The following is a 140,903-nucleotide window of genomic DNA, read 5'->3' as shown; positions in this document are numbered from 1 at the left end:
CTGGGGTCCTGGGATCGAGCCCCGCATCGGGCTCTCTGCTCAGCAGGGAGACTGCTTCTTCCTCTCTCTCTCTCTCTCTTTCTCTCTCTCTATCTGCCTCTCTGCCTACTTGTGATCTCTATCTGTCAAATAAAATAAATAAAATATTTAAAAAAAAAAAAGATGTTGGGGGAGCGTGGGGATATCGGGATTTCCAAGGCCTAGAATAAGTGTCTCCTTCAGAAAGGATATGCAATTGCTTCTGCGTGGCACCTGGGGGCATTTCCCTTCTAAACCATCAGAAAGTCCAGGCCACTGCTGTAGACCCGCCCTGTCCAATCAATGAGAACCTAGGCTGTAAATCTTCAGGAAGGTTGGCCCTTGGTCCTAACTTCTCAGGGTCTGGTTATTTTTCCCTTTTTGATGCTTTTCCACTTTATTCTGTATCAAGGCTGCCTTCTCTGGTGGGGACAGATTTAGTTCTGCTTTACCTTGATGCCACAAGACAGCCCACGGGGGTCCCAGATTAGAGTGAGGGAGTTTCTTACTTGACCCTCTATATCATCTGGACCCAGGACATTGACTTCTATCTCTATTGCCCCAAGAAATCACCAAAACTTAGGGCCAAATTGTTTAGATGCCAAATACTTTCAGGGCAAGAAAACAGTTATGTTGCCTTGATTTCTGCTTGCCTTTCTGGATTTCAGAATTAAATCCAAAGTTTAACCTGAGAGTTCTCCACTGTCTTATCAGTTCATCAGAACTTTTAAAAACTTTTTCTTCCCTGGTTCTTTTCCTTACATTTTTTTCAGTCAGATAGTTGGGCTAACTAGTCTGCCTGCTAGAACCACAGATAGAAGTCAGCATATTCCTTTTTTATTTACTGAAGCAACCTGATTCAATTTCTCCTATGAGGGCCATAATTAGAATTATTTTCCCTATCCGTTGCCCTATCTTTTTGGCAGTTATTCTTTACTTCACAAAATCCCAGAAAATAGTTCAATGACTATATTTTAGTGAGCTCCTGTGCTGGTAACATATAGAAAAACTGTTAAATTTCAGTGAGAAATATCCAAATTTGTCACAGGTCAGTTTTCTTCAGGGGATGTCTCCTATAAAAATTTAATCCAATCTGGTGTGGAAACTCTTTCCTGATATCCTCTTCCTGAATTTTTAAAACTTCTCTTTTCTCCATTTAGGGGAAACCTGTGGCACTTAGAGGAATGTAGGGGCATCCAACAGACCATTGTTTGATAGTCAGACCAGAGAATAATGGAAAAAGAAAAGGGAAAGACCTGAGAAACCAGCTAACAGAGATGTTCTGATGCAGCAGACATAGGACTAAGGCTGGAGCAAGAGAAGGGATGAAAATCCCCCACCAATCCCCTGGTTCTCACAAGGAGAGTTTAGCCTCTTGTTCCTCCCCTTAACTTGCTAGCACCTAATGGGTACCCTGGTCTTATTTAGTTGTGTAAAGGTTAAGACCCTAGAGATGAGAAACACAATGATGAAACTGTACTGAACTGGTAACTGTGGCAAGACAAGAACCAGGGAGTGCTTGGGACACCTGGGTGGCTCAGTAGGCTAAGCCTCTGCCTTCAGCTCAGGTCATGATCCCAGGATCCTGGGATCGAGCCCCACATTGGGCTCTTTGCTTGGTAGGGAGCCTGCTTCCTCCTCTCTCTCTCTGCCTGCCTCTCTGTCTACTTGTGATCTCTCTCTCTGACAATTAAATAAAATAAATAAAATCTTTTTTAAAAAGTTAAAAAAACAAAACAAAAAAAAGACGAACCAGGGAGTGCTTGATGAGCCAGGATCCTGATGTCATCTTTCTTAGCAGGTTTCCCAGCAACAAAGAGAAACAGTTCAGCATTTTGGTATCATTTTTTAGAATGTTTATGTGCTATGACATAATCATTCTACCACTGGGAATATATCCTAAAAAACAGAACCCAAAATACACGCATGCATACACACACACACACACACACACACACTCCCACAGGCTGCAGTAAGCAATAAACTTTCAGCATAAAGATGTTCATCTCAGTTTTATTTACTATTGCCAGAAATTAGAAATGGCCTAAAAAACTAAGTGGGGAAGCATTAACTATGGGTATATCCACATAATGGAGTATGATATAAACATAAATAGGATTTTTAAGAACCCTATAGAAAACCAGGCTAAAAATTTTGAGTCGCTATTTGCATGCTCTCACTCTCAAAAAAGAAAAGGATTAAAATGTCAAGATAACACTTTAGTCAAAAGGACTAACCTGAGGGTTAGTCAGGGATTTAGAAGACTGATGATAATATGCAGTATAGGCACAAGTTTAGAGAACTGTCATAGATATTTCTTGATATTGAGTATATAAATCACCACAATCTGGGGGACCTAGATGATTCGGTGTGTTAAGCATCTGCCTTTGGCTCAGGTCATGATTTCAGGGTTTTGGGATTGAGCCCTGCATCAGGCTCCCTGCTCAGTGGGGATCCTGCTTCTCCTTCTCCCTTTGCCCCTTCCCCCTGCTTGTGCGCTCTCTCGCTCTCTCTCTCTCTCTCTCAAATAAATAAATGAAAATTTTTTTAAGTAAAATAAACTGGCACAATCTTTTTAGATAGCAATTGTTAACATGTACAAAAAGTTAAAAAGGGGCACCTGGGTGGCTCAGTGGATTAAAGCCTCTGCCTTCGGCTTGGGTCATGATCCCAGGATCCTGGGATTGAGACCCACATCAAGCTCTCTATTCAGCAGGGAGCCTGCTTCCCCCCTACCCCTGCCTGACTCTCTGCCTACTTGTGATCTCTGTCAAATAAATGAATAACATCTTTTTTTTAAAAAAAGTTTAAAAATACGACTAAACTTTGAACAAGCAAATCCATCCTTGGAAAATGGGACATGTACATAAAGGTTGTTCATTACTGTGTTGTATATACTAGCAAATAAGAAAAAAAGAAAATGAGAGAAATCTTACCACAGAACAAAAGGAGAAACATTAAGTAAATTGTTTTAAGTTCATATGTCACATACAAATGACAAAATAAAATAAAATGATGATTAATATTTCCTGATAGTTACATATGACTAAGTAACAAAAACAGATTACAAAATCTTACGTGTAGGAGAATGATGTCACCAAGATGGCGACAGAGGTTGTTCCTGACTTGGCTTCCCCTCACAAGAAGAACAATCAATAACTATTCATGGCCAAGACACCAGTGAGAAAATCCTAGAACACAAAGCACCTCTCTGTACTACAGAGATCAAGACAGATCACATTAGAAGGATAATGTACATTAGCTAAACTTATTTTTGGTAATCATTTCACAATACATGTAAGTCAAGTCATTATGCTGTTCACCTTAAACTTACATAGTACACTATGTCAATTATACCTCAATAAAACTGGAGGGAAATTTTATGTGTAGCATTATCCCTTTTTCATTTTGCTAAGTATACCTATTTGCATAGGAAAAAAACTATTAAAATATACACCAAATCATTGGTGGTTATAACTATGAGGTGAATGTCATGTGGTATTTTTTTCCTAACTTGACTTATTTGTAGCTCTTTTAATTATATTTCTACACGTTTGAAGATGAAGAAAGGGGTCATGAACAAAGGAATATACTGTTGAAACTGGAAGAAGGAAGAAATAGATTCCCCTGGGCCCTCCAGAGGGGATACAACCCTGCTGACACCTTGACATCAACCCCACAAAATTGATGTTTCTGGGGTCATGGCCTGCATAACTGTGAGAGAATATGTTTTCGTTGTTTTAAGCCATAAAATTGGTGATCATTTGTTGCAGAGCCATAAGAAACTAATACAGCACCTTATCTGGAAGTGTGCATTTGTAAACCACACGCCCTGAGCTAGATGCATCAGGAAAAGCCAGCTCCTCTGAGAGGAGTAAATAGAGACAGACATCTTAGTAGGATTGTAACTAGTGTGGCTACACTGGTGTGCCATTTCTCCAGGGCTTTGCAGCCCCAAGCCAGGAGAGCCATTTCTGGCTGTGGGAGAGCACAACCCACGAAAGCCTAGGCAACTGTTCTGGAGTTTTTGCCACAGAAAAAGCTCTGTGGGCAGAGGTTAGGCCTGGATCAACCTGGGAGAACATACAAGGCCAAGGGTGGGCCCTAGGGCTGGGCCCCAGGACTGGTCCTGATCCCCCTCCCACAGCCCCCCTAACAGAGACGACCCACCACAGGGTAGCTGGGAGGGCAGGAATAGGAGAAAGCCAGCTCAATCCTTCCTCTCTCTGCCCACAAGAGGCTCCAGAGGCCCCTTCCATATAACAACGAAGCCCAGGACATTGTCTCCTTTGGATGAAAAATGGACCACCTCCCGGTCTTCAAGATCCTGAGCTTCCTGCACTGGAAGAAGAGATCAGCTGGGTCCCTGCTGAAAAAAAGAGTCTCAGCTGAAAGCGGGGACTCAACAAAGGCCCTTCTATGACTGACCATTGTCCCTAGGGAAGAGTCCAGACCTCCCTGTATGGAAGCCTTCATAAACATCCATTTCTCAAATGCAATGATTGATTTGTCCTTTATTTATTCAACAATCACTGAGTAGGAGCTATAACCCAGCATCTGCTCACATCTCTCTCGTCTCCTGCATCTTTCTCTCTTCTACTCCTTACCACCTCCTTGCCAAATTATGACCTGCTTGACTCTTTTCCACACCTCTTGTGTGGCTGAGCCCCACACATCCAGCCCCATCCTCCAAGGGGTCAGAGTTCACTCATAGGCCATTCACTCCCAGCTTTGGACCCTTTCAGATGTCTATTGGTCACCCATGGTAACCTGGGTTCTGTTCTAAGACCCTGGCTACCCACCTATTGAACAAAGGAGAGAGTCTCCTCAGGAGAAATGGACAGCACTACTTTTGCTATCAATCAGCAAATAACAGATACTGAATACCTGTTATGTGCCAAACACTAGAGGCTCAGAAGTGAGCATGGCAGGCTCTGTCCAGGCCCTCATGAAACTTAAGGCCATAGGACATCCACCAGAATTTCCCCAAGTCTCCTCCCTTGTTCAGATTGGTGAGATTGGTCTGAATCTGTGTGGGAAATCCATCCAAATGAAAAATCATCTTGTTCAAGATATTCATTTATCTTACAACTTGCAGTTTTTGTGTATGTCACCACATTTGACCCTGGAAGTGAAGTTTACAATTCTGGTATCAATGGAGACCTACTTCCAGATGAAGGAGAGATGTAGGAAGGAAAAAATATAACCACGGCAGCCATTTTTTTCATGGTTTACATAGAGGGTACCCTATGGGGTGCAAAGTTCAATATAAACTCTGCCATGGAAGAAATACCACACTTCCCTTAACTTCTTTAAATCAGATTAGAGAGACACACATGGGGCCAGAAAAATGGAGAACAGCTTCCAAACTTCAGACCATCATGGTCACTACAACTCACTGAGCTCATAGTGACCCTTCAAAGTCATTTAGCTCTTAGCTTGGAGACCACACATGTGGTACAAGACTCTTTTATGACCGTGTGCTGGGTCAGTCTAGCCAGGCATGCCCAGCAGCCGTCCCTTCCCAGGTCTTGATACTTTGGGGTTAACTTTAGTCACAACCGTGGGTGACTATTTTTCAACCAAATAACACATACCACTAATACCATACTCATTTTCACATAGAGGAAATATCTCCCTCTGGGTTCCCATCACCCTCAGAGTCATGTCTTTTCTTATCTGCTTGCCCACAAAGATCTCTATAGCAGAATATCTTAATGATCTTGACCACTTTCATAATGAGGGGAAAATAGCTGACTTCAAACAGTTTCTGTTTGAATGCTAAAGATCCTTCCTCCTGAAACAAATAGGTACAAAAATCATGCTCAGAAAGAAAAAAATGAAACAAAAACATACAGTATATATATATATATGTATATACACACATGTATATACAACTGTATACACAGGCACATATAAATATATCCTAGGCACTAAACCACCAGGGAAATGTAAGCATACATAAATGTTTATGTCCATACATATACATATATGATGACATTTATAGAGCTCTGGATAAGATCACAGACTTTGGAATCAGATCCCAGCTATGTTAATGAGCACACATGTATAGAGGTGTAATTTGTGACAATAACAACATGGGGTGGGTGTTGAGCTGAATAGAAGTTAATAAAATGAATTCAACAAATTGCAGGGTATAAGATCTGTTGTCTCTTTTTTGTATTTTCAATTTTTGTAAAAAACAATCTTTTTACTTTGAGGTAATTGTGGATTCACATGTAATTCACATGGAAAAAATAATACAGCAATATCTCATAGACACTTGATCTGGTTAAGCCAAGGGTAACATCTTGCACAACTATAGTACAATATCTTCACTGGGTTACTGATATGTAACACTAATGCAGGCAAAGAACAGAACAGTTCTATCATCACAAGGATTCCTCCAGTTGTATTTTTATAGCTACACCCACCTCCCTCCCTCACCCTCACATCCCTGACAAGGAGAAACCACTAAAATGTTCTCCATCACGATAATATTGATATTTCAAGAATGCCAAAACAATTCAGTTATGTTCATCTTAAACAGAAAGTAAGTCCATACAGGTTTTGAGAGATTTATATCACAGTATTTCTCTTTTCTTGAGCAGCTGTAAGTGGTATTATATATATTTTTTAAGATTGATTTATTTAAGAGAAAAAGAGAGTGTTAGGGCACAGAGGCAGAGGAAGAGGGAGAGAGAGTCTCAAGCAGATTCCCAACTGTACACAGAGCCTGGCATGGGGCTCAATCTCAGGACCCTGAGATCATGACCTGAGCCAAAATCAAAAGATAGACAATCAACTGAGCCACTTAGGTGCCCCAGTGGTATTGTATTTTAAGCTTCAGTGCCACATGTTCATTGAGACATAGCCTAAGAAAACTTGAGAAAGAAGAAAAAATTGTTTCTATACACCAGCAATGAACAATCAATAAGGAAATTCTAAAAACAGTTCCACTTACAATAGAATCCAAAAAAATAAAATACCTAGAACTACATTTAACCAAGGAGGTGAACAAATTATACACTAAAAACTACAAAATGCCACTGAAAGTAGTTAAAGAAGAACTACTTAATGGAAATACATCCCATGTTCCTGGATTGGAAGGCCTATATTGTTAAGATAGCGATACTCCCCAGAGTCATCTACAGAGTCAAAGCAATCTTTGTCCAAATCCCAGAGACCTTTTCTGCTGAAATGGAAGAGCCAATTCTAGAATTCACCTGGAATTGCAAGGCGTCCCATATAGCTAAAACAACATTAAAAAAGAAAAACTAAGTGGGAGGATCAGACTTCTTGGTTTCAGGACATATTATGAAGTTACAGCAATCAAAACTAGTGTGGTTCCAACTTAAGGACAGACATATAGATGAATGGAATAGAACTGAGAGCCCAGAAATAAACCCAAACACCCATGGCCAATTGATTTTTGACAAGGGTGCCAAGACTGCACAGTGGAGAAAGAATGATATTTTCAATGAATGTTGCTGGGACAACCAGATAATGACATTAAAAGCATGTAGTTAAACCCCTACCTCATTCCATATATAATAATATACAAAATGGATCAACAGCCTAAATATAAAAGCTAAACCATAAAACTCTTAGAAGAAAACAGATGGCAAATCTTCATGACCTCTGATCGGACACTGGATTCTTACATTTGACACCAAAAACACCAACTACAAAAGATAAAATAGATAAATTGGACTTCATAAAAATTTTAAAATTCATACACTAAAGAATAGTATCAAGAAAGTGAAAATACAATCTACAGAATGATTGAAAGTATTTGTAAATTATGTATCTGGTAGAAGTGTAGTATCTGGGATAGACAAAGAACTCTTATAACTCAACAACAAAAAGATAAACAACTAGGGCACGTGGGTGGCTCTGTTGGTTAAGGATCTGCCTTCAGCGCAGGTCATGATCCCAGAGTCCTGGAATCGAGTCCCACATTGGGCTCCCTTCTCAGTAGAAAGACTGCTTCTTTCCCTTTCTCTGGCTCATTCTTTCTCTCCCTTTCTCTCTATCTCTTTCTCCTTCTCACTTTCTCAGAGAAATAAATAAAATCTTAAAAAAAAAAAAAAAAGACAACTCAGTCAAGAAATGGGCAAAGGACTTGAATTGACATTCCTCCAAGGAAGAGATACAAATGACCAGCAAACATAGGTAAGGATGTTAAACATAGGGGTGCCTGGGTGTCTCCGTGGGTTAAAGCCTCTGTCTTCCGCTCAGGTCATGATCCCAGGGTCCTGGAATCAAGCCTTGCATTGGACTCTCTGCTCAGCAGGGAGCCTGCTTCCCTTCCTCCCTCTCTGCCTGCCTCTCTGCCTACTTGTGATCTCTGTCAAATAAATAAAATCTTAAAAAAAATTTTTTAAATATGTTAAACATAATTAGTCATTAAAGAACTATAAATCAAAACCATAAGATACCTCTCCACACACTAGAATGGCTATAATAAAAAAATGAAAAATAACAAGTATTAACAAGGATGTGCAGGGGCGCCTGGGTGGTTCAGTGGGTTAAAGCCTCTGCCTTCAGCTCAGGTCATGATCTCAGGGTCCTGGGATCGTGCCCCACATTAGGCTCGCTGCTGAGCAGGGAGCCTGCTTCCCCCTCTCTATCTCTGCCTGCTTCACTGCCTACTTGTGATCTCTGTCTATCAAATAAATTTTAAAAATCTTAAAAAAAAAAAAACAAGGATGTGCAGAAATAGAAACCCTTGTATAGAAGCTGATACAACAGGCCACATATCTCATGATCCTTTTATATAAAATATTCAGAATGCAAATCCATAGAGACAGAAATAAGATTACTGGTTGCCAGTGGACAGAGCAGGGTTGGGGAATGGAGAAGTGAAAGTTATTAAGTACACATTAAGTTGTGGATGGAATGGATGGATGTCCTGGTGTAATGAAAAAGATTTGTAACTAGAAAGAGGAGGTAGTCCCACAACACTTGGAATGTACAAAATGCCACTGGGCTGTACACTTTAATGAATTGTGAGTTATGTGAAATTCGCCTCAATTGTTATGTGGGTCATAGCCTTATGTTTAACATAATCCTCTTTTAATTTAAATAAATGCAGATATATATGAGAGGAAAATATTTTAGATCACACTTCAAGTCATTAAAGATGACTATCAATGAATGATGAGAAATCATTTTTTTAGTAGGTTCCACACCCAGAGTGGAGCCCAATGTGGGGCTTAAACTTTGAGATCAAGACCCTGGCTGACATTAAGCCACCTTAACTAATTGAGCCACCCAGGCGCCCCAGAAATCAGATAATTGTAGGGGCACTTGGGTGGCACAGTCAGTTAAACATTGGATTCTTGGTTTTGGCTCAGGTAGTGACCTGAGGGTTGTGAGATCAGGCCCCATACAGCTCGTACACAGCATGGATTCTCTTTCCCTCTCCCTCTGCCCCTCCCCTCTGCTATCTCTCTAAAATAAAAATGAAATAAATCTTTTTTTAAAATATTTTATTTATTTATCTGACAGACAGAGATCACAAATAGGCAGAGAGGCAGGCAGAGAGAGAGAGAGAGAGGAGGAAGCAGGCTCCCCGCCAAACAGAGAGCCCGACGCGGGGCTCGATTCCAGAACCCCGGGACTATGACCCAAGCTGAAGGCAGAGGCTCTAACCCACTGAGCCACCCAGGTGCCCCGGAAATAAATCTTTTTATAAAAGGAAATCAGGTAATTTTAATTTTCTCTTTGCTTAAATTGTTTTTGAAATGTCCCAACAATTTTAGAAAATAATTGCTTGCTAAATTTTTTAATAACTAGGAAAGAGAAATTAATAGTCATTAATGGCATGACAAAAACACTTCAGTTATGGGATAAAGTGAGGATAAAACAAAACTATGTTGTATGTACAGTATGATTCCAGGTATTTAAAATGCATTGCTGGAGTTGCCTGGGTGGCTCAGTGGGTTAAGTCTCCGCCTTCAGCTCAGGTCATGGTCTCAGGGTCCTGGGATCGAGCCCCACATCGGCCTCCCTGCTCAGCAGGGAGCCTGCCTCCCCCCTCCTCCCCCGCCTGCCTCTCTGCCTACTTGTGATCTCTCTCTGTCAAGTTAAAACAAACAAACAAAAAACATTTAAAATGCATTGCTGGGACTCATGGGTGGCTCAGTTGGCTGAGCACTGGACTCTTAGTTTCAGCTCAAGTTGTAACCTTGGGGTCTTAGGATCAAGTCCCACCATGGGTTCCATGCTCAGCTTGGAGACTGCTTGGGATTCTTTCTCCCTCCCCATCTGTTCCTCCCCCTGCTTGGTTGCTTGCTCTCTCTCGCTCTCTCTCTCATAAATAAATAAATCTTTTTAAAAATAAATATATTGCTTAGATAACTGTTTGTAGGAGATAGGCAAATAAATGACATTTTTCCTTCCTACTTTCCAAATTTTCTCAATGGACATGTATTACCATTATAATCAGAAAGATACCTTTATTTTTTAAATGTCCACAACTGGGCAAGCTAGTTTCAAAAAATTAGAGGTTTGATAAATATACTTGATTTGAGAAGGAGAATATTTACACCAGAATTACATATTCTGATAGATAATATTCCTCACAGAAAAACTGTAAAGGACAGAAAATGTAGAGATGGAAACTTGTATCACCAGACTCTACCTACTTAGAGATACTTAGCTGTTCTTTAAACAGAACTGAGCTTAGCTTTTTAGAAACAATGGCCCCTCACATCCAATGGCAGTGAGATCAACAGCAGTTTGCTTAGTAAAAGTTGAGTCTATTATGTGACAAACCTGCTATCTCAGAAGTGTGGCTCTCTGGGCAGAGGCCAGAGAATGCTAAAAGGACAACTCTTGGTCTTTGCTTGCCCGGTGTACTTTCCCACTTCACATGGTATTGGCAATCTAGTAATTGGAACTTCTTTTGGGAACCAACCTTTCCCCAGGCTTAGTTCATGCGTTTTAGGTGGTTTAGACAGGACTGAGTCCAGTCTACCCAAAGGAGGAATGACCTAGGCTTCAGTCAACCAGTGGATTCAATGTCTAGGGTCAAGATGGTTCATTAACATAAGCTAAGTGTCAAATGCAAGGCATTTGTTAAAAGCATTGACAAAAGACGTGGACTCTGAGCATTTGTAATTTTAAAACAGATGTTAAAATCCCTAGAAAAGAAGCCAGGGTGATGAAGGGGTTGCCCTATGGATTTAGTAAATAGTGGTCACGCTCTCTTACTGTCTTGTGCCTCCCTCTACCATGGCCCTGACCATGCTGGACCCTGGTTGTTGCTATTTCTGTCTCCTCCACCGGACATGCTCTCTGAGAGACGGAGACACATCTCTGGTATGTTGGATCATTCAGATAAGGAGCTTAAATACACAGCTGCTAAAGAAATCATCCTGATGGACTCAGCACGGAGCTGAGGCAGTGGTGGCCCTATCACTGGGGACTTAGGTTTCTGGGCTCTAGAAACCCTCCAGGCTGATACCACATCCTCCAGTCCCCACCTTGTACACTCGCTGTCCTGTTCTGGGCTGGAACAAGTGGTCTACTCTGAGTCAACTTGTGTGGGTTCTGATGTGGTCACAGCAAAATTCTCACACAACCACCCCAAGAACGTCATCAGACAGAGGGGTGGGGGCAGGGAAGCTGTCATAGAAAGCCTTCTAGGATGAAACACCACAAACCAGAGAGGAGTTCAATGTCAGTGAGCCCATCTGCACCCGCGTCCTTTCCTGGGAGCTAAAAGCACAGAGGAAGCGCCAGTAGCCCCGACCTGGGCAGCCTCCTGGGAAAGATGCAGCCACTCCTGCTCCTGTTCCTGCTGGCCTTTCGCCTGCCTTCTGGGGCCCAGGCAGGTAAGTGACCACCCCACCCTCCAAGGCCCAACCCCCTCCCAGTGGGCACAGCCCTCCTGGCCCTTCTGCACACCCCTGATCCACCTATCCACCAGGAACATTCTGCACCCTGTTGTCATCTTGCCTCCCACTCTCAAGTAGGGTGCTGGGTAAGCCACCAGCAGAAACGACAGAGCAGAAGACTAGTTTCTAGAAAAGCCAGTGGGTACTGTCCCCTCCCCAGGCTCTGCCTTTGCCATCTGGAAATGGAGATTTCCTAGAAGTACATAGCAGAGGGTGAGAAACTGGAAAAGAGAACATCATAAATCCCCCTGCAGAGGACAGAGCAGACCTGGCTTCCCTGTGGGATGAGCCAGGTACTTCCCTCAGCATCTGCTTGGGAGAGAAGCCCAGGCTCAGCAGACCCCACTGTGGAATGGACCATGGTCCCCAGAAGACTGCTGTTACCTTGGCTCTATCCCAAGGCTCTTCATCCTTCTCTCCAACTCTGCTTTTCTTCCCAGGCTGTTAGCGGCTCCCCTTTTTCAAACAGGACCTTGGCAGACATAAACTTCTCTGCTTTCCAGAATCCTAGGAGCACTGGCTCTATCAGCCTTCATCTGGAGGCTCCCTGGGGAGGCTTGCCCTCACACAGCCAAACAACACTTACCTAGGTATTTACTACATGTCCCATGGAAACAGGCCTTGTGAGACAATACCTATATAACTAAACTTGGGCCCTAAACACAGGATGATGGGGGCCTTAGAAACTCGCTAGAAACAAAGCAAAGTCAAGAGAGGGACTGCTCAGGATCCCCTAGGATGTCTCTGTCCCTACGACAGGTATGCTCCTCTCTGATCATGTGTAGAAGAAAGATTCACACACAGACCGAGACACAGTCTTTTTCCCACTCCCAGGGGAGGGAGTGGAGGCCCCTCCCACGCTCTCCCAAATTCGGGCTGTGCCGGCCTGGTGCATTCAGTGGGTACACAGGAACAGAACAGAATTTTCCCTTAGGAGAGATCATCGGGGGACATGAGGCCAAGCCCCATTCCCGGCCTTACATGGCATATCTTCGTATCCAGAATCAGAATAAGGGGAGAAAGTGTGGTGGGTTCCTGGTACACAAGAAGTTCGTGCTGACGGCTGCTCACTGCTATGGGAGGTAAGGAGCGACCATGAGCCTGTACCGCCCTGAAAACCCTGGCATGGAGCCCTGCCTTCTGCCCTGGGCACTCTGAGGAATGCATGAGCCGGGGGACTCCTGAAAGTAGGTGAGGGAGGTCAGGTTGGTGGTGGGGAGAGGGGAGGCCAGAACCAGGTGCATTGCTGGAGTAAGAGAAGAGCTGGGACCTGCTTTGGCATCAGAATGCAATCTCATCTCATTCACATGTTTCTCTGGGTAACTGACCCCAGTCACCTATGGCTCCAGAATCCTACCTCAGCCACTGAGAAGCAGAAGGCACAGACAGCTCAAACCTGGGAATCTCCTGTTTCCTCTGTTACCCCATCACCTCCAGCGCTGCCCACCCCAACTGCCACCTGCCCTTCACAGCCCCTGGGCTATATCCTGTGATTCCACACTCCCACACCCCACTCTGCCCTCTGTGTAGCTCCATCCAGGTCACCCTGGGGGCCCACAACATCATGAAACCAGAAACGACCCAGCAGGTCATCCCCGTGAAAACAGCCATCCCTCACCCAGACTATGATCCCAAGAACTACTCCAACGACATCATGTTACTGCTGGTAAGGAAACCTCTTTGCTGCCCTTGTTTTCCTGGGTCCACACTGGTTCTTCCTCCCACTGGGACCTGTCCCCTCCCTCCTTCCATCCTGGCTTCCTGGCCAGTGTCCCTAGCTCAGGGCAGAGAGAAGACAGTACAGCCTCATCGGGGCATCCAGGCCCCAAGGCCACTAGCTGAGCTGGACTCTCTTGCCTCTTCCCAACAGCTGGAGAGAGAGGCCAAGCAGACTGTAGCTGTGAAGCCCCTCCGCCTGCCCAGGGACAAGAACCGGGTGAGGCCAAGACAGGTGTGCACTGTGGCCGGCTGGGGGAAGATGGCCAAGATAGGCATGTACCCAGACACTCTGCAGGAGGTGAGGCTGGAAGTGCAGGACGATGGCAAGTGCAAATCCCGCTATCCCAAGCATTACGACCGCACCATTGAGCTGTGCGTGGGGAACCCAGATGAAAAGAAGTCTTCCTTTCGGGTGAGATTGGGTGTCTGCTTAGCATGGGTCTATGGGCAGGGGTGTTTGGGGAAGACCTGGGATCTGGAGACCCAAGCAGTGATCTTTCTCGTGAGGAAAGAAGGGGGAACAGCTAGAGATAGGGGGAACCCAGACCCTCTGCGAGTCTGCTGAGGGTATAGGATGTATTCAAATGAGGTGCTCCTACAGGTTGAAATTGCCGCACTCTGCCCCATGTCGGGCCACCAATGCTAGAAACCTCTGCTCCTTGGGCATGCAGGAGTGAAAACCAGGTGGCACCTCAGAGCTGGTCCCCACCTGGGTTACCAGGCTTGGCCTCTATGCTGAGTGTCAGCCCTGCCCACCGGCTTCTGGGTACCTAAAGAGGAGAGTGCAGCCTGCAGTCTTTCAGCACAGGACCTGGGACCCAGGGAAGGAGAGGGAGCTGCCACCTGGGGTGAAGTGAAGCACTGACAAGGTCCGGCCCTGTCCTGTCCTCCCATCTCCTATGGGGTTCACACAAGGCAGTCTTCTCAGAGGGGCTGGGGAGAATGGGGGCAGCAGGAGAACTGATTCACTCCTTCCCTATCTCTGTCCACAGGGGGACTCTGGAGGCCCTCTCGTGTGTAACAATGTGGCCCAGGGCATTGTGTCCTATGGACAAAATGATGGGACACCTCCCCGGGTCTACACCAAAATCTCACCTTTCCTGCCTTGGATAAAGAAAACCATGAGAAGCCCCTACTTACAGGAGCCAGACCATTTGCTCTAGAGCTGATCCAGAATCACACTCAAGAGGGTGGCAGGGAAGGCAACAGCAATGGAATAAATGTGTCTTACCTGAATGTCAGCCATCAAATAAAGGTCTCTTAACTGAATGTGAAGGGCTGGTTTCTTGTTTATTCATTGACCTTCATTCCCTAGCATCAAATCTATTCTTACAAGGCCAATTACACAATTCTGCTATTTTCTGCTTTCTCTTCTTTATCCTCCACCCCTTTCCCCCAACCCCATGCAAAGTTCTTTCCAGCTTCTGCTTACCTGCACCTGTCTCTCAGACCCTGCCCTTCTGCCAGCGCCAAAGCTGAGTACCACCAGGAGAAACCATGAACCTCTCTATGCCTGGGGCTCAGGGTGAACTTCTTACATCCTTCCTCTGTGTTCTCTGGAAGGGAGGAAGGAAACACTGTGGGCCTTGGACACCAAGCTGGCCCAGGCTAGGACACCAAGCTGGCCCAGGCTAGGACAACAGCTCAAGGATGTAGCCCTACAAGAGGGGTATCACAGTCACAAGGCCTGAGAGCACCAGACAGCATCCATGGAGAACAGGGCTGGTCAGGTGGCTCTACAGAAGTCTTGGTCCCATCTGTCACCTGGCCAGGCCAGCTCAACCCCTTCCATGTGTCAGGGTCCACTAGCTGCCGGGTCACTCAGTAGCTTAAGTCCCTCTCAACCTGTCCCTCTTGTCACTGCCAACCTCTAGGCTGAGATTCCCTGTTGGTCACCTTGGGCTAAATCAGCCTTTGATTTAAAAAGAGCTCCTCTGTTCAGTAGGACTGAAAAGGACAAATTTTTTCCATCAACCAACCAGCAAATGCTAACTAAGCACCTGCTAAGTGCCAGGTATTGAGTGGACAGAATGCAAGCTCTATCACCTGAGTCCAGGTGAACCTGACACTGTTGAATTTCACCTAAACCAACTAAACCCTTCTCCCTCCTCCACACAAGTCCATGTGACCTACGTCTCTGTGGGAAATGCACACGAATCAAGTATTTATAGTTATTTTTATTACAGGCTGTATCAATGTTATCGCATGTGACTCTAGAACAGCAGTGTATGGGACTTGGAAATAGCAGTGTATGGGACTTTAGTCATTTAGTCCCTAGATATGAAGTTACTAAACTTTGTTTCCTAGAACATGCTCTTCACCTAAGGGACAGGGCAGCCTTATTTTCATTTGCTTCAAAAGTAACAGGTATAAGGGGCACCTAGGTGGTTCAGTCTGTTAAGCATCTGCCTTCTGCTTAAGTCTTGATCTCCAGATCCTGAGATCAAGCCAGTGGGGAGTCTAGTTCTCCCTCTCCATCTGCCCCTATTCCCCCACCCCCATTCACTCACAAATGTGACTCTCTCTCACACACACAAATAAATACATAAAACTTTTTTTTAATAAAAATAAATAAAATAGAGAAAGGAGCAAGATGGAAGACAGTAGGAGGCCCAAATATCATCATGTCCCAGGAGCACATCTAGATAGTTACCAAAACATTTTGAACAGCTACAAACTGAAGAGAAAAGAGAAGAGAGGAAGAGCAGCAATTCTAGGAACAAAAAATTGACCACTTTCTGGAAAGTGGGACGCACAGAGAAGTGAATCCAAAGTGACAGAAAGATAGACCTCAGGGGAGGGGCCAGCTCCAGGGAAGTGAGAGAGCAGCGGAGCACAAAATTGGAACTTTTAGAGGTCTGCTCCACTGCGGGACGTCACTCCAGAGGCTATGCAGGATGTGAAGCCCTTGTGGAGACAGTGTGGTCTCAGGACCTGCAGGGTAACAAAAAGACCAGGGCTGTCTGAGTAGCAGAGCTCCCAGGTATCAGAGTGGGAAGCCGGCTGCAAAGACAGAGCCAAGGAGTGAGCTCTCAGCTCAGGGTTACCTTACACTATGATCCAAGTCACAACCAGGCCACTGCTCTTCAAACAAGGACCCCATGAGTGGACGAACCCGGGAGACTCATCTTCCTCCCCAGGGAGAATTCCAGGGAGGAGCAGCACAGGAGTGAGGCAGTAATCTGCTAGGTTTGGAGACTCCAAATGGGGCTGTGCACCAGAAATAGAAACAATTGGTCACAGGCCAGGTGAGCTCGGAGAACAGCTGGAAACCAGGGAGACTGGGAATGACTGACCTCTTTTCTCTGAGGAGTGGGGCCCCAAGCTCTTGTCTCCTCTGGGCTGGAGACTGGGAGGCTTCCATTTTCATCCCCATTCTCCAGAGCTCTACGAAAGAGTTCAGGGAACAAAAGCTCCCGAGCACAAAACCAAGCAGACTGCTTAGCCTGGCCCCTGGCAAGGGTGGTGCAATTGTACCTCAGGAAAATACATTTAAAAGCAACAGGCCTCTCCCTGCGGAGATCAGCAACAACATCAAGTCAAGACCAACTTCACCGATCAATGAGAACTGTGAAACTCCACAGTTAGGGGAAAGAAATGCATAGAATTCATGGCTTTTTCCCCCATGATCCTTTAGTCTTGCAAAATTAAATCTTTTTAATTTTTTTTCTTATTTTTTTATTTTCCTCTTTCCTATTATAACATTTTTTAAAGATGTTTTATTTATTTATTTGACAAACAGAGATCACCAGTAGGCAGAGAGGCAGGCAGAGAGAGGAGGAAGCAGGCACCCTGCCGAGCAGAGAGCCCAATGTGGGGCTCAATCCCAGGACCCTAGGTCATGACCCGAGCTGAAGGCAGAGGCTTTAACCCACTGAGCCACCCAGGCACTCCCTTATTATAACATTTTTAAACTATTTTAACCCCACTGAGCCACCCAGGCATTCCCTTATTATAACATTTTTAAATTATTTTATCTTATCAATACTTTTTTAAAATCTTTTTTAAGTTTTCACTGTCATGGTCCTTTTTGTTTTTCTTTTCTTTTTCCAAACAACTTATCAATTCCCTTTTTAGAATCTTATTTAAGTTTCATCTTTACAGTCATAGTCGATCCCTTCATCATGTTTACCTTTATTTTTGTACATATAAGTTTTTCTTTCTTTAAAATTTTGGGAGGTAGTTTCTTCTAACACACCAAAATATACATAAAATCAAGTGTGTGTCTCTGTTCTATACACCACTTTAATATACATATATATTTTTCTCTTTCCCCCCTTTCTTGTCTCCTTGGTTTCAGGTCTTTTCTGATTTAGTTAGTGTATATTTTTCTGAGGTCACTGCTACCCTTTTAGTATTTTTCTCTCTCATTCAACTATTCCTATCTGGATAAAATGACAATGCAGAAAAATTCACCACAAAAAAAAAAAAAAAAAAAAAAAAAACAAGGAGCAGTACCAATAGCTAGGGACCTAATCAATATGTACATTATATGTCAAAACTAGAGTTCGGAATAATGATTATCAAGATGCTAGCTGGGCTTGAAAAGAAAGCATGGGAGATACTAGAGAATCACTTTCTGGAGAAATAAAAATCCCTTCTGGGGAAATAACTAAAATCTAATCAAGTTGAAATAAACAAAAGCTATTGAGGAGGTACAATAAAAAATGGAGGCTCCTACTGCTAGCATAAATGAGGCAGAAGAGAAAATTAGTGATATAGAAGATCGAATGATGGAGAATAAAGAAGCTGAGCAAAGGAGAAACAAACAACTACTGGACCACAAGGGGAGAATTCAAGAGATAACTGATAGCATAAGACAAAACAATATAGGTTAACTGGGATCCTGGAAGAAGAAGAAAGAGAGGGGGCAGAAGGTATATTGGAGCAAATTATAGCCGAGAATTTCCCTAACTTGGCAAGGGGAACAAGCATCAAAATCCAGGAGGCACAAAGAACCCATTTTCAAAATCAATAAAAATAGGTCCACACCCCATCATCTAGTAGTAAAACATACAAGTCTCAGAGACCTGGCAGGCTAGAAAGGACTGGTATGATATACTCAGATCACTAAACAAGAAAAATATGCAGCCAAGAATACTATATCCAACTACACCGTCATTGAAAATAGAAGGAGAGAGGGGTCTGGGTGGCTCAGTGGGTTAAAGCCTCTGCCTTCGGCTCAGGCCATGATCTCAGGGTTCTGGGATCAAGCCCTGCTCTCTGCTTGGCAGGGAGCCTGCTTCTTCCCTTCTCTCTCTGCCTGCCTCTCTGCCTACTTGTGATCTCTGTCTGTAAAGTAAATAAATAAAATCTTTAAAAAAAAAAAAAAAGAAAGAAAATAGAAGGAGAGAGGGGTCTGGGTGGTTCAGTAGGTTAAAGCCTCTGCCTTTGGCACAGGTCATGATACCAGGGTCCTGGGATCGAGCCCTGCATCAGGCTCTCTGCTCAGTGGGGAGCCTGCTTCCTCCTCTCTCTCTGCCTGCCTCTCTGTCTACTTGTGATCTCTGTCTGTCAAATAAATAAATAAAACCTTTTTTAAAAAAGAAAATAGAAGAAGAGATAAAAAGCTTCCAAGAAAAACAAAAAGTAAAAGAATTGCAAACACTTAGCTAGCCCTACAGGAAATATTAAAAGGGGTCCTCTAAGAAAAGAGAGAGCCTAAACGGAACAGACCAGAAAGGAACAGAGACAATATACAATAATAGTCACCTTATAGGCAATCTGATAGCACTAAATTCATATCTTTCAATAGCTACCCTGAATGTAAATGGGTTGAGTGCCCCAATCAAAAGACACAGGTTATCAGAATGGATTAAAAAAAAAGACCCAATGATATGCTGTCTACAAGAAACTGATTTTAGACCCCAAAACACCTCCAGATTTAAAGTGAGGGGATGAAAAGCAATTTATCCTGCTAATGGACGTCAAAAGAAAGCTGGGGTGGCAATCCTTATATCAGAGAAATTAGATTTTAAGCCAAAGACCATAAGAGATGAGGAAAGACACTGTGTCAGAATTAAAGGGTCTATCCAACAAGATCTAACAATTTTAAATATCTATGCCCCTAACACAGGAGCAGCCAATTATATAAACCAATTAATTAAAAAAATAAAAGAAACATCAAAAATAATACAATAATAGTAGGGAACTTTAACATCCCACTCAATGAAATGGACAGATCATCTAACCAAAAGATCAAAAAGGAAATAAAGGCTTTAAATGACAACTGGACCAGATGGACATCACATATATATTTAGAACATTCCATCCCCAAACAACAGAATACACATTCTTCTCTAGTGCACATGGAACATTCTCCAGAAGAGATCACATCCTGGGTCACAAATTGGGTCTCAACTGGTCCCAAAAGATTGGAATCATTCCCTGTATATTTTCAGACCACAGTGCTTTAAAACTAGAACTCAACCACAAGTAGAAAGTTGGAAAGAACTCAAATACATGGAGGCTAAAGAGCATCCTACTAAAGAATGAGTGGGCCAGCCAGGAAATTAAAGAAGAATTTTAAAAATTCATGGAAACAAATGATAATGAAAACACAACTGTTCAAAATCTTTGGGACACAATAAAGGAAGTCCTGAGAGGAGAGTATATAGCAATACAAGCCTTTCTCAAGAAACAAGAAAGGTCACAAGTACATAACCCAACCCTATACCTAAAGGAGCTGGAGAAAAAAATGCAAAGAAAACCAAAACTCAGAAGGAGAAGAGAAATAATAAAGATCAGAGCAGAAGTCAATGATATAGAAACCAAAAGAACAGCAGAACAAGTCAACGAAACTGGGAGCTGGTTCATTGAAAGAATTAATAAGATTGAGAAATCCCTGGCCAGACTTAAGAAAAGAGAAAGGACCCAAATTAATAAAGTCATGAATGAAAAAGCAATCACAATCAACACCAAAGAAATACAAACATTTATAAGAACATATTATGAGCAAATATACACCAGAAAATTTGACAATCTGGAAGAAATGGATGCATTCCTAGAGACATATAAACTACCACAACTGAACCAGGAAGAAACAGAAAACCTGAACAGACCCATAACCAGTAAGGAGATTGAAGCAGTCATCAACATATCCCAACAAACAATAGCCCAGGGCTAGACAGCTTCCCAGGGGAATTCTACCAATATTTAAGAGGAATTAATACCTATTCTCCTGAAACTGTTCCAAAAAATAGAAATGGAAGGAAAACTTCCAAACTTATTTTATGAGGCCAGCATTACCTTGATCCCAAAACTAGACAAAGACCCCATCAAAAGGAGAATTACAGACCAATATTCTTGATGAACACAGATGCAAAAATTCTCACCAAATATTAGCCAATAGGATCCAACAGTAATTAAAAGGATTATTCACCACGACCAAGCATGATTTATTCCCGGGCTGCAAGTTTGGTTCAACATTGGCAAATCAATCGATGTGATACAATACATTAATAAAGGAAAGAACAAGAACCATATGATACTCCCAATAGTTGCTGAAAAAGCATTTGACAAAGCACAGCATCTTTCTTGATCAAAATTCTTCACAGTGCAGGCATTGAGGAAACCTATCTCAATATCATCAAAGCCATCTATGAAAAGCCCACAGTGAATATCATCCTCAAAGGGGAAAAACTGAAAGCTTTTCCCCTAAGGTCAGGAACACACCAGGGCTGTCCACTATCACCACTGCTATTCAACATAGTACTAGAAATCCTAGCTTCAGCAATAAGACAACAAAAAGAAATTAAAAGCACCTGAATCAGCAAAGAAAAAGTCAAATCTGACTCTTTGCAGATGATGTGATAGTTTATGTGGAAAACACAAAAGACTCCACCCCAAAACTCCTAGAACTCATACAGGAATTCAGTAAAGGGTCAGCATATAAAATCAATGCACAGAAATCAGTTGCATTTCTATACACCAACAGCAAGACAGAAGAAAGAGAAATTAAGGAGTTGATCCCAATTACAATTGCAGCCAAAACAATAAGATACCTAGGAATAAACCTAACCAAACAGGCAAAGAATCTGTACTCAGAAAACTACAAAGTAGTCATGAAAGAAGTTGAGGAAGACACAAAGAAATGGAAAAAAATGTTCCATGCTCATGGATTGGAAGAACAAATACTGTGAAAATGTCTATGCTACCTAAAGCAATATATCCATTTAACACAATCCCTATCAAAATACCATCCATATAGAACAAATAATCCTAAAATTTATATGGAACCAGGAAAGACCCTGAATAGCCAGAGGAATGTTGAAAATGAAAACCAAAGTTGGAGGCACCAAAATTCCAGACTTCAAGCTCTATTACAAAGCTGTAATCATCAAAACAATGCAGTACTGACACAAAAACAGACACGTAACTCAATGGAACAAAATACAAAGTCCAGAAATGGAACCCCAATTCTATGGTCAACTAATCTGCAACAAAGCAGGAAAGAATGTCCAGTGGGAAAAAATTTCTTCAATAAATGGTGTTGGGAAAATTGGACAGCCCCAAGCAGAGGAATGATACTGGACCATTTCCTTACACCACACATAAAAATAGACTCAAAATGGATGAAAGACCTCACTGTGAGACAGGAATCCATCAAAATCCTTGAGGGGAACACAGGCAGCAACCTCTTCAACCTCAGCTGCAGCAACTTCTTCCTACAAATATTGCCAAAAGCAAGGAAATCAAGGGCAAAAATGAACTATTGGGACTTCATCAAGATCAAAAGCTTCTGCACAGCAAAGGAAACAGTCAACAAAACCAAAAGACACCCACAAGAATGGGAGAAGATATTTGCAAATGACATACCAGATGAAAGGCTAGTACCCAAAATCTATAAAGAACTTATCAAACTCAACACCCAAACAACAAACAATCCTATCAAGAAATGGGCAGAAGACATGAACAGATATTTCTGCAAGGAAGACATCCAAATGGCCAAAAGACACATGAAAAAGTGCTCAACATCACTCGGCATCAGGGAAATACAAATCAAGACCACAGTGAGATACCACCTCACACCAGTCAGAATGGCTAAAATTAATAAGTCAGGAAATGACAGATATTGGCAAGGATGTGAAGAAAGAGAAACCCTCCTACACTGCTGGTAGGAATGCAAGCAGGTGCAGCCACTCTGGAAAACAGCATGGAGATTCCTCAAAAAGTTGAAAACAGAGTTACCCTATGACCCAGCAATTGCACTCCTGGGTATCTACCCTAAAGATACAAATGTAATGATCCGAAGGAGTACATGCACCCCAATGTTTATAGCAGCAATGTCCACAATACCCAATCTATGATCTATGGAAAGAACCTAGATGTCCATTAACAGATGAATGGATAAAGAAGATTTGATATATAGACATATATATATATATATATATATATATACACACATATAGATATAGATATATAGACATATATATGTCAATCTCTCTCTCTCTCTCTCTCTCTATATATATATATATATATATATATATATATCTAGGATACTATGCAGCCATCAAAAAACAGAAATCTTGCTGTTTGCAATGACAAGGATGGAACTAAAGGGTATCATGCTAAGCAAAATAAGACAATCAGAGAAAGACAATTATCATATGATCTCTCTGATATAAAGAATTTGAGAGGCAGCGTAGGGGGTCATGGGAGGTAGGGAGGGAAAAAAATAAAACGAAATGGGACCAGGAGGGAGACAAACCATGAGAGACTCTTAATCTCATGAAACAAACTGAGGGTTGCTGGGAGGTTGGGGGTAGGGATAGGGTGGCTGGGTTATGGACAATGGGGAGGGTATGTGCTATGGTGAGTGCTATGAATTGTGTAAGCCTGATGATTCACAACTGCACTTCTGGGGCAAATAATACATTACATGTTAATATTTTAAATTTTTAATAAATAAATAAATGGAACATATTTTATGATGTAACAGATCAGAATGTCATTGCACAGATTCTAATGGTATGAATAACCACAATATTCAATTGCCCAAAGGCAATGGGTGACTCTAAACACACACCCAGTTCTACAAGCCAGAGACAATCTCTGTCATGACTGCAAGCTCCCACCTATGCAGACTCAAACTAAAACCAGAGAGGTTCACATCGTCTGGAAAAATGGAGAATCACCTCTTCTCTTCAGGCCACCATGGCTCCTGCTGCATCCACAAAGCCCAAGACTTTCTAGACTCTTCAACACTCAGAAATTGCTGGCTTGGAGGCCACATATAGAAGATGTGATTTCTTGATAAACAAGGATTTCCTTGTGTTGAGCTTGCCTCACAAGATGCTTCCAGCAGCCATACCTCTAAGGTTTTGCCATTAGTGTGGGCACTGCCTGAAAGCTGAGCCTAAGTTCCAGCCCTCAACTAATGCCCCACTGCACCAAATATACACAACACCACCCCCTTCTGTGACATGGGGTAAATACTCTGCGGTCATGTAACCCTCAAAGCCATGCCCCTTCACATATTGTGAGCAAACCCTGAAGAAACACCATCTCTTAAAGGCCTTGGGCACTTTTACAAGGGAAGAGCAATGAGGTCCCCTAACTTCTGAGCTGGAGCTGAAAAAAAAAAATCTGGGTATTTAAGGCATACTAAATTCTTTAGTTAAAAAAGTTCTTTTTCCCTTGATTAAAAGTTTTCTTGATTAAAAAAGACAAAAAGGAAAATGCAGAAAACAAAATTTAAAATACTATTTTTTAAAGTTACCCAGCCACACTCATATTTAGCTTACATATAACCTTTACTTCAAGGAAATGGTTCTGTGGTTTAAAACAAGTTTGAGAACACTCGCCGCTGTCTCTTATCCTCCTTGGAAAGATGGGAGATAGACAAAGTCCCAGGAAGGCATAGAAACTGATTGAAGGTACCAGAGTCAGGACAGAGCCTGGACTGAGACCAGATCTCTTTAACGGCCAGGCCAGCAAGAATCCTTACATACGCCACTCTGTAATGAGCTTCTGCTCAGACACCTCCCTGCACGGAAAACCTCTAGGCTCCTGTGACAGTGTTTCTGTGACAAGTATTCAAAATATCTTCCTTGTTGAGCTGAAGTCTACTCATGGGCACAACTGGATTGGGGTAGGGAGCACCTTAAACATGCCAATTTCTTCAAATCTCCTTTGTCTGGGGAAATATCCCCCTACTCCCAGCTTTGAGGAAACAATTCTTCTCTTGCTTAACAATCTCTGTCATGAAAATTAAGAAATGAAACAAAATAAAATAGTTCAGTAGTGACCTCAAGGAAATGGTTCTCTCCTCCCCCCAAGATCTGCTGCCACGATGCCTCCTTCCCCACAGACTCACTGGAAGAGTCAGGTCACAGTGTGACTGGAGAGAGAGATGCAAAGCCAGCTTCTGGTGGGGATAGACCTGAAGGAAGGCCACATCTTCTTCATTTGTTCTTAGGAACATGTTATGGGATGTCTCTGCCTTCCAGTACCACACTTCATGGACTTAGAGAACTGTCAGGGTTTGTTACCTATCTGTATCCCACATGACACTGCTTTGACCATGAAAGATGTGCAGCTCTAAGTTCCTTTTTTTCATAGGCTTATTGCTAGATGACGTTTCTCATCCCCAGCGAGTGAGCCTCGGGTAGGACAAGGAAAGCCACATCTAAACACACAAGAGTCAAACTGGTATTTGATAAAGACAAAAAGGTGAAAGTAGATGGAAAAGAAGAGACATTACTTTAGGGGAAACAGCAATAAGAGTAACAACAACAACAAAAAAAGAATAACAATGAGGGGAAGTGTTTGACTATTAAAAAAATAATAATAACAACAAGCTTCCCACCAGAAACAACAAAATTCAGAAGACAGTCAAATGACATTCTCATTTTTTAAAAAGATATGTTTATTTATTTTAGAGAGAAGAGAGTACACAAGAAAGGGGAGGAGCAGAGGGAGAGAGAGAATCTTCAAGCAGACTCCCTGATGAGCACAAAGCCCCATGCAGTGCTCAATCCCAGGACCCAGAGATCATGACCTGAGCCCTTAACTGACTGAGCCTGCCACGTGCCCCTTAAATTACATTTTTAAACAGTTGAAAGAAAAAAAGGAATAGGCAACTTATTTCTGGTTTTCAGCTTAGAATTCTCCATCCAGTGAAAATATCGTTTTAAAGGAAGGCAAAATGAAGACATTTTCAGAAAAACCAAGATAAGAGAATTGTAGCCATCAGAACTACCTTGTAAAAAATACTAAATGCAGTTCTTTAGGCTAAAGAGAAATGATCCCTGTTGAAAGCAGGAAGGGAAAAAGAGAAATAAATGTATAAAATGTGACTAAATATAAAAGATTTTATATGTAAATTTTGTTCAAAGATTACTGATTATTTAGGGCAAAAAATTCTTTAGGAATAATGGTATACAGGGGCGCCTGGGTGGCTCAGTGGTTTGGGCTGCTGCCTTCGGCTCGGGTCATGATCTCAGGGTCCTGGGATCGAGCCCCGCATCGGGCTCCCTGCTCCGCAGGGAGCCTGCTTCCCTCTCTCTCTCTCTCTCTCTCTGCCTGCCTCTCTGCCTACTTGTGATCTCTGTCTGTCAAATTAAAAAAAAAAAGGAATAATGGTATACAGTAAAATGTATGACAAAAATAATTCAAAAGGTCGGGGGGAAGTTATATGGAAAGACATCATGACAAGTTTCCTATGGGAAGTGGTATAACATTAATTCAAAGTACACTGTGATATGTGAAGAATCATACTACAGTCCTAGAGTAAATGCTAAGATAATATATACAGGTATAAATAAAAGCCAACAAAGAGACAAAACGGGTGCCTGGGGGGCTCAGTCACTAAGTGTCTGCCTTCAGCTCAGGTCATGATGCCAGGATCCCGGGATCAAATCCTGTGTCCAGCTCCCTGCTCAGCAGGAAGCCTGTTTCTCCTTCTCCCACTCCCCCTGCTTGTGTTCCCTGTCTCACTGTATCTCTGTCAAGTATATAAATGAAATTTTTTTTTTAAAAGACAAAATGGAAAACAACAAAATAGGGCAGGAAAAGAAGGACAAAGGAACAAAGAAGAAATCACACAAATACAAATCAAATCCCAATAAGACATTCTTCAATCAATTCTATCAGCAGCTCTATTAAATGTAAACAGATTAAACTCTAATTAAAGGGCAGAGATTATTAATCTAGATAAGACATGCAAGACTGAATTTTGTGCTGTTTACAAGAGAGACATCTTAAATTTAAAGACATAGATAAGATGTAAGTAAAATTATAATGTAAAATAAGTATACCCTGAAACACCAATCCCAAAAAAAAAAAGACCTGCCCATGGAGAATTCTGTTTAAATTTAAAAACAGTCTTTTTGTGCCAATGTCTACCTCACCCTCCTCAACCTGCTCTGATGAATTGCACCAGACTGCCAACTCAGTGGAGGCTCCGTCTCCCTGCTTGAGCTCCAATACCAGCCAGTAGCCCAGCCCCTGATATGAACATCCACCTCACACCACTTGGGTGTCCGCTTCCTGAACTGGGCTGCCCTTCTCACCTCACATTTATTCTGCCATCCTAAATTGGGCTGCCCAGTGCAGGGCATCCAAGCCCATGTGGGATAAGGAGAGTGTCCACATAGGAGGCCTGCTGTAGGCACCTTCCTCACCTCACACAGGTTTGCGTCGCCACCCTCCAGTTCACTGTGACTCCCCACCCTGCCAGAGTCGATATTGGCTTCATTGCTTCTTAAGACAGTGCGGATCAAGATGTTCAGAAGGGACAATATTTTCACATGACTCCCATCTTTATCTATTGCAGGGAGACTATCAGAATAACTTGTTTAGGAAATGGTACAGGGATATGAGAAATATAGTTCCCCAGACAGTGGTGTGAGGATATTGTTCTAGCTCCCTGGCCTCCATTCCCACTTCACATGGTATCTGTAGCTCATTAATGAGAATAACTTTTGAGAGACAGTTAAACCTCTTCCATTCTCAATATGTTTGGTCATAACAGAGCAAACCTCACCCTATCCACAGGCTATGACCTCAGTTTAAACCAGTCACTGGTTTCAAGTCCTCTGACCAACTCTACCTACAGCTAAAGCAGTATGGCAGATTGTCCTCTGCTGTGGTTGCCACTATATGTCTCCCATCCCACAGGCTCTTCCCACATGACTGAAACACTTCTCCCACTCAGAAGTGGGGTCAAGGCCCCTTCCTTTTTAACCTGGATGGAGGTTTTTGATTGCTCCAAGCAATGGAATATATATAATAGAATGCAATGCCATATGACTTCAAAGACTAGGTAATAAAAAGAACACAGCTTCTGTCTGGCTTGATTTGGGGGATACGCTCACTCTGGGGAAGCCAACCATCATGTTATGAGGAAGATTAAACAATCCCATGCAGGGACTGCATGAGAGGACCTCACAAAGAGGAAATGATGGGCCCAGAAGACGAGCATCAACCACTGCGCATGGGTGAGTGAGACTTCAGGTGATTCCAGTCTCCAGGCTTCAAGTCTTCCCTGACACCAAGAGGAGCAGAGGAGAGCTATCCACAACTTGCAGATTCGTGGGAAAGATAAATGGTCATGGTGGTGGTGGTGGTGGTGGTGGTATCATTGCTGTTGTTTTAAACCACTCAATTCTTCAGTAAGTGAAGCAAGCCCTCTTCAACATTACTCCCACACCATTCATTCAATCCATCCCTCCAACTGTAGCCCTCACCATCCTTATCAGATCGTTGGTGATTTTGACTCCTCCACCAGAAGCAAAGGATCTCACCTCCAATACCCCCGAGTCTCAAGAAAAGGCAACTCAATGAAGGATTATCCTGATAGTCTACAGAGAGCCCAGGAATAGAAAATGTTCTTGGGTGTATCATCAAGAGGCTCAGATTACTGCAACTCAGGGCCCTACTACTCACGGATGCGACATCTTTAACCACCCCACCCATAGTCTGTGGTTCCTATTCTCTGCTGGTGTGGTCAAAAGCTGCCAGCGCTGATGTGGTGACTGATAAATTGTTTCACTCGGGCCTGGACTTGATCAGACAGCGATAGGAGGCACTCAGACAGAGCCTTATGTGATAAAGACTACAACACCAGAGAGGAACACAGTGGTTAGAGGACTAGGAGGAAGTACTGCAGCTCCAACCTGGGCAGCCTTCCTGGGAAAATGCAGCTGCTTCTACTCCTTGTGGCCTTTCTTCTGGCTCCCAAGGTTGAGGCAGGTGAGTGACTGTCTGCCCCCCGCCCTCCTCAACAGAGGCCCAGCCTCATCCAACTGTGGCACAGCCCTGCTCAGATGCTCCACTCAGGCACATCCTGGTCCTGCTGATTTTTGATCCCACATCAGATCTGCCAACCTCCCTCCAAGATGGGCAAATCTGAAGCAGGATAAACACTCAGCATGAATGACAGGTCAGAACTCTATTCCCCGGAGGGCGGGGGCAGGGAGACTGTAGGTCCTACCCTTGTCATCTGGAAATTGGGTTCGTATACAAAGGCATCTAGAAGAGTTGGAAGGTAGGAATGAGAAATAATTAATCCCCCAGGAACAGGTATTTTGGAGAAAGGGGCTGGCTTCTGTAATCAAAGCTAGTCCCACTAACTTTGTTTTTTGTTTTGTTTTGTTTTTTGAGAGAGAGAGAGCATGTTGATGGGAGCGAGGGGCAGAGGAGAGAGAAACTTAATCAGACTCCACACTGAGCGCAGGGCCCCATTTGGGCCTTGATGTCACCACCCTGAGATCATGACCTGAGCTGAAACCAAGGGTCCAAACCAAGAGTCCTTTGCTTAAGTAGGCCCACTAACTTTCTAACTCAATGTCTTAAAATCTATCTTCAATCTCCACCCACTTCTCCAAGTTTTGTCATTCTTATGCTGCCCAAGGAAGGAGCCAAGGACCCAGCTGGTCTCAGAGATGGTGGCATCCTGGTCCCCTTAATACTTAGGTTTGGTAATTTTTCAGCCACAGTGGGTACAATGGCTTTGGCAGGCCCCATATTTACTGGTACTTGGCACCACAACCGGCACTCCCCCAAAGGCTGAATGGGAGTCATTCTTTCATGCAGCTAAGACACTTCCTGGCCAGCTAATACGTGTCAGGCTCTCATGAAGATCAAACACAACTCAAAACATAAACATGAGCATTTTAAGTTCATGTTCCAAACATTACAAATAAGGAGCAGCTCAGTAAAGTCTGGGAAACAAAAGGGGATAGTGGACCCAGATATCATAGAAAGGATTTTCTGGGATATATGGGGACTTCACTGTTTCTTCCAAATGCAAATTCCATCTGCCACCATATGTGTCCACTGCAGGAATTAAGAAACAAGAACTGCTCTTCTCTTTGTTAGAGGGAGAATCTGAGTCTTGTGGGTCATTTGGTAAGCCAGGAATGCTGCCTGAGGAACCCTTCTCGGTTGCTGTTACCTACTACAGACCCTACTCTCTGCAACCCCAACTCCTTCCCACCTGTTTTAGTTCATACCCATCTCTCCTTCTCCAGCCTTTGGCTCCATGAGCACAGCAGGCAGGGTAAACGATTTCTTTCAGGGAAAATAATCGGAGCCATGAAGCCAAACCTCATTCTCGTCCCTTCATGGCATTTCTCCAGATCTAGAATCCAAATAAGACCTGTGGGGGGTTCCTGGGACATGAGGACTTTATGCTAACAGCAGCTCACTGCAAGGGGAGGTAAGAAGCAGTGCCTGGAAGCCCACCCTTTAGTTAACTCCATATAAGGATCCCTCTTCCAAGAACTGCCACCCAGCCTAGGCTGTCAAGAAGCAGGGGGTTCACAAATGCTCAGCCCTGGGGCCCCATCACCTAGAATTCCTCTCCATCCCCGTCTTGCCCTGCCCTGAGCTGTCCCATTTCATCCATGGCCTTTGGGCTATACTTCCTGTGATCCCCCCCACCTCCTACTCACTCTCTGTACAGCTCCATCAGGGTCATCCTGGGGTCCCACAACATCAAGGAGCAGGAGAGAACCCAGCAGGTCATTCCAGTGAGAAAAGCCATCCACCACTCAGACTATAATCCTAAATATGTCTTCAACGACATCATGTTACTGCAGGTAGGGCCCTTGATCCACTGTTTCTTGCACTCTTTATTCCTGGGGATTTTGCATCCCCTGTGATGTCATTCCTGTCCCTCATTCCCAGTATGACATTTTCACTTGTCCTGGGGCTATGAGGAGGGCTGCCCCATGACTGTCCCTGGAGTCTTTGTGAGCCATTGGTAGATTAGAATTCCTTTCCTCTGCATTCAGCTGGAAAAAGCCCACCTGACTGCCCATGTTAGCCCCCTCCCAGGCTGCCCAAAAGGAGTGCACAGGTGTGGCCAGGGATGGTGTGCAGTGTGGCTGGCTGGGGACGCCTCAGCATGAACAGCACCTCAGGGCCTGGAAACTGCATGAGGTAGAGCTTGAAGTCCAGAGGAACAAGCAATGCATCTCATGCTATAAAAACTCTACAACGGCACAACCCAAGTGTGTGTGGGGAACCCAAAAAAGAAGAAGTCTTCTTTTAAGGTGAGATCCCCAGCACTATCCATGCCCAGCCCTGGGACAGCCAAGTTTTGAGGAGAAGGCACAGTGATAACTAGCTTTATTTCTATGTCCTCAGCATTTCTATCCAATCCAGTCTCTGGTCCTATCTCCCTGGGGGGTAGGGGGTGGTGAGAGATAGTCCCACAGCTACTTATGGGCAGAGGCTTTCTGAGGGAGAAAAGGGAGGGGAGTATCAGGGCCAGGCTGGAGCCCAAGGACCAAGGGAGGCCACAAGGCCTCCCCTGGCCCTGATCTCACCCACAGTCCCCTAACAGAAACCACCTACCTCCAGGGGTGGCAAGGAGGACAGGACCGAGAGAAAGTCCAACTCAGTCCTCTCTCCCTCTCCCTACAGGGAGACTCCGGGGGCCCCCTCGTGTGTAACGCGGCCAGGGCATTGTCTCCTTTAGAAAAACAGATGGGGAACCTCCACGTGTCCACACCAGGATCTCAAGCTTTTTGCACGGGATAGAAAGAACAGTGAGATGCTTCAACCTGCAGGGATCAGACTGAGATACACCCAGGATCAATCTGTCTATCTTCTCTGGGGCAGAGGCCAGAATTGCACTGGGAAAGGGGGTGGAGAGGAGGTTGCCAAGGCTTCATAAACTTCCATGTCCCCACTCAAATTAAATCCTCTTCTTTTACTCACCATAACATTTGTTAGTTACCTACTGCGTGTCCAGCCACCATCTGTTCACATTTCTCTAGAACAAAAAGTCATGTTGCTTTGGTATGCAGCTCCTTCCAAATACACCTCCCAGGACCACTTTCCCCTGCCAGGCTGAATGTAAGCTCCATCAGGAAAAAGGAGACACTGCCCCAAGAAAAATGACCCTCTCCTAGAGGATGCTCCTATCTCATCCATATTGCCTTCCTACCTTATCCCACACCTACACCCCCACCCCATCCTACCCCAATATGGCAACATAAAGGAATCTACATCTGGAAGGACCACCTAAGAAGCTCTGGGATAGGGGGCCACTTCATCCTAATAGAAATGGGTGGGAAGATTCTGGAAAGCTGTAATTCACCCCATGCAGCACTCCCTCCCCCAGAGTGGCCACTTGGGAGCTTGGAAGAGTTTCTCGGGAGGGCCTTTCAGTACTCCCAGGCCTAGCCCAAGTGCCAGTCACAGCCTTGCCGTGGTCCCAGAGTCCAGCACAGCATCTGGTGTCCTTACGCCCATCTTCCCACAGTCCTAAACAACATTGAAAGTACTCTTCCATCTTGGTCTGATCCAGCCTCTTCCCACTCCATGCTCTTTCTCTGTGTGTGTGTGTGTGTGTGTGTCTGTGTGTGTGTGTGTGTGAATGTGTGTGTTCATTACAATAAAAAGTTGTGTTTAAAAGGTATCTTATGGTTTCAAAGGTGTCCTATAGCCTATAGTTAATTGAGTAAATTTTTTCTTCCATTTTTCAACCTCTAAGTCTCTTCCAAAAGAATGTATTCAGAAAAAATAATCTCATTTTTAAAACATCCACCTCAGAAAAGGCAGGCTGAAAAGAAAAAGTGGTTGGCTGAATGCCTGCCGTTGATGAGTGTGTTTTGACTGTGGGAAAATGTACACTTACCACAGATTCTTAGTCTGCTCCAAACGACCATTGGTACCTCAAGCTCTCTGGTATACCCAGACCTAGCTAGCTCAGTAATTATTCCTGATTTCCTCAGAAATGGAAAAAGGGCCAAGAGATGAGAAATGGAAATATGCTTGAGTCAGTCACTGAGGGGCTTCTGAGGTACCAGCCCTCCTGCTGGCAGGAGCCACAGCCTTCACTTTCTTGTTCTTTCTTCTTGCTGTCACCTTATGACTCAGCTGTGGCAGTGCAAGTGTGATAGCTGCACCATTCTCACCTAACCCAAGCCAGAGAACTTCAACAAACCACCTTAAATGATGACACCCAGCCGTAGAGACACAGAAGTTGAAGAGGCTTAAATCAGTGAGCCACCCTTCTAACACTCCCCTAAGGGCTCTGTATCTGGAAGGAAGAAAGATCAGCAGCTCTGAGGTGGGCAGACCTTCAGGGAAGATGCAGCCTCTCCTGCTTTTGTTGGCCCTTCTTCTGCCCCTTGGGACTGGGACAGGTGAGTGACCATACCCATTCCAGAAACCTGAACCCATCCCACAAAACCCCCTGTACTCTTGACCCTTCTGCCCAGCACAGTCAGGGATTGTCCTCAATTTGAGTCTAGAACCTTTCTGAACCCCAGCTCCTACCCCGAACTCAGACCTACAGGTCCGATGCTAGACAGACGCTCAACAAAGATGGCCGGCAGAAAGGGTGCTCACTAAAAGGGTTAGTAGGGGTTAGCCTCCTTCTTAACACTTGGAAAGTGAGTTGTTTACAGAAAGGCATTTGGCAGAAGATATGAAGCTACAAAAGACAGGCAATTAAAAGCCCTGAATCTAAGCCAGGAAAGGTAAGCTCACACAAACCGGCTACAGTAGTGGGAGGTATCACTGGACCCAGCTTAAAGAACCAGTTAAATTTCCCAGTGCTCTCCACCCTCTCACTCCTGCCTGGGAGAGGGGCCCGGGTACAGTCGATCTCAGCAGCAGCTAGATGACTATACCCAAAGCTTTACCCCAGGCCTGTGGAGCCCACTGTCAGCACCACTTCCTCCTGCCTGTGCAGGGCCCTCGGCTGCTTCACTGTCTTTGGCTGTGCCCTCCCTGACTCCTGTGGCCTCGCATTCCAACAGCACTAACTCCACCCAACCTCAGCCAAAAGGTCACTGATAGCCATTCCCTTGTGCAACCTAAAAATGTCTACTGAGACCATGTGCTAGCCCCTAGGACATAAGAATTTTAAAGAAAATACAACTCCACAAACTCATAGGTAGTTTATTAGAAAATGACACCCTGGGATGTTAGCAGAGGCTCAGAAAGACCCAGGAGATTCACTGAGAAGCAAGGTATCAGGGGAGTCCTGTCCATGATCTTTTGGGACTCCATCATTTTGAAGATAGATCTTTTTTTTTTTTTAAGATTTTATTTATTTATTTGACAGAGAGACAGAAAGAAAGCATGAGAGGGGAGTAGGTCAGAGGGAGAAAAAGGCTCCCTGCTGAGCAGGGAGCCCGAGGCAGGACTCCATCCTGGCACTCCAAGATCATGACCTGAGCCAAAGGCAGTCGCTTAACCAACTGAGCCACCCAGGTGCACCTTGAAGATAGATCTTATCTCCTCCATACATGTGTCTGAAGTGGAATGTGGAGAACAAGTAATGATCCCTTCTCAGGGGTGTTCTGAGGCTCGAGGTTCAAGAAAGAACATCCTGTTACATGAACCTGGGAGGACTGCCAATGCTGGGGTCCACAAGGGTGCTATAGACCCCACCCTTGATCACTACCTTCCTAAACCTTCCCTCCTGACCACAGCCACCCCCAGAAACCGCATCTTCCAGCCTTTTCTTTCAGAGGAGATCATCGGGGGCCATGAGGTTAAGCCCCACTCCCGGCCCTACATGGCATTTCTTCAGTTTCTGGATAACGGCAAGAAGAGGAGGTGTGGCAGTGTCCTCGTGCACAAGTACTTTGTTCTAACGGCTGCTCACTGCCGGGGAAGGTGAGGGGCAGCAGCCAGCCTACACATCTGAGATCCCAACAGGGACTCCTGTCCTATCCCCAGTGGTTGCAGCCCAGGGAAGCACCCGGGGCTCCTGGTAACTCAAGCCCATGAGAGCTCATCAGAGGAGCCAGCTGAAAGCATGGCTGGGGTGATGAAAGCCTGAGAAGTAGGACAGGTAAGCTTTGGGGTCAGAGGGTCCAATGCGAGAGTAAGTGGCACAGCTGAGAAGAGAGGGACCACACCAGGCAAAAAAAAAAAAAAAAAAGCAGCCGTGGAGGATGGAAATATCCACGAGAGCCAAAATGCAAACTCAGTGTAATTTCATGATATTGCCTGAAGGCTAAAGAAACCTCGAAGAAGCCCTACCTTCAGTGTCGTTGAAAAAACGTGGATCCAGGACCCATTTGTCACCTCGATTTCCCCCTTGGCTTCAGCCCTGCCTTGCCCTGGCTGCCACCTGCCCTTCACAGCCCCTGGTCTGTATCCTACGACTCCATACCCCCACACCCCACTCTGCTGTCTGTGCAGCTCCATGAGGGTCATTCTGGGGGCCCACAACATCGAGAAAAAGGAGAGGACCCAGCAGGTCATCCCCGTGAAAAGAGCCATCCCCCACCCAGACTATAAGAACTTCTCCAATGACATCATGTTGCTGAAAGTAAGGAAACCTCCCTGCTGCCCTTGCTCTCCTGGGTCCACTGGTTCCTCCTCTCCCTGGGACCTGTCCCCTCCCTCCTTCTATCCTGGCCACCTGACCAGTCCCTGTGGCTCAGGGCAGAGAGAAGACAGTGCAGCCTCATCAGGGCATCCAGACGCCAAGGCCATTTTCTAAGCTGGACTGTCTCGCCTCTTCCCATCAGCTGGAGAGAAAGGCCAAGCAGACTGCAGCCGTGAAGCCCCTCCGCCTGCCCGAGAGCAAGAACCCGGTGAGGCCTGGACAGGTGTGCAGTGTGGCCGGCTGGGGGCGGGTCTCGATGACCACCCTAGCAACCACTCTGCAGGAGGTGTCACTGGAAGTGCAGAAGGATGCGACATGTGCATCCCTCTTCCCTCGCTATTACAGCGGGGCCACCCAGATTTGTGTAGGAGACCCGGAGGAGATGAAGACCGCCTTCAAGGTCAGGCTTCCAGCATCTACCCAGACAGGCCCCAGGAGAGAGAAATTTAGGGCAGACTGGGGTGTGGGAGTGGCCCTATCTTCCTGACTCAGCCTGAGAGCCCGGGCAGCAGGGTCCACAAATCCAGTCTTCGGTGTCCCCCCCTAAGTGGGTCAGGATGGAGGGGAGGAAGGACTTATCATCCAGTAGTAGAATTACCCCCCCCCACACACACACACACACACATTCAAGGTTCCCTTAGGACTAGAGAGAAAAGTTTGACCCTGGAAAGAACAGTCAATACCAGGCTAGAGCCCAAGGACTGAGAGAGGGGACAAGGCCTGCCCTGGGCCCAATATCCCATGCAGCCCCTAACACAGACCCCCCATCCCCAGGGCAGTGAAGAGGGCAGGACCACTGGGAAGCCAGCTCAGTCCTTCCTCTCTCTGCCCACAGGGGGACTCCGGGGACCCCCTCGTGTGTAACAACATGGTCCAGGGGATTTTCTCCTATGGAAAACAGAACGGGACCCCTCCAGGGATTTTCATGAAGGTCTCCCACTTCCTGCCCTGGATAAAGAGAACAATGAAGCGCCTCTAACAGCAAGCATGAGATTGACTCCCCTCTGTGCTCGGCCATCTTTTCTGGGTCAGAGGCAAGAATCCCTTGGGACTGAGGGAGAGGGGGAGGAGGGATGGCAGGCCCATAATAAATGGATCTCTAAAGCGAATACGACTGAGGTCTTACTTATTCACTGAACCACTTCGGGTATGAAGCAACACTGCCCAGGCTGTCTTCTGTTGCCAACTCCAGGCTTCGCTGCCTCCTTTCTCGCCCCACCCCCCACCCTCCCTAACCCCTATGCTGCCTAGTTTCTCATCAATTTCCCAGTAAGACCTCTTTGGTGCTATGGTCTCTGCAAAGGTTCAGCCTAAACTCTTATTATAGAAAAGTTTCTCTCCCCGAAAAGTATCCTCTCTGGGCCTTAGAAATTTCTTAAATTCTCTAAGCCAACCACCATCACCAACCCAACAATTTGGTCAGTAGAAAGAGAGTAACTCCAAGCAGCCAGGGGACCATGCCATGGGCACCCCATTTCCTGTTTCAAGGGGCTCTCTCTCTCTCTGCGGGGGAGGGGAGTGGGGGACAGGAAAGCAGGTTTCTCCTACAGCAAGGACTGTGTGCAGCTCCCCCAGCCTCACCCAGGTTCCCTTCCATGCCTTGCCCAGCACTGAATTTAGTCAACCTTCCTCCCTGGTTGCCCATCCCACACAGCCTCTGTTTTCCATCCTGACACCTGAGTTGCCAGCCCACCGATGCCCCACCGATGCCCATCAGAGGGACCCACCTTCCAAAGGGTAGGACTGGCTGAGTCCCTCCCTCCAAACCAGCATCCCATCCCCCAGGGGCTTAGCCTCTCTGGCCAGTGGAGTCACTCTACAACCTCAGCCCCTTTCAGCCTAGCCTGATCTCAGAACTCCAGCTCCCTCTGCTGGCAACCTGGGTTATGGCAGCTTTGTGAGCCAGAGCACTCCAGGCTGCAGACCATCCCATCCGTAGATCAAAAGTTGATCTCTCTGTTTGTGCCAGGCACTTGACGGGCTCTGTGCCTGCCATGGGGAAACATAGTGAGAAATGTCTCCTAAATTCCCCCTTCCACCTCCTTCCACCAAGAAGTTCAGGTTTGGCACAAATGGATCTGTATTTAGAATTCGTGAGATGTACTATATGTTGGCTAACTGAACATAATAGAAGGGAAGGGAAGGGGAGGGGAGAAAAAGGAAGGGAAGAAGAGGGAATGGAAGGGAAGAGAAGGAAGGGAAAGCAAGGAAAAGAAGGGAACAGAAGGATCCATGAGAAAGCCTGTCTTGAAAATAACTGAAATCCCTGAATTTTATCTGTAATGCACATTACACTTCCACATGCATGACTTTGGTTCCAGAAGGGCAATCTTAAATGGGAAGAAGTTTCTAATCTATGCATGGTAGAGGCCACATCCTGAGGTGAGGAAGGGAGGGACAGCCTTATTTTTATTTCCCATGTAGAAGAGATGAAGTGCAGTCCACAAACCCTTGAAATGCCACATTTCAGGTGCAACATAGTTAACTATTACCAGATAAACTTATTTGAGGGTCCTGTATCCTTTTTTTTTTTTTAATAGTTATGAGTGGGGCAGTGGTGGGGCTGGGAGGACGGGGAAAGAGAGAGACGGAGAGAATCTCAAGCAGACTCCCTGTGGAGCTCAGAGCCTGACCCTGGGATCATGACCTGAGCCAAAATCAAAAGTCAGATGCTTAAATGACTGAGGCCCCCAGGCACCTGGAGTCCTATATCCTTCAAACGACACCAGTAGTGAGTCGGACATGACAGAACACAGTAAATTCACAATAGCTGGACAACCGGTCAAACACTGACTCAAGTGGGACCACCATCAAAAAGGGAAAGAATTTCACTGAAAAGGATAACAAATAAATCACATGGATGTGAAAAAGCAAAATCCTGTCCCTTGAAAAATAAGGTGAAAAGCACATAAAAGCCAATTTTTCTCACATGATTGTGTGTCCATCCATCTGCCAAGTCTTCCCTGGAGCTCAGAGCACCAACAGCTGCACAGGGTAGATTAAGACTGAATGCACGTGTGGAGGTGAGCAAACGAAGGGTTGGGGGAGCATGAGCCAAGGGACAACTTTGGGCCCAGCAGTAAAAACAGCACCCTTAGGAGAACCCAGCACACCAAAGAATTGTAGAGACCTCCAAAAGGCACCTTGAAGAGCTCCATGGAGCTCCAGGGTATGTGCCTGAGCCAGTGACAGAGTGGCCAAGGACATCCACACCAGAGGCAGAGGTGTGTAGCCTTGAAGGACAGAGCCTGATGAGTCAGTGTTTGCCTCACACCTGATACATGCACTTGATGGAGTATAATACACACTAGGAAGAAAAACTACCACCTTACAATGACCGTAGGAGCGTCATGAAGACTGGGCTGCTGTGGATATTTCCTCAAAATGATTTCCAAGTCAGTTCACACCTGTTTCTGTCTCTTGATTTTGTGAGTTTTATTTCCAGAACTTCATTCTATATAAGGTTTAAGTGTGTGTGTGTGTGTGTGCAGGGAAGTTATTCAAAAGGTGTTCATTCATCACACCATTCTTTAACAATAAACCTCCGACTGGAATCGGTTTGAATGGCCAAAATAGGAAAATTGTGAGGGATGCCTGGGTGGTTCAGTGGTTAAGCATCTGCCTTCAGCTCAGGTCGTGATCCCAGGGTCCTGGAATCAAGTCCCATGGCAGGCTCGAGTCCCACTGCTGAGCAGGGAGCCTGCTTCTCTCTGCCTGTTGCTCCCCCTGCTCACACTCACTCTGCCTCTCCCTCTCCTCTCTGACAAATAAATAAATAAAATCTTTAAAAAAACGAGGGAGGGGCAGCTGGGTGGTTCAGTGGGTTAAGCCTCTTCCTTCAACTCAGTTCATGGTCTCAGGGTTCTGGGATCGAGCCCACAACGGGCTCTTTGCTTGGCAGGGAGCCTGCTTTCCCCCCGCCTCTGCCTGCTTCTCTGCCTACTTGTGATTTCTCTCTCTCTCTCTGTGTCAAATAAATAAATCTTTAAAAAAATTTAAAAATATAAAAAGAAAAAAATTTAAATAAAATAAAAAACAAGGGAAATGGTAAAGTGTGGCACATTTACATGAATATGCTATGCAACTGTTGACATTTACATTATCCACTGCTCTAGAAAACTAGGCTAAGGAGATGAAAGAAAGCAAACTAAGCTTAGAACATTAATAGGAAAGTTATAAAAAAATAATATTTGGAAAAAAGTAAAAGCTCACTTGTGCAAATCAAAAGAATAATTTTTTGCTTCTATGAGAAAAATTCACAACAACTGAGATTCTGTATGGACATGGAGAAGATGGCATTTTCACACCTTATACACAAAGTTTCTTGAAAAAACAAAAAGAAGAACAAACGAGTCGTTGACCTACCTATCAACTGCATGGAGAAAACTGGGCAAGGTCAATCCTTATAGATTTATTACAAGTCAAATCTTAGAAACAACACCAGTGTACAGGACTAATGTGGGTATTTGTCATTTTTTAAATTATTTTTATTAACATATAATGTAATACTTGCCCCAGGGGTATAGGTCTATGAATCATCAGGCTTACACATTTCACAGCACTCACCAGAGCCCATACCCTCCCAGGGATTCGTTTTTTAAAAATTATTTACTATTGTACACTATGGAAACTTGAAAGTTATGAAATAGAATTATATTTTGCCCCATGGAAGAATGTTCCCAGGTATACCTAAATCAGAAGCACATGAGAGCAGTATATGCTATTCTCAAAAAAAAAAAAATCAAATTTTTGCTTATACATATATTTTCCTTTTAGGCTTTAATTGTTCTTCCTATATATCCATTTTCCTAATTTTTCTGCAACTTTATATATTATTTAAATAACTTAGGGGCACCTGGGTGGCTCAGTGGGTTAAGCCGCTGCCTTCGGCTCAGGTCATGATCCCAGGGTCCTGGGATCTGGCCCCGCGTCAGAGCTTCTGCTTGGCAGGAGGCCTGCTTCCTCCTCTGTCTCTGCCTGCCTCTCTGACTACTTGTGATCTCTGTCAAATAAATAAATAAAATCTTTTTAAAAAATAACTTAAAAACCTGTTTATTAAATACAAATGAGATTTTAAAACAATATTCATTAACAGATATTTAATTAATTCATTAACAGATATTCACTAACAGAGGGAGATGTCTGTGTTGGATAAAAACTACAGGATTCAAAACTAAATATATTATAATCATACCTCCATAAATATTGAAAAAATACAGGTGGAACTACATCTGTTAACAGTGGTCAACTGGGGGGAGGGGGGTGGGGGGGCTGGGTGAGCCTGGTGGTGGGTATTATGAGGGCACGTATGGCATGGAGTACTGGTGTGGTCCATTAATAATGAATTCTGGAACACTGAAAAGAAATTTAAAAAATAAATAAAAATCTTTAAAAAACAGTGGTCAATTGAGTGGTAGGATTAAAGCTGACTTTTTTTCCTTCCTATTTTGTAATGTATCCAGTTATTACATTTTATAATTAATAAAACAATTTTGGGGTACCTGGGTGGCTCAGTCGATTAAGTAAGTCATGATCCCGGTGCCCCAGAATGGAGCCCCATGTTGGGCTCCCTGCTCAGCGGGGTGTCTACTTCTCCCTCTGACCCTCCCTTCTCTCATGCTCTCTCTCTCTCTCACACACTCTCTCTCTCAAATGTCAGGAAAAGGTAGGCTTAAGCAAGTTGGTACATGTGTTAATTAAGATAACCTTAACTGTTCCACCAAATAAAATAGCAGTTCAGTGACTAACAAACAACAGAAACCTATTTCTTGCTCACAAATAGTCCAAAATGGATGTTCCTGGTGAGTAGTGCCTCCTATTATTCTCAAGTGTCCCAGATGGGACCATAAATTACATGTGTGCCCATGATTGAGGAGTCCACACTCGGGCTCCTAAAGATGGCTTCCAAGCTCCCTGCATTTATCTGCGTCAAATCTAGGCAGGGGAAGAACCTGAATGGTCAGACATGGGAGCACGTGATAGGCCACGTCTGGAAAGTACCCACAACATCTCCACTCATATCCCGTTTGCTACAACAGTCACATAGTCACACCTACCATCAAGTAAGCCTGCACAAAGGTGTGCACCCAGGTCCTCCGGAAGAAAAGGAAATTCTTTTGCTAAACCACTAGCCTGCCTCTACCACAATTCTTACAGTGTTTGCTGTTTGTACAGATCACGGGCCCAAAATTTTGTTCTGCCTATAAAACTAAAGCAAGGCCATTATAGGGAAAAAAAAAAAAATGGCTAATATAAAAGGGAAAATAAGGGGCACCTGGGTGGCTCAGAGGGTTAAGCCTCTGCCTTTGGCTCAGGTCATGGCCTCAGGGTCCTGGGATCGAGCCCCTGCATCGGACTCTCTGCTCAGCAGGGAGCCTGCTTCTTCCTCTCTCTCTGCCTGCCTCTCTGCCTACTTGTGATCTCTGTCTGTGTCAAATGGATAAATGAAATCTTTAAGAAAATAAAAAAATTAAAGGGAAAATAAGAGTCATAAAATGATTGCTATGGCTGTTGCTCCTTTTTAACAGAATCAGTATCAAACTGTATACACCATTTCACGTTCTACTTTTTCCACTTAATATCAGATGGTGCAAAGTGCTCCGTGCCACCAAGCAGTCTTTAAAACATGATGCTATTTAATGTCTGAATAGCATCTCACCCGTGAATATATCAGAATCGGCATTACTGATCTCTTGTTGTTAAAGAGTTGGAGGGTCCAAGCATTGGGGGAAGAGAGTCTCAGGGACATGTCCACCTAGAATTTCCTTTGTCACTTGTTCTTTCCTGCTGGAGCACGGACAGGCCAATTCTTGGCAAGAAAGGTTCTCACTCCCAGCAGACATGTGCACGTGGGAAGACAACAATGCAGACATCACTTCCCCTCACACTGGCACTCCACAGAACAATCACAAGTTCATCAGCAGAAACTTCCCAAGGAGCTTCCACTGTGTCCTTCTCGACGAGATACTAAGGGGGCCCTGAGAACGTCCAGAATGCCTCAGTAGTACAATGGTCTCTGACAATGCCAAGAGCAACCAGATTGGTTCCTGACCAGAGTGGCATCAAAGGGATGAAGAGGGAAGTGGCCTGGTCTCAGCAGGCAACGGCTGGCCCAGAGGTTTTGCATTTGGGTGGAATACGGGGCCTGGGAGGAGGTAGGAAACATCCTACTTTAATGTCCCAACATCCCAGAGGAGAAGACTATTGTAACTGACGGAAATGTAATAAAACAGTCAAAAGTAGATGTAACCAGCTAGGAATATTGTGAAATGTATCGCAGTCTTCCTTGTTCCAATATCACAACTTTTATTAAAATAGAAAATAAAAACATTAAAAACATATGTGCCCCTGTTTGTTCTCCCACATTCCATTCCCATCTCCCACAGAGACTGTCCAAATGCTCTCTCTAATCCCCAGCCCTGGCAAACAGACTTTTCAAAAAATTTTATTGCAAAATAGACACACATGAAAAGTACTCAAAACTTAAACAACAAGGCCAAATTTCAGAAACCCCACATGTGTCTCTTCCCTGTAAAAATGCCCTCTCTGCCCTCCAACCCCAGAATTAACTTACCACTGTGACTTTTTTTTTTAAGTTTTATTTATTTTTGAGAGAGAAAGCCTATACAGGTGCTGCTGGGAGAGACAGAGAGAGGGAGAGAAAAATTTTATCAGACTCTGTACTGAGCCCCTCCATCTCGCCCTCCCCCCCTCCTACTTACACTGTCTCTCAAATAAATAAAATCTTTAAAAAAAAGTTAAGACTAATGGTTTTAAAACAAAGTGTTGAAAAAGTTAAGTAACAATAAATTAAAATTACCCCAATGCTAAGGCACTAATAAAACCATTATATTATTTTCTCTTTTTTCTACATATTACCTTTCAGACGCATAAAGAAATTTCATGAGGTTGCCATCATTAAACATGTATCAGAGAAGGGATTAAGTTCTTTGCAGCTGTGAAAATCATGCATCTCTCTATACAAGGAGAGGGGTCTTCATTTCCATAAGATTTTCAAATGGGGCTCTCATAGCCGTAAAAGTTTAAGAATTGTATTACTTTTTAATTCTGACATTTTTGAAAAAATTATACCATATTACAATGTTTTTTTCTGTGCACCCACAGAATCTTCTAAGTATTTCTGAGGGTATCTGTGTTACTCTACAGTGATCTGTGATGTCTTAATCTCCACGTGGTGTGCATGTCCTTTATGTATTATAGGTGGTTCTTTATGGATTATAGACAGCCCAGCAAGCGTGCATTTCCTTCTCAGAAGCCCCTGGGGCAGAGAATGGGGATTGGACTCATATCATGGATAAAAAGGATCTTAGCTGCTTTTCCTTTAGCCACGGTCTTTTCTGTGCGCAGGGAACCTTCTGGGACACAAAAGCCCTCATCTTGAGTAGCAAGCAGGAAAATAGGGCCGCCTGGGTGGCTCAGTCGTTAAGCGCCTACCTTCGGATCCAGTCATGATCCCAAGACAGGTCATGATCCTAGGGTCCCGGGATCGAACCCCATATCCGGCTCCCTGCCCAGCGGGAAGCCTGCTTCTCCCTCTCCCACTCCCCCTACTTGTGTTCCCTCTCACTGTGTCTCTCTCTGTCAAATAAATAAATAAAATCTTTTAAATTTAAAAAAAAAGAAGCAGGAAAATAGAAATCTTCAACTGTGTCATAATTTTCACTGAGTGTTTGTTGGGGGCTCAATTGTCCTGTGAAAGTAATTATCAGCAGCAGAATCTTGTTCTTCCCTTTTTCCTTCCCCGGCAATGCCCTGCACCCACTCAGAAGAGCTGCTCAATCGGCCTTCACAACTTCTAGAAAGAACTGGGAGCAGCTAAGGTATCAGCAGGGAGCCAGAGGGTCAGGATAGGCAGGCTTCTTCCTCCCTCTTTGGCCTCCTCCGACGTATTCCTGGTGTCTTCAACACATCCCTCCCTCACCGCACACCTTTCATTCACCCATGTCCATCCCTCACTAAGGTATAAATTAAATAAGCAATCTAGGAAACGTGCCTTTATTTAGAGGAACTCTGAAGATCCAAAGGATTGAGGCTCTACCCTGGAGAGGTTGGAAATGGGGGAGACGGGCAGCTACCAGCTTTCACGCATTGTTGGGGTATTATCGAATTTGGTGGGTTTAGGGTTCTGAGACCGGGCACCCCAAGCCCCTTCCCAATTGCCCCAGGTTCCCACTTAGGCTGCCAGCACCGACTCAGCTGCGGCGTTGGCTCAGACTACTCTCTTCCCCCCAGATCACTGGCAGTTGGTGGGCAAGCCTCCTGGGCAGCCTCGGGTGATGAAACCTATCATGCCAGCAGAAGCATGGAACTGTTCTCGAGCCCTCCTCCCGCCCCCCAGACTTCCTTCCTCTCTTGGGGGCTACAAGTCAGGCAGGAGGGAGCACCCGCAGCACCTGCCTGGGGCAGCCTTCCCAAGAAGATGCCACTGCTCCTGCTCCTGATGGCCTTTCTCCTACCCCCTGGGACTGGGGCAGGTGAGTGACTGTCCCCTTTCCTAGGAACCTGGAGCCAGACCACCTAGACACCTCCTCACTCTGTATCGTCGGGCAAGTTATTTGAATTCACAGCTGCCCAGATTCCTCATTTATAAATTAGGAATGATACCAATGCATACCTCCTAGAGTTCTACAAGACTTAAGTTAGTATACTTTCTAAAACTCTTGGGGGGCGCCTGGGTGGCTCAGTGGGTTAAAGCCTCTACAAGTTATGATCTCATGGTCCTGGGATCGAGCCCCATATCCGGCTCTCTGCTCGGTGGGGAAACTGCTTCCCCCTCTCTCTCTCTGCCTGCCTCTGTGCCTACTTGCAATATCTGTCTGCCAAATAAATAAGTAAAATATTTTTTAAAAGTTTTTTAAAATGTATAAATAAATAAAACCCTTGGAATTGCCCCAGCACATAGTACATGTGAGATCAACGTGCTCTCTAAATTCATCCTGCTGCCCACCACTCCGAGCCTAACCAATAGCACAGGAACTACCATCAGCTCTTGTCTAGATACTGGAAAAACAGACCCATGCTGGTCTTGAGCGGGCCCTGAGCAGGCCTTGGAAGGACCTGAGACTCTCCCCGAGGAAAAATGTCCCAGGGAACTTCGGAAGAGAGTGGTGCTGCTCTCTGGAGAGCTGGGAGGGCACTAAGGTCTGGGACGGGAAGCCAGCCGTGCTTCCTGCAGAATGCAAGAGGCTTCTCCGAAGTGTGGTGCCCTGGAGACCCAGCTCTCACCCCCAGCTCCTCCTTCCCCTGCATCATCTCTCCCCTTTCCCATCAGCCAGCCTTTCTGCAGCCACCACTCTGGTGCCCACAGTATGGGTTCCGCAAGTGCAGAGGTAAGTGCCAAATGCTTCCTTCCAGGGGAGATCATCGGAGGCCGAGAGGCCAGGCCTCATTCCCACCCCTACATGGCATATCTCCAAATCGATGGGCTCAAAGTTTGCGGGGGTTTCCTGGTGAGAAATGACTTCGTGCTGACAGCAGCTCACTGCTGGGGAAGGTGAGCAGCTGGGGGCAGGGGCGGAGGGTGGGGGGCAGAGAGCCAGGACTGTGGACCCATGGGAGCCACAGGCCAGCCGTGGGAAAGCAGGGCTCCAGCCATGAAGGAGTGAAAAAGAGACCAGTGGGACTTTGGGGACAGAGAACAGGCCGGGGCGAATGCAGAGAAAAGGAGGACATGATCAAAAAGACCAGGAGGAGATAAAGGCACATGCTGGGGTTCAAAATAGTTATTTCGGCTATTTCTCAACTTATTCCAGGGGAAGCAAAATGCAGTCACTGGGTGCTCCCACCACCCCAAGCTCAGGGCTGAGGAGAAGCACAGAGGGCTGGGGCCCTGAAAACTGCGCCCCCGCCCCCATCCCCGTCCACTCAACTCCCTCAGCTGCAGTTTTACCACCTTGGTGGGTCCACCTGCCCTGCAGAACCTGGGGTCCAGAGCTCCTGAGGCTCACACTTACCTCTAGGCTACCTCTCCTTTGCAGAACTATCACTGTCACCCTGGGGGCCCACAACATCCAGAGACAGGAACGGACCCAGCAGCGCACGGGGACTCTCAGAGCCATCCGCCACCCTAACTATGATCCCCAGACCAACAGGAATGACATCATGTTACTGCAGGTACCGCCCACCCCACCCTCTGGTTCTCCTGCCCAGCCAGTCGGCACCCAGTGCTGGGAGCTTCGCCATCCTGGGATTCTGGGGAGGAAGCAGGGGCCGAGTCCCAGGATGGGGATAGACTGTGGGCCTAGGAGCACAAACAGTCCCTGAGCGGCTGCCCTCCTCCCCGCAGCTGGCAAGGAGAATGAGACGGACGTCTGCTGTGCGGTCAGTGACTCTGCCTCGTGCGAGGGCCAGGGTGAGACCCGGGGCCAGGTGCACTGTGGCAGGCTGGGGCCTGCTGGGCCTGAACAGGGGAACAAACAGACTTCACGAGGTGCAGCTAACCGTGCAGAGGGATTCAAGGTGCTCCAATCGCTTCACTTTCTACGACAGCCAAACACAAATTTGTGTGGGCAACCCAATGCAGAGGAAGTCCGCCTTCTTGGTAAGGCCATGGGCATCTGCCAACACTGCCTGTCACCGGGGTCTGGGCAGGCTGGGCAGTAGGAACAAGCTACAGCCCCACTAACCCCACACCCCCTGCCCCATCTGGTGGTGTCAGAGCAGAATGAGGCAGGGGCTTCTCCCATCAATCAGGTGGGGGCGGGGGTGGCAACGGGAGGAGCACCGGGTACACAACATATATATGTGCAGGGTTTTCCTGCAGAAGGGGAAGGTACGTTGACATGGGCTGAGTGAGAAGCCCATGTTGACATGGGCTGAGTGAGAGTGAGAAGGCCTGAAGCCCAGCCATGGAATGATCCAGAAGGCTAACTTCCATACCTCCACTGCCCTCCCTCTGAGAGCCAGAGGGAGCAGCAGGGAGGCCCTGCTTAGGGTCTCTTTATCTTTGTGTCCACAGGGTGACTCCGGAGGCCCCCTGGTGTGTAACGGTGTGGCCCAGGGCATTGTCTCCTATGGAGATAGGAGAGGGTCTCCTCCAGCTGTCTTCACCAGGATTGCAAGCTTCATGCCCTGGGTTAACAGAACAATGAGACGCCTCAAACAGCAGTGCCAGACCAGCCCCTCAGACCAGCCCCCCACGCTTTGAGTGACTCTGCCCTGGGGTGGCTCCAGGGAGGGTGTCAGAGCCTTAATAAATGTCCATGTCTAGAGTGGAAAGAACGGATTTCTCTTGTGTTCATTGAATGTCCTTCGGAGCACAAAAAAACACGTGCCAGAACAGTCTAAGCTTCTCCAGGAAAATGAGGTTCTTCCCCAGGACCAATTAACCCCTCCCACAACATCATGGGGACCCAAGGAGCTTCTTCCCTTCTCCAAGCCATCCAGTCCCCCATTTCTCCTCCCCCCACCGCCTTGGAGAAAGATGGAAAGACATCTCTCTGCCCTGGGCAAAGCTCTCTACCCTCCACCCTAAAGGAGAGTCCCCTACTAGATATTAAAATAAACTCTGAAATCGTATCCCGGTGCTATGTACAGGACAGGCAGACCGAAGGGACAAAATTGAAGTTGCATGCAAAGCTCAATTTAATATTTGATAAAGGTGGCAAATCGCTGGGAAACAATGAACTTTTAATAGAAGGTATTAAAACAACCAGATTGTTACGGGGGGGGGGGGGTGCGGTTAGAGATAAAATTAGACCTATTCCTCACACTAAAAGCCAAAACAAACCTCAAATACATAAGATACCTACATTCAAAACACTGGGTGCCTTGGTGGCTCAGTCGGTGGTTAAATGGCTGCCTTCAGCTTGGGTCATGATCTCAAAGTGTTAGGATAGAGCCCCGGGCCCTGAACCCCTGCGTTCCTGCTCAGCGGGGAATCTGCTTCTCCCTCTCCCTCTGGCCATCCCCCTGGTCCATCTCTCTCTCTCCCTCTCAAATAAATAAAATCTTTTTATAAATAAACAAATAAATGCAAAAAAATGAAGCTATACACGTAAAAAAATTAAGATTTGCTTGCTTAAAAATAGCTACCAAACACTCACATTCATGGCATCACTATTTACAATGGCCAAGAGATGCAGGCAAGCCAAGCGCTTACCCAGAGCCAGTGTTCTTCTCTTAAACCCTAAAGCCACACCAACCCCCACCAGAGTACAGACCGCTGCTCTCATTTTCTTATTTTTGATTAGACTCTAAAGTTATACAAAACTCCACACAAAATGTTGACTAAAATGACTTGTACCCTAAAAATTAGCCCATGACTATTATATCAATATTATATTCAAATAAAAGATTATACTAAAGTCACAAAATTTAAACCATACTTTAAACACCTTCTTAAGATAACTGTACAGAATCATCTGGGAGGGTTTGTTACATCCATCGAAGTGCTAATTACTTCTTACAGTGTGATGTATACCATCTGAAACTTTTGCAGTTTCCATAATCTTAAATGGAATAGTCATTGAACACATATTTTACCAAGTCTAACTGGCTATATATAAAAACACTTCGGTAAATGTAATCATTATTGTATGGCTATTTTTTTATCAGAAAGTCATTTGCCTATGATATTCCGTGTAAGCCGTGTATCAACAAACTTTTAATCAATGTTACGTCTTTGACAATACTTGGGCACTCCCTACACTTGCTACCATCTACCCATAGGAATTACCTATTCTTTGCCTGCTCTGGGGATAACAGTCTTATTATTAAGTGTTTGAGTTGGCAAATAGGAAGAATACTTGGTGGTGGAGAATGGGGAGGGGAGAGCGATGGAAGAGTCCATTCAGCCCTTCCTCTCTGTCACATTTACTTAGAGCCCCACAGCACCACTCTGGACTCAGTGCCAAGGAAACATCAGGGCAGACCCAACTCACCTCCAGGTCTTTTTCACCAGTCAACACTTCCAAGGGAGCCCTTCACTTTGCCTCCAGCTGCCCTGCTGGGAAGATTTCTACAGAACTCACAGTGTTCACCTCCAGAAGACAATTCCCAATGAGCCAATGAGGGAGCTCATCCCCCACCCCACCCATAAGTCCATACTCTTCCCTATTAAGTAAACCTCAGCAGCAGAACTTTGGTAAGAAAGTATTTTTCACACTGAAAACTAGTGCAAAAGGACTCAGTTCCTCCCACTTTCCTTCTTCAGGTGCAGACTCAGTATTACAGGCCCTCCTGACTTAACCAAAAAGCCATAAAATGATGAGGAGCTCAGACAGAAACCTCACCAGAAACTTCTCTCCCAAACCAATAGCTCCTGCAGACTTGCTGCCTACAGAGACCTGTTGCCTCCACTCCCAGGGCAGAACATAAGAGTCAGGAGAAACTAGACCCTGGCAATTCACTAACTATAACTGGACACTAACTACAGCAGAGTTGCAGAGGGGAGGGCTGGTGACTTTGATAATGACGTCTGAGTGCATCTGGGGAAAGGAAGATGCCCCAAGAGAAAGTTGGACAGGTACAGAAAGTTAGACGGAGAATAGGGATATTGTTGAGAGGATGTTTAGGCTGACGAGACTGGGGTTCTTCGAGAAGCGACTTCTCTCACCGCTGCCGTCAACAGAGATGCTGAAGAAACGGGATCAGAATGCAAAGGACCTGGGACCTCCCAGCCTGGACAGAAAGTGCAACTCACCTCCAGACAGCTGGTCCAAAGAGCACGGGTGCTGAGAGGGAGAGGACACTGAAGATGTGGGCACTACGGTCACCCCATATCTGTCCACCGAAGCCACGCGATTTGCATTTACACTTCTTCCCTCCCAGGACGATGAGCTCCGCATCCATCCCTGTCAACACAGTCTTGGGAGAAACACTATGCTGCCCCTGCAAACAAGTTCAGAAGGTCAAAATTCACCCCAGTGTATTTCTCCCAGTACCAGGACACTAATTTGTAGAGTGCTACCCGGGTTCTTAGCCAAAGTAGATAACAAAAAGTAAAACATGATAATATAATGTGTAACAAATAATCACACTTACCTAAGTTTTTTTTTAAGACTGTTTACCTAGATGTTTTGAAATTTTATTTTGTTCTTTATTATTTAATTTTCTCTTATTGTATGCTATTTTTAACTACTCCACAATAAGATTATTTACTGTGGTCATTAGTAACTAACTGTAAGACTAATTAAACAACATGTATGGAAAGAGTATACTATCTTATTTTTCTGCCACTTAAACAGCAATTTTTTTCATCTTTTTTTAGGAGTTACATTTTGTTGGCTATCTTACTGTGTTGTTTTAGTATACAAAAAACTGTATGTCATTAAGTACATTATTATTTCAAAAGACAGTATCAAATACATGAAGTTTAAGTAGACAGTGTCCACATAAAATTAATATAGCAATGCCGTGTTATCTCTGCCTTATGACAGAGCAAAATCTTGTTGCATTTCTTTTTTCCTCTTAAAATGATATTAGGTGATCTGCTCGCCTCTAGAGAACACCCTCCTCTCTTTTGGGTAGGAACAGAATGAGCTACATTCAGACATCATATTCACTTTGACTTGGAGCTCTGCTCTTACCAAGTCCACATTACACTGATTCCCAGTCAACCTAAACATCCTCTCAACAAACACACTTGAGCGTGCCGTCCTGAGGATTTTACTTCTTAGCAACAACAGTCCACTTGACTTGCAGGCGTGAGTTTCCAGTTCTCCCAATAGAGCTCAACCATGCATCTGCAGGATTGCTCTGGTGGACAACCTGCCAATCAATCAGAGTCCTTCGTGTCACGTAATGTTCAAATTACCCTCCTGTATGAAAGGGGAGAAGAAGAAAGGGACCAGGCCCCGCCCCACAACACTTAATCAGAGCTATTCATTGGTGTGTTCATTTTTTTTTTAAGGTTTTATTTTATTTGTTTGAGAGAGAGAAAGAGAACATGAGTGTGGCTGGGGAGGGGGCAGAGGGAGAGGAAGAGCAAGAAGCAGACTCCCCAGTGAGCAGGGAGCCCTGCACAGGGCTGATCCCAGGATGTGAAATTGTGACCTGAGCTGAAGGCAGATGCTTAACTGAGAGCCACTCAGGCATCCTTGCTCATTGGTTTTAAACATTTGAATACTAAGCATGGGTTCAAATTTTACTTAGGGAAAATATTCATGTCTTAAGAAAGTCACAGTCTCAAAGTACACTGATAGGTATTTAACCAGCTCCATTAAAATAGGAGACCTAGAAAGGAAAGGGGCCAGCACAGCCCTGGGGTGAGTTCTCTTAAATCTTTGAGCTGTCAGGAAGAGAAATGTTAGCTTTATCTGGACAACCTGGGACCAGACCAAGAACTCAGGTGTGTTCGTCTATCAAAACCCTCCTCTCAAACTCTCCTACTCTGTCATTACCTTATCTTCTCCCTACTCTTGTCAACACCCCATCTCCACTTTGTCCCCATCCTCAGCCCCAGCCCCAACATTTAGCAGTTTTGCCTGAAACTACCCAGAAGTTGATGGACAACTAGGCTCTTGCCTAGTATGTTTTAGGAGAGAGAGACTGGTACTTGGTACTCTTGCATTTATACCAAAAAACAAACAAACAAACAAAAACAACTCCAACCTTCAAAAAATAAAGTTCTACAAAGAGTAGGTTTGGGTAGATGGGAAGTATACACCTACCTACTCACAAATACAAGGCATGAGATGTCAAACTGATCCTCCCTCTTAAAGGATCTGACTTAGGGGAAAGGGATACCAATTCTGGCTAATATCAAAGCCCCCTCCACCACTCAGAGTCTCCTGGTGAATGTGGTCATGCTATCAACAGAAAATGTGGTTCCTGCAAAAACCTCACCACAAAGACCTTTCTGTAAAGGTTCATCTCTAGAGAATCAATAGAACCAGGAGGAAACTATTGATCACTGAGCTTGCCCCTTCTACTTCACTTCTAGATTGAAAAGCCTGGAAAAAGAAAACACACACCATTTCAGAGCCATTCAACCTTTTGAGAAGATGTTGCTGCTCCTGTTCTTGTTGGCCAATCCTCTTCTGGTAACCCTCTAAGAGGTAAGTGACCATCCTGTTAAAAAGAAAACCATAGGGGCACCTGGGTGGCTCAGTGGGTTAAAGCCTCTGCCTTCAGCTCGGGTCATGATCCCAGGGTCCTGGGATCGAGCCCCACATCAAGCCCCACATTGAGCCCCACATCGGCCTCTCTGCTCAGAGGGGAGCCTGCTTCCTCCTCTCTCTCTCTCTGCCCACCTCTCTGTCTACTTGTGATCTCTGTCAAATAAATAAATAAAATCTTTAAAAAGAAAGAAAACCAGAAGCTCAAAATGTCTTCACCTAGATCAAGTCCCCAAACTAGGGCTTGATACCTAATCTAACTATAATTTCAAACTTACCCCCAAAAAAGTAGTCTTAAATAGTCAGTCAGGAATTTTTTAGTCAGTGCCAATTAATCTGCTACATGGGCCCTCTCCATGCCCCTAAGGAAGACAAGGTAACCTGGATGATAAGACCCTTTGCTCTTTCTGTAAGAAAAAGCCACACTGCCTGAAACAATCCTCTTCTTTTGCTTTATTGCCCTATTCTCCTTCTAGAAAAACCCTCCATTTTGTGCACCTCCTCAGAGAGACCCTCTGTTTTCTAGATGGGGTGCTGCCTGATTCATGAATCATTTAGTCAAGCCAATTAGATCTTTAAAATGTATTCTGCTGAATGTTACGTAACAAATATCCTCAGAGGCCTGGCTTATTCCAGCACTGACATTTCCACAGCATCCCAGTGAGGCTATCTTGTATGATCCTTCCTTGCCTCAGTCTACCCCCAAAATACACCAAACCCCAGATGCATTGCTGGATATACAGAGTACAGAAATTACAGAGCAGAAAAGTGCTCCCAAAGTGACCTGATGGGTCCTCTCCTTCCCATGGGGCACACCCTATCACCAAAAAGTGACTTATTATTAGGCTGCCACAGGATCCTGGTGGCAGAGAAAGCTGAAAATTAGGGCTGGACTTCCCATTCTCCAAAACTGAAAGTGGTTATCTATCCCAGAATTATCAGAAATCCCTTGAATTGGAAATAAATAACCCAAAAACATCATAAAATCTTGGAAACAAAAATGGTTTTGGCAATATGAATGTGGTCAAATAAGGATCATTTGGACATGGGGCCACAAAACCCTAGGGTCTACCAGCATTGATCTGGCAACATCTAATCCATCTAATCACAACCAGCCTAAAGTTAAGAGTCCCTGAGAAGATCCTCCCAGAGTGGTTCTCAGCCCCGGCTACACATCGTAACTACCTGAGAAGCTTATAAAACTCCCCATGTTGGGGCTTCCAGCTGCCAGTCCTGCATGTAAGGAGCGTGGAAGCTGACAAACCATCCAAACGACAAGTAAAAAAGCTGAACAGACTAAAAAAATCAACTCTTCTTGGGACCATAAGAGATAGAGGGACACAGGGCAAACCACTACCCCATAACTGGGGAGACTGACAGGCAAATACAGGGAGTCATGACTTCCTGGAACAAAGCAGAAACCACTGTGGGAACCAGTGCTGGTGCAGGTAAACCCAAGCTATAATTGACAAATTGCTGGAGGCTCAGTGTAGACAGTCTGAGAATTAAAAACTCCAGAAGACTGCTCATAGTGGGACCCCACACTTTTTTCGCAGTAAATACTGAAGAAAAACCTCCTCATGCTTCTGGCAGAGAGAGGAGGAAAAGGACCATTCTGAAATAAAACAGAACACTCTGGGGGCGCCTGGGTGGCTCAGTGGGTTAAAGCCTCTGCCTTTGGTTCAGGTCATGGACTCAGGGTCCTGGGATCAAGCCCCGCATCAGGCTCTCTGCTCAGCAGGGAGCCTGCTTCCCCCCCTCTCTCTTTCTGCCTGCCTCTCTGCCTACTTGTTATCTCTGTCAAATAAATAAATAAAATCTTTAAGAAAAAAAAAAAAACACTCTGTTCTTCTTAAGAAGGTCTGCTCTCTGTGAGGACACGTGGGCAGCTCAGTCTGTTAAGCATCTGCCTTTCACTCAGAGCTTGATCTCAGAGTCCTGGGATCAAGCCCCCATTTTGGGGTCCCTGCTCAGAGGGGAGTCTGCTTCTCCCTCTCCCTCCGCCCCTCCCCCTGCTTGTGTGCTTGCTCACTTGCTCTCTGTCTCAAATAAATAAATAAAATCTTAAAAAATAAATAATAGGGACGCCTGGCTGGCTCAGTTGGTTGAGCGGCTGCCTTCAGCTCAGGTCATGATTCCAGCGTCCTGGGATTGAGTCCCACATCGGGCTCCTTGCTTGGCAGGGAGCCTGCTTCTCCCTCTGCCTCTACCTTTCACTCTGTCTGCCTGTGCTCGCTCTCTTGCTCTCTCGCTCTCTGACAAATAAATAAATAAAATCTTTAAAAATAAATAAATAAAAATAGTGAATTGATGGTGGAAAATATACTACAGTAATACTAATCAAAAGAAATACTAATCTTATATTAATTTCAGGAGACCAGACTGCAAAGCAAGGAAAGTTGTCAGATAATGAAGGGATTACATAATGATAAATGGGTTAATTCTCCATGAAGATACAATAGTCCTTAAGATGCATGTGCCTGTCCATGGGAGCATCATACTTATGAGGCAAAAACTAATAGAATTGCAAAAAGAAAGAGGTGAATCCACCATCATAGCTGTTCACCTCAATACCTCTCAGAAATGGACAGATCCAGAGGTAGAAAATCAGTAAGGACATAGCTGAACTAAGCAAAACCATCAGTCAACTTGATACAATAAAAATCTTTAGTCTCCTTCATTCAACAGCAGCAGAATGCATATTCTTCTCATGATCACATGGAATATTCACAACATAAACCACATTCTGGGTGTAAAACACACCTTAGCAAATTTGGAAGAATAGGAATCACACAGTATCTGCTCTTGCACCACAACAGAATTCAACTAGAAATCAATAATACAAAGTAAATGAAAAAAATTATAAAATATATGGAGATTAATTAATGCATGGGTCAAAGAAGAAATCTTGAGAAAATTTTTAAAATATTTTGAACTAAATAAAAACATGACTTATCTAAAATTAGTGAGATGCAACAAAAGCAGTGTTTAAAGGGAAGTTTATAGCAGCCAATGCCTGTATTATTATAAAAGAAGCTATCTCTAAAATCAGTCATCTAAGTTCCCAACTTAGGAAACTAGGAAAAGAAGAAAAATTTAATCCAAAGTAAGCAGAAGAAAAGAAATAATAGAATTAGAGCAAAGAGAAGAAATTGAAAACAGGAAATCAATAGAGAAAAGTCAATTAAACCAAAAGCTGGCTCTTTGAAAATATCAATAAAATTAATAAGCATCCAGCTAACTAGGGAAAAAAAGAGGACATAGGTCATGAATACCAAAATTAAAAGAGGGGCATCACTACAAATCTCATGGACATTAAAAGAATAATCAAGAAATTCTTTGAGAGACATTTGGGTGACTCAGTGGCTGGCTCCTGATTTCATCTCAGGGTTGTAAACTGAGCCCCTTGGCATGCTCCACACTCAGCTTGGAATCTGCTTAAGATTCTCTCTCTCTGTCCCCTTTTGTTCCTCCCCCTGCTCCCCTCCCCATACTCTCTCTAATTAAATAAATAAAATCTTTATTTTTAAAAAGGAATTCTTTGGGGCACCTGGGTGGCTCAGTTGGTTAAGTAACACCCTTCAGCTCAGGTCATGATCCCAGGGTCCTGGGACAGAGCCCCGCATCGGGCTCCCTGATCAGTGGGAAGCCTGTTTCTCCCTCTCCCACTCCTCTGCTTGTGTTCCCTCACTCACTGTCTCATTCTGTGTGTGTGTGTGTGAAATAAATAAACAAATAAATAAAATCTTTTAAATAAATAAATAAAAATAAAAAAGGAATTCTTTGAGTAACTCTGTGCCCACAACCTAGATGAAATGAATCAACTTTTTGAAAGACGCAATTTGCCAAACCCAACACAAGAAGAAATAGATAATCTGAATTGGTCTGTATCTAGTAGATAAATTATCAATAAATGAATAATCTTCTGAAATAGCAAGCACCAAGCCCAGATGGGCTTGCTAATAAATTCTATTAAACATTTTAAGGAAAAAAATTATGTCAATTCTCTGCAATCTCTTTCCGAGGATAGAAGCAGAATACTTCCTAACTCATTCTATGGGGCCAGCTATACCCAAACACCAAAACCAGACAAAGACAGGACAAGAAGAGAAACTACAGACCAGTAACTCTCATGAACACAGATGCAAAAATCCTCAACAAAACATCATCAGATCAAATGCAATAATGTTTTAAAAAGAATTATATACCCCAACCAAGTGGGATTTACCCAGGTGTGCAAAGCTGGTTCAACAATTGAAAGTCACTTAATGTAATCCATCACACCAACAAGCTAAAAAATAAAAATCACCTGATCTATCAATAGATGTAGAAAGAACATCTGATAAACTCTAACACCAGGAAATTAGAAACACAGGAGGAACTTCCTCAACTTAATAAAGAATATCTACCAAAAAAATATACAGCTTAAAAAAAACCTACAGTTATTATCATATCTAATGTTGCAAAGCTAGAACTCTTCCAATTAAGATCAGGAACAAGGCAACAATGTCTCACCACTCCTTTTCAACATCATACTGGAAGTTCTAGGGGATGAAATGCTATAAGAAAGGGCAGGGAAAATGTATATGGATTGAGAAGAAAGAAAAAAATCTGTGTTTATTTGCAGATGATGTGATTGTCTATATAGAAAATCTAAAAAGAATGAACAATAACAAAAAGAGCCCCAGTTGAAACTAAGGTTTCAGGCCACAGGTTTAGAAAACAAAAATCAATCACTTTTTTATATGCCAGCAAAGAACAAATGGAATTTGAAATTAAAAACACAGTATCATTTACATTAGCACCCAAAAAATGAAATACTTAAGTATAAACTTAACAAAATATGTGTATGATCTAAATAAGTAAATCTACAAAGGTGAGGAGTGACAGCAAAGAAAAACTAAACAAATGAAGAGGTATTCCATGTTCATGGATAGAAAGAATCAAAATTATCACAATTTCAGTTCTTTAGCTCATTTGTCCTAGAAATGTGTTCTACTGACGCTAGAATGGAAGGTTTTCTGTGTATTTATCATCTTGTTCCATGGCTTTTAAACTGCTCTGCAAAGCCCCTGGATATGGAAAGGAAGGTAATCTATGGAAGAATCTCAGGTCCCCAGTTCCTGACTTTAATCAGAAGAACATATCTCCAAAATTCTTTTGGTTACAGACATAGTATAAAATTTTCCTTCATAAAAGATATACCTGGCCTTAAAAAATTAAAATTTGGGGGGCTCCTGGGTGGCTCAGTGAGTTGAGCAGCTGCCTTCAGCTCAGGTCATGATCCTGGAGTCCAGGGATCGAGTCCCGCATCAGGCTCCCTGCTCAGCAGAGAGTCTGCTTCTCCCTCTGACCCTCCCCCTTCTCATGCTCTGTCTCTCTCTCTCATTCTCTCTCTCTGTGAAATAAATAAATAAAATCTTTTAAAAAATAAAATAAAGTTTTTGAAACCCACCAATGTAGAACAACTTCCTCCTGTGGAATATGAAGAAACTGAGGCACAGAAAGGGGAGTGACCACCTGAGGCCATTCAGGGATTTATCTCCAGAGCCAGGAAGCTTGGTGTCTCAACTGCCAGGCTAGTACTCCCCAAGATGTAACCACTTTGAGCAGCAAGAGGGCTTTAGCTCTCTTAGTCACCTCCTCCCTCACCAGCCTGCATCCCAGCCTCCCCCATCTGCCTACTCAGACAGACAACAACCTGGACAGAAAGTATCTAGAATTCAAACTCTACCCTGTTCTATCCTATGTATGAAACCATAGGTACAAACAAAACACATACCACATGACAGTTCATATAATGCTTCCAGACATCTGCCCCACACACCTGCCCCACCCAACCCAGGCAAGTCCACTCCGTTCTGAGTTAGACACCCTCACCCTATAACCCCATCAGTTCTTCATTTGTTCCCCAATAGATGGCAGGATCGCATTAACCACACAAGACCCTCTCTATAAAATATCTCAAAGTCTAGGGCTGGGATGTTCCCAGGACCAAGTTCTCTTGAATTCCATCCAGTGGATACTAAGATATCCTTGACAGGCAAAGCAAAGAAGTTCAATGGGAGAAGGGCCCATCCTCTCTCCCAGAGGGAAGCTTTAGTTAAGTCTCAGGCGCAAGAGTGAGCATTTTCCTAAAGCAGTCACCATTTTCCATAAGCTGTAACCTTGGGGGGAAAAGGTAGATGAAAGTGTCACAGGTCTAGGGTATCACCCTTATCTTAAGACTGCTTAATGTTTCCTTTGGGGGAAAAAAAAAATGTGACTTCCTTTATCAGCTTCCTGAAAAGCGATAGAGATATAAAGGATAGAGAAATAAATGCCTTCATGCAAGTCAGAATTTCCCATGATCTTGATGAGGCTCATGATGAGAAAGTGATGAACTTGAGAACACCAACATCCTAACATGGCTTTCACTTCATTCTGTTACTCCCAGGATTCTCCCCAATTCAAGAAGCAGTCTGGGGAAAGCTGGTCACTCCACCCTGCGATTTGTTAAAGGCAAATCGCGACACTGGTTAGGAGTTCCCCAATCTCCACTAGGACCAGCAATTCCCACAAAACTTTACAATAAATAAAAATGCTCACACACTCACCCCTCTCCCCAGGCTACTCTCCCCAGCAGAAAAGTCTTAAAGGACATTTCATTTTCCTGCTGAGGGCCCAAAAGCAAAAAAGAGGGAGGGGGGGTTGGAGAAGGAGGAAAGAAGTTAAGTTATCCCCCATCCAACTTGACTTAGGTTGAGAAGACCTCTTTTTCCTGAGTCCTGGTATGCTCAGGGCCCCTGAAGGATAGGACCCCTGCCTCTTTCGTAGCATCTTGTCATCTGTCCACCTTCTCTAACAGATTCTGAACACTCTTTTGGAGCACCAGGGCCTGGCTTCTAAAACCTTGTTGTATCTCTGCTGTCTTACCCTGTCTTTCCCACCCTAATGCTATTTCAGTTTCTTCCTAAGTTTGGCATTACTCCACATTTTGCAGACATTAAAAATATTTTTAATTATAATAACTCTATCACAATTTATTTGAAAAATCTTGATTAGAAAATGGACTGATTCTTAGAAAAACATAATCCACCAAAATTTGAAAATAGGGGCGCCTGGGTGACTCAGTCATTAAGCACCTGCCTTTGGCTCAAGTCATGATCCCGGGGTCCTGGGATGGAGCCTGCATCAGGCTCCCTGCACAGCGGAGTCTACTTCTCCCTCTCCCTCAGCCCCTTCCCCTCAACTCCTTCTGGTGCTCTTATTATCTTTCTCTCTCTCACTGTCAAATAAACAAATAAAATCTTTTATTCTTTTTTTAAAGATTTTATTTATTTGACAGCCAGAGATCACAAGCAGGCAGAGAGGCAGGCAGAGAGAGAGAGGAGGAAGCAGGCTCTCTGCTGAGGAGAGAGGCTGATGTGGGGCTCGATCCCAGGACCCTGGGATCATGACCTGAGCTGAAGGCAGAGGCTTTAACCCACTGAGCCACCCAGGTGCCCCCAGGCAATGTAATTTTTTTTAAGATTTTATTTTTAAGTAATCTCTACACCATGGGGCTCAAACTCATAACCCCAAGACCATGAGTTGCATACTCCTCCTACTGAGCCAGCCAGCCAGGCACCCCTGGACAATGTAATTTTTTTTTTAAGATTTATTTGACAGAGATAGAGACAGAAAGACAGAGAGAGAGAGAAAACACAAGCAGAGGGAGCAGCAGGCAGAGGGAGAAGCAGGCTCCCTGCTGAGCAGGGAGCCCGATGGGGGACTTGATCCCAGGAGCCTGGGGGCGTGACCTGAGCTCAAGGAAGGCACTTAACTGACGAACCACCCAGGCATCCCAGCAATGTAATTTTTTAAATGAGCAAAATATCACACATTTTGCAAATAAAAGTCTCAAAGTGGCCAATAAGTATGTAAAAAAAAAATTTCAGCAGTATTAATCTTCAGAGAAATATAACCTAAGAACTACAATAAGATACTGATACATACTGTTCGTGGCAGATCTACTGCCAATAGCAAAAACCCTGGAAATTCCAATATCCCACAGAATGGGTATACAAATTGTAGAATAATCGTAATAGAACACAAATCATACAGGAGAATGAAGGAACACCATTCCAAAAAACCCATATGGATGAGTCTTCAAAAACATAACACTGAATAAAAGAAGCCACACACAAAAGAATACATACTGGTTGATTCTAATTATATAAAGTTTAAAAACATAAAGGCAAAATTAATCTAAGGTGATGAAAGTCAGGATAGAGGTTACGTTTAGGAAAAAGAAAAACAGTGACCGGGAAGAGCAGAGATGAGCTTCTGGGCTGCTGTAAATGGTCTCTTTTCAGATCTAGGTTGTAGTGCTTGCTTTGGTAGCACATATACAAACTTGGATCGGATCTAGGTTGTAGGTTCATGAGTACATCACTTTATTTTTTTTTAAGATTTTTTATTTATTTATTTGACAGAGAGAGATGACAAGCAGGCAGAGAGGCAGACAGAGAGAGAGGAGGAAGCAGGCTCCCTGCTGAGCAGAGAGCCTGATGCAGAGCTTGATCCCAGGACCCTGGGATCATGACCTGAGCCGAAGGCAGCGGCTTAACCCACTGAGCCACCCAGGCGCCCCAGTACATCACTTTATGACAGTTAATTGGGATTTTTAACTAAAATAGTTGACATTTTATTTTCACATTTCACAATACAAATAAAAATTGATTTTTTTTTTATCCCACTACATCCCCGCCAAAACTATTCTTGATAGGAAGGGGAAGCAAATCCTCCTTGTCCTGCTATTAGAAAACACCCAGAGTCACATCACAGCCCCATGATCCCCTGGGGAAGTACTACAAGTAATATAAAATGGACGTAAGGAGTGGCACCCGGGTGGCTCAGAGAGCTGAGCCAGTGACTCTTGATTTTGGCTCATGTCATGATCAGGTTATAATCATGGGACAGAGCCCTGCCTCGGCCTCAGCGCTCAGTACAGAGTCTGCTTCAACCTTCCTTTGCTCCCCCCGATTGCCCCCCGTGCTTGCACTCACACTCTCTCTCTCAAATAAACAAATAGAATCTTTAAAAGTGAGATAAAATGGATATAAAGAGGCTCCCCTCTCTCCTTATTTGTCTGGTGGAGTCATTCCTGGCTGAGTGGGCACCATCATGGGGCAGGCAGGGAGACGTCCCCACTGGGGACCCAGACAGCACTGTGGCCTTCCACAGGCACCCTCATTCCAGGAACAGCTCCCGCTGGCATCGTCCCAGGAGGAGGAAAGCCCCCGACAGATGGGGTGCTGGCAATCATACCAGGGCAAGGACGACCTGGGAGACCAGGAAGAGGTGGGATCATTGCCCCTGCAGGAGGAGGAGCAAAGAATGGAGTAGGAGGTATCTCTCCTTGTCAAAGTGGAGCGGTTGTTCTGTCGACCAGGCTCTGAGCCTGTTTTTCCAACCATTTCTTTTTTTTTTTTTTAAGATTTTATTTATTTATTTGATAGAGATCACAAGTAGGCCGGGGATGGGGAGAAGCAGGCTCCCTGCTGAGCAGACAGCCTGATGCAGGGCTCGATCCTAGGACCCTGAGATCATGACCTGAGCTGAAGGCAGAGACTTAACCCACTGAGTCACCCAGGTGCCCCTTTTCCAACCATTCATGATAAATATCTTTCACATTCTCTTTGTGTTTCCTGCCACTGCAGTGTGTCCATCCCACAGATGAAGACTCAAGGGTGAAGTATGGTCACAGTAGTCACAATAAAATTTAAGCATTTTGCTCTGCCGGCTGTTTATTAGGGGTATATTTAAGATCTGTGTACTTTATGGGGTTTTGTGAGGGGTTTTTTTTGCTGAGATATAATTTACATGTAACATTGTGTGACTTTAAAGTGTATAAGTGTTTTGATTATAGCTTTGGATAAAATCTCTATCACATCACATAATTATCATTTTTTATGGTAAGAACATTTAAGATTTAGTGTCTTAGCAATTTTGAAGTATATAATACAATGTTATTAACTGTAGTCACTGTGCTATGCATTAGATCTCTAGAACTTACTCATCTTGTAGTGGCAAGTTTGTACTCCTTCACAACATCTGCCCAATTCAGGAAGGATTTGAGCAACTTCAAAAATCCGCAGAAATATGGTCTTCACAGTGTGATCTTGCATTTAAATGAGAGACATTTACCCTAGGAAATGCACTCCTTTCTTATCCTTATGACAGTCCTGGCTGAGTGGGCACCAAAAACTCAGTCCTTCACGGGAGATGTTGGTGCTTAGGTCCATTCACCATGGCAGTATCAATATACCAGCCAAATGTTCAAAATTATATCAATCACAGAGGGCACCTAAGGGAGCTATTCCTGGATGGTTCTGTAAAGAGATAAGGAAATGCAAGAAGGAGCAACTGAAAAGAAGAATGATTGCATGGAAAAACACCCTGAAAGGCTAAATCAAGAGTCCTGAGTAGCACCCCTTCAGTTAATCGAACCCACGGATGGGAAAGCATAGAAGATACCTTGAGGCTATGCCTCTGTCCCTGGTTGCTGTGCTGGCTCAGAGCAGTTGCCCTACCCCATTCTTGGCAACAACCACAAATCAAACAATCTTCAAGTAGGCATGTGAAAAGGACAGTTGGTACAAATAGGCCTCCTCCAACAGCCCACCAGATAAGAAAAGATCACAGCTGATAGATCTGATTCTAAGATACAGAGCACTATCTCTTGCCAGCCTGGCCAGTGCTGATTGCTGATAGACTGGCAGCATCGCAAGGTTTATGAAAGAAGCATCCCAGATTTAAGGGACTACCTAAATCCTTGGGAAGGGGAAGCCTCAAGGACTGCCAAGCATGACTACTGGATAAATTTAGAGGGTATGGAAAGGAGATGAGACAGAGCAGAAAGAAACACAAAGCCAACTGTTCTCAGGTCTGCAGTGAGCCTACAACAGAAGTGAGAAAGTAAAACAAGAGGCTCTCCTGCCATCTCTCACCCTAGAGGGAGTTCTCCACCTGAGACCTTAGAATCCACCTCCCCCTCAACTTTTACCTCCCTGACCACTTTGCCCTCTAACACCTTCAAGCACCAGCACAATTAAAACAAACAAACAAACAAACAAAATCAAGAGTTCTTCAGGCATAAGACAGAGAGCCCGGAAGTCCTATAACTAAAGACTAAATGGACCAAACATGTGATCTGAATGGAGATGTGGTAGGAATCATCACTCCTGCATCCTTCTGTAATTTGGTGACTACACTAATACCTGAATGTCTCTATAAATATCACATTGCTCTTATTTACTACTTTTTAGGTAGAGGCAGTTCTGGTGGCTCCACTTGGTCTTCTCTACCATAACAGCCCTCACGCCATGAGTCAGGCAACCATTATGGAGATTCTGCTGCTTTTTAGGATATCCATTCTACCTCCGCATTCTGGATTTTGGGAAATGGCCAAAGGTTGATTTGGGAACCACTGGGCCATCAGTGATATGGATGCTTGCCAAAACTTTGTGGATCAGTCCATAAGCCCCTCCTCTTGACTGGTGAGTCACGAGGGCATTTTGGGTCTTTGGGAGTTCATATCAGTTTAGAGCCAGGACCTCATAATAAAAAAACAAACTAAGGCATTATTATGTCCCAGATTTTTTTTTCTCTAATTCATAGTCACTCAGTAAATGGCCATGGGTACCTTTGAAGGAGGCAAAGAGGAAGATGTATAGCACAAATTTTTGGCTACATAGCAAGGGCCTTCCTCAAAGGCACTTCACCCTTTTCATTCAAGGAGTTCTGGGTCAGTGAGTTGGCTCAAGGCTAGGAAATAGTTGATGTGCCTTGTGATATTTAAGACCTCTGTTCACCAGACCCAGAATGTTTCTACTTATACAAATCAACTTAGATCTTTGTAATCTGTCTATTTCAGTTCAGGGACCCCATTATCAACTAGCCAAGGTCACGGATCTCTATTTGACATCTGCCTCAACTGTGATACTCATTAGAGTAACCAAGCCCACTGCACCTCTGGTAGCCTGGCTTCTCCCACCCTGAGATGCCATCACCACCTTGGAACTCAGATCCAGATCCAGTAGCAGGAGTTCCCATGGTCACTCCACACCATAGAAAATAGCCACTGTAGCACTCCCCAAAAATGCCAGTGCTCCCCCTCTCTAATCTATCTTTCACAGCTTTGGTGGAAAGAATGTTCTCCATGCTCTCCTAGGACACACTTAAGGGGGGTAAGTAAACCAGTCTCACAATAATAAATTTTCTCTATCTTCTGATTTCCCCAAAGCTTAGAATACCTTTCTCTATATCAAAGAAGTCTGGCATCTCAACTTCACTTAGTATAGGCCACCTTTGGATCCATATTTCAATCCAACCAACTAGCCAAATAGTTAGAGCCACATGGAAATGCTTGATCTAATATGTCAATATTGGCATCTGTTTTTAGTGCATCCCATCAACAAAGTCAGCCTGGCCCAACACCTGCACCAATGCCTTTAAGACCTATTTCATTCATGTTTCTCTTGGTATAAATTAGCAAAAATCTTGTTTTGGTGTATATTGCAATTCCTTATGGGTCACATATCTGGTATCTACTTAGAGTTGAATCTGGTTATAAATCCAGAAGCAGGGGCACCTGGGTGGCTCAGTGGGTTAAGCCGCTGCCTTTGGCTCAGGTCATGATCTCAGGGTCCTGGGATTGAGTCCCACATCGGGCTCTCTGCTCAGCGGGGAGCCTGCTTCCCTCTTTCTCTCTCTGCCTGCCTCTCTGCCTACTTGTGATCTCTCTCTGTCAAATAAATAAATAAAATCTTTTTAAAAAAATAAATCCAGAAGCAATAAAGGTGAGGGGACAGCCAGCGGTCTGCTGCAAAGTAACTACCTCAGGGAATCTCATTACAGATTCTTCAAGCAAGGGAAGACTAACCTCCTCATACCAGAAAAGATGGGTTGCTGTTATAGACAAAGGAGGGATTGGAGGAGTTTAGGAGTTCAAGATCCCAGTTTCATCAGAATATGCCTACATATATTCCCATTCCAATTTTCAGAGTCTCAGTTACTGCTTTTACTTCATCTGAGGGGTGGGGAGGTGCCTGGCTGGCTCAGTGGGTTAAAGCCTCTGCCTTTGGCTCACGTCATGATTGCAGGGTCCTAGGATCAAGCCCCGAATCTGGCTCTCTGCTCAGCAGGAAGCCTGCTTGCCCCTCTCTTTCCACCTGCCTATCTGCCTACTTGTCATCTCTGTAAATTAAATTAAAAAATAAAAATAAAATAAAAAATCTTTAGCTTCATTTTAGAGACCCTGCCAGTTTGGTGAGTCAAGGTATGTTCAAACCACCCACAGGATAAGACATTGGTTTGATTTTTTGGAACCTTACACAGGAGGTTACATGAGAGAAGGGTTTCTTTTATGGCAGAGAAGATTTCTGGACCCTTACTTAGACCATAAGCTGGAAGTTAAAGCCCAAAGCTCATCATTTATTTTTCTCAGGTTCTTTAGTGCACCTAGAAGCAACCATCAACCGCATAATACTCCTTATTTCCACTAATATGTTCTATGTCACCAAATTCTTAATCACCTAAAGTCTGCTTTTGATTACAGATATCTACAAATGATAATTTAATAGGTTTTTTCTGTATGCCATAATGGTTATTTACAACTTACAACTAACATACTTTACCACTTACAACAGGGTAAGCCATGCCTTTAAATATATTTAGATTATGGGTGCCTGGGTGGCTCGGTTGGTCGGGCGACTGCCTTCGGCTTGGGGTCCTGGGATCGAGTCCCACATCAGGCTCCCTGCTCCATGGGGAGTCTGCTCCCTCTGACCTTCTCCCCTCTCATGCTCTCTCTCACTGTCTCTCTCTCAAATAAATAAATAAAATCTTTAAAATACGTGTGTGTGTGTGTGTGTGTGTGTGTGTGTGTGTGTGTATTCAGATTAGAGAACCTGTAATAGATAACCCAAGCCAAGTTACAGAACCTAAGTGCAGGTTCTTCTGAACTCACTTCCAGTGCCAATATCTCTATTATGTAGAGTTCAATCAAGGAGAGCAGAACCACTATGAGTAGTGTAAAATAAGGAATTTCTTATAAGGGCTGCATCTATAAAATTTTTGTGGGAATTGGTGGAGAAATTCTCTCCAGATCCTTCTTGTTGTTGTTTTGTTTTTACAGACTAGGAAAGCAGAGTGATATAGGGAAATACCATGTGACTGAAGTCAAACAGATATGTGCTCAACACCTAATTCTCATATTTATTGACTTGTCAAGTGACTCAAATTCTGTGAGACTCAGTTTCCTTGGCTGTAAAATGAAAACAATAATATATCTCAGGGTTGAAAGGGGTGAATGAGTTACTTGTAATTTATCATATTTCATTGATTCCAAGATGCACAACATTTTACATTTTAACCCCTTTATAATAGGAATGAGTTTTGTAATCAATGGCATGTTATAGTTTAATCAAGAACAACTTTTTCCTGGGGCACCAGGGTGACTTAAGTGTCTGCCTTCAGCTCAGGTCATGATCCCAGCACCCTCAGGAAGGAGCCTGCTTCTCCCTCTACTACTCTGCCCCTCCCACTGCTCGTGTGCTCCCTCACTCTTAAATAAATGAAATAAAATCTTTAAAAAAAAAAAAAAACTTTTTCCTTTCTTAACGCACATGAACAAAGGAGAGCCCTGAGTACTATCTCAAGTAATGAGAAGTGCAGATATCACTTGATTATCAAACAACGTGTGACTCTCAGTGCACTAGTGGAAAACCCCAACATCCTCTAAAGAACACCGATTGTTCACCTTTATATGTCCCATTCCTTTCTCTGTTTATTGGACTAACCCTTCATCCCACATCCCTTGTTAGTCAGATTACTGGAATAGAAAAAGCATAAGTTTCAGAATCTGATATATTAAATTTCAGATCTTGTTGCTATGTGACATCCTGAGCTTCGCTTGAGTGCTCTGTAATTGTGTATAATAATACTTACCCAGAAGGACTATTACAAATGAGATGATACATATGCAAAGTTTTATTGGCACCAAACATATTGTGGGTAGTCAGTAAATTCCCCATTTTTCCTTCTATCTCTCACTGCCACATTCTGTTCTTCTACTGATTATTAGGATTAAAGAAAGGGCAAATCTTCTAGATCAGCGGTTGGCAAACTATGGCCCTCAAGCCATACTGGCCCACCACCTGTTTTTAAAATAAAGTTTTATTGGAACACAGTCACACCTATTTGCTTACATCTTCTCTATAGCTTTTGTACTACAACAGAGTTGAATAAGTTACCACAAGACAGTATGACTCACAAAGCCAATAACACTCACTATGTGGCTATTTACAGAAAAAGTTTGCTGATCCCTGTTCTAGATTCCTATGTCACCTAAACCAACCCCTCCTCTGTTGGCAAGGATATGGAGAAAAAAGAACCCTCATATATGGTGGTGGGAATGTAAACCACTGTGGAGAAACGTATAGAGTTTCCTCATAAAATTAAAAACAGAAATACCATATTATCCAGTAATTCCACCGCTGGATATTTACCCAAAGAAAATGAAAATACTAATTCAAAAAGATGTAAGTGCCCCTATGTTTACTGCAGCATTATTTACCATAGCTGATATGGAAGCAACTCAGGTGTCCACTGATAGATGAATGGATAAAGAAGATACCATACACACACACACACACACACACACACTCACACATGTGCATGGGCAACAAAATATTACACATCCATTTAAAAAGAATGACATCAGGATGTCTGGATGGCTCAGTGGGTTAAAGCCTCTGCCTTCAGTTCAGGTCCTAGGATCGAGCCCCGCATCCGGCTCTCTGCTCAGTGGGTCACCTGCTTCCCCCTTCTCTCTCTACCTGCCTCTCTGCCCACTTGTGATCTCAGTCTGTCAAATAAGTAAATAAAATCTTTTTAAAAAAGAGAAAAGAATAACATCTTGACATTTACAACAACACTGATGAATCTAGAGAGTGTTATGCTAAGTGAAATAAGTAATGCAGATATAGACAAATGTATGATTTCACCTATGTGTGAAATCTAAAAAGGAAAAAAAATGGACAGACAAATAAATAAACAAAAAACCAGACTCTTAAATACACCTCCAGAGGCCACCACATCATTCAGAGCAGCCAGGCCACAGCAGGCCAACACTGGCCCTCTTGTCCTGCGGCCAGATGAGCTCTCTTCGTCCCCTGTAGCTGCCATGGCCTGGCCCTTCCTGAACTGGCTAAGATCCCAGAGGGGGAGCTTCTGTTCCAAATAAGACCTGAGTTCCTCAGGTTGCCCTGCCCTGGGGAAGAAGTTGCTCAGGATAGACCCTTTTTAGGAGACCAGCACATTCTCTTGCTTCTCTCCTTCTTCCCAACAGGAAAATTAGGGTCATCCTGGGAGCTCATAACATGAAAAGGGAAAAATACACATGGCAGAAGATAGAAGTCTCGGGGCGCCTGGGTGGCTCAGTGGGTTGAGCCGCTGCCTTCGGCTCAGGTCATGATCTCAGGGTCCTGGGATCGAGTCCCGCGTCGGGCTCTCTGCTCAGCAGGGAGCCTGCTTCCTTCTCTCTCTCTCTCTCTCTGCCTGCCTCTCAGTGTACTTGTAATTTCTCTCTGTCAAATAAATAAATAAAATCTTTAAAAAAAAAAAAAAAGAAGATAGAAGTCTCAAAACAAATCAGCCACCCAAAATACAGCTCAATCACCAGATTCAATGACATCATGTTAATGAAGGCGCCATTAGATTTCTAGCTCATCTCTATCCCCTCTTCTCGAAACTTTCTCCTGACCTGTGCATTTCTCATTCTCTTTTCTAAACCATTTCCTTGGGGCCCACCCTCCCACTCCACATCACCACCACCCCATTGGGGAGCAACTCTTGACCCTGCCCGGGGAGCCCCTGCCACAGCAACAGCCCCCAATTTCTCTGGGACCAAAGATCCATCTACTCTTCCTCCCTCTCTCACAGCTAAAAACGAGAACCAGGTGGACCCACGCCATGAAGCCAATCTACCTGCCCACCCGGTCTACCTTTATTCCACCTGGGACAGTATGCACAGTGGAAGAACCGGAGTGAGGGAGCCGGCATCAGACACGCTGAGGGAGTGCAGCTGAGACTCATGGACACCAGCACCTGCAGGAGCTATCTGTTTTACAACAGTAACTTACAAATCTGTGTAGGCGATCCAAGGAAGACAAAATCAGCATACGAGGTGACTGCACACCAACACTTACTCCTCACAAAGCAGTCCCTGGGAGACAGCATCCTCCTGGGAGGGAGTGGGTCGGAAAGTCCCCTAGTACAGTGACTGGTGTCTGAGTCTGCAGGTTTCTAGCAACATGAGAACTGGAATCCTCCCTTTGGGCTCCATCCTCACATATTCACTCCCTGTCTCTAACCCTCCCTTCTAGTTGGCTGAACAGGGCTCCAGGACAGAAAGGAAGAAATAGAAGGGACAGGATCTAGAGTTGTGGTTCCATGCCAGAGAAGAATAAGACATTAATCTCCTAATTTAGGACTCCATGAGGAGCCAAGATTCCTGATCTGACTCAGGGGTATCTTGGAGCTGGCTGGGGTACTTATAGAAGCAGGATAAGGTGACAGTAGAGAGATAAGGATATTCTCTGCTCACAATCTGCTTTCTCTAACCCACAGGAGGATTCTGGGGGGCCCCTGGTGTGTGCAGGGGTGGCCTACGGTATTGTGTCTTATGGATATATGAATGCAAAGCCTCCAAATCTCTTCACTTGAATCTCCCCATATGTCCCCTGGACTTAATAATATCTTAAAGAACATATAGTCATGAAAGCCTGGCCAGCCTGTGGGAGAATCCCAAAGCCAGAGGCCTCCCTGGGTTGACCCATGCTCCACAGAGCTGGCCACAGCCTGAGCCCCAGGGAGGCTCTCAGCAGCACACGAAGCCCCTGCAAATTGAGCCCCAGAAAACATCAATAAACATGCCGCTTTCAGCATGTGCGTGTCAGACTCCTCTCTTCCAGGGAGCTGGTCTGCGCTGAGGAACTGTGGGTGCAGGAGAGACAATTCCCAGGCTCTCGGGAAGACCTCACACTGGGGTCAAAGGGGCAAATATTTTCCTCTGGCTACCACATTTGAAAGTGGTCATGGCTCATGGCTGGCCTCCTCTTGGCCTCTAGATGATTCACATGAATTTTTACCCAAAGTCACTGTCATAAAGGACATTTCTTTTTTTTTTTTTTAAGATTTTATTTATTTATTTGACAGAAAGGAAGAGAGCACGAGTAGGGCAAGGGGCAGAGGGACAAGCAGACTCCGCGCTGAGTGGGGAGTCCAATACATGACATAATCCCAGGACCCTGGGATCATGACCTGAGCCGAAGTCTCATGCTTAACTGAGCCCCCCAGGTGCCCCAAGGACATTTCCCTTGTGAGTGAGAGCCACAGTTACAGATGGAGGAAATTTTAGATCCCAAAGAAATACACATATAAAAAGGGGGCAATGAGTGAAGTTGTCCATCATTCTATGGACTTGTAATTCACCCAGAAGATCCAAAAGAAATGTAAGGCGAGCTGTACCTCTGCCTTTGGAGGTCTGCAATCTCTGAGTCAGCACCATATCGATGAAGAGGTCATTTACCCCAAGGCCATACAAAATTCAAGAGCAAAAACTAACTTCTATCAGGGGTCCACATAGTACTGTTTTACCTGCTTTACCTCATTTAATTCTCCTGACACCATATGGGGGGGGAGAAAAACTGTCTCGATCTAAATACCATATCTTCTACAAAAATTAACTGAAAATGGATCATAAAACTAAATAAAGTTATGAAATTTTGAGAAAATCTTCATGATCTGGAGGTAAGCAAAAAATTCTTAGTCATGACACCAAAAGCACAATCCATAAAAGAATATCAATGTCTTTTTGACTCATCAAAATGTAAAAACCTTTGCCCTACAGAAGGTATCTATCGTTAAGGGAATGAAAGGACAAGCTACAGACTGAAAGAAAATATTTGGAAATCACAAGCCTGAAAAATGATTTGTATCCAGAATGTATAAAGTACTGACAAAACTCACGAGGAGGAAAACAAAAACCCAGTTAAAATATAGGCAAAAGGCATGAGCACACTTCACCCGAAAGGATTTATGGTGGAATATGAACACATGAAAAATTCACTTTTATTAGCCATTAGGAAAATGCAAATTAAAAACACAATGAAACACTACCACACACCTATTAGAATGGCTAAACTTAAAAATACTGGGTGGAGAGGAGCAAGAATGGAGGAATGGTGGAAGAATGGAGACCTAAATATCCTCAGTCCCAGGAGCTCAGCTAGATAGTTATTAAACCATTCTGAACAGCTACAAACTCAACAGGAGTCAAAAGAGAAGAAGAGTGGCAATTCTAGGAACAGAAAATCGACCACTTTCTGGAAGATAGGACACGCAGAGGAGAGAATCCAGAGGAGACATTCGGGAAAATAGACCACAGGGAGAGGGGCTGGGTCCCGGCAAGTGAGAGAGCAGCAGAGCACAAAATCCAGGGAAGTGTACTCCCTGAGGGACGTTTCTCCAGAGGTTAAGCAGGGGGTGGAACCCTTGCAGGGACAGTGTGGTCTCAGGACCCTCGGGGTCACAGAAAAACCAAGGGTGTCTGAGGGTAGTAGAGCTGCCAGGTATCAGAGTGGGGAAGCCAGCTGCAGAGACAGAGCCGAGCAGTAGGCTCTCAGCTCAAGATTAACTTAAACTGTGATCTGTGGCACAGACCACTACTCTTGGATCAAGGACCCCCCACAAGTGGCAGACCAGGGAGACTCACCTTCCTCCTCTGGGAGAAGCATCTCTGGAGCATGAGGCAGGAATCTGCTGCGTCTGGAGACTCCAAACAGGGCCATGCGCCAGAGATAGAAATGCTCATTCACAGGCTAGGTGAGCTTGGAGCACTGCCGGAAACCAAGGAGGCAGGAGGGATTGACGACTTTTCTCTGAGGGCACACTGAGCAGCAGGGCCTGAGCTCTCAACTCCTACGAGGCTGGAGATTGGGAGGCCACCATTTCATTCCCGTCCTCCAGAGCTCTACGGAAAGCATTCTGGGAGCAAAAGCTTCCCAGACCAAAACCACACAGATTACTTAGTCTGGCCCCTGGCAAGGGCGGTGCAATTCTGCCTTGGGCAAAGACATTTGATAGTCACCACAACAAACCCCTCCCCCAGAAGATCAGCAAGAACATCCAGCCAAGACCAAGTTCACTGATCAATGAGAAATGTGGAACTCCACAGCTAGGGGAAACCAACACATAGAATTCATGGCTTTTTTTTCTATGATCCTTTAGTCTTTCAAAGTTAAATTTTCTTTTTTTTTTTAATATTTTATTTATTTATTTGACAGACAGAGAGCACAGTAGGCAGAGAGGCAGGTAGAGAGAGAGGAGGAAGCAGGCTCCCTGCCGAGCAGAGAGCCCTTCGTGGGGCTCGATCCCAAGACCCTGGGATCATGACCTGAGCCGAAGGCAGGGGCTTTAACCTCTGAGCCACCCAGGTGCCCCTCAAATTTAAATTTTCTTAATTTTATTTTTTTATTCTATTTTTTTTTATTTTTCTCTTTTCTATTTTAACTTGTTTTACATTTTAATGTATTTTTAACGTTTTTAATATTTTTATTTTAACGTTTTAATGTATTTTTTTGCAATTTTCTTATTAATACTTTTTAAATCTTTTTTAAATTTTCATTGTTATAGTCATATCCTATCCCTTCATTGTATTTAACATTATTTTTTGTATACTTATCGGGTTTTTTTCTTTAAAATTCTGTGATACAATTTCTTCTAACAGATCAGAATATACCCTAAATCTACCTCATGGCTTTGTTCTAGTCTCCAGCCTGATCACATTTTTTCCTTTTATTTTTTTTTCAACCAACTGCTTATCAATTCCTTCTTTAGAATCTTTTTATTTTTTTTTTATTTAAAAAAAATCTATGGAGTTTATTCAGATTTTCAGGGTTTTTTTCTTTTCAGTGTTCCAGAATTAATTGTTTATGCACCACATCCAGTGCTCATGCAATATGTGCCCTCCATAATACCCAACACCAGACAATTTTCATCCTTACAGTCATATTCCATCCCTTCATCATGTTTACCCTTATTTTTGTATATATATTAGTTTTTCCTTCTTTAAAATTTTGGGAGGTAGTTTCTTCTAACAAACCAAAATACACCCAAAATCAAGTGTGTGGCTCTGTTCTATTCACCAGTCTAATAATTTTTTTTCTTTTTTCCTCCTTTCTTCTCCCCCTGGTTTTGGGTCTCCTCTGATATGGTTAAGGTATATTTTTCTGGGGTCATTGTTACCCTTTCAGTCTTTTGTTCTCTCATTCATCTATTCTTATCTGGATAAAATGACAAGTCAGAGAAACTCGCCCCCAAAAAAGAACAAAGTCAGTACCAATGGCTAGGGATTTAATGAATATAGACATTAGTAATATGTCAGAACTAGAGTTCAGAATGATGATTATCAAGGTGCTAGCTGGGCTTGAAAAAAAGCATGGAAGACACTAAAAAATCCCTTTCTGGAGAAATAAGAGAACTAAAATCTAATCAATTTGAAATTTTTAAAAAGCTATTAATGAGGTGCAATAAAAAAATGGAGGCTCTTACTGCTAGGATAAATGATGCAGAAGAGAGAATCAGTGATATAGAAGACCAAATGATAGAGAATAAAGCTGCACAAAAGAAACAAATAACTATTGGACCAAAGGGGAGAATCTGAGAGATAAGTGATACCATAAGATGAAACAATGTTAGAATAATTAGGACCCCAGAAGAAGAAGAGAGAGAGAGAGAGAGAGGTAGAAGATATATTGGAGCAAATTTCCCTAATTTGCCAAAGGAAATAAGCATCAAAATCCAAGAGGCACAGAGAACCCCCTCAAAATCAATAAAAATATGTCCACACCCCGTCATCTAATAGAAAAACATACAAGTCTCAGTGACAAAGAAGAAATCCTGAAAGCAGCTCAGGACAAGTGGCCTTGTAACATACAATGGTAGAAATATTAGACTGGCAGCAGACATATCCACAGAGACCTGGCAGGCCAAAAAGGACTGGCATGATATATTCAGAGCACTAAACAAGAAAAATATGCAGCCAAGAATACTATATCCAAATACACTGTCATTGAAAATAGAAGAAGAGTTAAAAGCTGCCAAGACAAACAAAAAGTAAAAGAATTTGCAAACACTTAACCAGCCCTACAGGAAGTATTGAAAGGGTCCTTTAAGCAAAGAAAGAGCCTAAAAGGAACAGACCAGAAAGGAACAGAGACAATATATAGTAACAGGCACTTTACAGGCAATACAATGGCACTAAATTCATATCTCTCAATAGTTACCCTGAATGTAAATGGGCTAAATGTCCCAATCAAAAGACACAGGGTATCTGAATGGATAAAAAAATAAGACCCATCAATATGCTTTCTACAAGAAACACATTTCAGACCCAAAGACACCTCCAGATCTAAAGTGAGGGATGGAAAACAATTTACCATGCTAAGGGACATCAAAAGGAAGCTGGGGTGGCAATCCTTATATCAGATAAATTAGATTTTAAGCCAAAGGCCATAATAAGAGATGATGAAGGACACTATATCAGACTTAAAGGGTCTGTCCAACAAGAATATCTAACAGATTTAAATATCTATACCCCTAACATGAGAGCAGCCAATTGTATAAACCAATTAATAACAAAATCAAAGAAACACATCAAAAATAATACAATAATAGTAGAGGACTTTAACACCCCACTCACTTAAATGGACAGATCATCTAAACAAACTATCAACAAGGAAATAAAAGCTTTACATGACACACTGGACCAGAGGGACATCCACAGATATATTTAGAACATGCCATCCCAAAGCAACAGAATATACATTCTTCTCTAGTGCACATGGAACATTCTCCAGAAGAGATCACATTCTGGGTCACAAATCAGGTCTCAACCAGTACCAAAAGACTGGGATCATTCCCTGCATATTTTCAGACCATAAGAGGAAAGTTGGAAAGAACTCAAATACATGGTGACTAAAGAGCATCCTACTAAAGAATGAATGGGTCAACTGGGAAATTAAAGATGAATTTTAAAAATTCATGGAAACAAATAAAAATGAAAATACAACTGTTCAAAATCTCTGGGACACAGCAAAGGCGGTCCTGAGAAGAAAGTATATAGCAAAACAAGTCTTTCTCAAGAAACAAGTAAGGTTTCAAGCACACAATCTAACCCTACACCTAAAGGAGCTGGAGAAAGAACAGCAAAGAAAGCCTAAACCCACCAGAGAAGAAACATAATAAGACCAGAGCAGAAATCAGTGAAATAGAAACAAAAAGAAGAGTATATCAAATCAACGAAACTGGGAGCTGGTTCATTGAAAGAATTAACAAGATTGATAAACCCTTGGCCAGACTTATCCAGAAGAAAAGAGAAAGGACCCAAATAAAATCATGCATGAAAGAGGAGAGATCACAACCATCACCAAAGAAATACAAACAATTATAAGAACATATTATGAGCAACTATACACCAGAAATTTGACAATCTGGAAGAAATTGATGCATTCCTAGAGTGCATCCACAACTGAACCAGGAAGAAACAGAAAACCTGAACAGACCCATAACTAGTAAGGAGATTGAAGCAGTCATCAAAATATCCCAACAAACAAAAGCCCAGGGCTAGACAGCTTCCCAGGGGAATTCTACCAAACATTTAAAGAAGAATTAATACCTATTCTCCTGAAACTGTTCCAAAAAATAGAAATGAGAGGAAAACTTCCAAACTCATTTTATGAGGCCAGCATTACCTCGATCCCAAAACCAGACAAAGACTCCATCAAAAAGGATAATTATAGACCAATGTCCTTGGTGAACACAAAAATTCTCACCAAAACACTAGTCAATAAGATCCAACAGTACATTAAAAGGATTATTCACCACAACCAAGCATATTCCCGGCTGCAAGGTTGGTTCAACATTGGCAAATCAATCAATATGATACAATACATTAATAAAAGAACAAGAACCATATGATACTCTCAATACATGCTGAAAAAACATTTGACAAAGTACAGCATCCTTTCTTGATCAAAACTCTTCAATATTGATACTGGTATTGATATAGAGGGTACATAACTCAATATCATCAAAGCCATCTATGAAAAGCCCACAGTGAATATTTTTCTCAATGGGGAAAAACTGAGAGCTTTTCCCCTAAGGTCAGGAACACACCAGGGCTGTCCACTATCACCACTGCTATTCAACACAGTACTAGAAGTCCTAGCCTCAGCAATCAGGCATCAAAAATAAATTTAAGGCATCTGAACTGGCAAAGAAGTCAAACTCTGACTCTTTGCAGATGATATGATACTTTATGTGGAAAACCCAAAAGACTCCAACCAAAACCACTAGAACTCATATAGGAATTCAGTAAAGGGTCAGGATATAAAATCAATGCACAGAAATCAGTTTCATTTCTATACACCAACAGCAAGACAGAAGAAAGAGAAATTAAGGAATCGATCCCATTTACAACTGCACCCAAAACTATAAGATACCTAGGAATAAACCTAACCAAAGAGGCAAAGAATCTGTACTCAGAACTGTATATAAAGTAACTCATGAAAAAATTTGAGGAAGACACAAACAAATGGAAAAACATCCCATGCTCATGGATTAGAAGAACAAATATTGTGAAAATGTCTACACTACCTAAAGCAGTCTACACATTTAATGCAATCCCTATCAAAATACCTCAATGTTTTCAAAGAAATGGAACAAATAATCCTAAAATTTATATGGGACCAGAAAAGACCCCAAAAAGCCAGAGGAATGTTGAGAAAGAAAAACAAAGTTGGTGCCATCACTATTCCAGACTTCAAGCTCTATTACAAAGCTATAATCATCAAGACAGTATAGTACTGGCACAAAAACAGACACATAGGTCAATGGAACAGAATAGAGAGTCCAGAAATGGACCCTCAACTCTATGGTCAACTAATCTTTGACAAAGCAGGAAAGAATGCCCAATGGAAAAAAAAAGACAGTCTCTTCAACAAATGGTGTTGGAAAAATTGGACAGCCCCATGCAGAAGAATGAAACTGGACCATTTCTTTACACCAGGCACAAAGTAGACTCAAAACGGATGAAAAACCTCAATGTGAGACAGGAATCCATCAAAATCCTTTGGGTAACACAGGCAGCATCTTCTTTGACCTCTGCTGCAACAACTTCTTCCTAGAAACATTGCCAAAGGCAAGAAAAGCAAGGGCAAAAATGAACTATTGGGACTTGATCAAGATCAAAAGCTTTTGCACAGCAAAGGAAACAGTCAACAAAACCAAAAGACAACTAATAGAATGGGAAAATATATTTGCAAATGACATATCAGATAAAGGGCTAATATCCAAAATCTATAAAGAACCTACCAAACTCAACACCCAAAGAATAATCTAATCAAGAAATGGGCAGAAGACATGAACAGATATTTCTGGACATCCAAATGGCCAACAGACATATGAAAAAGTGCTCCACATCACTCGGCATCAGGGAAATACAAATTAAGACCGCAGTGAGATACCACCTCACACCAGTCAGAATGGCTAAAATTAACAAGTCAGGAAACAACAGATGTTGGCAAGGATGAGGAGAAAGGAGAAGCCTCCTGCACTGTTGGTGGGAATGCAAGCTGGCGCAGGCACTCTGGAAAAAGGTATGGAGGTTCCTCAAAAAGTTGAAAATGGAGATACCCTATGACCCAGCAATTACACTACTGGGTAGTTACCCTAAAGATACAAATGTAGTGATCAGAAGGGGCACGTGAACCCCAATGTTTATAGTAGCAATGTCCACAATAGCCAAACTATGGAAAGAACCTAGATGTCCATCAACAGATGAAGATAAGGTTTATATATACAATGGAACACTATGCAGCCATCAAAAATGACATCTTCCCATTTGCAATGATGTGGGTGTAACTAGAAGATATCATGCTAAGTGAAATAATTCAATTAGAGAAAGACAATTATCATATGATCTCTCTGATATGAGGAATTTCATATCTGTTATGAGGGAAGCAGGGGGAGGGTCATGTAGGGTAAGGAGGGAAAAAAGTGAAACAAGATGGGATCAGGAGGGAGACAAACCATAAGAGACTCAATCTCATGAAACAAACTGAAGGTTGCTGGGGGGTGGGGAGGTGGGGGATAAAGTGGCTGGGTTATGGACAATGGTAAGGGTATGTGCTATGGTGAGTGCTGTGAAATGTGTAAGCCTGATGATTCACAGGCCTGTACCCCCAGGATAATACATAATATGTTAATATAAAAAAAAAAGGTCATAGTAAAAAAAATAATAATACTGAAGGATCCCTGGGTGGTTCAGTTGGTTAAGTGTCTGCCTTCAGTCTGGTTACGAGCCCAGGGTCCTGGGATCAAGCCTCCTACCCACCCCTCGTCCCTCTACCCTCCCACTCTCTCTCCTCCACCCCCACCACCACCCTTCACAGGTTCCCTGCTCAGCAAGGAGTCTGCTTCTTCCTCTCCCCTGACCTGTTCCCACTCCCTGCTCCTGCTCCCTCTCTCTCTCTAATCAATCAGTAAATAATATTTTTTGAAAATATTGGGGTGCCTGGGTAGCTTAGTCATTGGGTATCCGCCTCCAGCTCCAGATCCTAGTCCTGGAGCTGGGATCAAGCCCCACATTGGGCTCCTCCTCAGCAGGAAGGCTGCTTCTCCCTCTCCCACTCCCCCCTGCTGTGTTCCCTCTCTCACTGTATCTCTCTCTGTCAAGTGAATAAATAAAATCTTGAAAGAAAGAGAGAGAGAGAGAGAGAGAATATAAATAAAATAATGAAAATACCCAGGGCTTGCACAGATGTGGATCAACACAAGCTCTCATCCATTGCTGGGGGAGTGCAAAATGGTATGGCCACCTTAGAAAATACTTTGGTAGTTTCTTAGAAAACTAAATATATACTTATTATATGACCTAGAATCCTATTCCTGGCTGTGTATCTTACAGAAAGGAAAACTGAAGTTCACACAAAAACCTGTCTCGCTCCAAGGCTTGTCCGAAGCGCCGAAAGGCACCATTTGCGCCGGAGTGGGATGGGGAGTCATGGTGCGGGACTCAAGGTTCCCCAGTTGGAGGGCCCGAAGTGCAGGACCCTGGAAACGGAAGGCTGAGGAAGCAGGTGAGGGTTCATGCACAGGCCTCGGGGCAGGCCCGGCCCCAACAGCCAGCGCCAGGGAGGAGACCCCCGGAGGCTAAGGATGTTCATAGAAACTCTATTCACAATTACAAAAACCTGGACACAAAACCAACATCCCTTCCCAGAAGCAGCAGTTAAAGTTCTGGGGGCACCTGGAGGGCTGGCATCCCACACGCTGCCACTGCTGTACACCAGGTGTCTCTGACGTCTCGTGTAACTTCCCCTCACACCTACCCGACAGCCTCACCAGCCTTGGCCTGTAGCTAGACAGCATTTGCCACTCAAGGAACAAAAGGAATCTCCTTGCAACCAAGAGCCCAGGACATGGAGGAAAAAAAAAAAAAACAAGACAAGACAAATAGAGACATCCTCAACAAAGAATGGTGATCCCGGTGGAAAGTAGTAAGAGGATAGCATGCCACTCTAGGACTATCAGAAGACAAGTCACTCGGAATCCAGGAACACACCATGACAGCATGGCCCACAGGAAGCAGCATGGAGACTGAGGAGCAGGGTTGAGTCTCCAGGCGCTGACTCTCCCATGGGCAACACCCATTGATTAAATGAGCAACCCCTTGAACGGAAATACCAATTGTTGCCTCTCCTGTCTCTCCCGGACCCCACCCAGAAAAGATAAGGCCACCAGGACCACAATGTTAATTCCAAGATGGCAAAGACATTGGCCTGCCTGACCAATACTGAGAACAGTGGGGGTGTGGTAGCATCCCAGGGGCCAGAGGAGAAACAGCCAAGGAAAAGAGCTTGCCCAAACTCATGAAAAGGGGCTCCCTAAGACTTTCCCTTCTCAAACACCAGCCTGTCGCAGGAAAGTAGAGGTCAGGGTATGGTAGACTCAACCAGCTTACATCCTTGCAAATTACTTTGCAAATACTGAAGGTAAACTAGTAGCAGTTAAATTAAGAAAACCAAGGTTGAGGAGGTAGTGGGGGGATAGGGTAACTGGGTGACCGGCATTAAGGAGGACACATGATATGATGAGCACTGGGTGTTATACGCAACTGATGAATTATTGAACTCTACCTCTGAAACTAATGGTGTAAGGGCCTATTTAGCCAGAGCGATTCCATCCGGTTAAACAGTAACTTTGTTGTTTTTGCAGTAAAACTTAAACTGACCCTGCCCCCCCCACCAGGGGACTTACTTAAAAGCAAGTCCAGGAAACCAGTCCCAGGTAACAAAACCCAAATACAAGGTTGGGTCAGGCCAGGTGGAGACATCCAACCAGTGGGGCGCACATACTCTCTCTCCCTAGCTACCAAGGAATGTGGGCCCCGCCTTTGGGGCGCCAATTCTGACCAAGGTGATAGGCTAGTTCCAATATCTACTATATGGTAAATTATGATTCAATTGGTCACTTACTTGCATGTGACCTAGCATGACTGTGCAGCGTTCTCTGTGTGTTCCAATCTCATTACACACACACCTGTGTATGGTCAGGCTCAACCACATGGCCCTTGCCCTTTAAAAGTTAGTCGATAAGGCGGGGGGGTCGCCCTCTCTGTAAGAGGGGGTCTGTTTGATTCTGGATGCTTGGCGCGAAATAAAACTTTGCTTGACCTTTGCTTTGTATCATTCTCGCTCCTTTGATTACGGACCCATCAATGCTGTACTATATGTTGGCTAATTGGATTTAAATTTTTTTTAATTTTTTACTTAAAAAGAAAGAAAACTAGAGTGGCTGGATGGCTCAGTCATTAAGCGACTGCCTTCAGCTCAGGTCATGATCTCAGGGCTCTGAGATCGAGTCCCGCATCCGGCTCCCAGCTCAGTGAGAAGCCTGCTTCTCCCTCTCCCATTCCCCACCCTGCTTGTGTTCCCTCTCTTGCTGTGTCTCTCTCTGTCAAATAAATAAAATCCTTTTTAAAAATTTAAAAAAAAAAAGAAAGAAAACTTGGTTATTCAAGAACATCACCTACAGAAGGAGGCAAGCCCAGCGAGGCAAGCCTACCTTACCTCAGGAAAATAAAGCCCATGCTGCAAAGGATGTACCATGTGCCTGCTTCGTGACACTGCTGTGTCAGTCAGATGCAAGATGGCACAAGCCCAGACCATCAGCTGTCCCTCTCCACAGCAGTTCTCACAACAGACATCAACAGGTGTGGAAGTTTACAGCCTCCGTAAAACCTACATGGCAACTGAAGGGTTGAAACCACTCTCTGTCACGTGCTCAGTCAAGAAACCCACAGCTATCACTCAGAGAAGGTTGTTAAGAAACATCCAGGCAGCTCAAAGTTCAAAGAATAAAACAAAACTGTACAAAGCAGAACATGGCTGGAGTCTGGTACAACTACTTTCCCTATAGCAGGTTTAGGGGGATTTAGAGGAAAAGATAAGTAGCCCCACGAGGACCTGGTCACCACTTACCCATCTAATGGTTACATGTCAGCACAAGAGATAACACAAAGGGACAGAATCAGTATTTCTTAAGGACCGACCCTATGATATTTTTCATCTCACAACATATTTAATTCTCCAAAAGCCCTGTTTCACCTCATTCTTTGTATTTCACTGAAGTCGTAACTAAGGCTGAGAACTTAAGGGACTTTTCTAAGGCCAGACAGCTCGTTAAGTGGCAGAAGCAGGATTCAAGCCCCCCCACATCGAACTGCAAAGCCAGCTGTATGCCTTGAGAGTCAAAGTGAACGATAGTACAGATCATCAATGTTTCAGGAACACGGAGAAGGAATGATCCCTCGGCCTTACCATAGCTAAGGAACAACACCGTCATCAAATGCCAGTGCTTTTTTATCAGGCGCAACCCTTTCCCACCCGCTAACTGTGAATCTTAAAGAAGACTGTTCAACCTCTGCTTTATCATCTTCAGCAATGGGGAAATCACTTAACTACCCTCCCCACACATTCATGTTCTAACAACAGATTAGTAGTAAAATCGTCCTTATACAGAGTCAGTATCTTCTTCAGACATGTAGAATCAGATATGGAGGCCATGTAGCCAGAAACAATGGCGAACTACACCGCAGGATTGTTCAACAAAGGCCTCACAGCCCATGGACATGGCCCAAAATTTTCCCCCCAAACCAGACCCCTCAGCTACTCACCCTCACTAGAAAAACTAATTCCACATGGTGCCTGGTCCCTTGGGTAACACCTTTCTAAATCAAACTGTACACCTACCTATCTGATTGGCAGAGTCTTAATGACAAGACCGGAGCCTAGATGCAAGAGAATCTTAGAAAGGAAGTTTACAGATGCCACCTTAGGAAAGCAAGAATCTGGGTTGAGAATTTCCCTAATATAGGACATTCCCCTATGTCCACTACAGTCCATCACTCAGCTGCCCAACATGAACACACACTCCTTCTCCACAGGTGACTTTCCTAAAACAAAACTTCCCTCATTGAAAGTCATCTTCAGGGCGCCTGGGTGGCTCAGTGGGTTAAGCCGCTGCCTTCGGCTCAGGTCATGATCTCAGGGTCCTGGGATCGAGTCCCGGTTCGGGCTCTCTGCTCAGCAGGGAGCCTGCTTCCTCCCCTCTCTCTCTCTGCCTGCCTCTCTGCCTACTTGTGATCTCTCTCTGTCAAATAAATAAATAAAAATCTTTAAAAAAAAAAAAAAGTCATCTTCACTATCTCTTGCACAAAGGAAAATGAGTTTCTACTGTCCCCAGAACTGAAATAAGCCCATCTCCGCACTAACCACTTTTAGCTCCAAGGAGAGGATCTCCAGGTGATACCCATTCCAGCTCTAATTTACTCAGACCCCCAAACTGTGGACTCAGCTGAAGGTCGACCACCAACAGCATCCTATATATAAAATAACAGAAGGAAGGCAGAAAGCAGAGAAAAAGGAAATCAGTTCAAATGCGCAAATACACTCATGACAGAGCAAGGAGGGAAACAGGGACAGACTACCCTCTTTCGTTCTGAAATTGGCCCCTGACTGGAGCAGTACCTATTTCATTCTCTTGCCACCAGTACAGGTGAAACAAAATTGAATGTTGGTAAACCTGAGCCTTAATGATGCTGTGGGACGACCCCACTAGCCCTGGACTACCTACCTTTCAACTTCTCATTACATGAGTGAAAACTAGAAATGCTTCATTTGTTTACTCCTCTGATTTGGGGTGCAACGGGGGCAAGCCCACAGGACAGGGCTTCTCTGGGTCCAGATTCTCCTCTGTTCTGTTGATGGTAGAAGGCTCAGAGGAAAGTTGTCATTTTTAGCAAATAAATGTAGGACTCCCAGATAAATTTGAATTTCAGATAGGCAATTTATTTCACTATGTCTCATTTAACAGTGAAGCATACTTATACTAAAAAAAAATGATTTGTTGTTCATCTGAAATACAAATTTAACTGGACATTCTGTATTTTTTAAATATTTATTTATTTATCCTAGAGAGCGAGCTCGTGAACAGGGGGAAGGGCAGGGGGAGAGGGAGAATCCTCAAGCGGACTCCCCACTGAGCACAGAGCCTGATATGAGGCTAAATCCCAGGCCCCCAAAAGCATGACCCGGGCCCAAAACAAGACTCCACCCCTCACCCAAATGAGCCACCCAGGAACCCCTGGACATTCCATATTTTATCTGTCAGACAAAGAAAAATGAGTATAGGGACTCATCAGACATTACAAATACGTGTAAATATAATTATTCCAGAAAGGGTGAGAGTTTAGGATAACTGAGGACCTAACAATACTAAGGGACAGATCACCCTAGTCACAAGCCCAAGCTGAGACCAAGGGTATGGTAGAACGATTTGGGGAAGGTGGTTTTTCCCTGCGCTTCCCCATCTCTGAATTAAATGGCTTCTAAATCTCCAAGAGAGGGGTACCAGGTGGCTCAGTTGGTTAAGCATCTGCCTTTGGTTCAGGTCATGATCCCAGCATCCTTGGATCAAGTCCCACGTCAGTCTTCCTTAGCTTAGCAGGGAGTCTGCTCCTCCTTCATCTGTGGCTCTCCCTGATTGTACACACACTCTCTCTCTCTCTATCTCTGTCAAATAAATAAATAAAATATTTAAATGAATAAATAAACCTCCAAGAGAAATGACACTCTACCTGTTACCATTCTCTTCCCTAGACTCCCTGCTCCCCCAAGTCTGGGGAAAACAACAGATATGAAGCTTGAAACCCAGTCGTAATAGTTGTGAGTTCTATGATCTTATTCATGTTCATGTGTCTGAGCCTCAATCCTACATTTGTAAAATGACAATAATGGTATTTTCTGAGTTTGTTGTGGAGTAAAACCTCTTGTACCAACATCCGTGTACATTCTATTTCAGCAAAATAAGTTTGAATGTGAGAGGAGGAACACCAGGCTTCCAGAACAAACCACTCTTCTCCATCTACATCCCCATTAGTGGGGCTCTATTTCTCTATTTTTCTGTGGTGGTAGAGCAGAGAAGGCCCTTGATTTGGAATCAGGAAAATCTATTTCTGAACCATAAGCTTCAACAACCAATCTATAAAACTGAGCTAAAAATCCCTACTTCACAAGGTCATTATGCAAATGTATCTAAGAGGTGGGACACTAAATGATCCATAGGCTCTCAAAAAATGCAAATTCCGGGTACCTGGGTGGCTCAGTGGGTTAAAGCCTCTGCCTTCAGCTCAGGTCATAATCTCGGGGTCCTGGGATGGAGCCCCATGTTGGGCTCTCTGCTCCATGGGCAGCCTGCTTCCCCCTCTCTCTCTGCCTGCCTCTCTGCCTACTTGTGATCTCTGTCAAAGAAATAAATAAAATCTTTAAAAATATCTGAATTCCGATCCTATTTGCTATTGTGATAATATGTGTAAAGTCCTACGATAGAGTCTGTTACCTTCCCACATCTACTCTCCATGGATCTTCTGCCAAGGAACATTTGGTTCAAAGGAAGTGAGAGATTCAGATCAGTGGTTTTCAAATTGCAGGTAATCATCCATTAAGTGGGGTGCTGTTCATATTTTAATATGGAGTAGAACAGGGTGGAATGGAAAATGAAAGCACTGCACATGACAAGGATAATTATTGTTTCCCGAAATTTCTAATTTGTATGTGTATATTTGTGCTCATGTACTCACACATGTGTATATGTGCATTGGGTCCTTCTGCAAAATGCATTTCCTACTATGGGCCATAAAAGTGCATATGTTTCTGGATGCTCCACATAAGGACTCTCCCCACCCATGTTTCTGAAGACCCTTTAACTGCCCTACATGGGAAAGACATGATCCCTCCAGCCCTGCTCCCCAGATAAGGCACCCTGGTTGAAAGCTCATCCTGGAAACCAGAACTTGGGGGTCAGGCCTCCACTTCACCTTCGGCAAAACAGAAGGTAACTTAGAGGGAACTTCTGATCTTAGGATGGGAGAAGAAACCATGATGACGCAGTTCCTGTGGTTACCAGCCCAGCCCTTTGCTCACTGCTGGAGTTATAAAACCCCAAGACCAGAAAACAGAAGCAGCATCTGCGTGGGGCACCCTCTCTAAAAAGATGCATTTTCTTCCCCTCCCCCTGCTGCTCCTTCTATGCTGCAGAGCTGAAGCTGGTAAGTCTTGGGGTTCTTCCCTCTGGAAGCGGCAGGATCAGTCCCCAAAACAAAGTTTAGTCTGAAGATAGCTGACCCTTAAACAAGGTTGCAGCATCTCGCAGCAGGAGCCCGGACCGAAGTTCCACTTGGGGTATGCCCACCCAAACTCCGTGGCTACCCAGCCTGGAGTAGTTCCCAGGGACAAGGAACCCCATTGGCCAGGGATAGCCCTCAACAGGTGGGAGGAAGAGGGGCATCTCCTCATGCTAGAATGTGAGATACTGTCCAGAAGGTCCTATGTTCTCTTCATCCTCTGACTACATTTTACCTTGTAATGGGCCATTCTGTGATACTGTTCACGACCTACAGAGAGAAGGTCAAGGAACCTGGAGAGCTGCCCTGCACAGGGACGGAGGAGCATTAAGGCACAGGCAGCATGGGAGCGGGGGACATCTGAGGTGAAAAATGCCTGAATGGCATCTGCGGCCAGATTGGCTGTTACACCTGCAAGAAGGAATGAGAATTTATATGGGAGGCTGTGGATGGGGAGACCAGATAGCAGCGGGGTTCCTGAGGGGGACAACGGGCAGGGTACAGGGTGAGAATGAGATTCAAGAGAAGCCTTTCCCAACTTCAACCCATCCTATGCATTCTCTGTGTTCAGGCCCTGGGGGCTCTCTGTTCCAGGGGAGATCATCGGGGGCACAGAGTGCAAGCCACACTCCCGCCCTTACATGGCCCTCCTGAAAATCATCACTCCCCAGAATCGCCTGATGTCCTGTGGTGGTTTCCTGATAAGACGAAACTTCGTGCTGACAGCCGCTCACTGTGCAGGAAGGTGACACAACAAGGTTCTGTTTATCTCCAAAGGGAGATAAAGAGCCAGGGTAACATCCAAGGAAGCACATTGGGCAGCCTGAGGAGGGGTCCCTGGACTGGGAAAGGCAAGACTTGAATTTAAGGAAACTGTTCCCATGATTGATGGATGCCCTGATCTTTGATCTTTGATCACTTTGATCAGCAACCCCACAAAGGAAAAAGGAGGCTCTAGCCAAGTGTCCTTCCTCCAAATGTAGTTCCCATCTCCCCGACCCCAACAAATGAGATATGTGACCTTCAGGGGCCCACCCAGTTTTTTGTTGTTGTTGTTTTGTTTTGTTTTGTTTAAGATTTTATTTATTTATTTGACAGACAGAGATTACAAGTAGGCAGAGAAAAAGGCAGAGAGAGAGGAAGGGAAGCAGGCCCCCTGCTGAGCTGAGAGCCCGATGTGGGACTCGATCCCAGGACCCTGAGATCATGACCTGAGTCGAAGGCAGCGGCTTAACCCACTGAGCCACCCAGGCCCCCCGGGCCCACCCAGTTTTCCAGGCCACTTTCTCCCTGCCTTTTCCAAGAACACTGGCGTTTAGTTGTCAGGGACCTGACCCATCTTTTCCAAGGGAGGCCAAGAACAAGGCCTACCAGGGACTCCACCACCTCCCTCTTTCCTTTGGCATCTCTTGCTCCGGAGGACTGGCTCTCATAAAGGGCTCCCTGAACTAGCAAGCACTAACCCTGTCCCTTGGATCCTCCATGGCCGGCTCAGTCCCTAGCAATTCCTGAAGGTCCTGGAAATTGTTCCTGTTCCCTGAGTGAAATCTGAGCCCCCCAAATGCCACAAGTGGCCCAGGAAAAGGGGGGGGGTGAGTAGAGTTCAATAACTGTGATAGACTCCAGTTCCCTTTCCTCAGAGAGGGCACATCCCAGGAGAAACTGGAGACCACTGTTTCTCCATGTCCATTCTTCTCCCTCACCACAGTTCCATAATGGTCACCCTTGGAGCCCATAACATACGAAAGAAAGAAGACACATGGCAGAAGCTTAAGGTCATAAAACAATTCCCTCACCCAAAATACGATGACCTTACTCTTCGCCATGACATCATGCTACTGAAGGTGATAATTTCTTTCTCCCCTGTCTCCACTTCCTGTTCTCTTAGTTTTCTCCTTCAGGTCCCCATTGCCCTGAGATATCCCAGCCTGCCTCTGGACTCCAACCCCATCAAGTCACCCCTACTAGGTGTAGCTCTAATGGGAAACAATTTGCCCTGTCCTCCCCTGATTTCCTCCAACTACCCCGTCACCCCTTTCTAGCACTGACAACCCCTCTTGCCCTTCACAGTTGAAGGAGAAAGCCAACCTGACCCTGGCCGTGGGGACGCTCCCCCTTCCGCCCCAGTTCAACTCCATCCCACCTGGCAGAATGTGCCGGGTGGCTGGCTGGGGCAGAAGACAAGTAAACGGAACAGGCTCCGACACTCTGCAGGAGGTGAAGCAGAGACTTATGGATCCCCAGGCCTGCAGACAGTACAGAGGTTTTGACCACAACCTCCAGCTGTGTGTTGGCAATCCCAGGAAGACAAAAACTGCATTTGAGGTGACCATCCGACACGGGTTCTTTCCTACAGATCACTGTTTGGGGTCCAGAACGTCTCCTGGAAGGAGATGGGGTGGGAAGACTATCAGCCAGTGACAGGGTCTCAGATCATAAGGGCCTAAGGAACTGGAATTGCCCCTCTGCAGATCTACCCCCCACCCTGCCATGTAGGCTCTGACCATCCCTCCTAGACTGCTGCACAGCACACATGGGGTGGCAAGAAGGAAAGGGAAAAGGGCCATCAAACCGAGATGTATAATCTCATGAGAAGCCAGGGTTGCTGGGTCTGACCCAAGGTCTCACTGTGACTCAGGACTGGGACCCACAGGAAGGAATGGATGAATTCCCTGCTCACCTTCTGTGTGCTCTCTCTCCCCCACACCTCTGTCCCACAGGGAGATTCAGGGGGCCCTCTTCTCTGTGCTGGGGTGGCCCAGGGCATTGTCTCCTATGGACAGTTGGATGCAAAGCCCCCTGCTGTCTTCACCCGAATCTCCTACTACCGGCCCTGGATCAATGAGGTCCTGAAGCAGAACTAAGCCTGGAGGGAGCCTGAGCCAGCCCAAGGGGAAATCTGGACCTGAGCAGGCTCTCTGTACCACTTACTCCAGAGCTGCCTCTGGTCTCTGCTGAGACCCCACCATGTCCCTTAGATCCAAGAGGGCTCCTCCAGGTCACAGAGTCCTCAAAAACCTCAATAAAAACCCAGCTTCAGGGACGCCTGGGTGGCTCAGTTGGTTAAGCGGCTGCCTTCGGCTCAGGTCATGATCCCAGCGTCCTGGGATCGAGTCCCGCATCGGGCTCCTTGCTCAGCAGGGAGCCTGCTTCTCCCTCTGCCTCTGCCTGCCATTCTGTCTGCCTGTGCTCGCTCTTTCCCCCTCTCTCTCTCTGATAAATAAATAAAAAATCTTTAAAAAAAAAAAAAAAACCCAGCTTCATGATGTAAGCATGTGTCCTCTCTCTGGAACTCCTTCTCCTGACACAGAGCAACCAGCCCCCAGCATGGGGAGCCTACAAGCATTGGAAGGAATGGGGGTATGGGAGGGGGGCATAAGTGTGAGAGAGACAGGGAAGAAATAATGAAGAAAAATTAGGGAAAGAAAGAAGAGAGAATCCCTGGAGAGGCAGGATTGGTATTTCCGACTTAAACAAGATGTTGCACCAGATCCTTGCTGTAATCAACTCTACACCAATTTGGATTTACCTCTAGGTATTCAGAATCACTAAGAACAGTGTGAATCACAAGCAAAAATGTGAGATGTTTAGAGCATCCCTGACCTCTCCCCACTAGTTACCAAGAGTAGCACCCCTCCCCACTAAGTTAACCAACCAGAAGTTTCTCAGGGCATTACCCAGTGGTCCCCAAGGGGCCAGGGGAGTAGGAATCATCCTCAGTGAGAACCGCTGGCTTAAATATGCGATCTAAGGAAGGCAGTTAGTGCCACATAAGGCTCTCCTATAGTCCACCTCTATAAGATCTGCCATCTGTGGAGCTTCAGTGTGAGATGCAAAGAAGATTGTCTCTCACTCTGTGCTGCAAAACAGAGAGCTAAAACAGATAAGAGGAGGGATAGCTTCTTAAGTTCTATGTGGGCAACATCCAGACACAAGGGCTGCACCCAAACCAGTAGGAAGTCAAAAGCCTAGTGTCTACCCAACACAAGGTCTTGCCCGTTGAGGGACTGGCTGGGGGACAGAAGCAGGAGGATGGGGAAGAGTACAAGGGGAGCCTGAGGCTGATAGGTCTCCTGGCTTCTGAAGGTATAGCGAGTCCCTGCAACTCTTCCTAGCAATTGTCTTTAAGACATTATCAGAGATAATATCTTACAAAAAGATTCATGAATAAAGATTTTAATCTCTGCATCGTTAATAATTGAAAAATTGGAGTGGCACCTGGGTGGCTCAGTGGGTTAAGTTTCTGCCTTCAGCTCAGGTCATGATCCCAGTGTCCTAGGATAGAGTCCCCAATCTGGCCCTCTGCTCAGCAGGAAGCCTGCTTCCCCCTCTCTCTCTGCCTGCCTCTCTGCCTACTTGAGATCTCTGTCTATCAAATAAATAAATAAAATCTTTTTTAAAAAATTGGAATCCTGGGCGCCTGGGTGGCTCAGTGGGTTAAGCCGCTGCCTTCGGCTCAGGTCATGATCTCAGGGTCCTGGGATAGAGGCCCGCATCGGGTTCTCTGCTCAGCGGGGAGCCTGCTTCCTCCTCTCTCTCTCTGCCTGCCTCTCTGCCTACTTGTAATCTCTCTCTGTCAAATAAATAAATAAAATCTTTTTTAAAAAAATTTGTTTTCAAAAACACTCAATCACGTGGGAAAATTCGAAGTGTGAGTGTAATACAGAATTGTTGTTCCTGGGAAGACCTGGGACTTCTCCTCTCACTGTAAACTATCCCTTGACTGAACATCCCTCCACCCGGCCATGAGAGATTTAGAAGCTAACAATCTCTGCCCAGATTATGCAATTTGTGATTGGGGCCATTATTTACTGAGTCTGTGTTTTTTGTTTGTTTGTCTGTTTGTTTAAGATTTATTTATTAGAGAGAGAGAGAGAAAATGAGCAGGGGAGAGGCAGAGGAAGAGGGAGAGAGAGAACCTCAAGCAGACTCTCTGCTGAGGGTGGACCCAATGTAGGACTCGATCTCAGGACCCTGATATCATGACCTGAGCCCAAACCAAGAGTAACATGTTTAGCTGGCTGAGCCACCCAGTCTATGTTTTTGATTAAACGATGAAACGTTTCTGGCCTTACTCAAACTTAAGAGTACTTTCAACTTACCTGGATATTTGAAGTATTTGAAATTTTGTGTTTTTGTTTCTGTCACTTGGCTTTAGGGCTATGAAACACCATGGCTCCCCAGAACTACTTCAAGTTCATGTCCTCATCAATTAGGAAAAGATTGCATTATTGGACGGGGGTAGCCAGGAAACTGAGATCTTTGCTAATTTTTGTGATGGTTTTCCTGAGGACAGTCTTCTTTGATTTTCATCTCACACATGACCTTATCTGCATTGGGCTTGCAGGCTCGGAAAATGCGGCATGACCAACTGCAAGTTTTCCATCGTCAGTCCCACCTCTGGGCCGTGAAACAGTCACATCAATGTGTTCTTTGGGCCTTTATCTCAAAGGGTCTGTCTGTCAGGTCCCAGCAGGGACAGAGGGCATAATTTAGAAAAAGTCCAATGGAGGATCTATGTGCAAAGAGAACAGGAATTTAGGTATTTTAGGAAAATTTAGGAAAAGTCCAATAGAGGATCTATGTGCAAAGGAAACAGGAAACCAAAAGGTGGTGGTCATGTACCCCAGAACTGGCAACAGTATGAAGCCACCACTGTCCCTTTGGCATGAAGAGGGCTGGGTAAGGAGTGGTTACAGAAACACAGAAGGAGGGCTGAAGCTCTGCCTCTACTAGCTCGAGCTATAGCAGCAGGATGGGAGCTGTGGGACCATGGGTCCGTGGAAGGACCCTAACAGACACTGAGTATCTGATCTTGGGACATCAGGTGACTGTGATCACACCAACTGAATTAAAAGCCCAAGTTCCAGGGCACCTGGGTGGCTCAGTGGGTTAAGCCTCTGCCTTCGACTCAGGTCATGATCCCAGGGTCCTGGGATGGAGCCCAGAATCGGGCTCTCTGCTCAGCGGGGAGCCTGCTTCCCTTCCCACCCTCCACCTGCTGCTCTGCCTAATTGTGATCTCTCTCTCTCTCTCTCTCTGTGTCAAATAAATAAATAAAATCTTAAAAAAAAAAAAAAAAAAAGCCCTGGTTCCCAGGCATAGCCTGGGAGATTTGCTTCCACCAGAACCGAGGATATCTTAAAAGTTCCACAAAATCTAAAGTTATGGCTGCCAGCTGTCATGTCAAGTCTGTCTTGATGGCGAGCAAATCCCTAGGCAACAATGAACTTACCCCACTGGCATGGATAACTCACCCTTATTATTATACCAAGATAGAGGCGTTGCCACATAATAAAGGGCAGGAAGAAGTGTGAGGCACACCTTGGGGCTTCTGTCCAGTAACAACTAAAACATGTAGCTGTAGCAACCCAACCCCCACCCCCCCAAAAAAGGCACAGGAACCACAGAGATAAAGGTCTGGGTTACCCTAGTGGGTAAACAATTTAAACCAACAGAAGAGTTTGCCAAGGAGTGGACCAGGAAGGGAATGGGGATAGATGCCAGGGGAGAGAGACAACTACTCATGGTGGCCCTAGGACCAGCTGCCACTGGACGACTGTATCCTATCCTTACAAAGAAACGAACATTTAAGTCAGTAGACTTTGCGAGTTACCTGGGTGGTTTAGTGGGTTAAGCATCAGACTCCTGGTTTCCACTCAGGTCATGGGATCAAGCCCTGCCTTGGGCTCCCTGCTCAGCACAGAGTCTATTTGTCCTCTGCTCCTCCCCCTGTTCGTGCTCTCTCTCTCTCTCTCTCTCAACTAAATAAATAAAAGCTTTTTTTAAAAATCTTTTAAATCAGTAGACTTTAAGTAAACCTCCATAATGCAAGGGGCTTCATCCCATCAGGTGAAGGCCTTGAGAGCAAAGACAGGTTCCCTACAAAGGAATTCTCAAGACTGTGACAGAGAAAACCTGTCTGTTTCTAGCGGCTGCCCTGAGGAATTCAGATTCAAGACTACAACTTCAACTCTTACCTGAACTTCCAGCCTGCTGGCATGACCTACAGATTTCAAACTTATCAGCTCCCATGGTGGTGTGAGCCAATTCTTTAAAATAATATCTTTTATATGGGGTGCCTGGGTGATGCAGTCAGTTTAGCAGCGGACTCTTTGTTTCCACTCAGGTCGTGATCTAGGAGTCATGGGGTCGAGCCCCGCATCTTTCTCCACACTCAGTGCAGAGTCTGCTTGGGATTCTCTGTTTCCCTCTTCCTCTGCCCCTCCTGCTCGCTCTCTTTCTCTCTCTCTCTCTCTCTCTCAGATAAATAAATAAAATCTTTTTAAAAATAATTATATCTCTTACAGATAGATAGGTAGACACCCAAAAATATTTATGTGTACTTTTTATATAAATGGAAATGACTGCTACCTTGAAGAATCAATGACAAGGTGAAATGAACTCAACGTGGAGCAGGAGGGGACCTGACCTGACAGTGTCCCTACTCCATCAATGCTCAGGGACAGGCACTTCCACAGAAGGCTTCTTACTCTGGTCATCCACAACTCCTTCCCTAAAAGCTTTCTCTGGTGTAGGAACATGGTCAGCCAGTGCACACAGCAGATGAGAAGCGGCCCCTCAAGTGGTCTCACCCCATAAGGGATGGAAATGGATGGGTAATGAACCCCAAGTCATCACTCTGCTGGTGAGACAACTCTGAGACCTGTCTTACAACATCTCCCAAAAGCCCCAGGTGAGATGAAACTTAAGGCGTCCACATCAATCACCTGCTCAGAAACATACCCTGTATTTTCTTCCCCTCTTTCCCTCCCTACTCTACTTCTCCTCTCCACTCCTCTCTTGATGCTTCCAGGAGTCACATCACAAGTAAACTACTTGCACTCAAATCTTTGAATCAGGGTCTGTTCTGGCAAAAACCCAAACTAAAATATTCCCAGAAATCATGATTTATTAAATCTCTGGTGATTAGGGGGCACCTGGGTGGCTCAATGGGTTAAAGCCTCTGCCTTTGGCTCAGGTCATGATCTCAGGGTCCTGGGATGGAGCCCTGCATCAGGCTCTCTGCTCAGCGGGGAGTCTGCTTCCTCCTTTTTCTCTCTGCTGCCTCTCTGCCTACTTGTGATCTCTGTCAAATAAATAAATAAAATCTTTAAAAAATAAATAAACAAAACTTCTAGACGATGTGACAAGCGAGTACCTTTTTACCTTGGGGTTTGGAACAATTTCTTCAAGGCATGCAAAAGCCATTAACTTAAAAGCAAGTTTCTTCACCTTGCATACTGACATTTTGAACTGGATACAATTTTATTAATGGGGGCTGTCCTGTGCATTGTAAGGTGTTTAACAGCAGCTCTGGCCTCCTACTAGATGCAGCCACTGCCAATACTACCCCAGTTACGAGAACCAAAAATGTCCCCAAGGCACTGTCAGATGTCCCCCGGAGGTACAGTTGCCAGATTTAAGGGGGAAAAACAGAACACCCAGTTAAACTTGAATCTCGGATCAACAACAGCAAAATAGTATGTGTCCCAAATGTTATCCGGGAAATGCTTATATTAAATCTGTTTCATTGTTTATCTGATACTCAGATTTAACCAGATGTCCTGTATTTTATCTGAAAATTACCTCCAGTTAAGAACTACTGTCTCAGGGGTGCCTGGGTGGCTCAGTGGGTTAAGCCTCTGTCTTCGGCTCAGGTCATGATCTCAGGGTCCTGGGATAGAGCCCCACATCAGGCTCTCTGCTCAGCAGGTATTCTGCTTCTCCCTCTCTCTCTGCCTGCCTTTCTGCCTACTTGTGATCTCCCTCTCTGTCCAAAAAATAAATAAAATCTTAAAAAAAAAAAAAAAGAACTACTGTCTCAAAGGAAAAGTGATCTGATCACCTTTAAGAGAATGAAAAAGCAAGACATCAGGTGAAGGAAGATCCTTGTATCACACATTCAGAATTTATGAATAATGCCTATTGAACAATAAGAAAAGAATCAGACCATCCAATAAAAAACACAGACAAGAGACTTGAACAGGAAATTCACAAAACAAGATATCCAAATGGCCAATAAACATATGAAAGGCACCCAACCTCATTTGCAGTCTGGAAAATACAAATTAAAATCACAATGCAGGGGCGCCTGGGTGGTTCAGTGGGTTAAGCCGCTGCCTTCAGCTCAGGTCATGATCTCAGGGTCCTGGGATCGAGTCCCACATCGGGCTCTCTGCTCAGCAAGGAGCCTGCTCCCCTCTCTCTCTCTCTCTCTGCCTGCCTCTCCATCTACTTGTGATCTCTTTCTGTCAAATAAATAAATAAAATCTTTAAAAACTAACTAACTAAATAAATAAATAAATCACAATGCAATACCACTATACACCCACCAGAATGGCTACAAATAAAGACTGATAATATCAGTGCTGCCAAGGAGGGCAACAGGACTGTTCCGACAGGGCTGGAGGGCTTGTAAACCCACTCAGCCACTTTGACAACATCCGCTGAGAAACTGAAAACATGCACATCCTCTGACCTATCAATTCCACTTCTAGGAATATACCCTTTAGAAAGCCCTGCCTCATAAAGCATGAACAAGAATGCTCATAACAGCAGGATACTTGGGAAAAATCCAAACGTCCATCCACAATAGAATGAATTATGGTACTGGTAATACTACATGGGGTGTCACCCCTCAATAAAACATAACCACTGTTAGACACAATATCGTGGATGAATCTCACAAACATATTATTGAGAAGGAGACAAAAAGCAAGACTCAAAAGAAGATCTATTGTGTTAGTCCATTTCAGAAACTGACAAAACCAATATATGTGTTCAAAGTCAAGATAGCGATTACCGTTGCTGAGAATAGAGAATTAGGAATTAGGAATTAGGATAAGGCACGCAACTGGGGAACGAGGGCCTGGTGGGGAGCTGGTAAGATTCCGTTCCTGACTGGGGGAGGCGATAACTCACTGAATGATATTTGTGTTACGCACAGCAATTAAAAGTTGGAATTTTTGTTGTTGTTGTTGTTGTTAAGCTGCTCTCAGTCTAAAGGTTTTGGTGACCTTATTTCTAGTTGATATCTAACTCTTGCCATCCAGTGTCCTCTCTTTTTCCTCACTCAGCCAATTTGACTATACTTTTCTTAAAGATTTATTTGAGAGAGAGAGAGAGAGAGCATGAGCAGGAGGGGCAGAGGGAGAGGGAGAGAATCTAGAGCAAACTCCACGCTGAGCATGGAGCCCACACCAGGATCGATCCCACGACCCTGAGACCACTCACAACCCAAGCTGAAACCAAGAGTCAGGTGCCCAACCAACTGCACCACCTAGGTGCCCTGACTGTAAAATAAAGACATATTTTTACCTACAGCAGCCTCTTTGACTACGCTGGTTAATCACCAATGAGGATATTTTTTTAAGACCTGGAAGCATTAATCCAGACATTTTCTTTCTTAACTTACAGGGTTGTTGCCTTTTAATATTTTACTTTACAATTTTCCATTAATTGATTTTCCTACTCTATGTGTGATCTCCCTTCTCCCACAAGGATGATGGATTTAATTGGGCATAAACACTGTTAGTAAAGGAAGTGCAGCTCACACCTGGCCTGGTCTATGCTGCAGCCTTGTTCCAAACCTGAGGTAAAAACATCAGCTCTAACTCCACTCTAATGAAGCATGGTCCACCCCTTCCTCAAGCAGCACAGTTCCCATTAAAGTTACAGCTGCTCTAACCTCTGTCTTTACTCTCCGGACCGGTCAGGTGATCCATGGTCGAGAGAGCTCTGCTCTTTTCATTTTGGGTTTTTTTTTTTTTTTAAGATTATTTATTTATTTATTTATTTATTTGACACAGACAGAGAGGGAGGGAGAGAGCAAGCACAAGCAGGGGGAGTGGCAGGCAAGTGAGAAGCAGGCTCCCCTGCTGATCGAGGAGCCCAATGCAGGGCTCGATAGCAAGACCCTGGGATCATGACCTGAGTGGAAGGCAGCCTCTTAACTTACTGAGCCACCCAGGCCCCCCGAGAGCTCTGCTGTGTTAGATTCATCCTCCTTTTAGCCATTCAATCTGGAATAATAAAAGCATGCTTCAGCTTCTCACCACCTCACCCCCCTCACTCGAGAATTCCCCAAACAGGTGCCAAACAGTACTAGCAGGCCAATGAAAAAATAACTGGTATTCATCTGGCAATGTTCGGTCTTCTAAAGCAATTGCAAGAGTCTGCTGTATCATAAAATCAGCAAACATGTTATTGTCCATGACTGTGATTCTGAGGATCTCATGAGCATATGGCTTCCTCCTGTAGACATTGTGTAAGCTTCCACTTGAAGATTATTCCTGTCTTCCTCATATACTGGACCACCTCTCTCTCAGCTACCTACCCACCTCCTCCTTCTTCTCTGGAATTACATACCATAGATCATCTTCCCATGAAGTCCCTGCTCATCAGACAAACCTTCTCAAGTTCTTCATACTCCACTAAGAGTTGTAAATCTCGTGTTTAGTAATCCATGACCCAGCAACAAAATAGGAGGACCATTCTGTCCCCTGACTTGGCCTGGCCTTCCTGCCTGTATCTGTTTACTCTACTGTGGGCCATGGGGGAAACGAACCCAGGAAAAGCCCCTGATGGCTGTTTCACAGCGCAGAGCCAGAACACTGACCATAGTCTGCAGACCGTGGCCCTTCCTCTGAGAGGGAGGAGATGGAATTCCTGGGCTAGTGAAGCCTCTGGTGGCGTAAGACAAGCTGCTATTCATGCTGAACATTTTTCCCTTCAGTCTGACAAAAGGCTGATTTCTGTGGGTGTGTCTCTCTCTCTGCCTCTCTCTTAGACACACTCTCTCTCACATACACATACACACAAACACAGGCATACACAGGCATACACACTCCAGCACTTGCAGAGCCCATAGGAGGGTAATCCTTAGCTCATTTCATTTCTTACTCGCTACTCTGGAAAGCAGACTCAGAGAGATCTCAGGGGTCCTTGGTATTCATGGCAAGTCCAGACCAAGAACAGAAGAAGATGGGGCTGATGCTGGAGGTGAGAAGGTATCAACTCCTGAGTAAGGCTCCACTGGGAACAGATGTCTGGACAGAGTCTGACTGGAGAGTGTGGCATCTGGAACTCTGCATGGAGAGAAGAGAAGGGAAGGGAAGGGAAGGGATGGGATGTAGGATGGAGCCCCAGGAGAAAAGCTGGCATTTCCACAGAGGGCAAGCCTCTGGGAACACTGCTTTTTTTACCACAAAGTCTGGGGTCAGAAGAGACTATCATTAAAGGGAGGAAGGGGGTTCTGGGATCCTTAATCTGCTGTATCTCCAGTATTAAGATCTCAGTTGGATGGCTGGTTGGTTGGTTCTTATTTTAATAAGAAACTATGTGAAATGATGATGTGAATCACATTTAGTAAGTAACATGCCAGAGCCTGAGAGAAGTTGCAGAAAACTGCCCAAACAAAATGAAGCAGGGGACATTCACACAATTAGAGGTGGCACAGGGGAAGGGCAGAGGTGCCTGTCATGAGCAACCCCCCCCCAACCCTGTGCCCAAGCTGAGGGGAGCAGCCAGGACACCCCCCCACCTCAGTCTCAGCTTCCTGTTGTGCCCTGTGGTGATGACCTCACCACCCAGAGGAACCACCACGCTCAGCACCTTTTGCTGTTTCAGGAAGCAGCTGTGGGAGAAACGGTCCCATTTCAATGAATGAGATCCTTGTGACTCTACAGACTCAGAAGAGACTCTTGTCTTTCTGAAGGGCAAACCAGCTGAATTTGCGCCAATATCCAGATGCAAACAGAAATTTCTCATGTCTTGTCTGGCTCAGATTTGAATGTTTTAACTTCTCAAGTGTCAGACGGACCATGAGAGCTGAAAACAGCTTAACTTAACTAGTTCAATTGTAAAAGGAGAGGCTAAGAAGAAAGGAGAAGTCAACTCACTCATCCCCAGGACTCAGAAAAAGAAAGACTATGATGTTTGAGGGGAGTTTGAGAATACTCAGACAGGACCTACTCCCCATCAGCCTCCAGGAGAGAAGTGGCTGCTGGGAGCTAGCACTGTCCCTATGTATATCCTCTCTCACACAGGGCACAAAGCTCTGGAAGGAACTCCTGCCTCACCTCCATGAGGATATCAACAGAACCCCACCCTCCTTGAATCCATCATCTAAAGGCATCTGATTTAGCAGAACCTCCTCTCTCTTTGCCCAGTCCCCAACTCACTATAAGCAGAGACAAAGCCATAAGAGAAAGAAGTGGCTGTCAAGAACTAGGTTGTGGGAGGGGCGCCTGGGTGGCTTAGTGGGTTAAAGCCTCTGCCTTCAGTTCAGGTCATGATCCCAGGGTCCTAGGATTGAGCCCCACATCGGGCTCTCTGCTCAGCGGGAAGCGTGCTTCTCTTACTCTCTCTCTTTGCCTGCCTCTCTGCCTACTTGTGATCTCTGGCTGTCAAATAAATAAGTAAAATCTTAAAAAAAAAAAAAAAAGAACTAGATTGTGGGGAGGACTCCCTTAATACCTCAGCAACCTGGCTGGGGTTCCACACTGGAAGCCGGTAAACACATGTCTCAGGCATGCCTAGCCAGTCAGAACACTACATACTTGACCACAATGGTTGGTTCAGAGATGGGCACACAAACCAAATCAGTCCAATGAGAGTCAATTCTAGGATTTCTTTTTTCTAAAGACTTTATTTACTTGAGACAGAGACAGAGATAGCGACAGAAAGCACGAAGAGGGAGGAAAGGGAAAAGCAGGCTCCCTGATCATCAGGAGCAGGGGACCTGACATGGGGCTCCATCCCAGGACCAGGGATCATGATCTGAGCTGAGGGCCAATGGTTAACTGACTGAGCTACCCAGGTGCCCCCAATTCTGAGATATTTGCTGGGATTAGAAGCCAAGAAGCCATCCTTGCCGTAAAAGGTATAAATCTTTCTGAAAATAAAGCCAAACTACAATAGAGAAAAGCCTGGAATAGTCTGGAAAGTAGAAGATTCACTTGCAAGAGCAAAGTTTTGTTCAGATCAAATCAGATCTTGGAAGATTGAGCAAAGAATTTGTTTTGTAAATCAAAGAATAGAAAAGAAACAGGATATGACATAAGAGCAATTGCCCATAACACAGCATTTCCTGGGCTTGGGGGTGGAGCTCAAAGACTTTTGGCGAGGTCAAAACTAGATTATAAATGCTGCCTGGCTTCTCTGAGAAGGAACTCAGCTAGGGAGCAGAAGGAGGTACCAGACCCAGAGAGGTAGACGACACATCTGAAATCAGCAAGATTGTGCCCCAGTCCCCAAGCAAAGCCAGGAGACTGCAAGCTTCTCAGAGAAGCTCTAATTATACCACAGAGCCTGTAGTGTTTCTAAAATAATTCCACAAATTCTTTGACACCCCTCCTTTCAAAAGCTGGAGCCAAATTCCCCTCCGCTTGGACTTGGTCATTCACTTGTAACAAACAGATCATGGTCAAAGCAGCTGTTTGGATCCTCCAAGTCTAGGTGGGTCATTAAAGGCATTGAGGTTTCAATCTTACTCTCTTTAGATCACTAGCTCCAAGGAAACCAGCTGCCATGTCATAAGGACACTCAAAGGGCCCTACGGAGACATCCACATGGCAAGAAATTGAGGTTTTCTATCAACAACCAATAAGAAATGAAGGCCTCCTGCCAAGGGCCAAGTGAGTGAGCCCCCTTGGGAAAAGATCCTCCATGTCCTCCTGACCATTATCTTGGCCATAACCTCATGAGAGATCCTGAGCCAGAACCACTCAGCTAAGCTGCTCCCAGATTTCTATCCCACAGAAGCTGTATGAGATAATAAATATTATTGCTGTTGTTTCAAACCACTAAGTACGTTTTTTAAGATTTTATTTTTTTATGTCATCTCTCCACCCAACGTGGACTCAAACTTACAAGCCTGACATCAAGAGTCGCACACTCTACCAAATGAGCCCGCCAGGCACCCCTCAAACCACCAACTTCTGAGATAATCTGTTAACAGCAGTACAGAACTAACAGTGCTAGCCTACAGCGAGGTGCCTGGGCAGTAATGACTATGGCAGATAACCAAGAGATGAGCCTAAGGGGAGAGTTACCAAGCCCTGTACATTCCATGCTGTTGGCCAGAAGAGAAGCCGAGTGTTCCTCAGTCTCCTAGGGGACATTCTGGAACACTGAGATCAAGGTAAGGACCATGGGTATCCTAGGCAGAAGATATGGCACGCAGGAGCATGGGAGTTCGTATCCAAACACCATCCCCAGAGGCCTGGCCTAACCAGTCATGTCTCGGCCAATAGCATGCAACATGCAAAGGCCAAATGAGAAGACATTCTTCCACAGAGGATGACAGTGCCTAGACCAGAGATCTACCCCCAGGTGTCCAGCGGGGAGAAGGGAGAAGACAGAGGAGGTACTCTGAAAGACTGAGAATCTACTCACAGGAAACTGAGTGAACTGAGGACTTTTAAACGAGAAATGAGAAAGTTACTTTGGTTGGGTAAGTTCAAGTTTATTCCACTGCCAAAGAGAAGTGTTCATGAACTAGTTGAGTTCAGTTATAAAAAAAAGTTCTGGGACACCTGAGTGGCTCAGTCGATTAAGTGCCTGACTCCAACTCGGGTCATGATCTCAGGGTCCTGGGATGAAGCCCCATGTCAGCCCCAAGTCAGCGGCAGGCTCTGCACTCAGCAGGGAGTTGCCTTCTCCTTCTCCCTCTTCCTCTGCTCCTCCCCTTACTATGTTCATGCTTGCAAGTTCTCTCTCTCTCCCTCAAATAAATAACTAAAATATTTCTTTAAATTACATTTTTTAAAAAGTAATTTGTGCACATCTGAGGACTATACATTTTCAAACCACTACATATTCTTATTTCAGACATCTAAAAATTAGAAAGGAAAACAAAACGAATGTCCATGTATCCACCACCTCACCTAAGAAGTCAGTCCTCCCACTACTCCTCCCTGACTACTTCCCCACTCACCCCCACAGGTAAATGCTATCCTAAGGTTTTATTCATTTTCACTTCCATGCATTCCTTTTTTACTTTAACTGCAAATCTGTCTCCTCAATAAAAAGTGCATTATTTTGCCTACATATAATCTTAAAATAAATAGTATCATATTATAATTACTTTCCTGCAACTTCCTTTTCACTTTAACATTATAGTCCTAAGATTCACTCATGGTGAAATCTGTAATTCCAGAGTATCTACTTAATTCAATTTCTTTTTTTTTTTTTTAAGATTTTTTAAAAAGGTTTTATTTATTTATTTGACAGAGAGAAAGATCACAAGTAGGCAGAGAGGCAGGCAGAGAGAGAAGGATAAGCAGGCTCCCCATTAAGCAGAGAGCCCGACACGGGACTCAGTCCCAGATCCCTGAGATCATGACCCAAGTCGAAGGCAGAGGTTTAACCCACTGAGCCACCCAGGTGCCCTAGTTAATTCAATTTCTTAGTCTGTTTAAATGTACTATGGATACTGATTATTCCTATTACCTTATTTTGAGCTTTCCAATTTTGTCTAAGCTTTCTTTTTTTATTGTTTCTTGATAACTGTTTTGAATTGATTCAGTTATTGTCTCTACTGACTTGGAAGTGCACATTTTATTTTTAATATGTAATAGTACATTTTTCAAATGTATATGTCACAAAGTTTAATATTATTCATCATTGTTATCCTTCCCCAGCAACTCCACTCCAGCTCCATTATTGGTGACTCATATTTTAGTTCTGCTTCAATTTTTACCCACAAATCAAATATTATTGTATTGCTCTATGTGGCCAATATCTGTTTATATTTACCCATCTATTTACCAACTTTCTGAACATTATTCTCTTGCTTCTCACACCTTCCTTCTGAGGTAATTCTTTCTTCCTAACAAAATTTGTAAGTCTGATGATAGCAAATGCTCTTTTTGCCTTGTCTAAAAGTACCCTTGGTTTACCTTCATTCTTGAATGTCAGTTTGTAAACAATTCTAAGATGGAAATTATTTTCTCTTCACATTTGAAGGTTTTATTATATTATTCCACTGGCTTATATTGTTGTAGTGAAGGTGTCTTTTGCCCATTTAACTGTTATTTCTTTATAGATAAATCTTTTATTTCTGCCCTCTTTTAATACCTCTTCTTTGTCTTTGTTTTTATGGTTTTTCTTTTAAGATTTTATTTATTTATTTGACAGAGGGGGGGGGCAGAGAAGCAGGCTTCCCAAAAGAAGGGAGCCCAATGTGGGGCTCGATCCCAGGACCCTGGAATCATGACCTGAGCTAAAGGCAGATGCTTACAACTGAGCCACCCAGGTACCCCTGTTTTTATAATTTAATTGTGGTATGTCTATGTATGAATTTTTTTTATTCCACTTGAGATTCATTTTGCTTATTGAATCTGAGTATTTATATATTTCATTAATTTGGAAAAATAATCAGCTATTATCTCTATGAATATTTTCTATGTTCCCTCCTCTGTCTCTTCTCTTCTGACACTCCCAATAGAAGAGTTTGAATCAAGGTGGGTAGCTCAGTTGGTTAAGCATCTGCCTTAGGCTCAGATCATGATCTTGAGGTCTCAGGGGAGTCCTGGAGGGCTCCTGGGATTGAGCCTTATTATGTTGGGCTCTCTGCTCACCTGTTGGGCTCTCTGCTCCTTCTCCCTCTCCCTCTGCCTGCCACTCCCCTTGTCTGTGCTCCCTCCTTCTCTCTCAGTCAAATAAATAAATAAAATCTTTTTAAAAATATTGAGGGAGACAAACTATAAGTGACTCTTAATCTCACAAAACAAACTGAGGGTTGCTGGGGGGAGGGGGTTTGGGAGAAGGGCGTGGGATTATGGACATTGGGGAGGGTATGTGCTTTGGTGAGTGCTGTGAAGTGTGTAAACCTGGTGATTCACAGACCTGTACCCCTGGGGATAAAAATATATGTTTATAAAAAATAAAAAATTACTTAAAAAATAAATAAATAAAAATAAATAACAATTCAAAAAAAATTTTTTTTAAAAATAAAAATATTTCCCTTTTCTAAAAAAAACGAAGAGGAAGAGTTTGAATCTCTCACTTTATCTTCCTGTCTCCTACCCCCCTTTTTATATTTTCTACCTTTTTGTCTATCTGTGCTTCTTTCTGGGTAATGTCTTCAAATCTAGTTGGTTATCTCTTAACCAAATCTTAACTAAATCTATTCCCTGCTGTCTAAACTCACTCACCACATTTTAAAATTTCAATCATTTTATTTTTAATTTTTGGAAATTCAATTTGGTTTTTTATCAATTCTGCTGGAATTTTTTTGATAGTATCTTGTCTTAGGATACCTGGATCATAGGTAAACATCTGCCTTTGGCTCAGGACATGATCCCAGGGTCCTGTGATCAAGCCCCCATCAGGGCAGCAGGGAGCCTCTCCCCCTGCCTGACACTCCACCTACTTGTGCCCTCTCTCTCTAATAAATAAATAAAATCTTTAAAAAATAGTATCTTGTCTCTTTCTTGTGTTTTTAATGTCTTCTCTTGAAAAATTTTAGACTTCATGGTTCAAAATTCTGTATCTCATAATTCTAATATCTGAAATCCTTTTTGGTCTAACTCTACTATGTGTTGTTTCAGCTGACCCCTCCTCAGAGTGGCTTGTTTCCTTGTGTGTTTTATTATTTTGGATTGTGTGCTCATGATTGGCAGAATTTTATCAGTTAGGACCCTGTGAAAACTAGAGATGATTTATACTACTTCCTATCTGGAACACCTAACTTAAAGTTTTGGCCTAGGGCTTCCCAGGCCAAGCGGGAAACAATTCATTCAAACTCCATATCTATAGGAACACCAGACAATAAACACAACATCTCAGAGAAGACAATTTTGTTTTTACAACCAATTCTAGCAGACAGCCAAGCCTATACAAACAAATTTCCTTATCACATTCTTTGATACTAAGTGGGCTTTTTTAAACATATTTTAAAAGATTTTATTTATTTATTTGACAGACAGAGACCACAAGTAGGCAGAGAGGCAGGCAGAGGTGGGGGGGGGGGATGCAGGCCTCGATCCCAGGACCCTAAATGGGCTTTTTAAATTCACTTTTTCCCTCAGGCCATAGCCTACCAAAAGCTTTATGCAGGAGTCCCAGCATCTGGGTCACCCAAGCATCTGGGTTGCTGAGACTTACAAACAACCAGAAGGTAGCCTCAGTTCAAAGACATGTGTTGTTTTTGTTCTCTAAGGATTTCTCTTATTTTCTAGCTACCTTCAACATGCATTTAAATGGAGATATGTGGGGGCACCTGGGTGGCTCAGTGAGTTAAGCCGCTGCCTTCCGCTCAGGTCATGATCTCAGGGTCCTGGGATTGAGACCCGAATCGGGCTCTCTGCTCAGCGGGGAGTCTGCTTCCCTCTCTCTCTCTCTCTCTCTGCCTGCCTCTCTGCCTACTTGTGATCTCTCTCTGTCAAATAAATAAATAAAATTTAAAAAAAAATAAATGGAGATATGTTAAATTTTATCCTGTATATCCAGGAAAATTGCAATGGGTTTTTTTAGAGATATACGCCACCAGAGTGTCCTGCCCACACTTTTTAAATCATTCAGTTTGCAGTGAATGTGGAACAGTTTGGAGAAGAGACACATGCAGAAGCTGGGAGACCTACAAGAAGCCTACTGCATAAATTTATACAAAAGAGGATGATAACTTAAAGAAGATTGGTTTTAGCAGAGATAAACAGAAATAGATGGATCTGGGAGTTATTTAGTAAGTAAAATCAACAAGGTTTCAGACATCCAAAAAGAAATGTCTAGTGGGAAGTTTTAATGGGGGTTAGGAGGTCAGAAGAGAGATTCCAGCTTCATAGGGTATCAGGAAGTCTGAAAAACTGGTAACTAAATTTGTTACCAAAACTCAGACTACTGAGCCAATGTCTGAGACACCAGTTTTGAAGCAAAGAAAGTTTTATTATCAGAAGAACAGCCATTTCCAAAGCCGCCTCGTCCTGATGAGCCTAGGGACTGCTTACACACCCTTGGGGAAGGAGGTGAGTATGTGAGAGGAGGGTGAGGGGTTTCTTGAAACCCTGAATGAGGGAAATCTGGAGGTATACATTTTTCCAGAGAATGAGGGGTCAATCGGGACCTGATACATCAGGTACATCAGATCATTTCAAGACAAATGTTACTGTCCAATCCTTAGTTTTGTACAGTCAGAGGGTAAACAGGGAGTAGGAGTGGAAAAGGCAAATTTATGACTGATAATGTTACGGAACCTGGACTGGATCCTGATGGGAGAACCAAGTGGCACTCAGAGACTTTGGAGGATTGGAGGTTTATTTAACACTGGTGAGCTCAGAGGAGACTGTTCTCCAAAGGTCTGAGCCCTGATCACGAGTAGGGAGGGTAATTTATATCCTTCTACTTCCACATTCTTGGTACTTTTGGTTCACTCAGGAAACAAAGTAGGAAAGAAGCAGCAGGAAGGGCTTTGAGACAGGGACTAGAACTCCCTTGCTAGGGAGTTGGAATACATTTTTTTCCTTATCATTCCCTCCTTTGATGCCCCTTTATTTTTTTAAGATTTTATTTATTTGACAGACAGAGATCACAAGTAGGCAGAGAGGCAGGCAGGTTGGGGGGGGTGGGGAGCAGGCTTGCCGCCAAGCAGAGAACCCAATGTGGGGCTCAATCCCAGGACCCTGGGATCATGACCTGAGCCAAAGGCAGAGGCTTAACCCACTGAGCAACCCAGGTGCCCCTTTGATGCCCCTTTAAACACCAAATTTAGAGGTCATCATTATCATCTACTATGGTCCAATACTGCAAGGCTAGTATCTGGGCAGCGGCTCACCTGGTAACAGTGTTTTCTATGAACTTAGCAATCCATCTTAAGGTTCCTAAGGCTGCCCAATAAGCAGTAACAATAACAAGTTTCTGAGAGACAGTCCAATCAGAAGGGGAGGCAGCATCAATTCCGACTCCTGAAGTGAGGAATATTGCACGGACGATAGGGACTAGGGCAAACAGATGCCCATCAGTCGGTGGGGTCTCACTGAAGGTGGAGCCAGAGGGGTCCATAGGGTCTGGTTGGGTTCCTACTGGTGTGATTCACCTGACTGGTGAGCCTTCTTTACTCTAAAGTGGTGGGTCCATTGGGTGACACCTGAGACCTTGAGGGCAGTAGGGGTGCTTAGAACAACAGTGTGGGGCCCTGTCCACTGTGGCTTGAGGGGGTCCTTTTTAAAGCTTCTTGGGAGATGCACCTTAGAGTTTCCCCTGGGGCTTGGAGGTGTTGGGACACTTCAAGTCTCCAATCTGATTGAGGTCTCCTCCAAGCCTGCTTATTATGGGAGATGGCCTGTCATAGAGCCTCTGAGATGATATACCTGCGGGAATCTTTTAAATCCAGTTGACTAAAATAAATAAGATCAATGACCTCCAACAGTCATGCTCCATAGAAGTATAATGCTCAGGTCCAGGCATAAGAGTAGATGGGTTTAAAGTCTGACAGGTTTTCAAGTGTAGCCTGGTATTTAATAAGTTGGCCTCCATCATCCATTGGTAGTGGCCTTTGGTTTTTAAGACTCTGGACCAGGGGCGCCTGGGTGGCTCAGTCAGTTAAGCAGCTGCCTTCAGCTCAGGTCATAATCCCAGGGTCCTGGGATCAAGCCCCACATTGGGCTCCTTGCTCAGCGGAGAAAGCCTGCTTCTCCCTTTCCCTCTGCCTGCTGCTCTGCCTACTTGTGCTCTCTCTCTCTTGAATAAATAAATAAAATCTTAAAAAAAAAAAAAGGTGGGGTCAGGGACACCTGGGTGGCTCAGTGGGTTAAAGCCTCTGCCTTCAGCTCAGGTCATGATCTTAGGGTCCTGGGATCAAGCCCCACATCAGGCTCTCTGCTCAGCAGGGAGCCTGCTTCCCCCTCTCTCTCCGCCTGCCTCTCTGCCTACTTGTAATCTCTCTCTGTGTCGAATAAATAAAATCTTAAAAAAAAAAAAAAGAAAGGGAAAAAAGAAAGGAAGGAAGAAGAGGGGTCAGGGCACCTGGGTGGCTCAGTAGGTTAAAGCCTCTGCCTTCGGCTCACATCAGGGTCCTGGGATTGAGCCCCACATTGGGCTCTCTGCTCGGCCAGGAGCCTGCTTTCCCCTCTCTCTCTGCCTACATGTGATCTCTGTCTGTTGAATAAACGAATAAAATCTTTTAAAGAAAAAAAGAAAAGAAAAGAAAGTGAGGTCATCCATTATCCAAGTCACATAGAACTGGTCAAGGTGATAAGTTATACAATTTCTGGGGAATCAATCTCTTTTTCCAATTACTTAATCATATGCCATGGGGTCATGTTATTATTATCCCCACAAAATAAAAACAAGAAGATTGTCTAAATGAGCCATCGTGCAACTTCTCTGAAGTTTACCTCAAGTTGTCTAGCTTAAGTAAACAAAAAACATTTAAAGACAGTCAAATTTAGAATTTACAGCCACAAAGGTGGGTTATTTAAACATAATTTTTCTCTCTAAAATAACCCTCATTTCCAGAGATAGCCAAATCAGGTCTAATTTATTTGAGAAACAAGTCCAGTTTTAACAAACTTGGCCTAATTATTTACATAAGCTCAGCAAGAACAGTGATTGATCATATAGATCTTTTAGAATCTGCTTTGCTGGAACTTTATAAGGCATCTCTAGGTTGAACTTTTTAGTAGCCTCTCCAGGCTAGAAGTCAAGCCAAGTACTTGCCATCAGACATCCCTGCAATACCTGTAAGATTTGGAAAGATTCCTCTTCCTGAGGTCCCCAAAGTATCCTGAGGTTCCTGCACCTGCCAGGAAGTGACATTCTTTACTCACCTGGTGAGGTTGCTGAGAACTCTGTAAGTAAGCTATCAGGTCAAGAGCTCCAAGGTACTTTATGGCTCCAGTTTTCCTAAGTCAACCTTAGCTCCTTAAAGCTGTCTGGTCATATCTGAGTCTATGCAGGTCTTTCTCAAATAGGACATTCCAGTCAAAGCCTTGGTAAAACAACTAGTGTTTCCAATGGTGTCCTGTTACAAGGAGAACAGGTTCTTTTTCCTTTTTTTTTTTTTTTTTTTTAAAGAGAACAGATTCTTACTGAACTTATTATGCAAATGACCAGGACTTCCATGGAAGAAGTTATACTTACTTACTGAGACCTTTTGAGTTTCAGAGGCTTCAGATAGGGAGAAAAGTTGAATGCTTTAATTTGCTTACAAATGATTATTTTATCATGTTTCTGTAAGTCATAGAAATCTTAAGTTTCATTAATCAGGAAGAGTGAGCATTAAGGAACCAGCAAGGTTTTTCAAACAAGGATCACGAAACTATAATTGTCTTTTTAGTACATTTAGTCCCATGTTACTGACCCTTATTCAGTTTGAATGCAGCTTTTACTCAGTTCTGGAAAATCTTACTCATTTGAGTTCTGATCTTAAAGACACTGAATACCTGTATTGTCCTAAAAGTCCTTTATATGAGCCTCCTTAAAGAAGAAACTCATTTTACAAGAGAATTAGAACAATTATAAATGACAAAAACTCAGAACAGACATGGTTATTGATCTGACAGGAGAGTTCACTATGATATGATTGATAAGGAAACTCAGTTATTCTGTGACACATAACACTTCAATATCCAGAACCAGAACATTACATACCAAACAACCAAGCCTAATTAGTCAACAAGACTGTGTTCTGATTTAAATCTTGGGGAAGTTTGTTAAAACCTTAGAGAGTTTTAAAGCACATCCCTAAATAGGATTAGGGGTGTTAAAGACCTTTTAAAGGCAAGACATAGAAACTAGTTTTTCTAGGCAAGCAGAGAGAAAACAACTATTTGCCTTTTCTTATCAAAATGGACCAACAACTGGAGAATATGTTGTCTTTTTGAACAGACAGAAAGCTGACTTACAATCTTATACCAGTGCCTTTAAAATTCATTCATTTCAATCTTAGTCCATCCTGACCACATCTAAAATTCATTTCCAAAGATTTCCTTTCACAAAACTTCTACAACTTTCCTTTGCATTCACATTTTGTCCCAAGCCATTTCTTTCCAAATAATCATCTCATTTAAAACAAAATTACCTTCTTTTTCCTCCAACAAATTCATTCCTATTCCTTATCTTTCTTACATATCTCCTACTTTTCCACATACAGAGTGGTTTCACTTATTTCCATCAGTTTTAGTTACAGTTTAACAGAATTTTTCACTCTTTAGAAACCTTAATCTCCCATGAAGACTAAGGAGTAACCAATCGTGAACTGTTACACCCGAATTCTTCAGATGGCAAATTTGTGACTCAGTTAAGCACAAAACATGCTAGCAACAGATTTAAATATCCTGTTTCTTTTTTTTTATTTCTTTTCAGTGTTCCAGAACTCATTGTTTATGCACCACACCCAGTGTTCCATGCAATACATGCCCTCCCTAATAAATATCCTTAGTTTCTTTGCAGTAAGAACTCAAAAGCACAGACCTATGTCCAGTAATTAGTGACTTAGCACTTTATCCTATTTGGAAAAGACCTAGATGTCCAATGAATTCAATTTCATTTATCATCCAAGCAAAACTTGAAAGTAAAGACTTTGAAAGCTATCTTAACAATTACCCAAGAAAACTTTGAGACAATTATCCATCAGTGTGGTCATCTTTTTGCTAACAAATTGCCACAGAGATAACACGAGGTTATTTGACCTTCAGTAAACCTTGATAGAGTAAAAGTTTCATGTTTCCTGCTGATAACTAAAAGACATGTCCATCTTAATTAAACCAACTGGGCACCTGGATGGCTCAGTCATTAAGCAGCTGCCTTCGGCTCAGGTCATGATCCCAGGGTCCTGGGATTGAGGCCCACTTCAGGCTCCCTGCTTGATGGGAAGCCTGCTTCTCCCTCTCCTGCTCCCCCTTGCTTGTTTTCCCTCTCTCTGTCAAATAAATAAATAAAATCTTTAAAAAATAAAACCAACAGGGGCGCCTGGGTGGCTCAATTGGTTAAGCCGCTGCCTTCAGCTCAGGTCATGATCTCAGGGTCCTGGGATCGAGTCCCGCATCAGGCTCTCTGCTCAACAGGGGGCCTGCTTCTCTCTCTCTCTCTCTCTCTCTCTCTGCCTGCCTTTCTGTCTACTTGTGATCTCTGTCAAATAAATAAATAAAATCTTTTAAAAAATAAAAATAAAATAAAACCAACAAACTTAGTTTAAATACTGAATTATGTTCCACCTGGATCCTCCCCATGGTCAGTTTTCACCTGAGACACATGAGGAAATCTGGAGTGGCCGGTGTTAGGTACAACGGGTGCTCTTCTTGCTCCTTTACAGTGAGGGGAGAAGGAGCCATGGTGCCTACGGCACCAAGGATGGTCCAGAAGCCAGTAATACAGGCTGCACCCAAGGTGGTGCAGAAACAGGAGAAAGGGGATGGGGAGGCAGAAGAGACAAATTGCTGCCAGAAGGCAGAGAAAGGGTTCCTAGTTCAGGAGCTCATCAGCTCCAACAGAGGAGCAGACGCCATGTTCTCCCACCAACAAGGCGGTATACGTAGTCCATGTCAGGCCAGAGAAGACAGGGAATTTCCCGGTAACAAATAAAGTTTCAGCAGCTGCTTGGAAATATTCCTTAAAGTCCCTGTCCTGGGAGTGCCTGGGCGGCTCAGTTGTTAAGAAACTGCCTTTGGCTCAGGTCATGGTCCCAGGGTCCTGGGATCCAGCCCCACATCCAGCTCCCTGCTCAGCGAGGGAGCTGTTTCTTCCTCTCCCACTCCCCCTTCTTGTGTCCCCTCTCTGGCTGTGTCTCTCTGTCAAAAAAATAAAGAAAAATCTTTTTTAAAAAAATCCCTATCCTAAAGGACGCCTGGAATCATGACCTGAGTGGTAAGCAGATGCTTAACCAAGTGAGCCACTCAGATGCCCCCCTCCATGCACCCCCACCCCCCATCCCCACAAAACCTAAGTGTGAGAGATCCTGTTATTTTACATCCTGTTTCTGTCTGGATCAAATTTCCTGTACACTTTCAAAGCTGCTAAATCAGATATCTCCCCACACATGCCACTTAGAAAAAGCAGGAGCACTATCTTCTTCCAGTTCAGCTTTAGGCCCTAGGTCAGAGGAGGACTGTAGTCCTGCACTTCTCCCCTCATCCCCTCAGCTCCCCCTCCCACCGACCCCCCTGTTTCTTGACGGGCTCCTCCTTATCCAGAGCCATCCTCATTGCTGCCACTGATGCCCCCTGGGCAGGGCCTCCCTGATAGGCTTTGCTTCCTTACTGCCTTTGTGCTTTTTTACTTGGGTTACAAATATCCTACTTTGGTCCTTCCTATTAGCACAGAACTGGACCCATGGGGGCAGAGTTTGGGCTATCTGAAGCCAAGAATCAATATATGGGAATTGGTCAGTGTGTCCGGGAGTCCTGACCATAATTTTTTAAATGACCTGGACAGTGGGTAGGTCTTTCAGCACCCTCAGAGAGCCAGTTGACCCTCCTTGTGTCGCTGGCTCTAAAGACAAACAAAGGGTGGGTGTCCCTCTAAAGGAGAGACCAGTCACCCAAAGGAGACTCATTCCAATTCACATAATGTGCTTAATTTTCCAGGAGACATTTTTATCCCATTGTGTCCCAAGAATCCCTTCTTAAAATTTTCCAGCATACAGTCTAAGACCATAGGCTTTGAAGAGCTTCCACCCATGAAGAGCAGGGACTCTCTTGTCCACCCTGTGTGTCCCCTCCCTGTGTCGCTGGCTCTAAAGACAAACAAAGGGTGGGTGTCCCTCTAAAGGAGAGACCAGTCAGACGCCCACCTGTCCGCCCTCCCAGAGGAGACCTGGGTGCCTCTTGGCCATAGGGAATCCATATAAAACCCGGACTGGTGCCCCAAAGAGGCTCGCCTTAGAACTTATGAGGTCACCACGGAAGCAGATTTGGGCCCACTCAGACTCTGTAGGCTTCTGGGGACCCGAAGTGTGCCCATGGATGGAGCCACAGAATCAATCCGCCCAACAAGCCAAGTCAAACTACACATTCACTCACGCATTCATACTGAAGTTATTGCAGTTCCTTCCACCCTGGGAGGCCCTACCTGTGAAACCTCTAAGAGGTCTCTGGGAAGTGACACAATCAAGCCCACCTGTGAGGGTGGAAGGGGAAACTGATCACTTCCCAGTGATCACTTTCCCAGTCAGGGAATCAAATGTTATGGAACCTGGACTGGATCCTGACGGAAGAACCAAGCAGCACTTGGAGACTTTGGAGAACTGGGGGTTTATGTAACACCTGCAGGCTCAAAGGAGACTGGTCTCCAAAGGTCTGAGCCCTAAGTATGAGCAGAGAGGGCAATTTATACCCTTCTACTTCCGCATACTTGGTACTTTTGTGCCTGTGGGAAACAGGGTAGGAAAGAAGAACCTGGAAGGGCTTTGAGACAGGGAATGAAATTCCCTTGTTGGCTTGATCAGCCATCTTAGAGTAGTTTTTCGCTTACAGTAAGAGATGCTAAAACACAATAAAGTCAGAAACAAAACAGAAGGTAGAGGTAAGTTAATAAAGCAACTAATACAACTATGGTTCCGCTTAGGTGTCCAGACTCAAATTCACCAACACAGATAATTGGGAAAAAATGCAGAGGGAAAAGAGGAAGGTCTTAGGACCCAGCTTTGAGAAATACCAACATTTTAATACCAGCATCTTAAGAAGCAAGAAACTGAAAAAGACGGGTGAAAGACCCAGAGAGAGTTGTGGCCCTTCACTGAGACCAAGGGGAGGAAGTGTCCAGCAAGTGTTACAAGAAAAATTATTGAAAACCGGGCATTCGGGGCACCTGGGTGGCTCAGTGGGTTTAAAGCCTCTGCCTTCAGCTGGGGTCATGATCTCAGGGTCCTGGGATCAAGCCCCGTGTCGGGCTCTCTGCTTAGTGGGGAGCCTGCTTCCTCCTCTCTCTCTGCCTGCCTCTCTGCCTACTTGTGATGTCAAATAAATAAATAAAATCTTTAAAAAAAAAAAAAGAAAGAAAGAAAACCGGGCATTCACAAACTGTGGAAAGAACCAAGATGCCCTTCAGTGGACGAATGGATAAGGAAGATGTGGTCCATATGGAGTATTATACCTATGGAGTATAATACCTCCATCAGAAAGGATGAATACCCAACTTTTGTAGCAACATGGACAGGACTGGAGGAGATTATGCTGAGTGAAATAAGTCAAGCAGAGAGAGTCAATTATCATATGGTTTCTCTTATTGCTGGAGCATAACAAATAGCATGGAGAACAAGAGGAGATGGAGAGGAGAAGGGAGTTGAGGGAAATTGGAAGGGGAGGTGAACCATGAGAGACTATGGACTCTGAAAAACAATCTGAGGGTTTTGAAGGGGGAGGGGAGGTTGGGGGAACCAGGTGGTGGGTATTAGAGAGGGCACTGATTGCATAGAGCACTGGGTGTGGTGCAAAAACAATAAATACTGTTACGCTGAAAATAAATTTAAAAAAAGAAAAAAGAAAAGAAAACCGGGCATTCGTTTTGGTGACACAGGAAATTGGTGATATTGCCGTGAGAGTTAATCAATGATACAAGCAAAAGACAGAAATGGTGCTCGCTTTGGCGGCACATATACTAAAATTGGAACAATACAGAGATAAGCACGCAAGGATGATGCGCAAATTCGCAAAGCCATTCCATTTAAAAAGAAAAGAAAAAAAAAAAAAAAGACTGCCGTGAATCAGGAGTAGAAAATGGACACCATCCCTCCGAGAAGGTTGGTTATGCAGACCAAGACTGAGAGAGGGTATTAGCATTGGAAGAAAAGGACTGGAGATGTTATTTTAAGAAGAGGGGAACTTTAGATTATTCAAAAGAAGACAGGAAGGAACCGGAAGAGGGAGAAGAAAAGATAAGAGGCCGGGTGGAAAAAAATCCATAGTACTGCGAATTCTCTTGCATTACTACTGATCCACCCGGCTGAATGTTTCCGCTTTCGGCCAAGGGGTTTTGAGGGGTTGGTATTTGTTTTGGATTGTTCCCGCACTAAAGCCTTCCCACCCCGGCCCGCTTCCCTTCTTTCCCCGCCCACTCGGTCTCCACCTACAGCCCCGGTCAGTCCCCGCCACTCCTAGCAAAGAAATATACTGCCGGCCCTATGAATTCTTCCGGGTCGCCAGGCAGGGCCACGCCCAGTCTCAATCTTGCCCGGCCGCCCATTGGAGCGCGCTTCCCGAAAGACGCATGCGCACAGAGGACGTAGTCGCTTCCAAGATTGGGCACCCCCCACACACCACCACCACCGCCGCGGCCACCAAATCTTGCGCAAGCGCGTTAAGTCCTGGTCGCTATGCGGGTGCTTGTGGGTGAGGGAAGGCGGAAAGGGAGAGTCGGGGGCGGGCTTATGGGAAGGTTGAAACAAAACAGGAGAGGCGAGAGGCGGTTTCTGAGGGAGGGCACTAAACCGTGCACAGGTGATCGTGCAACAGCCTTGGCCTCCTACCCCAGGAAGCCGATTCTCCCCAGTCTCTGTGACCTGTGTCACCTCTGCATCGCGGGGAGGGGACGAGAAGGAGGGGAGAAGTCTGGAATCAGATGGGATGGCAGCAGAGGAGGGAGCCGCATGTGGGGACGGAAGGCAACCCGGAGAGGATAAATTCCTCGTATTTTCTGGTCAGGTGGCGGGACGGGCTTCATTGGGACAGCGCTAACCCAGCTGCTGAAAGCCAGGGGCCACGAAGTGATGTTAGTCTCCCGAAAGCCGGGCCCCGATCGAATCACGTGGGTATGTCCATCCTCTGGAAGCTGTAGGGGAAGGTCTGTTTTGGAGGCGCAGGGCGAGCCCCCACGCCCACCCCTCAGCACTGTGTTTTCCCTGACAGGATGAACTTGATACGTCGGGGCTGCCCCACTGCGATGCCGCTGTCAACCTGGCGGGAGAAAACATCCTCAACCCTATCCGAAGGTCAGCCAGGCCCTGAAGCTGATATCCATATGAGCAGAGGGAGGACTGTGTGACCCTGATGAGAACCTGCGAGCTGTGGAGAATGGAGATGTCAGATTGAGAACTAAAATCCAATCCCAAACTCCTCATCCCGCCCCACTTCCCTACACACCCACCTGCCCTTCTGCCCTCTCAGAGATTGACTTTGGTCCTCACTGATAACCAAGGATGCCCAAAATATATGCCTTTTCTCTATCCAGGAGAAATGGGCCATTTCTCTAAAGCACAATGTGGGTTTTTGCTAGAAATGGGTCTGGATGAGCCCCAGGGAAAGAGGAAGGGGTATGTGTGTGTATGTATTTAGTGGCTCATTTCCCTTTTGTTTCTCCTGCAGGTGGAATGAAAGCTTCCAAAAAGAGGTTCTCAACAGCCGCTTGGAGACCACCCAGATACTGGCTAGAGCCATCAACAAGGCCCCACAACCCCCCCAGGCCTGGGTCTTAGTTACTGGCGTAGGTATGTCCCAAATCACACACACACACCCCATATTAGCCAGAGGAAGAGAGGCCGCAGAGTGAGGGGCTAGCTCAAGCCCTTCTAGCTCCACATGCCCCAGAGTACTGGTCTTTTCCAAGCACAGGAACTTCCTAGGCCCTCCATCCATGCATATTTCTCTGACCTTTGTGTACTTTCATTGAGAAATGGGGATCCCTAGAGGAAGAGGGGATAGTGGTACTGCTCCTGATGCTGGAAACAGTCCCCCCTACTCCCAAGTCCCTTGCTTGTCACAGTAAAGTTCTTTAGGAACAGAATTCCTGATTCTTGTATTTCACCACTGGGACCGGACAGAACATGTGTCAGCCACTACTCTGTTTTGCTGTATTACAGCCTTTAATCCTTATAGGAACCCTAAAGGTAGGTGTTATGATTCCAATTTTAAAGATGCCAACAGAGAGCTTATATACCTTGTCTGAAGTCACAGGCTTAATGGCTGAGCTAAGAGTAGATCTCAGGTAGCAGATCCCTAAGTCTTTGCTCTTAACCACTACAATCTAGCAGCCCTTCAGCTTTGCCCTGCAACTAAAGATAAGTTACCCCAGCACAGGAATGGGTCAGACCATGGAGCAGCTCAAAGGGAAAATATCTATGGCTTTGTCTTCCCATGGGAATATCCCAGGGGCCAAGGAGGGTGAGACCAAGAAGAACATTGCCTGGTCCCGAGGCAGGACTGGGGACTCGGGGCAAACCAGTGCTGTTCCACTGGCAGCTTACTACCAGCCCAGCCTGACTGCAGAGTATGATGAGGACAGCCCAGGAGGGGACTTTGACTTTTTCTCCAACCTGGTAACCAAATGGGAAGCTGCAGCCAGGCTTCCTGGAGAGTCTACACGCCAGGTGGTGGTACGCTCCGGTGAGAACCCGGGCCTGGGCATCAGACAGGTTTGGAATGTCTTCCCTGGGCTGGGCGCATGGGGGAGTCAGGGGAGCTGAGCTTCCAGAGAGTGAGAGGAGGCTGCCATTTCTGCCCAGTCTGCAGGTGGGAGGACGGGAGGCCCCAGAGAGAGCTAAGGTAGGTGGCATGGGGAAGGGGAGACTGGGAGGAACAGCGGAACTGCCTGGAGACCAAGGAGCCTCCTGTCTTGTCCCTCTTGCCTGCTCTAGGGGTTGTGCTGGGCCGTGAGGGTGGTGCCATCCGTCACATGCTGCTGCCCTTCCGCCTGGGCTTGGGGGGCCCCATCGGCCCAGGCCATCAGTTCTTCCCCTGGATTCACATCAGGGACCTGGCAGGGATCCTGGCCCATGCTGTTGAAGCAAGTCACGTGCAAGGAGTCCTGAATGGGGTGGCTCCAGCCTCCGCCACTACAAATGCTGAGTTTGCCAAGGCCTTCGGCGCTGCCCTAGGCCGCCCAGCCTTCATCCCTCTCCCCAGCATGGTGGTGCAAGCGGTCTTTGGACGAGAGCGTGCCATCATGCTGCTGGAGGGCCAGAAGGTGGTCCCACGGCGGACACTGGCCACAGGCTACCAGTACTCTTTCCCAGAGTTAGGGGCTGCATTGAAGGAAGTCGTAGCTTAAGTGGGGAGGCTCCTGGCAGGGCCTGAAGCCTGTCCCTCTACAGAGGCTTCCTGGTTAGAGACTGAATAGGCCCGGGTACTCCGAGACCAGAAACCTTCTGGTTCTTAGGGATTCCTCTCCCCACCTTCCTTGTTCTCTTGCTCTGCCTTACTTAACTGAGAAACTGTCCACTGTCTCAAGGCAGCTCATCAAGTTGGGTCCTTTACCTCTTCAACTCCTTGTAAAAGAATTTCCAAGTTTGGTTTCCCTACATGTTCCATTACTGTCCCTGGTGTCCTTTATGTTGTGTAGGATCCTCTGTGACTGAGGCAATAAAGATAAATTATCTCACAGGCTTCTGTTTGCTTCTTTGGCCTAGATTCTTCTGGAATTTACATCCAAGAAAATGCCAGATGACTCCTCTGTGTGGGATTTTGAACCTTATAATGGGCAGTATCTCCCTTCTTGGTCCCTTCATTGCCAAGAGCTGGTAACAAATCTGGGGTATGAGGCTAACGATAAAGGTGGAGACTAGAAAATGAGAAAAATGATGATCTGTTAACAGTGGGTTCTGTGGTCCCTGCATACTTGTCCACATAGTCCCATTAGGGTGCCATCAGAGGAAGAGACAAGGCCACAGTCTAGAACAGCCTTCAGTCTGTCACTGAACAGCAGTGAATTAATAAAGCAATCACATGCTAGTCTTGGGTCATCAAGCTGCAGTAGGACAAAGCCAACATCCCTGTCTATAAGAAAATGAAGACTTGCCTCTCATCTGACTGGGGCCACTTGGAACCAGCGGTTGCCCTAACACCCAGTTTGGGCCATATTAACCAGTCTCCTTTCTACCCAGAGGACTGTGGGCTGTCTTTGAGTCACTGTCACCCCCTAACAAAGTTTCCAACACACCTGCCCCCAGCTCAGGTCAATAGAGGCTAGTGGTACAAAGCAGTAATGGGGAGGAGGGGTGAAGACACTGGGACCCACAGATTCCAGCCATCACCCAGCTCCCCACACTGGAACAAAGAACTGAGGTAGCAGTAGTCAACTCGCTGTGCCTAAGAAGTCACAGCCTGGAAAGGACCACATCCCGGGACTTGTCAGAGTCCAGACAGCACAGAATCCAGCCCTACTTCTTTATCTGGTCTTGGGCTCTTTAGGAAGTTGACAGGCTCTGTATTACTCCTGAGGGAATGACCCACCTCAAGCGTAGAAGTAACAGAAAAGCATATTTGGGGGCTGCGCCAAAGGAAGGTCTACTGATCAGTGCTGTCCACAGATGAATGTGTGAACTAGGGGTAGTAGTTTCCCTGCACAAGACCTTAAGCAGATAAAGGACAGGAGGGGCACCTGGGTGGCTCAGTCAGTTAAGCCACTGCCTTTGGCTTAGGTCATGATCCCTGGGTCCTGGGATTGAGCCCCATGTTGGGCTCCCTGCTCAGGGGAAGCCTGCTTCTCCCTCTACCTGCTTGTAGTCTCTCTCTATCAAATAAAATCTGGAGGGAGGGGGTGGAGACAAAGGGCAGGATGTAGGAATCAGGATTGAGAGGCAATGTCCTTGTGTGACAGTGGTTGATCTGGTGGCCAGTCAGGCACCTTCCTTCCGACTTGGGACTCTTCAGTTTTCATTTTCCAGATAATTGGTTCATCATGATATAGCCTCTAAAAACCCTCCCATCCCCTTACACACACACACACACACACACACACACACAAAGCAGAAGTGGGGCTCACTTTATGCCACATATGTGTTCTGTAGAGAAAATGCTGGGGTCGGATCACATTAACATTGTCCTTGGAGAGCATGGCTTCATCTGTTTGGTGAACGCTCAACACTTTGGCAAGTGCATCTAACCGGGGACTTTCTAACACATTCGCTCATCTGTAAACACTTGAACGTAACAGGAGAGCTGCCGTTTATAGGAACCCTGAGAGTATTTTGGTAATGCAAAGTCACCCCTAATTAACTGTTTTGTAAATATGGATTCAGGGTGTTGCCCAAAGGGGTTGCAGCCATTATAGGGCATATGGTACCGAGGACCCAGTGTTACAATCTAGGGCCTGGGCCCTGGGGACAGAGGGTCCTCAGCTCTGGGAAAGTGAGGTTTTGGTTAGGCAGCCTGTGCAGCCACAGACAGACACACCTGAGACTTGATGCGGGTACCTTTCCTCTGAGGAGCTTTCCCCTATGTTCTCATTTCTCTTCCCAGCCAGCATTTTTACCCCTGATTTACAGGCAGAAGTAAAGGCCAAGCAGTTCTTTCAAGGTCACAGACAGACATAGCTGAGACCTGAAACCAAGTCTCCCTCTGCCTTCTCCACCAGCTCCCTGCTCCCACAGTGTGAACCAGACCCCGTAACACTAGTCTCCCAAGGGCCCTGCATTCCCTTCGATGCACTGAGGAGCCCAGCCAGGCCTGGGAAGCAACCGGTCTCTCTGGCATCCAGAGCCACAGCCAGGGGGAGGAAAGACTTTACTTCCTTGCCACCTGCTCTTCGTTCCCCACCCCACCCCCCCAAGCCTCCATCCCCAACTGAGTTTGAAGGAGGAGCCAGCAGTCCCCATCTCCAGGACCTGCTCTTCCCAGCAGGCCCCCACTCCCTACAGAAACCCTGTGCTATGGCAAGGTTGAGAACTTAAGGCTGAGCAGAACCTCTTGAGAGCTACCTGAGGTCCTGACTCAAGATGAGATCAAGTCCCACCAACTCAGAGTGAGTCTAGGTCAGGGTCTGAGCAGCACAAGGACCCTCACAGAAACAGCTAAGCTGGGCCAGGCTGAAGCTGACTGGGTAGCAGGAATGCAGTCAGGCAAGTGAGGCTCAAAAGTTGAGACTCAGCAGGGCCTCTGAGAGCTGGTTGATGTCCCGGCAGTACGGCTCCCGCTGCAGGATGAAGTCCACCTTGTGATCCTGGCCCCAAAACACCTCGAGCAGCTGGCGCCGCAGCCGCTCCGTCTCCCGGGTCTTCCGGATGCCACTGCCTTTTTCCTCCTCTTCTCTCCCCTGCTGCTGCTGACCAGGTTCTGCAAAGCCCCTGGAAGGATGTTGAACCTTAGAAGACCCCTGTGCCCTGGGAAGAAGCAGAGAGAGCACAAAGAGCCGATGACCATCCTGGAGGGAAGCAAGAGCTCAGTGGGCCTATTTCTGGCTTTGGAGAGGGAACGGGACCTGGAGTTCCCCAAGCTGACCACTGAGCGGCAGCATCAAGCCACTTCTGAAGGGGAGAAGCCCAGTTTCTTTAGAACCAGGAAGGTGAAGCCTGTGGCTATTATGATCTATCTAGTTCTAGTCTGATACATTGATCACTTACTTAATGGCCCAGCAGAGGGTCTGTGGAATAAAACTGGCTATAAGCAAAAGCAACCACATTCCAAATAATCCACCAAAAATACGGATTAGGAGAGGAGAGGAGGGGAGCTCCCCTCCCAGCCAGGAAGGCCTAAGTCAGGATTCCCCGAAACACTTAAAAGGCCAAGCCCGTAGCAACGGACCCAGTAGAGAAGTAAGCTGGCCCAGATGAGGTCACACTGCCCCCAAGTCTACAAGGACCCTGCAGAGTGCCAGGGCTGGGGGCCGCCTAGGACAATCTGGGACATTACCTGACTGGCTTCTTTAGGAACTCATCCAGCGTGGGGCCGTTTCGCCCTAACGGGTCATCAGGAACCATGAAGAGGTTTCCCACAAAAGTGAAAGGCAGCAGGCTGGGTGCAGAAAGAGAATGTATGGTCACAGAGGGGCCCTGATGAACCTCCCAGACAGCTGATACCAGCACCCCCAGAAAACTACTAGCCACCTTCCTTCAAGACCATATCAAGCCCCTTCCCAGAGTCTTCACCAGGTGGCAGAGCAGAACTGGTTTACAGAAAGGTCTAGGTACACGCCCTGTTCTCAGGGGAGGATTCCCTCACCGCTCCCTGATGATTGCCATCCACTTCTCAGACTCCTCCGCCAGGTCCCGGAACTGGTCATTGGAGACAATGACCCCATCAGTCTCTTCAGCCAGCTTCACCATGAACCTGTCCCAAAAATCACAGCAGCCGTTCTGGGATTCTCCAAGGGCCCCAACCCTAAAGAGTAGTATCAGCTCCCATAACCCACTTCTGGGGAGGAGATCTGGTCCCCCACCTCACCTTGACCCAGCCACCAGGTGACTGCCAGATTCAGGTGCCATGGTTGGAGAGGAAAGAAAGAGGAGTCCAGCGTGGTGTCCCAAAGCATCCCCTCCACCCAACACTTTGTGCCTCATTATTGAGAAACAGTGAGATCTGGCTCCAGCTCTGTCTTCTTCCACCCTACCTCACCAGTCAGTCAGAAATCCATCATGTTCTCCTCTGAAAAGCCTTCCACTCTGCCCCTTACTTTCCAGTGCTACCACTACCCTTAGCTATTCAGACACTAAAGCTGAGACACTCCATAGCCTCCTGACAAGGGAGTCCCCTGACCCCAACCATTTACCACATTCCAGTCTATCCTACCTTCCCCTAAACAAATCTCTCCCCTGCTTGCCTTTATCTACAGAGTAAAGTCACATGCCCAGGCCTGGCAGCTAGGGCCTTCTAGAACCCAGCTCGAACCACCCTTACAGCCTTATCTCTCCTGGTATTCCTAATGAACTTTCAACTCTGCCAAAATCAATGATCAGATAACACCCCGTTCTCCAAATATGACCTGTGCTGTCACCAAGTTTCTCAAACTATTGCCTCCATCTGGAGGTGCTTCCCTAACCTCACTGATGAACAGAATCACCAGGAAACTTTTTTAAAAAGAGATGGCTGAGCTCCCAATTTAGTAATTCTGTTTCCACAAGACTAGGATGGGACTCATGAGGCAGTGGATGGGGTTCCTTTTTAACAGGTCTAGAAACCAAAAGATGCAGCCCAGCCCAGCCCGTCCTCAATCAACAAAAAACTGGCAAATCCCTCCCTTCCCAGAAACCCCCACCAGAAGGGGGCGCCCTCTCCTCCAGGTTGCCACTGTTTGTGGTTTGGGGCTGGGGTGGGCTCTGAAGGCAAGATCAGGCCTTCCCTAATCCCAGCATCCCCACCTCCTTCTACCAGTGCCTACTGCTAGGTGCTAAATAAGTAGGCAGTATTTGAAAGACAGTGTGGCATACAGGAGACTAGTAGTCAGGATTCAGTGTAACAGATGTCTGGCTCTGAGTTTCTGTCTGGGAAACAAATGAAGGAGATAACAAAGTACATGGTATCAGAGTATATGCAAAAGCCACTTGCAGGTTAAGGGTATTCTACTATGGTGTTACTTCATCTGTTGCTCAGCACCCACCCATTCAGTGGGCCTGGGCCATGCACCACTGTGTCATTCACTGTAACCAGACAAAATTCCAAATTCGCATCGGGCTGTCTGCCTACTGGGACCTACGTAACTGTACAGACACGTGCCTTTAAAATTCATTACAACTGACTTGCTCTTCAGTTTCAATTCTGTGTCAATGCTGCTGTGGAAAGGTTCCATATCTTGGATAATCTGTGAAATCTAGACATAAAACAGAAGAGCATTGGGAGAAAGTGAACTGCCTTTTTATAGAATACCATTTGCTTGTTAGGGAGAAAACATTAAGTATTTGAAAAGACAAAAGATATAATCACTATAGTTTGAAAACTAGTTTTTTCTCTAAAACTGAAAATCCTAGAGAATAAAGCACCTGTAAAATTTTTTATTCGTTAATTAGCTTTTAAAATCTGCCCGTTTCTGGACCGCCTGGGAGGCTCAGTCAGTTAAGCATCCGACTCTTTATTTCGGCTCAGGTCATGATCTCAGGGTCACGGGATGGAGCCCCGCATTAGGCTCTGTGCTCCATATGGAGTCTTCTTGTCCCTCTCCCTCTGCTCCTCCTCTTCACACCGCCTACCCCTTCTCTCCCTATCTCTAAAATATATAAATAAAATCTTTAAAATCTGCCCATTTTCCCACTGTGTGTGTCCCTTGGGGAGGGAACATGCCCTGCATTTTTCATTTAAACAATTTGGCAGCTTAAGGTCTCACTTTTCCTTTGCCACGTAATAGCCCTGGTTGAGAGAGTTAACCTATGTCTGTGGTTCTGTATGACAGAGATGAGACCCACTGCTACACTTGATTGGGTCCGTGAACAGTTAAGGAATATCACTGTACACTTGCCGAGCACCTTGAATGAGGCAAGCATATCCCTTAGCTCCTTTCGATATTCACAAGGAGGGTGACCAAATGAAGAGGACCCTGAGACAAAGAGGTCTGACCCCTAAGAGACTGGTCCACAGGCAGAGTCAATGAACAGTACAACTTGGAGCTCAAATTCAGATCTTCCGATTCTAAGTCCAGTGCTATTTCTGTCAGATGTGTGTTGTATACTCTTAGCAAAGAGTCTCTTGTATCTCTTCATTTGACTTGTGATTTTGAACATGTACCCTGGCACTTCCCGAATGCTGGGAACTTCTCTACCTGTTTGGAAATGTGGGCTTTCAGAAGGTACCTGTCAGTTACTTATGTTACCAGCTTTCCCAGCTTTCCATTAACCTAGTATTTTCTAGACAGGAAGGCACTACGTAAATCCAAGGCAGCATTCACTTTGAAGAACGAGAAATGAATAAACGGGCAAATGCAGCTGTCCACCATGTGCCTCATTGTGCCTGCAGGGCAGGTCTACTGACCCGTTTAATAGGTGCACGGAGGAACGACTGGCCATCTTCCCACTACCCGGCTTAGGAGATAGCACAAGGGGTCGGGGGCTTCTGTCTCTCCCTCAGTTCCCCCACTGTGTTCCTGGAATCTCAAGACAGGGGCCAGGAGAGAATCGAGTACCTATCATCATAGGAGGAGATCCTCTTGCCATCCATGACCCGGGAGGGAGTGAGGGAGAGCAGGCTGAGGGAGTACAGCTTTTGCAGGAAGTGGCCCTCTAGAGAAACACAGGCGCACAACGGGGTTATCCTTGGGATGAAGCGGGGCCTATCCCAGGTTATAAAAGACCAGGCCCAACTCACCTCTGACCCTGGCATCCTTACTGAAGCGCCACTGAGGCACAAAGACAGTTATGTCCCGGTGGCCCCGGTCCCAGAAGTACTGCACAGCAATGGCGATGCCCCGGCTGGAGAAGTAGTGCTGGAGGCCGTGCCTGCGGTGGGAAGGGGTCAGCGCTCCGGGGCCCCAGAGGAGGGGCCGCTCAGCACACATCCCCAGCATCAGGAACACCACTCAGACCATGCCCCCAACCCCGCCCCCAGGATCCTCAGGCCCACCAGGTACTCACACCATGGCCACATTGCTGCCATCAATGACAATGTGACGGAGGTCTGGCTGGCCAGGCACATTGGCAAGGCACAGGGTGAAAGGGTCCTGCAGGGCCTCCTGGAAACGCTGCGTGCCGGTCACCAAGTTGCCCCCACGCGTGCCTCGTTTCCATGGAGACCCACGACCTCGCGCCACAACCTGCTGCTTGTCTCCCCGATCTCCTCGGTCGCCCCGGTCTCCCCGGTCTCCACAGTGCCACGGGGGCTCGGGTGCAGGGGGAGGGCTGGGCACCCTTGGAGGCGAGGCTTTCCCGTTGTGGAGCCGCTGGAGGAGGGAGGCTCCCCGGGGCTGAGCTGCCCTCTGACAGGGACCCTGTGCAATAGGAGGCTCACCCTGGACACCGACTGACCTTCCCCTGTCCTGAGGCACCCCCTCCTTGCCCAGGGCCTTCCCTGTCAGGAAAGGCCCTAACTGCCCTACCACTCCCCCTCCTGACTGTGATCTGAAGGCCCCTGCTTTCTCCCAGGCCTCTTTCCCAGGCAGCTCCTTCCACCCCACTTCCATCTCCCTGGGACCACCCTGCTTCTCTCCCTCCTTCTCCATAACCTGTCTCTCTCCCCTTGACTCTTGCCACCCCATAGGTCCAGGGTCCAGGGACTCCCTCCCTTCACTCGAGGGAGCTCTGACGCCCTGGTACTGAGCATCCAGTGGGCCTGGGTTCCCCCTGCCGCAGGGGGGCTGTGGCTGGGGCCCCTGATCCCTGGTTGCATCCTGCACCAAACTCAACAGTTCCTCCTGGACAGCCAGGGGCAACCGCAGCAGGGCCTGTGTGTGGGCATCCCTATAGGGCTGCAGCAGGGCAGAGAAGTCTCCTAGCACTCCGGCACACTGCAAGGCTCCAGGCGATCGCCCCGGCTGGAAGTCCCAGCTCAGCCGCTCCACCAGCTCCTCCACTCTGCTCTGAGCCATGACGAAGGCCTCAGTCAGGCCACTGACCATCAGCGAACCAGGGGGCCCTGGCACAAGGTGGGCTGATGTGCTCCAGACCAGGCAATCAAGGAAAAAGCCCTGGGCTCCCAGGAAGATGCAGTGCAGTTTGGGTGGGTAGTGGACTTCATCCTGCAGCTCAGGACTGCAAAGACCCTTCAGGAACTCCTGGGAGAGGAATTTGGGACGGCAGGTGAGGGGGGGGTGAGGCGATAGAGAAAAAAGAGACTGCTGGAATTCTACATGGCCCAGTAGCTTCTTCAAGCCCATCGCACTCCATTCTGAGCTCCAAGATACCTGGGCAGAGCAACGGAGCTCCATAGATCCTGACAAAGGTGAGGATTAAAGGGATCAAGAATCTACTTCTTTCCTTTTTCAGCTGATAGTCTATGGCTAATATTTCCATTTAGAACTTGGCTCAACTTAAGATACTGTTATAAGTAACAAGGCTGTCTCTCTGAATATTTATGCTTGCATGTGCGATAATATTTCTATTGTAATGACTGTCATTGCTAACTTTTGCTGAGCTCATGCTTTATCTCATTCACAATAAGCCAATGAGGTAGACATTGCTATTATTCACATTTCATAAATAAGGAAACAGGGGACTCTGCACAGGGCTGGTAGCTGGTGGAGCTGTACTGCAACCTCTGACCCAAGGAAGCAATGTGGCCTGGCTTCCCCTCCCCCAGTGAATTCCTTGGTGGGGCCTGCTTGCCTGGATTATCTCCAGTCTCCCAAACACCACAACTGATTCCAACACAATCACCTGTCTCTAAGTCGTGGCAGAACCTGGCTCACCGCGGCTCAAACGAAACCGAAACTCCACAGAAATACTATTTGCAAGGTCCCTCCAAGTTTAGAGTCACTGAGGTTGCCAGTAAGACAACCAAGGAGTGAGTGGAGATCCTCCCCAGCAGGCCCTCCACTCCTCTGCTCAGTGTAGGGGAGGGAGTCGTTATTCCCTGAAGGGGCAGACAGGGGTGTTCACCTTGGCTCTGCTGGCGTTCTCCTTGGGGCCCTCCAGCTGCAGCCAGATGTGAGGGTTCTCAGGACAGTCCTTAGGGAGGACACTCATCCCCACGCTGAAGATGCGCTCCACGTAGGGTTGCTGCTCCCGCACCTTGTCCTCGGCCTCCGCAGACACGGCAAAGCGGTCAGGGGACGGAGATCCAGCCCCCCAGGTAGGCATGGCTGCCTGGCCACCCAGCCCTGGAAGGAGGGAAGGCAGCTCTGAGCCTCCTCGCCCGCTCAACCCAAACTGTGGTCTCCCAGCCTACACTAGCGATCAACAGGTCGCACCTAGTTATCGATCTAGTAAACACGCTAGGTCCATCTAGGAAGGGAATGTCACATTATCCGGAATCGGGTCTTCTCTCCGAAGAAAGTTCATGGGCAAACAAGGCTGCCTGTTGGGGATGGGCATCTGGCCTCTGGAAAAGGCTGGCCACGGCCCTAAGCAGGAAGAGTGGGGGGCTCCAGCTCGGTCTGGAGGCCAGAAGTGGAGAGATGACAAAACAGTCTCTCTCCTCAGAGTCTCTACAGTCTCCGGGTCCAAACTAGCCTCTTAAAGACGAATCCTCACCGAGGCTTGAACTGGGATGCCCTCCGGAGTCCCTAGTCTGCCATTTCCAAGGTTTCTAGCCCCTCCCACCTCTCCCCCTCCATCCGCCGTCCGCCGTTCCTCTCGGTCGCGCTACGGCCCCACCCGGGGACCGACGCCAGGCCGGGGACCGCCCACGGCCGCCAGTAGCCACCGCCCCCGGCCGTCCCTCCCCCAGGCCGCGCTCTGCACTGGGGCTCCGACTTGGCTCCCCCCGCCCGGGCGCGAGGGAGAGGGCGCCTACCCGCCTCGGCCGCCCGCTTCGGCCTCAGGCCCGCCGGCGCCTCTCGATGCCTGCCCGCCCCAGCTTCGCCCGCGCCCCAGACCCAGCGGAGAAGAGCTGGGGGGCCACGGAGCCGGGGTAGGGGGGCCGAATCTGGGCGGGCCTTCCCGAAGCCCTCACCCAACTGGGACCTGTCTTCTCCACATCTCCAACAGTTTTTTGAGTCACTTCCTGGCCGGGGGTGGAGTCAGCCAGACCCCACCCCGCTCTGGGCTGGCTCCCGGCCTTAGCGCGCGCCTGCCGCCGGGCTCCTCCCTGGCCCGCCCACGGCCCCGCCTTCGGGCCCGCCCACTCGCCCGTAGGTTTCTCCCCCTGCTCGGCATCCCAGCCTCACGGATGGGCTAGTCTCTCCCCTGGGTCTGGGTTCCAGCTCGTTCTGAGCAGCTGTTTTTCGGGCGAGAGGAGCCACTTGTTGAGAGCTGGAAGTGAAGAAGGCCTTAAAAGGGACTCATCCTTTACTTTCGGATGAAGATACGGAAGACTAAGGAGAGAAAGAGACTGGCCCACGGTCACAAGATACTGACACCGTTGACTCAAGCACTTTCCACCAAAACAATTGTAGGGAGAAGACAGGGCTCTGGCTTTCGTCCAACAGCCCAACAGCCGGAAGGAGCCGCTGAGTGGGCTGTTGACTAGCGGGGGATTTTGAAGAGGGCAGGAACAAGGAGAAAGAGGGGGCTGTGGGGCTGTCTTGGGCACACATGCACTTACACGCACCTACAGGCACTCACATTCTCACATTCTCACATTACGAACATACGAAGTTCTCTGTAGTCCCAGACGCAGCCTTTAGTGCTCTCCAGAGGGGCTGCCCTGGGTTCTGGCTGTAGCCCTCCTGTCTGGCTGTTTCATCGCCCTTCTCCCTCCTCCAGCCCAACTGCTGCTGTCACTTCATGCCCTGCCAAGGAGGAGGGAACTGCAGTGACAGCGGGAGAGAGAGGCTGGTCAGAGTCGTGGGGCACAGAGAGGTATGGAGAGAGGGATGCTGAGACCAGGGGACAGTAAGACCCAGAGAGAGGGCTAAGGAACAGGGTGAGAGGTAGTGAGAGTCCACAGGAAGAGGGAACTGAAAGGAACACGGAACTGAGAGGGGACAGGAGACAAGGAGGACCTGTGGGTCACAGAGCCAGTCAGCCATGCTGGGAGCCAAGCGACACTGGCCACCAGGTCTCCTATCCAGCCACCCGCTGCCCTTGGTCCTGATGCTTCTGGTCCTAGGGTGCGGGTGGGCCCAAGAGGGGACAGAGCCTGTCCTCCTGGAGGGTGAGTGCCTGGTGGTCTGTGAGCCTGGCCGAGCTGCTGCAGGGGGCCCTGGGGGAGCAGCCCTAGGAGAAGCACCCCCCGGAAGAGTGGCATTTGCCGCAGTCCGAAGCCACCACCATGAGCCAGCAGGAGAGATCAGCAATGGCACCAGTGGGGCCATCTACTTTGACCAGGTAATCCCCCTACCCTTGTCCAGATGACCTGTAAGGACCTGGAATCAACTGCCCAAACCTACTTTGCTCTTAAGGAAAAACCCCCTACTATGTGACGAGGTGCTCCTCAGCCCCACTGCCCATCTCCCTTCCTTACTTTCCTACCTACATACCTCCTTGTCCTTTCTCACCATTTCCTTTGAATTCATGCCTTCCTCCTGTTCTTGTCTACCTGCCACCCCTTCTTTTCCTAACTAACTACCCCTCCCCACAACCCAGTAGTTTCTCTGATCCCCACTAATAGAGTCTGCTTCCCACAGGTCCTGGTAAATGAGGGTGGTGGCTTTGACCGGGCCTCAGGCTCCTTCGTGGCCCCTGTCCGTGGTGTCTATAGCTTCCGATTCCATGTGGTGAAGGTGTACAACCGCCAAACTGTCCAGGTGACCTGTGTGCTAGGGCCCTTTCGTGGCTCAGGAGGGGAGGGGAGGGAAAGGGAATAAGTGGAGTCCAGCTGTGACTCCTAGGTAGACCCTCCATTGACCTGTGTGTGTTGGGGGAGGGGGGGTAGCAGGAGCAAGGAAGCAAAATAGCAGCCAGCAGAGAGTGTAGAGGAGGTAGGGGCCAACACTGGCCACCTCTCAGCCCTCCCACAAGAGCGCACTGAGCTCCAAGTTCCCAAGATTACTGAGTCCCTTGGGGGCTGGAGAAAAGAAGAAGCCCTTGGGAAAGTGGAGGTCTTGGGACAAGGGCTGGGGAGAAATTCTAACTGGGCTCACCTCCCCAGGTAAGCCTGATGCTGAACACATGGCCTGTCATCTCAGCCTTTGCCAACGACCCTGACGTGACTCGAGAGGCAGCCACCAGCTCTGTGTTACTGCCCCTGGACCCGGGGGACCGGGTGTCCCTACGCCTGCGCCGGGGGAACCTTCTGGGTGGCTGGAAATATTCAAGCTTCTCTGGCTTCCTCATTTTCCCACTCTAGAGGTTCAAGCCTTTCAAGGATCGGACTCTAACCCCTGCCTTCTGCCCTCTGCCCTCTGCCCTCTGCCCTCTCTTGCCCCAGAAGCAGCTTCTTTGGGGGTAGGAGAAGGACTCCCTCTGTCTGCCTGTATTCTACTTTCTTGCATGGGACCCTGTGCCTAACGCCCAAGGTGAAGAGTGAAGAGTAGAGCTGCGGTGTCTGAGGATCTGGCCCCTCGGACCTCTCCTCCCACCCCCAGTCTCCCACTGCAGCGCTTTGTACCCACAGGGTTTGCCAGGTAGGGAGACCTGTGCTGCTTTGCAGACTCTGCTCGTCCTGTTCCTCCACCCTCAGCTCTCCACTCAGTGCTATTAGGGACAGGTGGCCCAGGTGAGCCTGACAGGCCCCCACTGCGGCCCAGATGGACCAGCCTCAGTGTACCCTGCAGGCTTCTTCCTATGAGGTGTGCCAGCATCACGGATCTTGGCCAGCACAATCAGAAGCTGAGCCAGCACCATGTGGGCTAGGGCAGGAGGCTTAGCCACCAGCAGAAGTGTGGGGAGGACCATAGCGTGGCCTGGAACCTATGGCTGGTGGGGCAGGAAGGGCATGTGCCCAGCCTGAAAAGGATATATGTGTTTCATTTACATGGGGGCAGCCAGCAGGCAGTGAACCTGGGTATCCATCTGGGCCAGGTCCCGGATGGACTCTGGCCCTCCCCTCCCCATCCAAAACATGGAGTGTATGTGTTCGCTCTAGCCAAGAGTCGGTGTACTGAACTTCCTTAGACGGCTGGAGGTAGGGGTAGAAAGTCACATGTGAGCAAGTGTAGATCTCCAGGCATGGAATGTGCCAATGACAAGGCCACCTCCTAGAACGGCTCTACCTTTGCCATCTGAACTTCAAGCACTCTACACTCTGACCGTCACCTCCTGGCTGTCTCAGCGACCTTCCTGTAGCTGTTCCAGACGATCCCTCGGCCTCTCTTCTTTCTCCTGATTTGTGCTCTCTTGTCCTCCTTTCTTAAACTTCCTCTTGTCTTGGATGCTATGATTTATCCCTTCAACCACTCTCCTGCGGATATTACGAAATCTCTCTGTCTTACCGTGCTATCCCATTCTCCCAGCATGGATGAACCTATCCATAAAGCAACTAGAGAATGATGGTCAGTGAGAAACTGCAGGATCCCTGAAGAGACAAGATGCCATTACGATTTGGATCAGGGGTTACAGGCTACAAACAGGTATGTGGTTGAGAAGATAAATGTAAGAATGTATATTCAAGTTAAATAAAAAAGGATGTTGGCAATGCTTGACTTAAATAGGAAATACCGATGTGAATTTGCGGTTTTCAAAAGAAATAACTTATTCAAATGTTGTCATGAATGTAGCCTAGAAACAACATCAGGAAAAATCTGATACACATTCTTAACCTTGGATCTTTGCCTCAAATATTATTCATCTTTAAAATAACCACAGGGGAGGGGCACCTGGGTAGCTCAGCTGGTTAATTAAGTGGCTGCCTTCTGCTCAGATCATGATTCCAGGGTCCAGAGATCAAGCCCCACCTTAGGCTCCCTGCTTAGCAGGGAGTCTGCTTCTCCCTCTGCCCATTCACCCACTTGTGCTGGCACTCTCTCTCTCTCTCTCTCTCTCAAATAAATAAATAAAATCTTTAAAAATTAATTGTTTATTTATTTAATTAATTTAATTAGATAAATAACTCAGGGGACAGGGCACCTGGCTGGCTCAGTCAATGAAACATGTGACCCTTGATCTCAGGGTTGTAGGTTCAAGCCCCACATTAGGTGTAGAGATTACTTAAAAATAAAAAATCTTGGGATGCCTGGGTGGCTCAGTGGGCTAAGCTGCTGCCTTCAGCTCAGGTCATGAACCCAGGGTTTGGGGATCAAGTCCCACATCAGGCTCCTTGCTCGGCAGGGACCCTGCTTCTCTCTCTGCCTCTGCCTGCCTCTCTGCCTGCTTGTGCACGCGCACGCTCTCTCTCTCTCTCTGACAAATAAATAAATAAAATCTTTAAAAAATAAATAAATAAATAAATAAATAATCTTTAGTAAATAAATAGAACTCAGTGTTCCTTGGAGAATAAATAGTTCCATGTCTTAAATAACTCTAGGCCTGGAACATGTTCCAGGAACATGTTGTTAATGACAAAAAGCAAGGATACTTGTTAAACTATATAAGGTAGAGCTGAAAGGCAAAGGAATCCATCTTAAAATGCTCCCGCCTGACATGCTCTGACAATTTGGTCATCAAAAGGAAAAAAATAGGGGCACCTGGGTGGCTCAATCAGTTAAGCACCTCCCTTGGGCTCAGGTAGTGACCTCGGGTTCCTGGGATCAGGCTCCTCACTTGGTTGGGAGTCTGCTTCTCCCTCTTCCTAGCCCTCTGCCCCTAGCCCCACTTGTGCTCTCTCTCACTCTCTCTCTCAAACAAATAAATAAAATCTTCTTTAAAAAATTTTTTTTAAAAAGAATATAAGTAATCAGAACAAGGTGAACTTTTAAAATCCATGACTCTGGAGTGACATTCAAAGAGGAAAAAGTCACTATAAAATGGGCAAAAAGATGATTAATATACCAAGTGGAAAAGAACAAATATAATGGCATATTTGTAGTTAATTCTGATAAGTAGGAGAGTATGAAAATAGTAGGTAATTTATCTCCTCATAAGGTACACTCATTCCTCCTTATTTGTATAAATAGGGAGGGGTGGACACCTGGAGCGCTGAGTAATTCCAGAGAAGGTTGGAACTGTGTCAAGAATGAAGAAGGCTGATTGGCACCATCTGGTCATATATTACAACTAGGACGAAAGGGAGTCCAACAGTGTGTTGCTAGATGATGAATTAGTCAACGTCTAAAAAGATAACTGCCCACAGCTCAAACTTGATCCTTCATTTCTTGGGAAAGGGAGCCTCCATATTGCAATACTAATTATAATGAGACTGTAGTAACAGTAAACCCAAAATAATAACGGCTTACCCAAGAAAGATTATTTCTGTCTCCCATGGAAGAATGCACACATGAAGAGTGTAGGGCCGGACTGCAGTTTTATGATCATCACAGCTGAGTTTCCCTTCTTGCCATTCTACCATCTTTTGCATGCCATCTCATGGCCCAACCTGGCTCCCTGCACTCCAACCATTACATCAGCCTTACAGCCCGCCAGGAAGGAGGAAGGAAGAAAGGGCCACCAGCTCGCTTTACAGAAGCCTTCTGAAAGATGCACCCCACATTCCGGTTGCATGCCATTAGCTACAGTTTAGTCACACCTGCCACACCAGACCAGAGAGAGAGGCTAGGAAGTAGAGTCTTTATCCCAGGCAGCTATGCTCAGCTAAACATCAGTAGTTTTACAATGAGGAAGAAGAGGAAACTGTATATGTTGTGGGGGGATGGACAACTAGATGTTTTTGAAAGTGCAATGGGCTACAGATATTTGTGAATAATGACAGTGAAGTTGTTGTAGTGCTTTTCCATTGCTTTATAACAAGTTACATTCAGCAGCTTAACACAACACCTACCCATTATCTCACAGTTTTTTGTAGGTCAGAAGTCCAGCAAAGCATGACTGGATTCTCTATTTGGCATTTCATAAGGTTGAAAGCAAGGGCTGCCTTCCTTGCTGAAGGAGAAGAATCCACTTTCAAGCTAATTCAGAGTTCAGTTCCTTATGGCTATAGGACTGAGGTCCACCATCTTTGAGCCAACAACCCTGGGCCAAGTCCTTCATACATTATGAACCTCCATGACCCACCCATGTCTCTGATTTCGGTGGAGAAAGTTCTCTGATTTTAAGTGACCATGTGATTAGATTGGGCCCACCCAAGTAATACGGGATAATCTCCCTATTTTAACCTTAATTACATATGAAAAAGTTCATTTTACTATGAAACATAATTCAAGTTTCCAGGAATCAGGACATGGACATTTTTGGAACATCTGCATGGAACATGGACATTTTTGGAATATCCTCATCATTAAACTTAAAGATGTCATCATCTAAAGGAAAGGCATCCAGCTACAACACTAATCACGTGGAAAAAATGTGGGCTTGAGGAACTCTCGCCCTATTCAAGGTAAACACTGGCTCTGATTTTAGTCATTTTAGAAGGAGATCCACTGCCCAGATCCCAACCAAGAATTCATTGATTAGTAATACAAAACTTCATCTGCACTGAGATAGTGTTCTTTTGGGGGTTATGCAAACTGAGAGAATATCCATCTCTTGGGTCTGCAAGCCCATTTTTATAATAAGTGTAAGTATAGGTAATAAATTTCATGGTCCTTGTAAGATGTGTGTGCTTTACCAAAATCATGCTTTTAGAGACGTTAATACATTATATTGGTTATTTTATCGAAATATGAGGATTTAAGTTTACAATCAATGTTTAAGTCATTTGATTTGTAAAATACATAGATTTTGAATTATTGGGTATATAAATCGTGTTTAAATGTTTAGATGATTTTGCTTAAGTAGGTTTACAAGGTAAATAAATTAAACAACAAATAAAGCACAGGTGGCGGTCGGTGCTCCTCTCCAGGTACAAAAAACTCCTTGCACTTTAAGGATCCAAAGACTAGACTCCAGCTGTCCTACCCCCCTATACTCACATCCTGACAGCAGATTGCAGCAGAGCAAATCTCACCACTGAAAGATGAGCTGTAGATCTAAACTCATGGTATCCAGCCACCTCTGGTCCTCAAGCCTCCTTGAGACCTGCAGGTCTCCTCTGGTTTCCTCTGCCAGGTGTTCTCCTCATCCTCCCCCGCATCCAACTGAAGCCTCTGTTCTCTCCTGAAACCTTTCACAGCACCAACTCTGCCCCCACTGTTGGCAACAGACAGCCTCGCTCCCAGAAGCAGCAGAAACACCAGGCAAGAAGCCTTCCGACCACCACATCTAGAAACTCACCATTCTCATCTCTGCTTCCTCCTATCTGGCTCAGTAGAAGACGGGTCCCTCTTCTTGTCAGAGCAGCCATCTCCATCCACCAGTCACGGAGCTCACTTCTTCCAGACATCCTCTTTTCTTTTCCTTGCTTCTCTCTGATAGGTGCAACCTCTCTCTCTCTACTCCTTCCCTTCAGCAGTTGACTAGACTCAAGTATCTTAAATCTGAAAGAGGAAAAGATGGGTGTGGAAATAGTTGTAGGTAAAGAGTTGTCCTTGGCTCTGTATGCCCCCGAGGCCAGTTGGCGTCATCTCCCCTCCTCTTTAGAGTCAAATATTTATGTTCACCAGTTTCTTGCCACTTAAGTCAACTATGGCCTCACTACTCCACCTGAACTGCTCTCAGCTGGTCACTTACAACTTCCGTGTCACTAAAGTCAGTGGACACTTCCTGGTCCTTCTGGTTTTCAGGTTCTCCCTAACATTTGACCCTGTTGGCCACACCCTCCTAGAAATTTCTACACCAGTTTCCCTGACTATATGCCTTCTGGGCTTGCCCTCCACTCTCTGCCTAGGCTCCAAATCCTCTTTCAGGCTCCTCTACCTCTACCATTACATCAGCCTTACAGCCCCCCAGGAAGGAGGAAGGACAAAAGGGCCACCAGCTCGCTTTACAGAAGCCTTCTGAAAGATGCACCCCACATTCCGGTTGCGTGCCATTAGCTACAGTTTAGTCACACCTGCCACACCAGACCAGAGAGAGAGGCTAGGAAGTAGAGTCTTTATCCCAGGCAGCTATGCTCAGCTAAACATCAGTAGTTTTACAATGAGGAAGAAGAGGAAACTGTATATGGGGTGGGGGAACAGCTAGATGTTTTTGAAAGTGTAAATGGGCTGCAGATATTTATGAATAATGACAGTGAAATTATTAACATTAAGCCCATAACTTAAATGTTGGTTTTCCTCAAAGTTCTGCCCTAGGATTTCTTCTGTCCTGACACATATTCTCAAAAGCTCAAATTCCCATCCATGTGCTGACAGCTTCCACATCTGTTCTCTCTATTCCCGATCCCCCTCCTAAATTGCAGACTTACACATTGGATTTCCCACCTTAAAGTCAACCTCCTAAAACGATAGTCTTTCCTCCCTAAATTCATTCTCTCTGTGTATCTGTTCTCTGTAAATGGAACCTCCCAGTTCCCCTAACCCAGCAGTAGCCATCATCCTCAGTCTTCCCCTCTCTCTCATCCCCCATAGCCAATCACTTACACCCGTGGGTTCCATCCACTGTTCCCCATCCATGCTGGCTCAAACTACCAATCTCCCAGATAGGGTTTCCCAAAACTTTTTTTGGGGGGGGGCGGTGAGGGAGGGGCAGAGGGAGAGGGAGAGAGAAAATCTTAAAAGCAGGCTCCACACTCAGGATGGATGCAGGACTCGATCCCACAACCCTGAGATCATAACCTGAGCCGAAATCAAGAGTTGGATGCTTAACCGACGGTGCCATGCAGGCTTTCTAACCGATCCTTTGGCCTCCAGTTTCACTTCCTCCGCCCATTCTCCACACTGGGGCTGCCATAGTGATCTTAGTAAATGAGCTTCACCGTCTAAAGCCCTGTAGGGGATGGGGGGAGAGTCTCAGAATGAGACATTTCTTGGTGTGGTTTTTGAGATCCTTGGTAGTCCAGCTGCTGCAGACTCTCCTGCTTCATTTTCAGGGTCTGCAAGAACGTGGAGGTTTACAAAGTAGCACCAGGTACTCTAGCTGAGGGAAAGGGGTGCCATCCTCTGTTGGGGGCCTGGAGCTGGTGTATTAAATTAAAACTCTGCAGCTTGGGACGCCTGGGTGGCTCAGTGGGTTAAGCCTCTGCCTTCGGCTCAGGTCATGATCTCAGGTTCCTGGGATGGAGCCCCACATCTGGCTCTCTGCTCAGCAGGGAACCTGCTTCCCTTCCTCTCTCTCTGCCTGCCTCTCTGCCTGCTTGTGATCTCTGTCTGTCAAACAAATAAATAAAACCTAAAAAAAAAAAAAAAAAAACACCTCTGCAGCTTGTGGGCCTGGAGGCACAAGCCACCCACACGGACATAGTAGGCAGGTCGCTCCCTCCCTGGGTGAGCTCTCACCTCAGGGGAGTGAAAACCCCAGGGCCATTTTCACTGATGGTACAGTTTCAGTACACGCACCAAAGGAAGACACAAGATTCATTACTTACAAATCCCAGAACTGGGAGTGAGGGTGCCTGCAACAAACCAAGGAAAGGGCAGTTGTCTGTCCCTGGTCACAGGTGAATGAGCCGGAGGTAGAGAGCAGGGTGACAAGCACCTATTATTCATAAGGCGGTTGGCCCAGAGGTCACTGAAATGTTCATGGGCTCAACTCTCAGTGGTTATTTTAAAAGGCGCCCCTAGGAAAAGCAAAGTGGGAACTTGGGGCGGGGTGGGGGCAGGGGGAGTGTGGCCTCCTGAACTCTGATCCTTGAAAACGGCCCGGCCACGGGGCACCTGGGTGGCTCAGTGGGTTGAGTCTCTGCCTTTGGCTCAGGTCATGGTCTTAGGGTCCTGGGATTGAGCCTGGCATCGGGCTCTCTGCTCAGCAGCGAGCCTGCTTCCCTTCCTCTCTCTCTCTGCCTGCTTCTCTGCCTACTTGTGATCTGTCTGTCAAATAAATAAATAAAATCTTTAAAAAAGAAAGAAAATGGCCTGGCCTCTGGTCACCAGCAGGGCTGACGAACTGTGAAATGGCCAAGCAGCAATTCAAAATCTCACCTCAGAAAAGGAAGGACAGCTTGCAAGTCAACATTTATCAGGGCCAAGAGAATTGTTCTTGGACCCACCTGTTTCAGTTTGTAAAGCATCTTTTTTTTTTTAAAGATTTTATTTATTTATCAGAGAGAGAGAGGGGGAGAGAGCGAGCACAGACAGACAGAATGGCAGGCAGAGGCAGAGGGAGAAGCAGGCTCCCTGCTGAGCAAGGAGCCTGATGTGGGACTCGATGGACGCTGGGATCATGACCTGGGCCAAAGGCAGCTGCTTAACCAACTGAGCCACCCAGGCGCCCTGGTTTGTAAAGCATCTTAACCTGAACCAGCCTGAAATGGAGAAATCTTAACTGGCACTGGACAACACCATAATGAAAGATGGAGAGCCACAGACTGAAGGCAGGTGGTGGGGAGGAGCCCTAGCAACGAAGCGAGTATGCTTATGTAAGAAGCAGGGAGTAGCAGTTAAGATGGTGGCCCAGGAGCTTCTCACTTAGTAGCTGCACGTGACCTTCTGTGATTTAACCTCTCTGTGCCTCATTCTTCCTCTATACAATGGGGGGAAAAAACGGGATCTGCTCCATGGGGTTGGAAAACACTTCGAAGATGCCTGGAAAAGCAAGGGCTCTCTGTGTGCAAGCGACTGTTATCATTTGGATCAGTCAGTAAGTTAAAACTGGTGCATGTCCCAAGGATTCTTGGGCAACCTTAAAAAGGCAGGTAGGATTTTTTTTTTTTTAATTTTATTTATTTATTTGACAGAGCGATCACAAGCAGGCAGAGAGGCAGGCAGAGAGAGAGGAGGAAGCAGGCTCCCCGCCGAGCAGAGAGCCCGATGCAGGGCTCGATCCCACGCGACCCTAAGATCACGACCCGAGCCGAAGGCAGCGGCCCAACCCAGTGAGCCACCCAGGCGCCCCTAGGATATTTTGTTTTATAGGGGCCATTTACCTGTTACAAAGCTTCTTTCATTCAGATGTGTTCACTTTTACCCTGAACACAAGGGCTTAGTGACTGGTTGCTCGGAAAGCGTGGTAGAGCAAAGCGTGGTAGAGATGAGGGGTCCTCATCTCACCAGCTGGTTTGTGTAAGTTGTTTTGGGTTTTTTTTTTTTAGATTTTATTTATTCATTTGACAGACAGAGATCACAAGTAGGCAGAGAAGCAGGTAGAGAGAGAAGGGGAGGCAGGCTCCCTGCTGGGCAAAGAGCCCGATGCGGGGCTCAATCCCAGGACCCTGGGATCATGACCTGAGCCAAAGGCAGAGGCTTTAACCCACTGAGTCACCTAGATGCCCCTGGTTTTTGTAAGTTTTAACATGGGAACAGGATACAGTGTGGAACGTTTTTTGTCTTTACAGCTTGTGTTACGTCATGGTACTAGCTGCATATGGGCTGTTTTGTAATTTCTCTGCTAGAGACTTGGGGAAGCCCACCTGCCAGTCCTCCATAGATGAAGGGAAAATGGTAGTGGGTATAAATGAAAGAAACAGTGACTGGTAGTCTACCATGCCCCATGACACTCAACTATAGACAAACATTTTTTATTCACTCTCCCAAAGAGAGGAGGAATCTCAAATCCTAAGTCATTCAACAGTGAAGAAGCAAAATCTCACCATCAGAGGGCTCAGAAGCCAATGTGGGTAAAATCTGATTATTACTTAAAGTTATCCAGAGTAGAAAATGGATTCTGAAGAACCACCTTTCTTTTTTTTTTTTTTCAAGATTTTATTTATTTATTTGACAGAGATTACAAGTAGGCAGAGAGGCAGGCAGAGAGAGGGAGAAGCAGGCTCCCTGCTGAGCAGAGAGCCCTATGAGATGCGGGACTCAATCCCAGGACCCTGAGATCATGACCTGAGCAGAAGGTAGAGGCTTAACCCACTGAGCCACCCAGGCGCCCCGCTGAGCCACTTTTCTGATCAGCCCTCCGCTTAGGAGTTCTGAGCCTTTCACTTGCTGACCTGTACTGAGAGTGTGTGCCCTGCTCTTGGCAAAGAGGGTCAGGGAAGACCAGGACCTCTCTGAATGGCCTGTGAGCTGAGACCACAGGCACATGAGCCACAGACCCCTCTGCCACACTCTCTCTTACTGCCCTGCCCTGTGTTTGCTCGTTGAATCATCCTGAATCATCTCCCTCAACTGAGTGTGGATACCAAAGGGGCAGAGACCATATCACTCCCATTACCTGATACCCACACCTAGACGGGGCCTGGCACATAGTAGGTGCACCATAAATAGAGAACGACAAGGTACACACCAACTGGGGAGTTCTCAGGAAGGACATTTCCTTCCTACCACTCCATACCCCTGCCAGTGCTGAACAGAAGCTTGGGCAGGTGCTGGGTGTCCAGGTGGCTCGGTCAGTTAAGCATCCAACTCTTGCTCTTGGCTTAGGTCTTGATCTCAGGGTGCTGGGACCGAGCTCTGCATTAAGCTCTGCGCTCAACATGGAACCTACTTGAGATCCTCTTCTTCTGCTTCTCTCCCCTCTGTCT

The 140,903-nt window shown here is 45.5% G+C and overlaps 7 protein-coding genes and 2 pseudogenes across 27 annotated transcripts; 7 read left to right on the top strand and 2 right to left on the bottom strand.

Annotated features, from left to right (window-relative positions):
* Positions 1 to 11,664: 11,664 nt before the first annotated feature.
* On the top strand, positions 11,665 to 14,912 carry LOC101693455 (granzyme B). 2 transcript variants are annotated; one of them, XM_004755165.3, is made up of 5 exons: positions 11,668 to 11,861; positions 12,859 to 13,006; positions 13,455 to 13,590; positions 13,795 to 14,055; positions 14,636 to 14,912. In XM_004755165.3, exons 1-5 carry the CDS (start codon positions 11,801 to 11,803, stop codon positions 14,804 to 14,806), a joined length of 777 nt encoding a protein of 258 aa, XP_004755222.1. In that variant the 5' UTR covers positions 11,668 to 11,800; the 3' UTR covers positions 14,807 to 14,912. The 2 variants fall into 2 exon arrangements, with proteins under 2 accessions (XP_044923751.1, XP_004755222.1); XM_045067816.1 differs by lacking the exon at positions 13,795 to 14,055 and having other exon boundaries at positions 11,665 to 11,861.
* A 13,765-nt stretch (positions 14,913 to 28,677) lies between these two features.
* On the top strand, positions 28,678 to 36,560 carry LOC101693755 (granzyme H). 7 transcript variants are annotated; one of them, XM_045067829.1, is made up of 6 exons: positions 28,678 to 28,838; positions 32,979 to 33,247; positions 34,583 to 34,730; positions 35,262 to 35,391; positions 35,507 to 35,659; positions 36,287 to 36,560. In XM_045067829.1, exons 2-6 carry the CDS (start codon positions 33,193 to 33,195, stop codon positions 36,428 to 36,430), a joined length of 630 nt encoding a protein of 209 aa, XP_044923764.1. In that variant the 5' UTR covers positions 28,678 to 28,838; positions 32,979 to 33,192; the 3' UTR covers positions 36,431 to 36,560. The 7 variants fall into 7 exon arrangements, with proteins under 7 accessions (XP_044923764.1, XP_044923763.1, XP_044923762.1 ...); XM_045067828.1 differs by having other exon boundaries at positions 35,507 to 35,674; XM_045067827.1 differs by having other exon boundaries at positions 28,684 to 28,838; positions 35,507 to 35,851.
* Positions 36,561 to 44,827: 8,267 nt separating this feature from the next.
* On the top strand, positions 44,828 to 47,688 carry LOC101694605 (cathepsin G). The gene is made up of 5 exons (XM_004755171.3): positions 44,828 to 44,945; positions 45,826 to 45,964; positions 46,449 to 46,584; positions 46,757 to 47,011; positions 47,429 to 47,688. The coding sequence occupies exons 1-5, from the start codon at positions 44,891 to 44,893 to the stop codon at positions 47,615 to 47,617; spliced, it is 774 nt and encodes a 257-aa protein (XP_004755228.2). The 5' UTR covers positions 44,828 to 44,890; the 3' UTR covers positions 47,618 to 47,688.
* A 13,945-nt stretch (positions 47,689 to 61,633) lies between these two features.
* Positions 61,634 to 62,282, bottom strand: LOC101670532 (annotated as a pseudogene).
* Positions 62,283 to 86,178: 23,896 nt separating this feature from the next.
* CMA1 (chymase 1) lies at positions 86,179 to 89,495 on the top strand. Of its 3 annotated transcripts, none has more exons than XM_004755173.3 (5): positions 86,179 to 86,286; positions 86,956 to 87,106; positions 88,070 to 88,205; positions 88,432 to 88,686; positions 89,082 to 89,495. In XM_004755173.3, the coding sequence occupies exons 1-5, from the start codon at positions 86,232 to 86,234 to the stop codon at positions 89,223 to 89,225; spliced, it is 741 nt and encodes a 246-aa protein (XP_004755230.1). In that variant the 5' UTR covers positions 86,179 to 86,231; the 3' UTR covers positions 89,226 to 89,495. The 3 variants fall into 3 exon arrangements, with proteins under 3 accessions (XP_004755230.1, XP_012913054.1, XP_044923797.1); XM_013057600.2 differs by having other exon boundaries at positions 86,201 to 86,286; positions 86,933 to 87,106; XM_045067862.1 differs by lacking the exon at positions 86,179 to 86,286 and having other exon boundaries at positions 86,967 to 87,119.
* A 25,378-nt stretch (positions 89,496 to 114,873) lies between these two features.
* On the top strand, positions 114,874 to 114,968 carry LOC123388390 (annotated as a pseudogene).
* Positions 114,969 to 115,482: 514 nt separating this feature from the next.
* SDR39U1 (short chain dehydrogenase/reductase family 39U member 1) lies at positions 115,483 to 118,615 on the top strand. Of its 6 annotated transcripts, none has more exons than XM_045067617.1 (6): positions 115,483 to 115,618; positions 115,941 to 116,047; positions 116,145 to 116,227; positions 116,601 to 116,722; positions 117,474 to 117,617; positions 117,869 to 118,615. In XM_045067617.1, exons 1-6 carry the CDS (start codon positions 115,507 to 115,509, stop codon positions 118,279 to 118,281), a joined length of 981 nt encoding a protein of 326 aa, XP_044923552.1. In that variant the 5' UTR covers positions 115,483 to 115,506; the 3' UTR covers positions 118,282 to 118,615. The 6 variants fall into 6 exon arrangements, with proteins under 6 accessions (XP_044923552.1, XP_044923550.1, XP_044923554.1 ...); XM_045067615.1 differs by having other exon boundaries at positions 117,384 to 117,617; XM_045067618.1 differs by having other exon boundaries at positions 115,521 to 115,628; positions 117,384 to 117,617.
* Positions 118,616 to 119,977: 1,362 nt separating this feature from the next.
* KHNYN (KH and NYN domain containing) lies at positions 119,978 to 135,895 on the bottom strand. 7 transcript variants are annotated; one of them, XM_004755178.3, is made up of 8 exons: positions 135,671 to 135,879; positions 127,463 to 127,683; positions 125,504 to 126,639; positions 125,238 to 125,368; positions 125,056 to 125,152; positions 122,169 to 122,276; positions 121,860 to 121,961; positions 119,978 to 121,330 (listed from the first exon to the last, which is right to left on the bottom strand). In XM_004755178.3, exons 1-8 carry the CDS (start codon positions 135,777 to 135,779, stop codon positions 121,081 to 121,083), a joined length of 2,154 nt encoding a protein of 717 aa, XP_004755235.1. In that variant the 5' UTR covers positions 135,780 to 135,879; the 3' UTR covers positions 119,978 to 121,080. The 7 variants fall into 7 exon arrangements, 5 of the variants coding, with proteins under 5 accessions (XP_004755235.1, XP_004755236.1, XP_004755237.1 ...); XM_004755179.3 differs by lacking the exon at positions 135,671 to 135,879 and adding an exon at positions 128,319 to 128,517; XM_004755180.2 differs by lacking the exon at positions 135,671 to 135,879 and adding an exon at positions 128,057 to 128,145.
* Positions 129,282 to 131,876, top strand: CBLN3 (cerebellin 3 precursor). The gene is made up of 3 exons (XM_004755177.3): positions 129,282 to 129,793; positions 130,093 to 130,212; positions 130,557 to 131,876. Exons 1-3 carry the CDS (start codon positions 129,494 to 129,496, stop codon positions 130,752 to 130,754), a joined length of 618 nt encoding a protein of 205 aa, XP_004755234.1. The 5' UTR covers positions 129,282 to 129,493; the 3' UTR covers positions 130,755 to 131,876.
* Positions 135,896 to 140,903: the final 5,008 nt, after the last annotated feature.

This window comes from Mustela putorius, unplaced genomic scaffold (genome assembly GCF_011764305.1).
Source record: "Mustela putorius furo isolate JIRA1106 unplaced genomic scaffold, ASM1176430v1.1 tig00003898_pilon_pilon_pilon, whole genome shotgun sequence".
Lineage (NCBI taxonomy): Eukaryota > Metazoa > Chordata > Mammalia > Carnivora > Mustelidae > Mustela > Mustela putorius.
The sequence above is the reverse complement of the archived record's forward strand: the minus strand, read 5'-3'. Positions and strand labels throughout refer to the sequence as shown.

Bases quoted from the DNA above. Each gene is read 5' to 3' on its own strand.
- KHNYN (XM_004755178.3), bottom strand. From the start codon at position 135,779: ATGTCTGGAAGAAGTGAGCTCCGTGACTGGTGGATGGAGATGGCTGCT. The intron at 127,684-135,670 runs GTGAGTTTCTAG...CCCTCCTTCCAG, and splicing joins AGGAAGCAGAGATGAGAATG to GGCTGGGTGGCCAGGCAGCC. The intron at 125,369-125,503 runs GTGAGTACCTGG...TTCCCACCGCAG, and splicing joins GGCAGCAATGTGGCCATGGT to GCACGGCCTCCAGCACTACT.
- LOC101693755 (XM_045067827.1), top strand. From the start codon at position 33,193: ATGCAGCCTCTCCTGCTTTTGTTGGCCCTTCTTCTGCCCCTTGGGACT. The intron at 33,248-34,582 runs GTGAGTGACCAT...CTTTTCTTTCAG, and splicing joins GCCCCTTGGGACTGGGACAG to AGGAGATCATCGGGGGCCAT. The intron at 35,392-35,506 runs GTAAGGAAACCT...CCTGTGGCTCAG, and splicing joins ATGACATCATGTTGCTGAAA to GGCAGAGAGAAGACAGTGCA.
- LOC101693455 (XM_004755165.3), top strand. From the start codon at position 11,801: ATGCAGCCACTCCTGCTCCTGTTCCTGCTGGCCTTTCGCCTGCCTTCT. The intron at 11,862-12,858 runs GTAAGTGACCAC...ATTTTCCCTTAG, and splicing joins GCCTTCTGGGGCCCAGGCAG to GAGAGATCATCGGGGGACAT. The intron at 13,591-13,794 runs GTAAGGAAACCT...TCTTCCCAACAG, and splicing joins ACGACATCATGTTACTGCTG to CTGGAGAGAGAGGCCAAGCA.
- CMA1 (XM_004755173.3), top strand. From the start codon at position 86,232: ATGCATTTTCTTCCCCTCCCCCTGCTGCTCCTTCTATGCTGCAGAGCT. The intron at 88,206-88,431 runs GTGATAATTTCT...TGCCCTTCACAG, and splicing joins ATGACATCATGCTACTGAAG to TTGAAGGAGAAAGCCAACCT. The intron at 88,687-89,081 runs GTGACCATCCGA...TCTGTCCCACAG, and splicing joins AGACAAAAACTGCATTTGAG to GGAGATTCAGGGGGCCCTCT.
- CBLN3 (XM_004755177.3), top strand. From the start codon at position 129,494: ATGCTGGGAGCCAAGCGACACTGGCCACCAGGTCTCCTATCCAGCCAC. The intron at 129,794-130,092 runs GTAATCCCCCTA...TGCTTCCCACAG, and splicing joins GGGCCATCTACTTTGACCAG to GTCCTGGTAAATGAGGGTGG. The intron at 130,213-130,556 runs GTGACCTGTGTG...TCACCTCCCCAG, and splicing joins ACAACCGCCAAACTGTCCAG to GTAAGCCTGATGCTGAACAC.
- SDR39U1 (XM_045067615.1), top strand. From the start codon at position 115,507: ATGCGCACAGAGGACGTAGTCGCTTCCAAGATTGGGCACCCCCCACAC. The intron at 116,228-116,600 runs GTCAGCCAGGCC...TTTCTCCTGCAG, and splicing joins ATCCTCAACCCTATCCGAAG to GTGGAATGAAAGCTTCCAAA. The intron at 116,723-117,383 runs GTATGTCCCAAA...GGAATATCCCAG, and splicing joins GGTCTTAGTTACTGGCGTAG to GGGCCAAGGAGGGTGAGACC.
- LOC101694605 (XM_004755171.3), top strand. From the start codon at position 44,891: ATGCCACTGCTCCTGCTCCTGATGGCCTTTCTCCTACCCCCTGGGACT. The intron at 46,585-46,756 runs GTACCGCCCACC...TCCTCCCCGCAG, and splicing joins ATGACATCATGTTACTGCAG to CTGGCAAGGAGAATGAGACG. The intron at 47,012-47,428 runs GTAAGGCCATGG...TTGTGTCCACAG, and splicing joins AGAGGAAGTCCGCCTTCTTG to GGTGACTCCGGAGGCCCCCT.